This window comes from Moschus berezovskii, chromosome 20 (genome assembly GCF_049115385.1).
Source record: "Moschus berezovskii isolate FMDL1 chromosome 20, NW_MosBer_1.0, whole genome shotgun sequence".
In the NCBI taxonomy this organism is placed as follows: domain Eukaryota; kingdom Metazoa; phylum Chordata; class Mammalia; order Artiodactyla; family Moschidae; genus Moschus; species Moschus berezovskii.
In genome coordinates, this window is record NC_142479.1 from 64,749,264 (window position 1) to 64,871,159 (window position 121,896).

Genomic DNA, 121,896 nt, shown 5'->3' on the forward strand with positions numbered 1-121,896 from the left:
GTTGGGTAGGCCTTTTAAGTATATCATTCTGTTTGCCAGTTTGAGCAATGGACTCCGCTATAATCCAGTAAAGTAGGGGAAAGCAGAGAGTGGCTTTCCTTGGGCAATTGGATGGAGTGGAGGGAATGACTTGAGGAAATCTTTGGAAAGTAAAATTAGCAAAATTCATTAAGAATTTACATGGGGATGAGGAATAGAGGGGAACCCAGGATGCTAGCCAGGCAGGTGGATGTTGGGGTTACAGTTTGCATCAGTCCAAGTCCAACCAGGAACCCCCAAACCACTCTGCACAGCCTTTAAAACAGCAGGGATTAAGGCAGGGACTGGTTACATTCTGATGGAAGAAACTCTCTGAGAAGCCAAGGGAACAGCAGGAAGCTGTTAGCACCTCGAGGGTGGAGGGGAAGAGGCAGGAGGCTGCCCTATCACAGCCCAGGGAGAGGACAGGTGGGAGGCTGCAACTGCAGTATGCCTCCCTGGATGGAGCCAAAGCCACTGCCAGAAAGCCACTGCCAGTCACAGCAGTGCCCCCATGTGGCCAGACTCACTGGGAAAACAGCTGAAAAGGGCAAGGATTTGGTCTGAACTCCAGCACACCAGGCCAAGTGGGCAACAGGGCAGAAAGGCGGGGAAGCTTAGCGGAGCGTGGGGAGTATCCGTTTCTGGGCATGATGAGTTTCAAGATGGTCATGGGCCCTTCAGTGGAGGTGTCTAGAAGGAACTGGATAAGGGCGGGAGAGGTCTGCACCTTTGGAATTTACCAGCCTACAGGCAGTAGTTCAGTTGCCATGGTAACAGCAATGGATGTGCTCATAGAGTATGTTACATAAAAGAAACATTCAAATTATTTTCCCAAATGGTTGCATCATTTTCCAATCCCTGAAGTTTTACAATCTATCCTCTCCACATTCTCTCCAACATGTAGTTTCCAGCAGTTCCAGAGAGTGTGGAATGCTGGCTCACTGTGGTTTTAATTTGCATTTCTCTGGTGACCTTTGAGATTGAGCATTTTAGGAAAGACTTTCATGTTGGCCACGTGAACACACCTCTAGATTTCACTCAGAAGGCTTCTAGGAGGGTATTTGAGTAGGGTGGGAATGTATGTGGTCAAAGGTTCCTCCCAACTTCCAGGTCTCACATCACATTCTAAAGCAGCATGTGGGCCTTTCAGGCAACAGGTTTGTCATCTCAGAAAATATTTGAGGGTTAACTCTGAGGGCCTGAGCTAAAGGTGTGAACTTGGAGCCTGAGAAACCTGGGTTTAAACTACCACTTGCTTGCTGGGATGCTGCAGGCTCAGTATTTTCATCTGTAAAATGGGCATGGTATCTTTTTGTAGGGTTGCCATGAGGATTAAATCAGATAGTGTGGGTAAGTAGCCAGTTCGGTATCTGGCACATATGAACCCAGTTAACAGGAGCAATTGTCATTGGTATTATTAGAACCGAAGATCTGCTGGAGATTATATTTATTTCATAGATGATCACATGGAGGTCTGGGTTAAGTCTCCAAAGCAGCCTGCTAATTGGCACAGAGCTGGAATGAAACTGAGGTCTCCTCATTCTCTGGCTAGTTACTAGCCCTCTGACCACCTGCCTCCAGCTTTTCATCACTCATTTATACACTGTATCAGGCTTGGATTAGTGAAAACAATCTTTGCCTGAATCATTGTTTTAGGGCACAGAATGGACTCACTGATAAATTCCAATCTGAATCTCTGTAGTTGAGGATTCTCACAGACAGGGCAGAGCTCAACCTCAGGCTCTCGCCAGCTTATGTTCGTTTTTTCAAAAAAACATCAACCATCCCCCCCAAGTGATAACTACAGGTGAATTCTGTCCCAATCACACCCATTCTCTCTTTCCATCGCCAGTCCCACCCCCCATCCGCCTGAAGGACTGGGAGGGAAGGAACATGACAACTAGCTCAAGGCTTCTAGTTGCTTCATCTGGTATCGTCCATCCTGCCTTTCACATTTGTCTCCCAAAGACACAGCAGATTGGGTTGCGTACTCCAGGGCTGACTTTCGGGAAAAGTCATTTACTGTGGAGTAACAATATTCCTTTGCTTCCATGAAGTATCTGGAGGTCAGGCCTAGGATCACACTCTCTCCAACCTGCCCTGGAGACCAGGATGGGTAGCAACCAAGAGGATTCAGGTGAAAAGGATTTTTAAAATATGAAAAAGAGAAACGTGTTTGCAAACATTCAACCACAACCGTAACGCAGTTGTCACGGGATGACGACGGTTCTGAAATGAAGCAAGGGAGTGGGGTCAGGGAATCGATCAGGGCCCGGGACACGGTGAAGGTCAAATGCCATCACTCCCGACCCCGTCATCCCAAGAGCTCTCGGTCCGCTCTCGGGTTTTACTGGGCCCGCTACCCTCTTGTCGGCCAATCGGTGTCTCGGTCACTAAATGCTCTGGAGGGTGCGACGAAACGGCCTCCCTACGCCACCGCCGAGACCGCAGGCGAAAATGAGTGGCCCCCGAGGCGCAGCCCAAGGAACGCCCCGTCCGCCAGACCCGGAAGCAGGCACTTCACGTGCTCTGCGGGAACTTGCCAGGCACCGGGCGAGGGGTGGGGCGCCTCCGGCTCTGCGTGCTTACGTCATCGCGTAGGCTGGCGGGGCCGCGGGATGGGGGAGGTGACGTATCGGGAGCGTCCAGCGACTGTGGGCGGACCCAGAGACTAGGGCGGAAGATAGCACCGCCTCTTAAAGCCGCCGGGGGCGTCTCGGGGGTTCCGCCGCGCGGGCCGCACGCCGCGTCTGCTTTAAGAGTCGCCGTGACACGTGTGTGAGGCGCCGGAGACCCGGATGGTGCGTGTGCGGGGCCCGTGCCGAGTAGACGCCAGCGCCGCTGGCCTGTAGCCGGGCCAGTTGAGGGCCGGGTAAGCTGCGACCGGGTTGGGGCGGCGCGCAGGCTGGCTGTGGGACTTCCCCCGGGAGTTTGCCGCCTGACGCGGGGCGCACCCGTGGACACTCGGGGGGAGACATGGGTGTTTGCGCGGGGCTTGGAGGTCCACGGGTCCTCGGAGCTACGCCGTCCGCGAGGGGCTCGGGGAGGCCCTCGGGCCGTGCGTACGTCAGAGGCTCTGGGGCCCACGGAGAGGCCCCTAAATGCCGGTCCACGAGGGGCTCCGGGGAGGCCCCAGGGCTGCGCCGTCCCCGAGGGCTCGGGAGTCCACGGGGAGGCCCAGGAAGTGTGCCCTCCGTCCGGGCTGCCCCAGGGCTGCTCTCTGCTCTTTCCTGCACTTCCAGAGCGACCCGCGGTGCAGGGGAGAGCTGGCCCGGTCAGGAGGCCAGGAGGCAGCAGCCTGTGACGGTGTTGGGCACGGCCGTTACGCACAGAAGCATCATTTATGCAGGGTTCAGATTTTCTTTGGAGTGGCTTAAGTTAGAATCGGGGAGGGCATTCGGTTGGCAGCAGGGCTGCTGTCTTATTCCTTTATCTTATTTGTAAGAGACGTGGGAAGGTTCACTCCTGAAGAGAATAACGTTTCTCATGGTTATGGTGAAGGGGTGGGTTCAAGATGTGAGTTTTTAAAATACCCATTTCTTTGGTCGGGTAGTACTGGGTCTCCCCTGAGGTTCCCGGAGCTAGAGCAGCCTCCTGAAATAAAGATGGAAGAGAGAGGAAAAACATCCTGGTCCTGTCTCAGTTCACTGTCTGTAAGGGAGGTGGAGAATCAGGTCTCCGGGGAGACGGACACTCAGTTTGCTCTTTCCTGGCTGGGGCCCGGTGCTGGCTTTGCTGCAGAGGCCCCTGTAAAAGTGCCTCAGGGAGGCCCCAGCTTCTGGGACTCCTCCCCTCCAGCACGTGGTTGACCCTGTGAGTCTTGAGCGCACTTTAAGCTGGAAAAGTGCTTTTACAGGGAGGAGGGAGAGAAAATGTGTTTGAATGGCGATCGAGAAAGCTTTGTTTGAATAGAAGTAGAAATGTGCACAGTTAAGTATGAGCCGTTCCTGGACAGTGGGAAGTGTGGGCTGGAAAGAGCATCCTGCAGAGTTTTGAAGAGTTGTGTTACCAGGTATGTACATCAGAGGCCTTTTGATGGTGTATTACAAGGGCATTTTTCTCTAGGTGGCTGCACCTCGGAGATTAAATCACTTGTAGGTTGTTGCTTAATGTTTCGGGTGGGATTGGTGATGTAGAAGTTTCATCTTTCTGTCAAAACTGTAAAAATTCGATTTGTTCAAAGTCTCTTGACTCCACATTGAGGAGTGGGCTGTGTAGGGTAGGTGTTCTCTAAGTTATTTGTCTCAAATGAAATTGGGTTAAATCTCCCAAGTTCTGCTTATCCTCTAGCTTCAAGAGTTTCCCAGACCTATGTCTCTGCCCATGACAGTCCTCAGTGGTACGGGATGTTGACAAGAAGAGGGACATTGTAGGGCGTTTTCATGAGAAAAATCTTTACATGTTGTCTTCATTCGGAGATCATGTTCATTGTGTCTTTTTTTTTTTTTTTGAGTTAATATGCTTTTATTTATGGACATCAGACATGGTGTAGTATCTAAAACTTGCTGTGAAGTAACATGGGGACAGGAGAGGAATGGCCTGATCCCACCCAGTAATTATTGAAGCTGAATAAGGGGAGCATGGCGGTTCCCTATGCTGTTCTCTCTACATTGTATATGAGTGTTTTCACAGTAAAAAGTTTTTAAGTACCTTAATTTTCTGTAATCATAGTGATTGTGGTTAGTAATTCAGGAAAAAAAACCCCGCAGACATGGCTAGAGTGAAAATTTGGCAATTCTCATTGCACGTTCTGTTTTTTTCTTTTCTTTTTTTTTTTGAAATCTTACTGGCTCATGAAAACTGAAAGTTGGAGATGATTATCTATTATCTCTTACTCTTTGCAAATGCAGTGGAGGTTGGAGTTGACTAGTGTGGGGGAGATATTTGTTCATTGGGCTTGTCGCTGGCGTGGAGGTTAAGGTCTCTAGTGGAGGGGAGGGTTTTCGTATTGTGTCCATCAAAATCCTTTGCAGCTAGTTAGCTCAGCTGTCCTCCGCTCTTCCTGTCTCGCACTGTCCATATTCCTTCTGCCTTAATGCTGACTGTTAGCGGAAGATGGTTGGCCTTCCTGCTCCACATCCAGGGAAGAGGGCTGGTGAGACATTGGGAAGAGAGGTGGCTTCATATGGTGTGCTTTCATCCCACAGATTCTTACGCCCCTTCCGGACAACACGCTTGCAGCTCTGATGATTTAACGGGCCCAAAGCTGGGAAGCACGTGATTTTAAGGGCCCAGTACCTTGCCTACCCAGTCTGGCCAAGCACCTGACCCCACGCTGCAGGAACAGCACGCCTGAGTTCAGACACCCCAGGTAAGCCCGCTCGTGGTCCAGTAGCCATTGTTCAGTTTGGTGAGCTCTCAGATAATTCTCCTTAGGAAAGCTTCTTTTATTTTTTTTCATGTCAAAGAACTTGTGCTTGCTTTTTTTTTAATAATGTTTTTACATTTCTGTTCTCTATAGAAATTTTTATAAAAAAGAAATTTGATCCATATACAGAATTAGGTGCCCCATAACTTTAATCTGGGTGATTTCATCAGAGTTGCTGGAGGGAGTCTTTTCACTCCAGTGGAGTTTTGGGTCCATCTGATCAGTTGGGTCTCCTGGGTCCAGCCAGAGACCACATACCCAAGGGAGTCATCTTTTTTTTCTGTGAGTCGTGTGAGGAACTTTTTATCTAATTGTAACTCAGATAGTCTTTGAGCTTTGGCCAGATGGTTGAGGGTAGTGGATGAGGAGGAAAAGTGGTCGGTCCATGTGTAGCAGTCAGGGGTGGTAGGGGTTTCTGGTTTGTTACACTGCGGTTCCTCAGCTAGCACTCAGCTCTTATCCCGTGTGTCTCCTCATTAACCTCACAGACACCTTTAATGCTGTTCTTAGTCCTATTTTATAAAGAATAGGCTCTGGGAGTCACAGTGATATTTTTTCCCTGGAGCTTATGGCTAACCCGAGATGGAATAACGCAGGCATTCCAGAGGCCGAGCCGCCCCCACGCCCTTGCCTGCTCCACCGCCTCAAGCTTCGGTGTCTCGTGTACACTTTTCTGGTCCTGTCACTGTCATTTGTCTCCTCTCTCACTTCTAAAAAAGATAGTCTGCACAAACACTGTCCGATAACGCGAGCCACAGGCATCATCGGGTTTTACATTGGCCACACTAGAAAATGAAGCAGGTGAAATGAATTTTATTTAACCCAGTATACATAAAATATGATCATTTCAGGGCTTCCCTGGTGGTCTGATGGTTAAGAATCAGCCCGCCAGTGCAGGGGACATGGGTTCAATCTCTTGTCTAGGAAGATCCCCAGTGCTGTGGAGCAACTAAGCCGGTGTGCCACAACTACTGAGCCGGTGCTCTAGCGCCCATGAGCCACAGCTGCTGCGACCCGAGGGCCTAGAGCCCGTGCTCCGCAGCAGGAGAAGCCACTGCAGTGCGAAGCCCGTGCTCCGCAACTGAAGCGTAGCCCCTGCTCACCACAACTAGAGAAAGTCCGTGAAAGACAAGACACAGAGCAGCCATAAATAAATGAGTAAAATATAAAGTACATTTTGGCATATAACCAGTCTTAAAATTACTGAGACATTTCGCATTTGCAAACTTGAGTCTTCGAAGTCCATATACTTTACACTTCCAGCACATCCCAGTTTGGACCAGCCTCCTTTCTTGTGTTTGGTGGCCCCTTCAGGCTCATGGCCTTCTTAGTTTTGAAGACTGTGGGTCTGAACACAGGGGTATCCTTATCTCGCTCACCTTGGGAATTCTTTTATTACGTGGATTTGTGTGTGTGACCAGAGTGTCTTGCAAGAATTAGCATATCCCTGGTTTTGAGCAGACACTAGGCCCACGTGGTGGCCCTTTGAGGGAAATTATACCAGGCATGATGTCCAGAGTCACTTGATGGTATTTCTTTCTTTTTATTTAAATTTTATGTATGTATTTTATTTTTCATTGCTGCATGCCGGTTTTCTCTAGTTGCACAAGCGGGGTCTACTCTCTAGTTGCAGTGCGCGGGCTTCTTATTGCAGTGGCTTCTCTTGTTGCGGAGCACAGGCTCTAGCTTATGGCCTTCAGTTGTTGCAGTGTGTCGGCCTAGTATTAGGTTGGTACAAAAGTAATTGCAGTTTCTGTCCGTGAATTTTAAATCATTATAACTAGGCTTAACCACATCTTTATTAATCAAAATAGGAACCCTTAGAATCAACATATTTTTGCTGATGAGAAATAAGTTTGTTTATTCCTGTAGCATAAAAAATCCTTGCTTCCGGATTCAGCAAACTGTTGGAAAGCAGTTTCTGCCTCCTGCTGGTTGTGAAAACATCTTCCCTGCAAAATGTTGTCATGATGCTTGAAGAAGTGGTAGTCAGTTGGTAAGAGGTCAGGTGAATGTGGTGGATGAGGCAAAACTTTGTAGCCCAATTCGTTCAACTTTTGAAGCGTTGGTTGTGTGACATGCGGTCGGGCATTGTCATGGAGAAGAATCAGGCCCTTTCTGTTATACCAGTGATGGCCTCAGGCGTTGCTGTTTTTGGTGCATCTCATCGATTTGCTGAGCATACTTCTCAGATGGGATGGTTTCACTGGGATTCAGAAAGCTGTAGTGGATCAGACCCAGCAGCAGACCACCAGTGACCGTGACCTTTTTTTGGTGCAAGTTTGAATTTGGGAAGTGCTTTGGAGCTTTTTCTTGGTCCACCCACTGAGCTGATGGTTGCTGGTTGTCATAGAAAATCCACTTTTCATCGCACTTCACAATCCAATCAAGAAATGGTTCGTTGTTGTGAAGAATAAGAGGACACTTCAAAATGACATTTTTTTTTATTTCCAGTCAGCTCATGAGGCATCCACCTACTGAGCCTTTTTCACCTTTCCAGTTTGTTCCAAATGCTGAAATGTTGAGCTCTTAGGCAGCCTCTTGTGTATTTGTGAGAGGAGCAGCTTTGTTGTTGGCTCTTAATTGGTCATTGTCACCTTCCAATGGCCAGCCACCACTCTCCTTATCATCATGGCTCTTGTCTCCTTTGCAAAACTTCTTGAACCACCACTGTGCTGTACATCTGTTAGCAGTTCCTGCGCCAAATGCGTTGTTGATGTTGCGAATTGTCTCTGCTGCTTTATGACCCATTTTGAATGTGAATTAAAAAACTGCTTGATTTTGCTTTTTGTCTAACATTTCTGTAGTCTAAAATATAAAATAAACAGCAAATAATTTAATTCATTAGCAAAAAAACCAGAAAGCGAGAAATGTGCATTAAAATTATGTATAATCACATTTATGTAAGAATGTATTTCCAGTATCAAACAGCAAAGTGCAACAATGCAAAACCGCAATTACTTTTGCAGCACGCTAATAGTTGCATCACACAGGCTCAGTAGTTATGGCACAGGGGCTTAGTTGCCCCGAGGAGTGTGAGATCTTCCTGGATCAGGGATCAAACCCGTGTCCCCTGCATTGGCAGGCAGATTCTTCACCACTGGCCCACCGAAGTCCCTACTTCATGCTACTTCTTGAAGAGATGACATCAAGAGGGTAGTCTGACCTCCTGGGGGAGGTCTGTCCATTTAGTGCTATTGGCGGAGGCACTTTGTCTGTTTTGAGAGGAGAGGCGTGGATGCTGCTGTGTCTCAGCGGTCTCGTGTCTTCCGCTTGCTTTGTAGGGTTGGTGGCCGATCCAGAGCTGCTTTCATGGTGGGACCCATCCCTAAGGCCCAGGAGGGGGTTGTCAGAGAAGGGACCCACCCCTCAGGCCCAGGGGGAGTTGTCAGAGAAGGGATGCTCTGCTCCCGGGGCCCGCTTACCCGCTGCTCTGTGTTCCTCCTTGTCCCCCAGTGATGCACCATGCCCATCGTGGACAAACTGAAGGAAGCCCTCAAGCCTGGCCGCAGGGACTCGGCTGACGATGGGGAGCTGGGGAAGCTTCTGGCCGCCTCTGCCAAGAAGGTCCTTCTGCAGAAGCTGGAGTTTGAGCCGGCCAGCAAGAGTTTCTCCTACCAGCTGGAGTCACTGAAGAGCAAATACGTGCTGCTGAACCCCAGGACGGAGGGAGCCGGGTGCCACCGGAGCGGAGATGAACCGCCAGCCCGGAGACAGGGTACAGACGCAGAGGGTGGTGCCGAGAGGGCCCGGCCGTGTGCTGACAGGCGGAGGGACGAAACACTGACCGGTAGTGGGAATAGAAACACAGTGTGGTCAGCTATGAGTGTCGGGCGTGGGGCCAGTAGGTTTTAGCCGCAGAAGTAACAGGATAGGGTTGGTCAGAGAGAACTCTGTCTTGAGAGGTTCAGGAACAGGGCTTGGAAACTAGAAGGCTACGTGGGTGGGGTCAGCGCTAGGGCCTGCTGACTCCAGCTGTCCTCGAAAGCTTGTCCACAGAGGGGCTCTGGGGCTCCAGGCCAGGGCCGTCAGGGAGAGCCATGGGGTCACAGGCTTCCTCCTGGGCTCTGGAGTGGGGACTCAGGTACCCCCAGACGCTGCCTCCTGAGCGCGTGCCTGCGGAGTGTGCTGGGGCTCGGACATCAGACCCTCCTCTCTCCCGTCCCCCCGACTCCAGGCAGCGAGCACGCCTTTGAGAGCTGCAGCGATGGGGTCCCCGCGCCCCAGAAGGTGCTCTTCCCAGTGGAGCGGCTGTCGCTGCGCTGGGGGCGCGTGTACCGCGTGGGCGCCGGTCTGCACAACCTCGGCAACACCTGCTTCCTCAACTCCACCGTGCAGTGCTTGACCTACACGCCGCCCCTGGCCAACTACCTGCTCTCCAAGGAGCACACGCGGGGCTGTGAGTGAGCGCGGGGCTGGGGCGGGCTGTTGCACACGTGCGGCTCTGAGCGTGCCCTTGCCATGGGGCTGCTGTGGGTGCTCAAGACCTGGCTTTCTCTTATTTGGACAAACTGTGTTCTCATGGTGCTGCTATCTTTAGCCCAGGCCAGATTTAGGAGTCGGGTTCATGCTGCGTAGTGACTGATATATCCTAAATTTGAGGTGTGCCGGCTGCAGGACGGGCAGTGAAAGAGAATCCAGGTAGAGTAATGGTCTCTAAACTGATCTGAAAAGAATCACCTAAACAGCAAAAAGGGCTTTTGGAAAAGACCTCCAAAACATGTACATTCAGTTATCGCATCCATTATAAGCACCATCTTACGTGCATCATAAAACGTGCTCTGAAGTGGAAATTGAGTATCAGTAAACTAAAGATGAAAAAAAAGATAACTTCGCCAAACAGGATAGAACATAAAATCTGACTAGCCTTTCGACCATTAACAAAATTAAATCAGTGGTTAACTTTTTCCCCCCCCGAAGAAAACACTGGACTGAGACAGTTGACGAGTGAGTTTTATTGAAACTTTTAAGAAACAAGTCATTTCAATGCTTCACAACCTCTTCCAGAGTGAAAGAAAAAGAGAAACTTCCTAGCTCATTCAGTGAGGTTCTCTGGATTTGGGTAACAAAATTAAACCAGCACAATACGAGAAAGAAAAATTATAGTCTCATCTCATTCCTGAATATATATGTAAAAATTCTAGGTAAAATACCAGCAAGTTCAGTAGTCTTGTAAGCACTGTGAGCAGCTTGTGTTCATCAAAGTAACGCAGGGATGTTTTCATGTCAGGCAGTCTCCACGTGTAATTGTGGAGCGAGTGGAGCACAGCAGCTACGGAACACCCCCGAGGCCGGCCTGCCTGGTTTACATCCTGGTTCTGCCACCCAGTGGCTGTGCGTCCTTGAAAATTACCTGATCTGTCCTTCATCTGCAAAGTAATAATATCGCCTTCGTAGTGTTTTTATAAAACTTAAAATTACATAAAGTGCTTAGAATAGTCCTTGGCACACCGTAAGTTCTACATGAAAGTGTTAGTCGTGTCCTACTCTTTGCGACCTCATGGACTGTAGCCTGCCAGGCTCCTCTATCCATCGGATTCTCCAGGCAAGAATAGTAGAGCAGATAGCCCATTATTTTTTCCTGGGGATCATTGCAACCCAGGGATCGAACCCTAGTCTTCCACATTGCAGGCAGATTCTTTAACATCTGAGCCACTAGGGAATCCTCAGGTTCTATGTATGTGACTGTTAATCTTGCTACCTTAGTTGCTTTCACTTTATTAATAGATAAAGAGAGAAAGGTCACTTGAAAATAGATGTCCCCCCAAAAAAAATTATGATTAAAAGAAAACTCTTAGCACAGTAGCAACAGAAAGGATTTTTCCTAAAGTTTATAAAAGGTGTCTAGCAAAAACTACAAAACATTCCAATTAGGAAAATACCAGAAGCACATTTTTAAAGTAAGGAGAGAAGCAAGGAGGGCCGCTCTGTGCACTTGTGTTTGATGTTTGATGTGCTGGTCCCGGCCAGAGCAGTGACGCAGGAGACAAGAGGAGGGAGTGACGCTCCTTGGTTGAAAATATATTCCTGCAGCAGACGTCATAGACAGATTGGAAGTTGGGGGGAATTCCCCGGCAGTCCAGTGGTTAGGATTCTGGGCTCGCAGTGCCCAGGTCTGCTCCCTGGTTGGATCTCTTTGGGAAGGTCGTACACTGTATTTGAGCTTGCAGTGTCCTATAGAGCTAGACATGTGCTCGCCTTTGGACCCAGAAGTGTATCTTGTAGGTGTGCGCCTTAGAGAAACCCACGCACATACAGGAGGTGGGTACGGGACCATTTACCCCAGCGTTGTGACTGCAGGAAGAGGTGGGGGTTGACATGAGTGAGTAGGGGGCTGTGTGGATGAACTGTGGTCTGGAGGGAGGGCTAAAGGGCAGCTTAGTACAGTTCATAGAAAGTGAGCTTAAACGTGCAGCTGCGGTACGCTGGTGCGTGCCACGTGTGGAGTAGAGTGACCGCATGACTGGGAACAGCGCTGACCCAGTTAGGGTGCGGGTCCCTGCTGCCAGAGGTCAAAGGACGGATAGAGGGTGTGGGAAACGGGGGTGTGAGAGGCTGAGAGGGGAGTTCAGCTGTCACACCTCTGCTTGACTTAAAAATCACCTAAGATGGGGTGTTGTCTTTGCTCTTCAGATAGTTCATAATTAGAAGTGTAGCTAGAATCTGCCTGCCAGTGCAGGAGACAGAAGAGATGCAGGTTCACTTCCTGAGCCAGGAAGGTCCTCTGGAGGAAGAAATGGCAACCCACTCCAGTATTCTTGCCTGGGAAATCCAACAGACAGAGGAGCAGGCTACAGTCCATGGGGTCACAGTGAGTCAGACATGACTGAGCACGCACACAGAGAGAAGTGTAGCACTGTCTCGCCTAATGCCTGGGGGAGCAAATAGTCTCTCCCCAGCGAGGGGGCTGGCCCAGCCTGGGGGCACCATCTGACCAGCAACCGACCAGTCCCGCCTCCATGTAGGTGTCCCCTGGGGCAGCAGAGCCGCAGAGTCGGGGCAGGTAGACTGAGGGAGCAGGTACCTGGGGTCTCCCCGGAGCTGGCTGAGCTCTGATGTCTCCTGGGGGCAGCAGAGCAGAGGTTCCCACACTGAAGAGGGAGCGAAGGGGGTATCTGTCAGGAAGCCCAAAATGTTCTCTGCCATTGACCATGTGATGCGATTTGCAGGTCAGAGGATACGTTCTCAACCAAGCTTGGCAGCTCACACTTCTTGGGCTGGGTCTCACAGAGAGACGGGTTCCCAGGTGCCGCCAGCCTTGCAGGGCTTGGGTGGACTGGGGGGCTCTGCTCTCTGCCAGCCAGAAGTCTGTGTCGTCAGCTCTCCTGGGAGCTCCTGGGGCCCTACCGTGACCGCCTGTCCACGCCCACAGGTCACCAGGGTAGCTTCTGCATGCTGTGCGTCATGCAGAACCACATCATCCAGGCCTTCGCCAACAGCGGCAACGCCATCAAGCCCGTGTCCTTCATCCGTGACCTGCGAAGTGAGAGCGGCTTCCTCCTGGGGAGGGCGGCATTGCCAGGGGGTGCTGGGGGCGGGCGGCGGGGATGGGGGGTGAACCTGGAGGCCTCGTGCAGAGTGGAGCAGACTAAAGCTGGCCCTGGGCCAGATGGACATGGGGCAGTCCATGCCAGCCGGTGATGACCCCCCACCCCCAACCCCTTCCCCCAAGATCCTGCAGGTTCAGCCAGGCCAGGGTCTGTGTTTTGGATGGGGAGGTAGGTGAGGAAATGCTGTGAGGCCTTTGCTCAGCATCTGAGGACCAGGGTCCACGTGCCGTGAAAGCCAGGTTTCTGTTTTGCTTGGCAGAGGTGGGCCCTTAGTGTTGTTGCTGTTGTTTTATTTTATGTATTTACCTGTTTATCGGGCTGCACTGGGTCTTCGTTGCAGCTCGCAGGTTTTCTTAAGTTGTGGCGAGTGGGAGCTACTCTCTGGTTACAGCGTGTGGGCTTCTTGCAGTGGCTTCTCTTGTTGCTGAGCATGGGCTCCAGGGTGCATGAGCCTCAGTAGTTGGGGTCCGCAGGCTCTAGAGCTCGGGCTCAGTTGTTGCAGCGCATGAGCTTAGTTGCCCATGGTACGTGGGATCTTTCTGGACCAGGAATTGAACCTGTGTCCCCCGTATTGGCAGGCAGATTTTTAACCACTGGACCACCAGGAAGCCCACCCATTGGTTTTTAAAGCCTATGTATGTTGTATTGGACCTACACGGTCTATAATTGGTCTGCCATGGTCTATAATTGGCTCCTGGAAAGCCAGCTTAATTAGTGGAGCTCATATCCTTACTGCTGGGCGTCTGTTCGTGCTTTCTGTTACATGTAGAGGGTCTCACTGGGAAGATAACTGCCATCAGGGAGGTGCCTGGGACGTAGGGCGTCACACAGGGCTCCGTTTCCTCACTTGGGTTTAGTCCTGGGTGCACTAAGAGATGGCCACGAGACCAGCAGGAATGGGACGTTCAAAGAGAAGGTGGGGGCTCTTCTCTGCTGGCCTGACGCTTCTTCCTTCCCTCCCTAGAGATCGCCCGGCACTTCCGCTTTGGGAACCAGGAGGATGCACACGAGTTTCTGCGGTACACCATTGACGCCATGCAGAAGGCCTGCCTGAGCGGCTGTGCCAAGTACGTGCTCCCCTCCCCCCAAGCTGCCTCTGTGGACGTCCACACTGGGCCTCTGAGCACTCCAGCAGTGGATCCACTGCTTCCCCGGAAAGGGCCTTCCCTGCTGCAGGTCAGGTGGCGGCGTCTCTGCCCCAGCACCTTGCAGAGGGACATGCTCTAACAGATATCTCCAAGGACCTTCTACTACTGACGGTGACTCTCCCCATCTTTTTAAAACTGCCTTGTCATTTTGTTCCCAAGGATGGGACAGTGGGAAGCATAATGTCTAGGCAAGAACTTGAAAGTCTGCAGGAAAACTCGAGGGTAAGGAGATGATGATTTTTGAGGCCCAAATTTGCGTGCATAGACCAGTGTTCCTTTTGTGAAACAGCTGCTGTCAAGAATGTTTTTGTATTCCTGGGTTTGTGGGTTCAGTTGAGAGCAGTCAGGAAGTGCTGCCTGGACTTGGAATGAAACTGAGTCCTGGACTCTGAAAGTATGGCTGAGGAGTCATGTCTGGAACGTCCTTCAGGTTAAGGACGTTGTAGCCGTAAGGTTAAGCTGAGTTGTAGCCGTGAGGATGGGAAACCTCTGTTTCGGAGGATGAGACTGATGGAGTTGAACCTGACCTGTCTCCCGGTGAAGGCGTCTGTCTGCGGTGACCTCACTCTGGCTGGGAAGTGACCCTCCCCTCAGGAAAACAAGCTGGCATTGCTTTTGCTGGTGTTAGAGGTCCCTTTTCCCTTTAATTCCTGGGAGTGTTTCTTGTGGGCTCTTGGTGGTCTAGCATCTCAGCTGTCCCCAACACACATGCACACACACTGACACGCATGCACACATACACACTGACAGCACACACACTGACTCACAGAGACACACACTGACACACACTGACCCTCACACCCACTGACACTGACACACACAGACACACACACACACCCCGCGCTTCCCTTTCCTGTGCCCCTCAGTCCCTCCTCCATGGGCTCCTCGAAGTTCAGTCCTCATTTCTTTTCCAGTGTTCAGTGAACTTTCTCTCCTTTTGGTCATGTTATGTTAGTTTTAAGGCTTGTTCACAGTGGTCTTCCATCTCCCCATGCACTCGTTTGGGGTCTTCAGTTCACCCCGGAGTTTTGTCACTGACTGTTCCTGCTTTGTGCTGCCCCCAGGGGCTGGTTCTCATTTTGTACTGGCAGCGTCATAGCTTTCGGATCCTAATGAGGATTTGGCGACTGGCCCGGTTCTTACTTCAGGCGCCCCCTTCTGGCCGTGCAGCGAAACGCACGCTGGGGTTGGGTGGCTCTTCTCCAGACTCAGAAGGGGCGTGTAGTGTAGCCTTGGTATTTTTTTCTTTCTTATTCAGAACACTCCTTTTTGCCGTTGCCCTGCCTCCCCAGCCCCCCAAGAAGCCTGTCTGCCTTTGCTGTCGCGGGGGCTGCCTCCCAGCCACATCCAGCTGCCAGGACTCCCAGGAGCCTCTGCTCATAGGAGGTGCCACACAGGCCTTGGGTCCCTTCATCCCTCCCGTTTCCTCCCGCCGCCCTCAGTCTCGGGTGGGATGCTTGGTGGCAGTGTCTCAGATAGCTTCTTGATCTGGCTCTGCTGCCCTGCTTCTGGGTAGTTGCATGTCTGCACTGTCCCTGCATCCCAAGAGTATGTCCCTGTGTGGTCCTCCGGGCTCCTGTTCTGACGGCTCCTGTTGTCCCAGGGGCATCTCACCCAGAGGGCCTGGGGTCCTTGGGGCTCCTGTCTGGCGGCTGCTCTTGTCCTGGGGGCATCCCACCCAGAGGGTCTGGGGTCCTCCGGGCTCCTGTCCTGACGGCTCCTCTTGTTCTGGGGCATCCCACCCAGGCGGTCTGGGGTCCTCCGGGCTCCTGTCCTGACGGCTGCTCTTGTCCTGGGGGCATCCCACCCAGAGGGTCTGGGTGCATCTGAAGCTCTGTCCTTGCAGGATTTTGGACTCATGATGTCCCTCCTCTGATGAGTGCTGATGACAGTAGATGGTGGCAGTTGATTTTTTGTTTCCTAGCTTTGCAGACAGAGCAAAACTCTGCTGACCCAGTGGTGGCCCCCGTGTGTTTTGGAGCTGTACTTCTTAGCCCGCTGCCCATGTGTGGGCAGCACAGCCGTGAACAGTCACGTGGCCCGGACGGGAGGCTGAGACCAGGGCACCCTGGCTCGTTCTGCAGGGGGTGGGAAGGGGCCGCCTGCGGAGAGAGGAGCAGAGTTAGCAGCAGGCATGCAGCCTGCAGAAAGCATGGTGCCCACGCAGGACTGAGGGCAGAGCTGGAGCGGGAGCAGGGGGCACTGAGGCAGGGGTGGCCTGCAGGTCCATCAGGCCTCTTGCTCCCGCTGGGAGGTGAGGCCACCTGCTGAGAGGGCGTCACACAGGAGGTGGCTGCTCTGAAGGAGATCTCCGGGTGGAGCCACCGCTGAGTGGGTGATGGGACGGGGCCTGGCAGGGTGCCCACCTGTTTCTCGGCCCCTGTCCTCTGCCTGAAGGCCATGGCCTTTCTCCAGGTTGGATCGTCAGACGCAGGCTACAACCCTGGTCCATCAGATTTTTGGAGGCTACCTCCGATCTCGGGGTAAGTGGAGAAACGTCCTGTGTCCCTTCTTGCCAGGGATTAGCGTATTAACCCGAAATGCTTCATGTCGGCGCCCAGGCCGACCCGCCAGGCCCCCGAGGCCTCCAGCCTGGTCTGTGCCCCGCTGCAGCCTTCCTGGGAAGGGGTTTGGAGGAGCAAAGAATCCAGAGCCTGTAGACACGCTGGTGTTGCTTTTCCTTGGACTCCGTAGTTAATCAGATGTGGCTGCTGCCCTTGGGGTGGGGGTGAGCGCCCCTGGCCAGGCCTGCCAGGCTTCTCAGGGTTTGCCCTCTTTTCCTCCTGAGCACTTCCCGTCCTGGGATCTCGGGGAGCTGGGAGCATGCCTCCAGTTCTCCTACTTGAAACCTGGGTGACCTGGGGGTGGTGGGGCGAAGCACCACCCCACTGTCCCCTCATTCTCTCGCAGTGAAGTGCTCCATGTGCAAGAGCGTCTCGGACACCTACGACCCCTATTTGGATGTGGCGCTGGAAATCCGGGTACACACCTTATGCTGATCAATGTTCATTTGCATTGGGATGGGGAGGCCAGAGGGCAGAAAACCCAAAACAGGAAAACTGACCAGGGCATGTGATCCAAATAGATCAGGAAAGAGATACTTGGAATTCTCCATTTTTGTGTGTTTCCTTTTAGCCATCTTCCTCTGTGTTCCTTTTTTTCTTTCTCCAAAAAAGGGTTTAAAAAAAAGACAGTTTTGTGCTCTCAGATGTGAGTAGCGACCCCACTGAATGCAGGGCTTGAGCAGGGAGGCCCGCGTGGTGCGTGGAGCTTCCACACAGAGGGCGCACAATTCCAAGCAGCCTTCCTCTGTCCCTGCTCTGAGGCTGCCGGAGCCAAGCTCACCTTAGCCTGAGGTTTGGATCAGACCCCCCACGGCCGTGATAAACCCCTGTGGCTGTGATGCCGGTCCACAGAGAAAGAGTAACAGCCTGGCTCCCTGTTGTCTCTGTGATGGGATGCTCTGACTCCCAGAAGGCAGCAGCAAGCAGGCCAATTCTTAGGCAAGTGAAGTGCCGTGATCTGCTGCCTCAGCCTGAAAAAGACCTGACATTTGGCATTTCTGGAGTCAGCCTTTTTCTTCCGCTGTTCACTGTACTCCCTGTTTCTGTCCTTCTCAGCAAGCTGCAAACATCGTGCGTGCTCTGGAACATTTTGTGAAACCAGATGTCCTGAGCGGAGAGAATGCCTATATGTGTGCAAAGTAAGTTTCGGTTTGATCATGACCAAAAAAGATCAAGCCGGCCAGCAAGGTAAAATACGTCACCTAACCTGACCCAGCTGCCGTCCCCTCCCTCGCAGGTGACCGCCATCCACATTCTCTCTCTTTTTGGTCAAGCCTCGTGGCTTGTGGGATCTCGGTTCCCCGAGCAGGGGTTGAACTCAGGCCGCAGCAGTGATAGCGCTGAGCTGTAACCTCTGGACCGCCAGGGAACTCTTGACCACCGTCCACATTCTTGAGTGGTGTAATACGTCTTAAAACTGCTGCTGCTGCTAAGTCACTTCAGTCGTGTCCGACTCTGTGTGAGCCCATAGACGGAAGCCCACCAGGCTCCCCCGTCCCTGGGATTCTCTAGGCAAGAACACTGGAGTGGGTTGCCATTTCCTTCTCTAATGTGTGAAAGTGGAAAGTGAAAAGTGAAAGTGAAGTCGCTCAGTCGTGTCCGACCCCTAGCGACCCCACGGACTGCAGCCTACCAGGCTCCTCCATCCATGGGATTTTCCAGGCAATAGTACTGGAGTGGCTTGCCATTGCCTTCTCCGACGTCTTAAAACTAAAGGCCTCGAAACAGCACAGATGAAGAGACAGTCACGGTTGTCGTAGCTGCCACTCATGTGGCACTTACCTGGACTGGCCTCTTGTTCTGAGGGGCTCACGTGCACACGCGTGTGAGGCAAGGCCTGTTGTTACCCCATTCCACAGGAAGAAAAACTGAGGCCCAGAAGTGGGGTGATTGCATGTGGAGGCATCCTGCCGCCTCGATGAGCCATGCTCTGCGGCTTCTGTTTTGGACTTGAGTGGTCCTCGGTATTTTTCCATTTCAGCAGACATGACTCTGATCCTTCTCTTTAGGGTTGTATAGTCTCAGTGTGTGGGTGTGTTACCTTATAACCAGATCATTAAAAGCCATAATCACTAAAGAAAGTTTGTCTCCCTGTGTGTTTTTAGGTTTATGATTCTGTGCCAGAACCCTGCTCTTTGTCCCTCTCGGTTCACGCCCTCAGCTCTAGATGCTGTTCACTTTGGCCTCTCTCTTCTCCCCCTTCATTTCCTCTTCTTCTGGCTTTGCTTTCAGTGATTTCCTGCCTGTCTGTCTATCTCTTGGCCACATCTGCTTGCCTTTGTTTTTTCCTGTGTTAGCCCCGTTATTTTTCCACGCATCTGACTTAGTCTCCCGGCGGGAAGAGCACTTCGTCTTCGTGTTAGAGTCTCCACCTTCTTTGTTGTTTCCTGTGTTAGCCCCGTTATTTTTCCACGCATCTGACTTAGTCTCCCGGTGGGAAGAGCACTTCGTCTTCATGTTAGAGTCTCCACCTTCTTTCTAGTCCTTGTCCTGCTGCTGCTTTCCTTTCCTTAAGTGGCGCTAACTTGGTTTTTAAGGGTCAGAGTAAGTGCCACATGAGTGGCAGCTGCGACAGCCACGACTGTTTCTTCTCATTCAAGAAGACTCCTTGTTAAAGAGTAGGCCTCCGGAGACTTCCCTGGTCCAGTGGTTAAGAATCTGCCTTGCAGTGCAAGGGACGGGGGTTCCATCCCTGGTCGGGGAACTAAGGTTCCCACCTGCCTGAGAGCAGCTAAGCCCTTGTGCCACAACTAGAGCATCCTCACACCACAACGGAAGCTCCCACTTGCTGCCCCTAAGACCCGATGCAGCCAAATAAATAAAAATTTAAAACCCTTCGGACCCGAGCCCTGTGTGAGGACAGCGGTCCTCGGGCACAGGCTGATGGCTCCTCCTCCCCCCTTCCTCACAGATGCAAAAAGAAGGTTCCAGCCAGCAAGCGGTTCACCATCCATCGGACCTCCAACGTCCTAACGCTATCGCTCAAGCGTTTTGCCAACTTCAGTGGGGGGAAGATCACCAAGGTGAGCCCTCGAGCAAGTGCCCTGGAACTCATGGTCGGCACTTTCTAAAATTCAGATTCCAGGCTCTGTTTCAGAGAGAGTAGATTCAAGTCTCAGGAAGCCAGGGCCCAGGAGCCTGCATTTCTGCAAAAATCCCTAAATGATTGTTAGGCAGTCAGGTTCAAAAACATCTTTTTTTTTCCCCCACACTCTGCTTGTGCTTAGGGCGTTCCTGCAACGGAGGGTCCAGGTGGCCTTAAGAATCGAGGTGATGAACGCTGCACTCTGTAGCGCCCATCTCCCGTGTCCTGTTTGTCCCCAGAGCAGGTGCAGCTCCGTGCTGTGCTGCACTGTGGAGTGTAGAGTAAAGACTTGCTGCCGAGTGGCGCTGCAGGAGACGGTGCCTTGTTTCATAAGGGTCTGAAGACCTGTTCTCAGCTGGTAGAGCCCAGCTGTGTGATTTCAGGCAAGGCGCTTGTCTCAGCTCGGTGTCCTCACTGGTGGCGGGCGGGAGCTTGTTCAGGTCAGCATTTCCCAAACTGCTGTTCTGCAGGACGGTGGCATGGTACTCTGAAAGACGTTCTGTGTTCATCTGAGCTTGGGTAAATGCCAACTGACGTTAAAATAATTCTTTTCTTTTTTTTTTATTATTCGTTTTATTTATTTATCTTGGCTGTGCTGAGTCTTGTTGCCGCTTGGGCTTTTCTCTAGTTGTGGGGAGTAGGGGCTCCTCTTTAGTTGCGGTGCTTAGACTTCTCATTGCAGCGGCACGTGAGCTCAGTAGTTGAGGTTCTTGGGCTCAAGAGCACAGGCTCAATAGGTGGGGCACATGGGCTTAGTTGCTCCATGGCATGTGGAATCTTCCCAGAGCAGCGATTGAACCCAGGTCTCCTGCATTGGGAGGCAGATTCTTTACCACTGAGCCACCAGGGAAGCCCCTAAAACAGTTGTTTTTAATTGCAGGCCTTCTCAGAGCCTTTATTAAGCTGTGTTGTGTTTTGAATCTCCCAGGAATTTATTATGAAGAATTTCCTAGACTCAGTTGTTGAGGGAGTTGCTCATTCCTCCATTTTACTGACACGCACGGTTTACATTGCACTGTGCCATGCGAGGCTCCAGGAAATCAGGGGAGATGATCAGTGCTAAGTGAGGTCACGTTGCTTCTGCCCAGAGGAGCTCACATTTCATCATAGTACCTCCTGGAACCAGTTTGCCATTAGAACACAGTTTGAGAGACACTGCTGCTGCTGCTAAGTCACGTCAGTTGTGTCTGACTCTATGCGACCCCATAGACGGAAGCCCACCAGGCTCCCCCGTCCCTGGGATTCTCCAGGCAAGAACACTGGAGTGGGTTGCCATTTCCTTCTCCAGTGCATGAAAGTGGAAAGTGAAAGGGAAGTTGCTCAGTCGTGTCCGACTCTTAGCGAGCCCATGGACTGCAGCCCACCAGGCTCCTCCGTTGATGGGATTTCCCAGGCAAGAGTACTGGAGTGGGGTGCCATTGCCTTCTCCATGAGAGACACTAGTCTGTTTGATTTTAGCCCTGTGTCTGGCAAGACTAGACTGGGGCTCCTGAACCTACTGGGTGTGTTTGCCTTTAAGATTTCTGAGATTGTCAATAGATGAGAAAAGACATGCTGATGAATAGCATGACGAGGTACCAACTATACGAATCCCAGGAACAGGCAGCAGTAACCACTGGTCATGGGCTCAGAACAGGGGCCCCAGGATGGGGGCATTCACTGGAGAGGAAGGATGTTCTGGGTCCGTGTCTGTCTCTAGAATGGAGCGTGGGTTACCATCCGTGGAGACAGGTCAGAACTCAGCAGACTGTAAACTTGTCAAAGAGCTGTGTGTTTCACTCCATGTAAATTGTGCCTCATTTTTTTTTAAAAGTCTGTATGAGCACAGGCAGTGATTGCAGTCCAGTATACCCTTGTCATTCAAGGCTCACTTTTGATAGTATTTTCTTATGAAAGATTGTTCATTCCTGAAATAAACTTTGGCATGACCTTTGTTCTGATCCATTAAAATTTTAACCTGCTGTTGCAGTTGCCCATATGGAGTCAGCCTATTTTTCTGAAGCCCTGGGTTCCTGCCCTTCCCCCTGCCTTCCCCTCAAAGTCTTCTGCTTGGGGGCGGGAGGGAGAACGAACAGCTCTTCTCCTTCGGCACGTGGGACCCAGGTAGCAAGAGAACCAGTCTGGGCGTACGGCCAAGACAGGAGACCGTAAATCGCTTGACAGGACAATAAAGTAAGAGTTTCTCAGAGAAGCTCCCTTAAAAAGGATGTGTTTTCTGCTTTCTTTTTAAATCACTGACCAGAGGAGGCTCTGGCCTCAGCTTTGCGCGTCTGTCACCCCACATAGTTCAAGACCCACTGATGGGGAGGGCGAGTTGACACTTACTGTCACTGATGAAGTGTGATTGCCTGTTCCTTGGCTCTTCCAACAGGATGTGGGCTACCCAGAGTTCCTGAACATCCGCCCGTACATGTCGCAGAGCAGCGGCGAGCCCGTCATGTACGGGCTGTACGCGGTCCTCGTGCACTCGGGCTACAGCTGCCACGCCGGGCACTATTACTGCTACGTGAAGGTCGGTGGCTGCGGCGTCCGCTGCCTTGGGGGTGGCGCAGCGCCTCCTGGCCGGGTGGGGGGAGAGGCAGGTCTGCGGTGCCTGTTTGGACAACTCCAGGTGGGCCCTCCTTATCTGCGAAGTGGCCTTGTTTTGTGGTTGCGTCTAGGTCTTATTGGTACTTCTTCATGGAGCGCAAAGATGTCTTGCTGACCTGTCCCACTCGGATCGGTCCCACTTTTGAAGGCCTTCCAGTGAGACACGAGGGGCTGCTTTCAATACCCTGTTCTTAGACCCCTGAAGAAGTCTCAGAAGGCCAGATGTTGGTGGGAGAGGCTGTGCGAAGTAGACCTTCCAAAAGAGCCTTCAGGAGGGAAAACTTGGGTCTTTGGGGGTGCCAGGAAGGAAGGGGGGGCTCCAGCACACTTGGGGGGACATATTCAGAGTTAGCTATTTGGTATTTTTGTGTGAAATCATTGGAAAAGACCTTGATGCTGGGAATGATTAAGCACAGGAGAATAGAGCGACAGAGAATGAGTTGGTTGGATAGCATCACCAACCTTATGGACATGAATTTGAACAAACTCCGGGAAACAGTGAAGGACAGGGAAGCCTGGCGTGCTGCAGTCCATGGGGTCACCAAGGGTCAGACATGACTGAGCGACTGAACAGTAACGTTTGCTAACTCAAACTGGGATATATGCGGCAGTTAAAAGGTTTGTTTCTTCCCTTGTTAAGAGTAAGAATCACAGAAGTGTTGATCATTTGGTTTTTGTCCTCACCCTCTGCTGCTTCAGGCAAGCAATGGACAGTGGTACCAGATGAATGACTCCTTGGTCCACGCCAGCAGCATCAAGGTGGTTCTGAACCAGCAGGCCTACGTCCTCTTCTACCTGCGGTAACTGACTCCCCACCCCACCCCCTTCCCCCAGAGCCCGCACCTCCACTGTCACCCTGACAGGCCTCCCTGGCCTTTTCCTGTGTGAAAGTAACCGAGAAATCTGAAGGACGAAAGAGCTGTCCTCCGCCAGTCAGGGGTAATAGAGCGCGGCCACCAGGAAGGACGCTTAGACCGCGTCTGCCTGACTGCTGAGCCAGAGCCCGAGGGAAGGTCGGAGCGCAGTCCATCTGCCCCGCATGGAGGTGACTCAGCACGTAAATGGGAAGGCCGTCTGGCGTTTTACGTTATTGCCCCCGAATAGCTGCTCTCCATCTGGATATCGGCTCTCCCCCACCCCGTCCTCTTTGCGGGGAGTGGTCGTGGTAGGCAGGGAAGTGGGTCGTCAGAGGGTGGAGGCCTCAGGAGGTGCTTCTTCCTGGGACTGGTGGTCACCACCTGGAGGAGGACATGGCCAAGGGCGGTGTTCCACTGCTTCAGGATGGCTTTCTGGTAAACTGAGAGTCTAGTTTTGGAAGAGCTCACGAGTGATTTACTTTCTGCTTATGTTGAGCGGAATCCAGAGCCATGCCATTTAGTAAGTTCCCGTGGTCTGCCTTTGCCTGATTCCCACCGCTTTTTTTTTTTTGGCCATGCCACTCGGCTTGAGAGACTCAGTTCCCAGACCAGGGATTGAACCCAGGCCATGGCTGTGAAAGCCCAGAATCTTAACCACTGGGCCACCAGGGAACTCCCTGCTTGCCCCCTCATGAAATTGTAACCTTGACTTTGGTATTCTGATTCCTTCTCTTATTCACTTTGGGTCAAGCCTCTCCAGCTTCAGTAAGGCAGTCCCTGCCTCCTCCTTTCCCTTTGACAGGATTCCAGGCTCTAAGAAGAGTCCCGAGAGCTCTATCTCCAGGACAGCCTCCTCCCTTTCCAGCCGCCCTGGCATGGTTCTGGACCATGTCCGGAAGAATGTCAGCAACGGGACCGCAGCCTCTCCAATGACCGGAAAGGTACTTGTTTAAGAGGATTGATGTAAACCTTGCTGTTCTTGCCGCCTGTGCCTCTTGGGGTATCATGGAGCACCCCCCCACCTCTGCATGCTGGGGGCTTGGCCCAACTGAAGGAGAGCACAGATGGCAGTCCTGCTCTGTTCCATGTTCTTTCTGAAGCGGGTTACAGGGCTGATGCTGGTGAGGAAGAAGGAACAGTGACTAGAAAATGCGACTCAGCAGATCAAGACTTAGCTCCCAGCTGCTTTACACAGTGCAATGACAGATCCCCCAAGCACACCTTAAGCACCTGGGAAAAAATACTTTATCCCCACATTTTCATACCGAAAATGTGAGTAGATTGTACCAGGGTATAACCGTCGCAGTTTTACTGTGGTTGTGTTAAGAGAGCATCCTTTCTTTTGAGGAATACTTGCTGTATATGGAGGTAAGAGGATGTCTTGTCTAAAATTCATTCAAATGGTTAGAAAAATATATATGTACATACACACATGTATTGATATGTATGTGCAGGGAGAGAGAGCAAGAAACTTAATGTGGTGAAGTTAAGGAATATCCCTTGAAGGTTTTTTTGTATGTATTGGAAATTTCCTACTACGAAAGAGTTAAACTCAGTTTTATTACCAAGATAAATAGCAATTTCCTTTATTACAACATAATTCGTAATTCAAAACTAGAACATGTTGACGGCTTCTGTGATCCCAGTCTGAAGATCAAACCCAGGCTGTCAACAGCCTCCACAGCCTGCAGGGTTTTTAGTTTTTTACGAAAATCTGTTTCCCTGCCAACGTTCAAGAAAATAGATGCTGAAATAGAAGCATTGGAATTGACACAGCAGTGATGAGCTATGACCCCGATGCAAGGGTGATGGTCACTCTGGCCAGAACAAGAAAGCCAGAAGCCTCAGTCACAGCCCAGACGAACAGCGAGGGGTGCAGGGGTGCCTGAGGGTGAGCATGGGTAACCCTGGGTTAGGCTGGGTTAGCAAGGCCACTCCTCTGACAGTGTGTGTTTTCATTACGAAAGCAACTTTGCAAATATACTGCAGTTTCCCAGAAGTCATTTTACTTTAAGTAACATTGTATGGTCCCAATGTAAAGCATTTGCTTTAAATGCTCAACGATTGAACAGGTTGTGCAGCACAGTGGGAAGGTGTATTCCCTTTAGGAAGAAATTAATAAATAATGACCTCAGTGACTTCAAGTCACTCTGTGGCCTGTGCAAAGGATATGGGTGCTTAATGATTCAAAGTAGTATCAATTTAACAAAAACTTTGGGAAAACCTCATTGCTGGTAAGAGGATAGTAAATTCAGTGTGGCAATATGCATCCTAATTTATGAAAATACTAATAGTCTAGTCATTCTGTTTCTAAAAAAAATTACTATGGAATACTAAGTACAGGAGAAGATTCAGTGTTTTGATTTTTCATTGACAAGTAGTTACTAAGCGTGGGACCTTGACCTTTTGGTGGGGGGGTGACCAGTCACGGTGAGTAGCCCTGGTGCAGGCCTTGGGGAGCGTTTTGAGGTGTCGCTGGCACAGACCCGGGTGAATGGTGCTATGGAGAAGCATGGGGCACTTAGCATCCAGCTGGCCATTTCCAGGCTCCCTGGAGCCAGCCTAGTTCATGAGCTCTTCACACAGTGAGCTGTCTGCTAGTCAAATGCTAAGACCTTCGTTGAAGGCCTGAGTGTTTAAGTGATATGGCCATGGTTGAAACTGAGGCGCCCCTGTGTCAGCAGAGAAGCCCACAGCGAAGGACAGTAGCATATCAATCAAGGGTTATGTTTAGGGGATGGAACTTGGTAAATTTTTTCCCTTTATACTATTTTTGTGTTTCTCAAATCCTGATGAAAACGTACTGCTTCCACAAGATGATTATAGAGTTGCATGCCCATCTGTGCAGGACTCAGGGACTGCTGAAAGGAAGTCACAATGTCTGTATCATGTGCCCGTGTAAATAATTTGTTTGGAGTGGCTCCTCCAAAGCTCCTGCCTGCTGCCTCCTTGTAGGGGCCAGCCCCACTCCCTCTGGCTTTGACCACGTCCTCTGCTTTGCTCTTCTCTTAGAGACCAGACCCTGTGACAATGAAGAAGCCACCGACCCCCGAAGAACTTGGGGTGCCCATTGCCAGGAACGGTTCTGTGTCGGGCCTGAAGTCTCCAAATGGATATGCTCCTCCCAAGCCCCCCCTGGAATCCCCTTCCCCCAAACTCTGCAAAACACCCACCCACGCGCCAGCCATTCTGGATGAGCCTGGAAAGAAAGTCAAGCACTCCCTGCAGCACTTCTCCCCTCTGCCCAGCGCCAGTGCGCCAGGCAGCAGCAGGAGCAACAGTCGCAGGCCAGGCTCCTGGGACGGCCGGGCTGCTGTCTCTACCTCACCCCGGGCCCCAGCTGCAGGGACCCTCAACGGGCTTGGTCCCCAGGTGGGCGACGAGGGCCCCACCCCTGAGAGGGGGGGCTCCAGCCCCGAGCACCCCACCAGCAGGCTCCCCCAGCCCCCCCGGAGCGGAGCCACCCCTCTCGGAGATTCTCAGGGAACGCACTTCGCCACTGCCGGCCCCGCCAAGGTGCTGCCGGCCCGACAGGACGCCGAGCCAGAGAAGGCCAAGTGCCCCATCCCAAACGGCGCCAGCCCCGAGCCGGCCAATGCTATGTCTCCTCCTCCGGCCAAGAAACTGGCCCTCTCTGCCAAGAAGGTAGGTGTGTGGGCAGCTCGACCCCAAAGGGTGTTGGTAGGAGCCAGGAAGTGGGGTGCTTTTAGCTTTGGGTAGTGGGGTGGGACAACGACTGAGGGCGTCCCCCAGCGTTGGGAGGTTGTCCTGGCGCGGGCGGGGGCGGCAGCAGTGTGATCAGATGAGGCTGGGGGCCGATGGGCCTCCATTTCTGTGGACAGTGTCCTAAGGGAGCCTCGGGGATGGGCCCCGGCCGGGAGCTCAGCACAGGGACACACAGGCTGGCCGGCACCTCTGTGTGCAGCCTGACGCGCTGTGATGTCATTGTCGTACTGAAGTTTTTGTTTAAACTTCCTTCCTTTTTTCCTTTTTGTTTCTAACCAAAAACACTTCTGATTCTTCTTCTATCATTCCCCCCGCCCCCACTCCCTTTGTTTGTTCTCCTTCTGTCCTCTCATCCTCCCTTCTGGGCTCTTTTTTCTTTTCATTTTGTTTTTATTTTCCTCCTCACTCACGGCAACCTTTTTTAGACCACCAAGTTTTTATTTATGTCAATAACTGCAGGCCAGCACCCTGCGGAGGGCAACCGGCAATGACCTCCGTCCACCTGCCCTCTCTCCATCCTCCGACCTCACCTACCCCTGGAAACCCACTCACCCCGCCGTCGCCGCCACCTGGCCTGTCAGTGCAATGCGGTAAGCAGGGCAGCCGCTCCTCCCCGTGGGGCCAGCGCAGAGGTCTGCCTGGTGTCTCCTCTGTCCTCCTGCCCAAGGGCCTTCCACGGGGCGCAGGCAGCTTGGTCTCTGCGGTCCTGGTTTTATTTTTGACTCTGTCTTCATCTCCCGTCCATCTGCCACGTGCACTTGGTGATGGATGCGCTGTGAACTGATCTGCCTGGGGATTCCCCAGCCCCGTGATGGGACCCCACAGTGGAAGGTGGGAGTTGGGGGGGTGGGCGGGTGTTTGGACAGACGCCGTGTGAGCTCACGAGTCCTCTGTGCAGGTTGTGTCTCCTAGCAGCGCTCCAGGGCTTATCTGGGGGCAGGGTGGGGTCTGTCGCCCTGGCCCTCAGGGCATTCCCAATGGGCTCCAGTGGGCTCTGGGGGCCGCTGCAGGGGACATGACTCCGTGGGACTTTTCAGCATCCTGGGTAGATGTCCCTCCAGAGGCGTGGGCTGCCGCCTTCTGGCCCGCTCTGCACAGGGACGCTTGAGTCCCTTCAGGTGTGGAGGGCAGAAGGCCCAGAGTTGCTGATAAATGGCTGTCTGAGGAGTGAGAGGCTCTGCCTTTGACAGCTGTGGAGGGAGGGAGGAAAGAAGGAAGGAAGGCGAGGCAAAGCCACGAGGTGGTTTGGACGGGCTCGGCGTTCGCATGACGCCGCCACGCCCTCCCTGCCCCCTCGTTCAAGGCCCTGCGCTCAGGGGCCTGCTGTCCCCTTCCCCCAGCCCCTCCCACTCTCACTGCTGGCACGGGGGTCTGCACTCGGCAGGTCCTTAAACGTTCACAACGTGTATTTGGTATTTTGTTCTGTGTTTCTTTGACATACAGCTTTTTTTTTTAAATTTCAAACAATGCAGAGTAACGTGACATAGTAATACAATTTGTGTGGCCATCAGAGTTTGTTCTGATTTAGACAGCGATGAGGCAGTTCTGTTTAATTAAGAACCCTTGGAGGTGGGCATTGTTGTCATTCATTCACAGATGAGAAAATTGTGGCTCTGGGTGGAAACTTGACTTTTCCATGGTTGCGTAGTTGACAGAAGGATTTCCCAGATGGCTCAGTGGTAAAGAATCCGCCTGCCAGTAGGGGACCCGGGTGTGATCCCTGGGTCAGGAAGATCCCCTGGAGAAGGAAGTGGCAGTCTGCTCCAGTGTGCTGGCCTGGGAAATCCCATGGACAGAGGGACCTGGCAGGCTACAGTCCGTGAGATCGCAGAAGAGTCGGATATGACTTAGCCACTAAACACACACAGAGACACAAGTTAGTGACACACACGTTTGACAGGAAGGAGAGCCAAGAGTCTCACCTGTCCAGTCCTACCACTTGCTCGTGTTGCTGTATAGCTGGCTGGAAAGTCTGTCTCCCTGATCTTTATAAACCCCAAGTTTCAGAGGAAAATCCTAGGAAGGTAATAGCAAAAAACAAGGTAGGCTTACATCTGCCTTTTTTGTAACTCAACTGCCTGTGCTCAGACACGTGATGCTTGTGGAGGCTGGATGTTTATTGCTTGGTGGAGCTTTCTTCTGAACACTTTGCATTGAAAGTTTAAAACACAGGAGTTTGTGAAAGTACTTTGGACTACCTGGTGACAGGAAACCGAGATATGTAAAGATTTTTATTAACTTTGATCTTGAGGTTTGAATTTGCTTGTTAGCCTGTGATTTCTAACTTCTCTGAAACATGTACATATCTGAGGTTTACAGGGGAAAATCATTGAAAATCCTTACCTGAGAGGGAGGGGGCCGAGGGAGGGCAGGGGGGTAGAACTCAGCCTGTCCTCACTGCCCACCTCTCCCTACAGGGCTGTCTCACCTGCTCCCAGACCCTCCAGCCATCTGAAGCCTCCCTTCGGCCCCCATCCCCCATCACTGTCCAGCAGCCCCCAACCTCTCGGGACATCAGAACCACAGAGTTGTTCGCCTGCCTCTGCACCCCTGCCTCAGGTCAATGGGGCCTTCCAGGCCCCCCCATACCAGCTGCCAGAGGCCAGCAAGCCCCCCCAGAGCCTTGGTAAGAAGAGAAAGAAGACCTGCATGGAAGGGGACCATGTCTCAGAGACCTGCACAAGTGTGGCGGCCCCACCCAGGAAGAGGAGGAAGAGGAAGAGGAAGCACATGGGGGACGTGGACGTCACCCCCCCACAGGACAAGCCGACACCAGGGCCGCCCTGGAGCCCCGAACGCAGGAAGGAGGGCCAGGCGGAGCCACCGGCAGACAGATCAGAGGAAGAGGGCAGGCACCAGCCAGGGAGCGGCCAGCGCCTAGAGAACGGCTGGCCCGTGGGATGCATGACTGACAGCCCCCACGTGAGCAGCAGGAAGAGGAGGAGAAAGGGACCAGAGAGCTGTGACGGAGAAGACCTCCTCCCCGGGGACCCAGCTTGGCACGGGTGAGCGCGAGGAGCCAGGGGCCCTGCACCTCCATGCACTCACATAGTCTGCTCCGGGTGGGTGCTGTCTAGAAATACAGGCGCCCGGACCTCTGGGATGTCACGGGGTTTGTTGTCCCGGGGTTTGGCGAGTGGAGGCATGTCCCGGGTCTGGCCAGTACCATGTGGGCTGGTCTGGGGTCCTGTTGTCCAGTTTGTAGGACTTGCCTCAGTGAGGAATAAAAATGCGCTCGTGTGCTTTCCTGGGCTGTGGCCGTGGATCGCTGATGTACTTTGTCCTGGGCGGGTTTGGGTGGTGTCTCCCGGGGCTCTTCTGCAGGGCTGGGCATGTGCCAGCAGAGTTCTCGAGGTGTCTGGGCTTCCGTTTGCTCGGAACTGACTGTCCACTCTGACTTCCCAGGAGCTGCATGCCCTCGGACGTCATCCAGCCAGAGACCATCGCAACATCAGTGAGGAAAAAGAAAAAGAAAAAAAAGAAGCAAGAGCCAAGACAAGAAGTAGAAGAGAAGGAGCCCGAGGGCCAGAGGGGCCCTGCTGTCACTGGGAGCAGGCCCCTGCCAGCTGTGAATGGCCAGGCTTCCGGGGGCCCCACAGGTGTGCATGGGGTGGGGAGGGGCCGCTGAGGGTGGGAGCCAGCCTGCCAGAGGCAGATGAGGGTCACTGGGGAGCCCTCTACCCTGGCACGAGCTGTCTGCCCACTGGGCCTCCTCACCTGGCTGATCATTCAGCTGGATCTACCCCACAGGAGAACACAGGACACACGTAAACGTCATCTGTGAGCCCAGCGTTTCTCCTGGTTCAGGGCTGTTCCCTTCTGGACCTTCCCACTGGAATACTCCTGGGCCCACCAGCCTGGTGTTGTCCTCTGCCACTTGAACCTGGAGCATTGAGTTCAGAAGCTCACTTCCCTCTTTCTCTCAGTTGTGAACCTGACGATCACGTGGCCTCTTGCATTTGGGGTTCCGTGTGCTGTGGGTCTGCCTAGGCTGAAGCCCCTGCCAAGCAGCCCATTCGTGTTTTGTCTTCTCTCTTTCTTTCTGGCTGGTGGGACTCACTGGGCTCTCCTGGTGGAGTGTGTCTGTTACATGAGGGAGGGGAAGGTCCTCAGTTCCTCTGGGAGGGGCCCAGATCTCAGGGCATCAGCTGTTGTGTTAGTTGTTTGGGGGCACACTGGCCCCTGGGGATTGACCTGGAGTTTGTATCAGACTCCAGAGAAATGCAGCCATGAATGAACGTGGAGTTCTGATAATGACATGGCAGAGCACTGCTAGGCAGTGAGGAGTGGCTGCGGCAGGCGGCCAGAGCATAATTGGAGAAAAGGGTGCAGAGAGTGGCTGCTGCCAGACCACAGCATCGCTGTGTGAGCCCGCTGGCCAGGCTGGAGGTGCCAGGGCTGCAGGGAAGCCCAGTGCCGTGTGTGCCCGCTCACAGTCCCAACATGGGGACGGGCGTTGGTGGCCGAGAATTGGCTAGACCTACGGTTGTCCATGGCTCCGCGTGACCACCGGGCCCAAGCTGTGCTGAGGAGCAGCCAGTGGGGCTGGTGGGAACAGGCTGGGGGTGGACAGTGGACGCTCTCCTGCTCAGAGCACTGAGCCTGAAGGACACAAGGTCACTGCCAAGTTGGCTGCCCGGAGAGACGAGGTGAGGCTTGTGTTTAGGACAGCGAGTCCATTCAGGCAGTCGGTGGTGGTTGGGGGGCAGGGCAGAGGCCAGGGCCAGCTCAGATGTCTTCTCTAGAGCCATGGTGAGGGGCAGTCAGTACTCTGTGCAGATGTCCTTGCTTGCTGGCCAGGCTCTCTGAAGACAGGGCCACCAGACGGGAGCTGCCCCACCAAGCTGCGGTGGCAGTGGAGAGAGGCGTCTCGTCCCTCCAGTTCCCTCCGCTCCACGATTCTGCCCGTTCCCTACAGGCGAGGAAGAGAAATCATTAACACTCTCATCACAGGCAGGCAGAAAGAGCTCACTGTTACACATTCTTTCAGTAATTTGTGATTAGTAAGTTCTGCAGCGCTGTTGTAAATAAAAGGTGCGTGATCATTTTCTCGGTGATTTAAACGTATGTAAGTGTTCCTCTGATTGCAGGGCTGGGACCGGCTCTACTTGCATCCTGGGACAGAGAGAGAGAATCCGATGTGGTCCAAGAATTGCTCAGATATTCATCTGATAAAGCTTATGGGAGAAGAGGTACTGTTGTGAGACCTGACTTGTTTTCCTGAGATTGTCTTAGGTAGGAGATAAAGAGGCCTGCAGACGGGTTTAGTCTGTGGAAGGATCCAGAACAGCTTCCCCCTGGGGTCTGGGAGCAGGGAGAGGGCGAGTGTGTGCCTCAGGGCGGGGAAGGCTGTGGCCAGAAAGGCTCGCTCGTCCAGTTCGTGTGCTGTACGTTCTTATTTAGAACATTATTTTTCTAATTCAGACTTGGAGAAAGAATGTAAGATCTTTGTCTCTCAAATGAGAGCAGGGGTTTATAAAAACTAAATTTTGAGGGTTGGTGGTAGACAGAGTTAACAGTGTTTGCTCATGTGACAGAATCATTGGCTGTCCTGCAAACAAACCAGAGACCACACTGTCCCTTTTCTTTTTCATTCTCTCTGTGTGTCCATTTTCACCAGAAGGTGGCACTCAAAAATGGTGAATCATTAGGAGCAGACCCGCCTCGTATGTAAACTTCACCCTTAAAGTAAACCCCCAGGGCAGCTGGGGGCCCACCCAGGTCCTGACGCACGTGTCTGCCTTGCAGTTTTGACGTGGGACGGCGAGGTGTCGGCTGTCAGTCAGGACGCCATTCAGGACAGCAGGCTGGCCCGCACGGCCACGGTCATTGACGACTGGGACGAAGAGTTCGACCGAGGGAAGGTGTGACATGTGGTGGCGCCTGGCAGGGGGGACTTGGGGTTTTGGAGTGGTTTGAAGTGGCCGAGGGCGACGCTGGAGCCTGGCTGCCTGGGAGCCACGTGGCCGGGTGCAGGGTCTCCGTCCCCCAGTTGCTTGTGCTCCGCCATCAGTGAAGTCAGAGTCGTGGGGACACCTCCCGAGGGTCATGTGGAGAGCAAATCTGCTGAGGTCACACATTGAGACTCAAGCTGGCATGCAGTAAGCGCTGGGAAGGAGCCACCAGGACCCAGGGGAGGCCTTTGTGGGAATTGTGACACTCTGATTCTTGACATAGGAGAAGAAATTGAAAAAATTCAAGAGAGAGAAGAGAAGAAACTTCAACGCCTTTCAGAAACTTCAGAGTAGACGGAATTTTTGGTCTGTGACTCATCCAGCTAAGGCTTCCAGTCTGAGCTATCGCCGCTGAATGTGCTGCTGTCAAGACAGGTCAGTTTGTGTGCGTGTGTGGGGGCGGGTGTATGCATGTGTGTGGAGTGCGCTGTGGATGGTATGAGATGTGGTGTGCGTGCTCTGTCTCTGGGACCCCTCTCAGTCATATGTCGTGGCCTGTGTTGGACGCACACTTCAGGGATGGTGGTGGGACCCTCAGGGTCTTGTCTCTCTCCATCAGGAACCATGTTCTCTGCCCCTGCAGCCTCCAGAGACACGGCATCCCTCCCCGCAGACAGTCTGTCTGGACTGACGAGCCGCTTGCCGTGGACTCGCTGGCCTGTCAGCAAGGGGAACGGCCTGCAGAGGCCCTGGGCTTCTGCCCAGGCGAGCATGACGTGCACAGTGACAAACGGCATGGGACACACGGAGCAAGGGCAGCAGAGCGACTGGGAACCGGGGCGGGCCCGAGCGCCCGGTGATGCTGGCCTGCAGCATCCAGCCTGGGGCCGCGGGGGAGAGTGGGGAGGATGTGGCCGAGCCTTCCAGGGTGACCTCGAGCTCCGGAGGTGGTGGCGTGCGCCGGTTGCCCTTCTCCATGGACCATCCAGCTCTCACTTTTTCCCACGGGGGCTCTGTATGCCTTACCTGTCCACCCTCGGAAAGTCAGCCCCAGGTTGACCCCACACTGCAGCCTCTCCCTTCTTTTGGAGTGGGGCGACAGGGGCAGGGGCATGTCCCCATCTCAAGAAACTCTAGACCCCCTCGAGAGCGGACGGCCGAGGGGGACGGGGTGGGGCCGACAAGATGCGACAACACATCTACTGCTCAGGCCGCTACTGTTCGAGGCGGCTTTGCTGGACCTCCCTGCTCCCGCCCCCAGCCCTCGCAGCTGCAGTAACCCCGGGGTCCTTACCGAGGTGGTGTTCTTGGGGTAGATTCCTCCTTTTATTTTACTACTTGATATAAAACATTTATTTTTGACCAGGCCTGTGGCTTCCATTAGCAATATGTCTCCTTTCGCTAATAGGCAAATACTGGCTTCATTTGCTCAATTTTGTGAGTGCTTTTGAATTGAAGATGATTGTGTAACTGGAGACGATCACTATCCCTTTTTTTTATCTTACTAAAGCTGTGCCTGCGAACTTGTAATTTAATAAATACAGGAAATCCTCAGTGAGCTGATACTGTCCAGAAAAAAGACCAGTGTCCCAGTGGTAGAAGGTACAGAAGTCTGAAGATTATCCCTCAGCACATGTCCTCTTGGGATCACTTCCTCTCTTCTTGGGATCACTTCCTGTGGGTGTGGCTCAGTGTCTGGCCTGGTCCTGCCCTCCAAGGGGTCTCCTCAGCCTGAGCCCCAATGCACTCGTCCAGCCCATGCTTTCTTCCTCACCGAGCTTTGCCCTTTGTTCTGGGACCTGAGGGACCCAGGTGGTGTCGAAAAACCATTAAACATTTTTTATATGAGGAGATACATTAATTTTTTCATGTGGGTTGTTTTTGTTTTCCCCGGTTTTCTATTTCTCTCTTAAAAGGTGGGGAGGATATAATACCCTGTGGCCTGAGCTGGGGCTGCTCTGGCCCCAGCAGATGGGAACCGAGCTCTGCCTGGACTGGCCAGGGAGCCTTTTTCTGGAGGCCTGACTCCTGCATGTCAGGCATGCCTGCTCAGAACTGAGGGGCCCGCCCAAGTGCCCTGTGACTTTGTCATTTGTCACGTCAGGAGGGAAGGCAGGTGCCTCCATGGGCAGGATTTTCTTCTCCCTGTCTCAAGATGTCAACATTCATTCCTGTGTGAACTGTTTCCCCAACCATATTCTTGTCATGTTTTGTTGGTTGGAAAAAGAAAAATTCTGTTGACTGCCCACGCAGAATTTGTCTCCTTTCTCTATTCTCCAAATCAGCCTCTTCCTTTCTTCACTATATAATTATAACGCCTTTTTCTGAGGCAAACATATCACACGTTTCCTCCCAGGCGGTGATGAGCACCGGCCTGACTCCACAGCATTTATCACCGTTAGGTAGGCGAGTCCTCCCCTCTCAAGGAGAAGCGTCGGCCAAACTGAGAGGGAAGGGAGCAGCCCAGAGTGAGCCCAGATCCTGGGTGCGCACATTGAGGTAAAGAGCTGAAGCTCTTAGGGTGACCCTTGTTGACTGAGAACGTGGGTTTAATTTAACTTTGTGAAGGGGGCACCTCTCCTGGTGGTCCCAGGCCTCTCACTCCCTGCCTCTCTGCTGGGGGCCCTGGTTACACCAAGGCCCCGCGTGTGCGACGAGCCCGCAGCTCATGGCCAGGGACCGAGGGGGCCGCAGATGTTGCCAAGATCTCAGTGCAATAAAATAACGAGTTTTTGTGAGACCTGCCTGTGTCTTTTCCCTTTGGCTTTTAAAAGGTTTCCCCCCACCCCATACTTCAGTCTGCTGGCACCTTTCACATGCGAGGTCAGCCTTGGGTGCTTTCTGTCACCCGTCCATGAGTGGGAGCCAGGCACTTCGGGCAGTCTGTGCAGGAAAGCTTAGAGCAGGTCTTCATTAGGAATAAAGAGGTTTATCTGAATGTCTTAGTGTTATGCATACACTTACCCAAATTTAAGAAGACAAGAATCCTTTTGAAGTGGCTCCCTGAGCTTTGTGGATGATTTTCAATGAGCATCATATTGAAACACGGAAACAGTATCATTCCACTGAGGTCTGTTATTTGAAAATTTTTGTAACTGAATTTCTGCAGGTATAGATGAGGGAGACATCATAGGTTTTACCAAACTGAGTTTCTCTGACAGCTGTCAAGGGCAATGCAGGCCTCCAGTTTGGGGACACTGACCCCGCTCCCAGCCTGGCCTGGGCACAATGATGTAGTCAGGTCACCTTCAGCCCTGGCCTTAGTGGACGTGCCCGGTTGCTGCCTCAGCCACGTGCTGGAGGCCCTGGTAAGGAAGGTTTGGTTCCTGCATGCACTGGAATTCAGTGGCCCACGTGGACATTGCTGGTCTGGTCAGGCTGGGCCTGACAAGAGCAGGAAGGTCTGGGTCTGGCTGATCGCAAGTGTCCTGGAAGTTGGGGCAAGGTCCGGAGGGGCCTGGGGCCCTGTAGAGCCCCCTGTGATTGGGAGGTTACAGGTGACAAGGGCAGTGCCAGTGAGTAGGTGACAGTCTGGGGCAGGGACAGGTTTCCAGTGGGTGGGTTTTGGTACCCAAGCCCCACAGCTCCTCACCCACCCTCCCTTCAGGGATGCCCTCAGACACAGGACTCTACCCTGGTCACCGTGGGGGTATGGCCAGATGGCTCAAAATGACAGCAAAGGAAGAGGTGAAGCGAGGCATCATCTGGACCCAAACCAGAGCGGGTGTTCGGCAGGTGGGCAAGAGTTTGGAGTGACATTTCAGCTCACGGGCCTGTCCGACCAGCTGAGCTTGTGTCCAAAGGCTGCAGATCACAGGCTGGGCGGCGGCTGGAGTTGATCCACCACGAATCTGGGCACAGGTCATACAAGCAAGACCATAGCTCTATCCATGTTGTGGTTCTGGGTGCGTGGAAGACAAACACGGCCAAGTTTCCCCTCTCAGCCTGTGGTCTTGAGCTCAGAGCTGCTGACTCCAGTGAGAACCAGGAGGCCCAGCTCTACCAGATATGGCCTCAGAGACGAGGGAAGGCTGTGAACAGAACATTGGCCTGTGAGCAGGCTCCGACCAGCCAGGCTTCCTGGACTGACAACGGTAAGGTGACAGAGTGAAAGCCCAGGGTGTTTCTCATTTGATAACCACCAGGAACTGCGTCCTTCCAGCCTTTGTGTGTCTTTCAGGCTCCAGTGAGTGCCTGCGGTATTTTCAGCAGAGAATACAAGGTATGATTCACTCTTTATACACCCGAGGCAGAAGACGGTGTGTGTGCGGGCCAGGGGGTGGGGGTGGAGAAGACGGGCGAGGGTGACCTGTCCAACAGGCCGGCCAAGAAGTGCTCCTGTCTGGAACTATGACATAGCAGTAACTAGACAGGTGGGGCCACCTGGGTACTTGGAATCGAGAGCAGAGGTAACAAATACGGTGGAAAGTTCAGGGCCGGGGGAAGACCTCTGGCTTGAAAAGTCGAGAGGTAGGGCACTGTAGTACCAGAGAGGCAGGTGGGTGACAGGTTCCGGGGCCGTGATGCAGACAAGCCTGCAGTGTTAGCTTGCTATCAGCACAGGAAGTGGGGAGGACCACAGGCATGAGAAGGACGTGACCATGGAGCTTGGGGTCTCCCGATTAAGAAAAAAACGCAGTTACCTGAACACCGGGGGAACTAGGCAAGCGTCCATTAGAAGCGCGGCCTAACCTCCGGAGTCAGGAGTGAGCTGTGAAAGGCTGGCCGGTGTGATGGAGTGGGGAAGGCCAGGGTGTGAATCCTGCCGAGTCTTGGTAGCATGGACAGCGTCGGTGTAGACAGGACCTGGGTGAAACGCGGTTCTGGGTATCGTCTCGCCCCACCGAGGGTCAGCCTGAGGGTGTGTCACGTGACACCTGGTGGGAGCTCAGCAATGTGATTCCTTCTTGGCCTTTGGGACCTTGTGGCTAGTCACCTGCACCGGCTCCTTCCCTGGAATCCACAATCACACGTGTTTGATCCCTGGGTCGGGAAGATCCCCTGGAGGAGGGCATGGCAATCCACTCATATTCCTGCCTGGAGAATCCCATGGACAGAGTAGCCTGGCGGGCTACAGTCCACAGGGTCGCAAGGAGATGGACACGGTTGAAGCAACTTAGCAGGCACACATACACTCTGCAGTCCAGCCCCAGCCTCATCCTGCTCCTTCCTTCCCCACTCCCTCAGGACCAACTGGTTCTGCTGGGGAGGACCATCTGGCTGCAGAAGCTGGTGGCCGTGCTCCATTAGGCTGTCTTCAGGCGGCCCCGCTCCCCCACCCCTTCTGCAGTTACCGCATGTTTGTGCCCTCTCAGCTGCCTGTGTGCTCCTTCCTCTTGCAAATAATTTTCATCCCACTCCAAAGTAAAACAGCGAAATACAGGGAAACCAAAACTGAAACCAGCTGCTTTCCCTCCCCTTGTGATCGATTCCCCTTCTAACATAGTGGTTCCAACACTCACAGAGCAGCAAAATCACCTGGAGAGTTATTAATACTAATTTAATTGACAATGAATGTGCCGGAAACAAGACTCTTGAGGCTCGGGCATTGGCGTTTGAACCCTTCCTGAATGATGCTACTGGGCAGCCAGGGTTGAGAGCTGCCGTGCTAGTCCCAGGTTTGAGGGTCAGAATCACCAGGTGGTCGTGAGAACACAGGTTGCTGGGCCTCAGCCCCTGACATTCTGGTTCAGCAGGTCTGGGCTGAAAAGTGAATGTGTTAGTCTCTCAGTTGTATCTGACTCCTAGTCCATCAGGCTTCTCCCTCCATGGGATTTTCCCGGCAAGAATACTGGAGTGGGTTGCCATTCCCTTCTCCAGGAGATCTTCCCAACCCAGTGATCAAAGCCAGGTCTCCTGTATCAACAGGCAGATTCTTTCCCATCTGAGCCACCAGGGAAGCCCCTAGGGATGCTGACCCCACTGCTGGGTGGGCACCACACTCACAGTTCTGATCTAACAGTTTTTACATGGAATGGTCAGTAGGACCCTCTGTGGGCACCTCAGTGTGCTCTCCAGACCAACCTCCCCCACCCCTTGGGGACCTCACCTCCTAGCTGCCTCTGGTGTCTTGCTCTTCCCCCTTCCTTCTCTCATGAACATGTTCAAGTGTCTGCCATCCTAAAAAAGCCCCCTTGTTTCCATGTCCCCTCCCAGCCACCCTCTCCCTCAACTTGAGCTTTGATTTGCCTTCTGCTTCATTCTCCTCTCAGTCTGCCTTCTGCACGCGTCACTCCCCTAAATTTGATGAGCATTTGCCATGACTTCTTTTCAGGCTTTGATACTGTTCATCCCTCTATCCCTGAAAAGCTCTTCTTTTTCTGTCCCTTAAATGTTAAATCTGTTGGATCTGGTGAGCCCAGTATACTTAGATGGAGCCAGGATCAATCCACTCCAGTCAATATACCCCATTGTCTAATCAATATATCCAGAGGATTCGTGTGGATATCCTACTGGCAAATTCGTGGCCCAGACAGGGTTCGTAGCTCTGTCTGCCCTCCTTCTACTTGTGTCCAACTCCTGTGTCCCTCCCGAGGCTGGCAGATGCCCACCCAGATGCCAAAGCCTGAAACGTGCCCGCCAGAGTCGGCACCGTCCTCACGTGACTCCCACGTGTCAGTGATAGAATTCTGATCTTTCCACCTGGCTGTCTGGGAAAGTCTTCTTTCCTGTCCCCACTGCCTGGCTCTCAGCTTGAGTCACCACCATGTTTCTCTTGGATTCAAATCATCTCCTAACTAGTTCTCCAACCTCTAGAGAAGGATACTGGCTTTCTAGTCTGCCTTCCTGGCCCCTGGGACAGTCCTTGAAGACAAGAAGCCCTAATCAAGTGACTCCTGTCCTCAGGTTTTCCCAGCACCTGTCACACTGCGTTGTTGAAAGGACATGTCAGTCTTTATCCTGTGCTAACGGTGGGGACTGATAAAATGCACCTGTATGTGTTTTTTTGCTCTTACAGTATTAGAAATGATCCGTGTTTCATGCACTTTTTTCTCCCTTCTTATGTGTATTACTCTGTTTTCTGCTTTGCATGGCCTTGGTGAGACGCTTTCCATTGGCAGAGACCGGTGGGCATTGACTCTATCAGGTCTCAAATTCCAGGCCTTGCCAACAAGAAGTCTTGGTGGAAGGGGTGAGTCAGACAGGAGTGTGGTTGGTGACCGTGCCCTGTTGAAAGTAAAAGTTGCTCAGTCGTGTCCAGCTCTTTGCAATCCCATAGACTATACAGTCCATGGAATTCTCCAGGCCAGAATACTGGAGTGGGTAGCCTTTCCCTTCTCCAGGGGATCTTCCCAACTTAAGGGTAGAACCCAGGTCTTCCACATTGCAGGCAGATTCTTTACCAGCTGAGCCACCAGGGAAGCCCAAGAATACTGGAGTGGGTAGCCTATCCCTTCTCCAAGGGATTGTCTCGACTCAGGAATCAAACCGGGGTCTCCTGCATTGCAGGCAGATTCTTTACCAACTGAGCTACTAGGGAAGCCCCTATTCACAGTTCAGAATGTAGCCAGCCTGCCTCCATCGATGTCCTTGGCCCAGAGGCCTTGCCCAGGCCTCCTGACGCTGCCATCTCTGAGCCCCTGCCACCCATCCCCCACTTTTGTGTTTTTTTTTTCCGCAAGTGAAAACATTTTGGCAGGTCTGGCGGGAACCAGAGCCTTAGCTCCTCTATTTGAAGTGAGAGCCTGGACTGTGTGGCACGTGGCCAGCTGTCTTTCAGGCGGCAGGGGAACAGTTGGTGACAGCTGGATACAATCAAGATCCATTACAAACAGATTTCCAAGTGCCATTCACACACAGAAGAAATTGCAAGCTTTAGCAAAATAAAATCTGGGGGTTTTCAAAGCAAGACAATGCCCGAGCCTCGGCCCGTGTGAGCAGTTCAGTTCCTCGTCTGTAACCACACTTCCTTCCCCAGCCCCACCTCCCTCTTGAGTGCAGGCTTAGGGGGTTGGGGGAGGCTGGCGAAGCTGACAAGGGTTCTCCCTAGGCCAGGGTGTCCATGCCCTGCCTTGTATTACGAAGGACACCCCTGTCTAAACCTGGGAGGGGAGGGGTCCAAGGCTGGCTTCTAGCAGGGCCTCTGGCCAGCCTTAGGCCTCTCACCTTGGTCTCCGGGAGAAGGAAGGGTTCACAGAGTGGTTGGTGGGTGACGGCTGGCAGGCCCAGCTGAGCGCATGCCTCGTCTGTGAAGCAGGTGTTATCCGAGGTAGCTGTCTGTCAAACCCCGGCCCTGGCCTTGGCAGAGCTCTGAGCTGTGGCTCATTAGGCAGCCGATTATGGTTCTGTACGGAGGGTGTGGTTCTGTTGGGTCTGTGGGCCTCAGCAGACCGTGTTCCTTGACCCTATGGTAGTGGGTGGTGGTGGCGGGAGTCGTTCTTTTGGCACGTGGAAGGGGTGTCAGTGTTCATGGAGGGAGGCGACGCTGTCCTCCCTTTTTTCATGAGAGCCTCCAGCTTGTACCGCCCGCTGGGGCCCCTGCTGCCTCATCCTCTTTTTTCTTTTTAACTTTTGCCTGTCCTTGGGTTTTGTGGCCATGCGGGCTTTTCTCCAGTTGCAGCGAGTGAGGGCTACTCTAGTCGTGGTGCGGAGGCTCCTCTCGCCGAGGCGCGCAGGCTTCTCGGGGGCACGTGGGCTCCTCAGCTCTAGAGCTCAACAGTTTAGCCCATGGGCCTAGCTGCCCTTTGGCACGCGGGATCTTCCCGGGTCAGGGGTCGAACCCGGGTCGCCTGCATTGCAAGGTGAATTCTTTACCATGGAGCCATCAAGGCAGCTCCGCCTTATTCACCTTGATGGGAGAAGAGAGAGAGAGAACAAATAGAATCATTTGTTTTAGAAAAAGAAACCAGATAAAAAAATATGGGCATGAGGAAGAACAGAAAGGTCACAGTAAAATGCCTTGCCATCATATCTTATATCTAAGTCCACTCTAAAAGTTTTATTTAAAATAGGTAATAATATCATATGATATCACTTATATGTGGAATTTAAAATATGACAAAAATAAACTCATTTACAAAGCAGAAGCAGACTCACAGACGTACAGAACAAACGTTATGGTTAAGAAAGGGGAAAGGGGTGGGTGAGGAATAAATTAAGAGTTTGGAATTAATAGATACTAACTACTATATATAAAATAGATAAGCAACGAGACCCTACTGTATAGCACAGGGAACTATATTAAAAATATGAAAAGGAATATATATATATATATATGTATATGAAATGGAATCACTTTGCTGTATACCCAAAACTAATACAACGCTGTAAATCAACTCTGCTTCAATAAAAAATAAAAACATATAAAAAATAAATAAAAACAGGTAATACATGTATGCTGCTGCTAAGTCACTTCAGTCGTGTCTGACTCTGTGTGACCCCATAGACAGAAGCCCACCAGGCTCCCCCGTCCCTGGGATTCTCCAGGCAAGAACACTGGAGTGGGTTGCCATTTCCTTCTCCAGTGTGTGAAAGTGAAAGTGAAGTCGCTCAGTCATGTCCAACTCTTAGTGACCCCACGGACTGCAGCCTACCAGGCTCCTCCATCCATGGGATTTTCTAGGCAAGAGTACTGGAGTGGCTTGCCATTGCCTTATATGGTATATCATTTAAAAGCTGTGTATTTCCCAGGGCCACCACAACCAAGTCCCACAGACTGGGGGGCTTAAAGCAACAGAAATTTATTCTCCCATAGTCTGGAGGCTGGAAGTCTGAAATCAGTGTTGGCAGAACCACACTTTCTCTGACGAACCCCTTTGCCTCTTCCAGCTTCTGGTGAGCCAGGTGTTGTTGGCCTCTCAAATGGCCTCTCCATCTTCACATGGCCTTTTCTGTGTGTGTCTGTGTCCTAATCTCCCCTTCTTATAGGGACGCCAGTCATTGGATCTGGGCCACCCTTATGATCTCCTCTTAACCTGGTTACATTTGCAAAGATCTTATTTCCAAATAAGATCACAGTTCACAGGCGCTGGAGTTTAGGGCTTTAACATACCTTTTTGGGCTCACAATTCAACCCTTAAGAGTATGGGAGGGTATGTAACGAAGAGTCTCCCACTCCTGTTTCCCTGGCAACTGACTCTCCTCCCAGGGGCAGGGTGGCCCCAGTCCCTGTGTCTCTGCTTGTCCACTAGTCTGGGAGCCCTGAGAAGGCATGGCTTTGCAGCTGTTCCCTTTGTTGCTGTGTCCTCAGTATTTTGAACAGCGCCTGTCACAGCATCGTCTCCCCGTCCTGAATATATGTGGAATGGCTGAGTGTACAGTGTAAATGTACATCACATGTAGATGCATTTTTGCTAGGAATAGAAATACATTATACACCCGTGTTCTGTCCTAGCTTTTCCCACATCACACAGCGTGGAAACTGGCTCACTTTGGTAAACGCAGAAATCAGCTTCAGTCTTTTAAAAGACTGTGGGTGCTCCCTTGCATGAAAGTACCAGTATCTAGTAACCTGTCCCTTTTTGAACACTGTTTCTAAAAAAGTTCAAAACATCACAGTTTAAACATGGGGTAAAATATAGATATATTTTGGGTTACCTCTGCTCGAAAGCCTTCCTTCATCATTCTAACTTTTTGGTTTTAGTTCCCTAACCAGGGATCACGGAGAAGGCAATGGCAAGCCACTCCAGTACTCTTGCCTAGAAAATCCCATGGATGGAGGAGCCTGGTAGGCTGCAGTCCATGGGGTCGCTAAGGGTCGGACATGACTGAGCGACTTCGCTTTCACTTTTCACTTTCCACTTTCACACATTGGAGAAGGAAATGGCAACCCACTCCAGTGTTCTTGCCTGGAGAATCCCAGGGACAGGGGAGCCTGGGGGGCTTCCGTCTATGGGGTCACACAGAGTCGGACACGACTGAAGTGACTTAGCAGCAGCAGCAGCAGCAGCAACCAGGGATCGAACCCTCACCCCCTGCAGTAGAAGTCTGGAGTCCTAATCACTGGACTGCCAACAAAGTCCCCCATTATTCTAATTTTTGAGATGATTATGTAAGGCAAGGACTTCAGAAGGGAGGCATCAACTTAAAGTTGTCAGGCGGATCAACCCACTAAAGAGAACAGACCACAGTGACTGGCCTGCAGGGAGCCCCAGCCCATTTTCAAAGTTCCTGATATGGGGGTGGGTCAGGAGAAGCAGCAGACCAGTGGATTCCAGATGCTGGGCCTTCTCGGCTCCTCTGCTCCGTCCTCCCTCTGAGGCTGCCCCTCTGAGGTCCCCAGGAGCTGAGGACACAAGAAGTAAGAGAAGCTGACCTGCTGGCTCCCATTTTATACTGTGCCCTCTGTGGGCCTCAGTTCCCAAATCTGCAGTATGGAGATAACAGCTCAACAATGCCAACGCCACCCCCTCTGCCACCGTGCCTCAACACCCCCAGTCCCTGAGCCAGGAACATGAGTTAACAGAGGGTCTTTGACAGTCACCAGTGGTCAAGTAGGGATTCCCAGGTGACGCTAGTGGTAAAGAATCTGTCTATCAATGCAAGAGATGCGAGATGTGGGTTCCATTGCTGGGTCAGGGAAAATCCCCTGGAATAGGAAATGGCAACCTGCTCCAGTATTCTTGCCTGGAAAATGCCATGGACAAAGGAGCCTGGTGGCTACAGTCCACGGAGCTACAAAGAGTTGGACACGACTGAGCATGCACATGTTGTCAAGTACATTTTACATCCCTAAACAGTGCTTTCATTTGCAACCAAACCAAACATTATCCTTATGGTATGAGGTGGACGCTGATTCTCTTTTATTCTGTCTTCTCTTCCTTCAATGGAGATTGGTTTTTCAACCATTCAGAGTCATTGGAAAACACTGTTGTAATGAAACAATGTAAGTTAAGGGAATTTGTTTACAGTCAAAAACCAGGCTAATCGAAGTGATTAGCATTCATGGCCTTCCCATCCAAAGGTTTGGGAGTTCAGATCACAGGGAGAATTAACCTGTGGCCTCAGTTGCTTTTCTGCCCAAGTTTTGGTCATCAAGCAAGAGTTATGTAAAATCAGTGAAGATTAAACTCTTAGGTCCACCAGAATCAACCTTCTCTGGGTAAAATAATCTCTATGAGGGAAGTGTCTGATTTCTGGAGCTATTGGAAAGAAACACTTGCCTAAGGAAATAAAGCCCATCTTCTTGGACATACGGGAGACATCAAGCTTCACCATCAAAGCCTGGGTCAGACAGCTTAGGGAGTAACAGAGATATTTTTGTTTGTGAATGCACAATTTTCTTAGCCACCAGAAGCGTGGGCCAGAGCTGTGCCCTGATGGAATGTGAAGATTTGGGATCCCTTAGACTGATAATGTTGGAATCCGTCTCATCTAACAAAAACATTGTCAGCTGTGCTGAAGTCAAGTAGAAGACAGCAACAGATCAGAGATCAATACTGGGCAGGAGCCTGGATTTTATAGGCAGATGCTTCATTTTATGGGTGTGAGACAGGTCCAGGGGGCTGCGGTATTTGCCCAGATCACAGGGCTAATAGGAAGCAGATGCGGAAAGAAAGCCTCGAGTTTCCTCATTCACTGACTCCTTTTCCATGAGAGGAAAGGGACTTTTCTTTGTTGTCTCCTGGGAGGCATGTTTTGGAATGGCCTGTAAGGAAACAGACTGCTGAGGAGGGTCACAACTCCCCCTGATGGAGATATTCCCTGACCTTTCAGGGGCATTGCCAGGACCTTGGGCTGAGCTCTTCTCCCGCAGCACCCCCAATACACATTGTGCTAGGGGGTCCAGGGTCATGCCCCCGGGGAAGGTCCTGGACCATCCCTGTGTGATCCTTCCAAATGACACACAAAATTTTTATGTGTAGCACCAAACCAAGAAACATCATATCCATCCAGGAACAACTAGAAAAGCAGCATTTTCCTTTATTTTTCTAAATTAAAAATTGGTGATGTCCCCACCTCCAGGTGCAGAGCTACTGCCCAGGCTCCTCAAAGGGCAGCTCAGTCTAACCAGTGGGTGGGGATTGGTGCAGGCAAATAAAACATGTAAGGCACAGCCTAGAAATGTATGAATCTAACAGTCGCAGGAATCAAGGTCACCAAAATCCTGACACGCTGTGAGGCTGAGGTGCCTCTCTTTGAAATGTGATCGGAGTAAATTCAGAGGACAAAGAAAAGGAAGTATATAAAGGCAACGAACTCATGACATTCACGGTGCTAAGGTTCAGACTGCAGAAATAATGAACTCAAAATATTCTGGTCTTCGGCCAAGGACTAGCCGGACCTGCGAAACTTAACGTCAGCGAGGACCACCCTGCTCTTGAGTGACCGGACACGACCTTGGTACCTTTGTTGTTGGCCGGGCTCCCGTCTGTTTCCCAGGCCTTCTCCACCCTTAGGAAATCCGAAACCTGCTGGGCCCCCAGAGGCGGCCGAGGCGGGGCCTCGGGTTGGGGCGTGGTCAGAGGCGGGGCTTGGAGCCAGGGGCCAGCCTGAGGGGCGGGGCCTCGGCGGGCACGCGTACGCCGGCCTGGGCAAGGTGGAGGACGCAGCCCCAGGGGTGCGCGCGCGGGCGACGGGGGCGGGGCCGCGGGCCCGGGGGCGGGGTCTGGGCGGGCGCGCGTGCGCAGGCGCGGGCCGGGAGGCGGCCGCGTGCTGGGCTGTGTGTGTGTGCGCGCGCGCGCAGGCGGCGGGCGGGGCGCCCCGCGGGAGGTGAGGGGCGGGCGGCGGGCGGCAGGCTTGGGGCCGGGGGCGGGGCTCTGAGACGCGCGGGGCAAGCGGGGCCGGGAGCTGCGGGACCTGGGGCGAGCGGCGAGCCCGGGCGCGGAGCCTGGCGCCGGCACCATGGACGAGGACGACAACTACGGTCAGTACGGCCCTCGGCCCGGCCGGCGGACGCCGCCTCCCTCGCTTCCTCCTTTCACCGGCCCGGCGCCTTGGCCGCGCCTCAGGCGACTCGCGTTTCCCGGGGATGTGGTGCCGGACGCGAGCCGAGGGAGGCCGGGCGGGGCGGCGGCCTCCTCAGGGTCGGGGGCACCGGGGGCCCGGAGTGTTAAGGGCTGAGGGGCCGACGTCGGGGCGCCCGGGTCTCGGGGGCCGGCGCTGGGGGTCGCCGGGCTCGGGTCTCTGGGGCCGGAGTCGTAGGACCGGGGTCTCGGGGCCTGAGCCTCCGGGGCGGAAGTCCTCCAGGGTGAGGGTCTGTCTCGAGGCCGGGGTCTAGGGCGCGGTTCGCGAGGAGAGGAGGGTCTGGGGCCGGGGTCCTGCGCAGGCCCGGCCTCCCCCGCACCCCCGCGGGGGAGCGCCCCGCGGACGCTCAAGTTCCCCCGGGCGTTCTCCGTAGTTTCCGGCCCCTTTGGTGCTGGCAAGTTATGTGCCCCGGTCCATGTCTTTGTTCAGAAACGAAAATGAGAAAACCCCGAGTGGACAGGCTGCACCTGAGGGTGCCGTTGGGGCCGGGACCTCCAGCCGCCGGCCACCCCAGGGTCCGAGGCTGACCGTCACTCCGCGAAAACGGGGCTGCTGTTCCCCCAACGCCTGCGGGGCGAGCCCGAGGGGCGCCGAGAAACCCGTTTGCCTTCTCATCTGCGCCCAGAGACGCGGCACAGCCCTCAAGCCACACCGACAGCGAAAACTTGACAAAACTACCCGTTTCCAAAGCTTCCTTCTGCTGACCTCACCTGGGAACTGTTGGCCATCCACAGGGCAAATGGCTCAGATTGCCAGGGTGGCAGAAGGCTATATGGAATGCCTTAGTTAATTTATTTAACGTTTTATTCCCGAGAGATGAAAGAATGGCAGATAGAACAAGTGGTGAAGTTTTGTGGTTTGGTAAGTAGAGTACAGACAGCAGTTTGAAATGCTTGTGTGGCTTAGTGGAAGCGAATCCGCTTTCTTGACTGAGTGACATAGGCGATGTTTGTTTCTTAAGCTCTGAGGGAGCAAGCTTTGTTGTGGGGTATGTTAAAATGTGAAAGGTGAAGCACCTTGCTACTTTTCTGTTTGTTTACGAGTAAGTCATTGAGGAACCGCTGACCGCAGTAGGTGGGTTTATGACCCACAGTGGCAGACAGGGGAAAGGCGGACACTTGTGGCCTGAAATCCAGAGCATATGGGATCGGTATCCATCAGATGTCTCCTGGTTACCTTCCAAGTAAAAACAGTGTGTGCTTTTCCTCTGTGATTGAAAAAAAGGAAAAACACACACCCACGGATTGATCCCAAAGGACTTTTCGGCCCCCTTTAGGCTTCTCTGTTTCTACCCACCCAGGAGAAGCCTTCTCCAATTTTGCGTGCTGTTGTACCATCTCTTGCTGTTTAATCCAGGCTTTTTTCGTGCCCTCTCCTGGTGTTCTTACCCACAGCTCGAGGCAGGAAGCTGTTGGTCTGGTTCCTTTAAGACAGTGACTGCTTTGCTACTAGGCATGGCATGAATTCGTGCTCAGAAAGGGTGAATGGAAGCAGGGTGTATTTGTTTCCTGTGGTGGCTGTAACAGATTGGCACAAACAGCATAAACTTATTATCTTACAGTTCTGAAGGTTAGAAGTACAAATTTGGTCTCACTAAGCTAAAATCAAGGTGTTTACTGGGCTGTGTTCCTTTCTGGAGGTCCTAACAGGAACGTCCGTTTCCTTGCCTCTTGCAGCTTCTAGAGACTGCCCGCGTTCCTTGGCTGCTGGCCACCTTCCATCTTCCATCTTCTCAGTTCTCTCTGACTTCTGCTTCTTCTAGTTAGGGCTCTGTGATGCCATTGGACCCACCTGAGTAAGGATCAGGATCAGCAGCCTTAGTTCTACAGTGGTAATCCCCTTTTTGCCATATAGGGGCGATGTGTTTCCAGGTTCTGGAATTTGAACAGGGCCATCTCTGGGGGCCATTATTCTGTTGACTACACATAAAGATAAGGAAGAAGTTCTTGTTTTTAGTTTTTTTTAAAAATCATATTCTTCGTATATTGGAGGAAGCAGAAAGGTTGATTTAAAGAAGATTTCCCCCACTCGTTGGGTTTACCACACAAAAAGTACCTAATGCAAGATGATCATAACAAGAAAAAGGTTCCTAGTTCTTTTTAAGGTTTGCCTCAGTCTCCACAACTTTCCATTTCTCTCCTAGGTTTTACAGAGAAGTTACCTCAAAAGATAACACAACTATTCAGATTCCACATTTTGAAGGAAAGTGGATGCTATGGACTTAAACAGCACATAGAATGCCAGGTCCGGGGGTTCCCTCAGAACCTCCATTGTTGGTTCATGAGTCAGCCTAGGTCACTGCCATGATTTTTTAACACTGTATCTTTGGGGACATGGTTTATGATTTCCGTGCTATCACCTTGCTAGATAAAACCTTTGAAACATAACTCATTTATAAGCTAAAGAAAGAGAATGTATCTTAGAGTTTCTCTGTTCAGTGAAAGAGAATTTAGAAAACTCACCAGAAGGCTTTTCCTAACTGCATACTCATTGATGTCCTGTGCTGACCCAGAGACCACACCACTGAGTTCAACAGCCCTTTCTCTTGTATACTCCCTGTGATCCTGAGTTGTTTATTTGGTCTAGTTGTAATGCACTAGATCCGTACAGCATGGTTCAAACTACGTGTGGTGTGATGAACCATACTGTGAACACCTGTGTGAGGTGCGGGGGTAGGTTAAATAAAAGTCATTTTAAAACTTTTTTTTTTTTTCTTTTAGGAAAAATGTGGAATTAGTGGTTTTCTAAAAGTTTAATTGACACTTTAAGAAAGATGTTCCTAATGCTTGTGGCTGGCTGGTCTTTATTCCCCGCACCCGCGCCCCCCCCCAGCTTCTTTCTAAACCCTGAAATAGTTGGGATTTTTGGGGGGATCATTTTACATTCTTATTAGGTGACTGTACTTCCTGGATACCACAGTCCTCACTTGCAGAAGGAAGAGGTATTTTTGCCTTTGTAGGTTTCCCTGCCCACGGAAGGACTCAGTGACTATTCCTCTTTGTGACTTCTGAATTCAAGCAGACATTTTTAACATGCAGTCTGCTTCTTAACGGTCTTTCAGGCCCCTCTGAGATTGTCTGTGAGAGTTTGTGAATGTGCATTTTTGAAGAGTCTTTTGCTTTAATCCAGTTCTCGAACAGCTCTGACTCTGGGAATTGCTGCTCCGGAGGTTTGCCTGCCTGTCTCTTACGAAAGGTCTTGAGGTGGAGATGGGCAGGGTCCATCCGGTAGTAACATCGGAAATGTTAGTGGTGATGATTCTGTATCACGACTCTAACAAAATAATCGGATTTCTGAGCATAGGTTCTTAAGATCCTTGAACCCATGGTGCTGCTCAAGACCTTTACTTCTCAAATACAGACCTTAGTCCTCTCGGCTTTTATTAGCTTCGGCTTATCCCTTTTCTGCTGCATGAGGGAGAAGAAGCCTTTAAGAAATAAGCCTCTCTTGAGAGCGTGGAGATGTTGATCTTAACCAGGCACACCTGCTGTCCTCAGATGATAAAAGTGAGATGTGGGCAGTGGTATGTGTAGGCAGTGGCATGCATGGGTGCTGCTGCAGGATCGTGCGTGGGAGCCTATTGCGTCCAGGAGAGATTTCCTGTTTGGTCTTTGTGCCTTAAGAACAAGCGCGGCGCCTGGTACCCTGGAAGCAGCTCAGTGACTCTTGAGGGAATAATAGCCAGTTTCTATGTGACAAAAGTTAACATTTCTCTTCCCCCCATCCCAAACAGAAACTATAACACTTCTATGAATGTGCTTGACCCTATGCCAAACCAGTTTTCTTCTTTTTTCTATGATATTGATGATTTTCATTGTTCCCAAATGTAGTTCCACTCTTAGTGATTTGCATTTATTGAAAAGGATACAATTACATAAAGTCAGGGCTTTCTTAGAAAATCTGGAACACAAGGTTACCATAATTACACATTTTGTGGTCTATAAGGTAGATTTCCAGGGGTGACATTAACATGTCAGAGGATATAAACATTTTGGGAATTCTTGATGGGTGGTGTCAGTTTGCTTTTTCAAAAGGCTGTATACCCTGTTCTTAGCGACGTATGGGGGTATGTGTTCCAGTATCACTAAAAGTGTGCCACTGGTGAGGATTAGCATATGAAAGCTTTTTTAAAGAAAACTAATTTAATGGTTAAAAAATGGTTCCTCATTAGATCTGTTGATTACTAGCTAGGTTAAAAAAATTTCTTTTGTCTATTTGTGTATTATGACCTGTATTATGACTGTTCATGTAAGATGGTTCATCGCTTTAACTGAGATTAACTTCTTATTTAAGGCCTCTATTAAATCAACAGATTTATGTTTTTCTCACTCTGATGTTTTAAGCATGGGGAAAATAGATACTTGGATTTGACTGGAGTTGGGGTCGGATTTTGACCATTTGTAGCAGTCGCTTATTTACTTTTCCTTTGTTTTTCTCTTAAAAATTGAGGATCTCTCAACCCATATACAGTCCATGAAATTCTCCAGGCCAAAAGACTGGAGTGGGTAACCTTTCCCTTCTCCAGGGGATCTTCCCAACCCAGGGATCGAACCCAGGTCTCCCGCATTGCAGGCAAATTCTTTACCAGGGCTTCCCTTGTGGCTCAGCTGGTAAAGAATCCACCTGCAACGCAGGAGACCTGGGTTCGATCCCTGGGTTGGAAAGATCTCCTGGAGAAGGGAAAAGGCTACCCACTCCAGTATTCTGGCTTGGAGAATTCCATGGATTTATAGTCCATGGGTTCGCAAAGAGTTGGACACGACTGAGCGACTTTCACTTTCAACCCATATATTGTCTTCTGGCCAAATACAAAATGTTTCCTTTAGGGGAGAAAACTGTGAGTTCTGTAGTTTTTATTGGTTTGGGTGACAGTTATAAATAGTTCAGTCTGTGGGATCTTAGGACACATACTTGCCCCTTTCTGAGAGTCCTGTGTTAGTCAAAAGCCATTTTGCTGAACAGAGTTTTTTCTTGTGTATTTCATGCCTTCAGAATTAGGTAGTTGTCCAGTATGAACTCGAAGGAGGACGCCTTCTCATTACAAGGGTGAGAGCAAACGTGTAGGTCACTTGGTGGGGGAGGAGAGTGGGGATGTGCGTGACAGAGACGGTGAGGCAGAGGGTGGAAAGCTTGAGCCTGAGAACCGTGTTGCCAGTGGAGCTCCTCTCTGCCCTTTTCCTGCTCACCCTCCAAGACTAAGTCGTGGGCTGGGGGCTCCGAAGGAAAAGTAACTTGCCGGAACCTGTCCATCTGCTCCATTGCCACACAGCCTCTCAACTGTCTAATTATTGTTGCTCAGTTTCAGTTGCAATAAGAGGCCTGGAGGAGGTGGAAAATTATTTAGAAATGTTTTAAGAATTGAATCCCACATCCTCTGAAACTGCTGGTGATGTTGTTTTGCTTCTCTCTTTGCGTGGACAAAACAAAAAACCAAACACGTAATATAGGGTGAAGGCTGTAGGGGATTTTTGCTACTCTTCATTATCCATGGTGGCGCGAGCCTGTGTCTTCCTGCTGCTGTGGCGGTGAGATGGTTGAGAGCTGCTTCCTGTGAGGCCTGGCTCCTTTAGCAAGGGTCAGGGTGTCACCTCCCTTAGCCGGGTGCTTTCTGTGTCTTCCACCTCTCTCTCTCTCTTTTTTTTAAGTCTTCAGGAAGGATTCAATGGGGATTCCTTGATAGTTCCGAGCTCTCACTGCCCAGGGCCCAGGTTCCATCCCCAGTTGGGAAACTAAGCTTCCGCAAGCTGCGAGACCCAAAAAAAAAAGATTTCTCTTTCAAAAACATTCCTTAATCTGACATTGTTGCAGTCTACATTGTAATTATTAAAGTTGGGTATAAAAGGTGGAATACGTTTAATGCTATTAGAAAAACTTCCCCCTCCAGTGGTCCTGACACTGGTTTGGGCTCTGTGAGCAGTTTGTAAAGGCTTACTCAGTCAGCAGGCACTCGTGACCACATCGTACAGCCCTTGCAATCACAGATGCTTGGAGCCAAGCAGGAAGAGACAGATGTAGAAGGAGGCTGTGAAGGGGAGTGTCAGAGTGGGTGTGGCAAGTGTGCAGGAAAACGTAGGCACGGAGAGGAGAGCAGCTCTGCTTGGAGCTGGGGTCGAACTGGACAGGGCAGAAGACAGTTCATGCAGGAGCTGACATGTGGGCTGGACTTTGAAAGATGAGTTGGTGTCAACTAGGCAAATATGGCAAAGACATCCATTTCAGGCCAAGAATGAACCAGCGTGGCTGGAGATTCCAACCCCTTTGGGGAGCTGCCGGTGGCTCTGTGTGCTTGGATGGGCTCCTGCATAGAACCCGGGACTTTCCTCTCTGTGCCACAGAGATCTGTGGAGGGGGTCAGGCTGGGCTGTGTCCAGCTGATTATTTTGCATCAGAGAGATCCCCTGTGGTGCGGTGCAGCCGGAGTCCTTCTGGGAGCTGTTGCAGGCGTCCAGGTCGAGGAGAGGATGGGGCCTGAGTTAAGGCAGTAGGGGTGGGGGGAAGGGGCGAACAACCACAAGACTGAGTGAGGACCTGAAGTCAATAGGATGTGGTTGCCGGAGCTGGGGAGAGACGGAGCATCGAAGGAAGGTAAGGAAGCCGAATGGGCCTGGGGAGACCAGTGGCGTACAGAGCGTGTAGACTGTGTAGAGTTGAACACAGGAGCTCAGGTGAGGACACACCGAGTGGGGTCTTGAGGCCTGTACAGACCGTCCCCTGGTCCATTTAGGCAGCTAGATTTGGAACCGGCACTCAGGGAATTAACCAACACACGAGTGGGAGTGGAAGCGGGGAGGGGGTTGTGTGAAATGCTGAGAAGAGGTCCAGGGACATCATCGTGGACGTGTCCCCATTGAAGGGCTGGGCAAAGAAAGTGGCCCGGAAAGGAGACAGAGACTGCGCAGTTGTATTGTGTGTATAGATGGCTCTTTATAGGAAACGAGAGAGAGGGGGCAGCAGCTGGAAAGCAGTGCAGAATGGAGAGACTTGTTTTTAATTTGGGGAGACTTAAGACTGTTTGCAGACTCTTTTTTGAAAACTACTCTGAACCAGCCTTGGATTAAGGTATTCATAGACTGTGCTGTGAATGCCATGTAGGATGGGACTCATATTTCATTTTGTCTGTTGAGGCTTTTGTACACAGCAGCTGCAGGACTGCATGTGTTTTTGCAACCTTTTTAGCTTAAATTACGTTCTATTATGATCTCTGCTTTCCTGAAATACTGTTTCCAACAGCCCTAGTAATTGAAATTGAGAACGTTTTGATTTTTAGCTGTATTCTTGCATTTCCGGCTGCCTGCTCGATGTTTCCCTCTGGGTATCCTATCATCATTCGAATTCAGCATCGGAACGCAGCCTTCTGCCTCTCTCCTGTCTTACTCTCCCTTCCAGACTCTTTTTTTTAATCTATTTTTATCCCCATTTTCTTATCACTTCAGTTACTGAGGCTTGAAAAAAATGTTTGATTGCTTTGTCTTTCTTGCCTTCTAAATAGTTTTTCAACCATCGATCCATCCCATTTTTCATTATCTGTGTTACGCATGTGCTTGATGCCAAGGCTATGAAGAATTTTAAAAGATGGGCCCTGTTTTCAAGAAACTCAAAGTGCAGGGTAGGTGACGAGTTGAAAATTTTCAGTCAGAATATATGAATATCTGACAGATGCTCTGATGGAGACATCATAAATGCTGTTTGAGCCCGGAGGGTTCCAGTCTTCAGTGTGTTTTGGGTAAGAGATACTTTTGAGTAAAACACCTAACCTTGGGATCCAATGAGGTGGGAGCATCACAGACCAGGTGTTACCACTGTACCTCCAGCAGGTAACTGTGTGCTGTGCGTTCAATTCACTGCTGAACGTTTTTCATACATTTTTCGTTAGTTCTGACAGTAATCCCCGGTGGGAGGTAGTGGCCGCGCCCACGTAACAGGTGAGGAGATAGAGGTGAGAGATTTATTTATAATAGGTGACCTGACTGACAAGCTGTACAGCTGGTATTGGAAGCAGGTTTCTCAGACTTCAGAGCCCTGTGCTCACGACTTGTGCCGCACGGCCTGCCCGTTCTGTTTTTTTAATTGAAGCATAGTTGATTTCCAGTGTGTTAGTTTCATTATACAGCAGAGTGATTTCGGTTATTGTTGTTCAGTCGCTCAGACGTGTTCACTTCTTTGCGACCCTGTGGACTGCAGCATGCCAGGCTTCCCTGTCCTTCCCTATCTCCCAGAGTTTACCCATGTGGATTGAGTTGGTGATGCCATCCAAACACCTCTCCTATGTCGCCCCCTTCTCCTCCTGCCCTCAGTCTTTCCCAGCGTCAAGGTCTTTTCCAGTGAGTCAGCTCTTGCATCAGGTGGCCAGAGTATTGGAGTTTCAGCTTCCGTGTCAGTCCTTCCAATGAATATTCAGGGTTGATTTCCTTTAGGATTGACTGGCTTGATCTCCTTACAGTCCAAGGAACTCTTAAGAGTCTTCTCCAACATCTCAGTTAAGTTATACGTACATTTGTATGTATATTCTTTTTCACCTTCTTTTCCATTATAGATTATTATAAGATATTGAATATAGTTCCCTGTGCTATACAGTAGGTCCTTATTGGTCATCTGTTTTATATACAGTAGCGTGTATATATTAATCCCAAATGCCTGATTTATCCCTCTGCCCCCTTCCCCTTTGGTAACCATATGTTTGTTTTCTGTGAGTCTTTCTGTTTTATAAGTAAGTTTACTTGTATTACTTTTTAAGTTCCACAAATAAGTGATAATTATGATACTTGTCTAACTGACTTCACTTAGTATGTTAGTCTCTGGGCCCATCCATGTTGCTCCAAATATCCTGCTTATTTTTATTTCCTATTATTTCACACCCCTGTCTTTACTTTTACATATCTTTTCTAAACTTTCTCTTGGAATTAGGAGTTCCAATTCCATGATTCCATGTCTTGATACATTTCGTTTACTTTTTTGGTTAAAACCTATGTTACAGGTTATTGAACAGATTAATATTGAAAGAGCCTGTCGCTCCTGTTAGGGTTGAGATTTGAGGGGTTTGTCGGATTGTACAGTAAAGCCCCTCTCTTTCTTGTCTCCTGGGTTGTGCTGGCCTTTGGTGAATGGGGGCTGGTGTGGCGACAGGAATGACGCTCCTGGCCTTTGAGGATTCCCTGGAGCCAGACCTGTCTTGTGGTTGGGCAACCAGAGTTTATGTGGGAAGGCCAGGTAACCAGGTGAAGGTTAATACAGGAGTCCTGCCTCCTACAGATCTGTCCCGAAGCTGGCCTGCCCACCACTTCCAGGGCCCTCTGGTGTGGCTCTTCACCTCTCACCGTTTACGATGAAACAGAGGAAGGTGCTGAGAGAGGAAACTCAGCAATGAAACAGGAGACTGCTGTGGAGGCACAGTGTTTCTTCATGAGAAGGGCAGTGTTGCCATTCATCCAGCATCCATCTCACCACTCTTAACTTCATCGGTATGCCTCCTGTCAGGGGCTGTCTGTTAGACCGTCCCCTGGAGGGATCACCAAGGGTTCTGATGCAAGACTTAGCTCTGCGGGCTGGAAAAGACTTTGGGGCCTAGATTCCTAAGCGAGCATGCTGATTTATGATGGCGTTTGTGAAGAAGTTTTTAAAGCCAGCCTTTGGTCATTTGACTGCTCTCAGCCCAGCTGTGGAAGTGCCTGCACGAGGACCGTGTTTCAGGGGGACTTGCTAGTGGTCCAGCAGCTAAGACTGCATTCCCAGTGTAGGGGCCAGGATTGTTCCTGTCAACTTGCAGGCTGTTGAAGTTAGAATTTAGCCCTCTTAGCTCACATGTGCGCTGTCCCGTTTCCTTCTTCTGTGTTTTGTGGTTTATTTGGGGGCTTGATTCTCTCTGCAGCTGGTTATGGTGCTAACCAGTTAGGAAGTTTCTCACTGCCGGCTTGCTGGGAGGGTTAGAGTACGGTTTCTATGCATTCAGAGATTTCAGTACAAATCTTAAAAAAGGGAAATTTGGACAAAGCGTATGATTATTCTATTCTTGAAAGATGAGTGTGGCAAGAAAATCCTTTAAGAGGGCTACTATCACCCCCAGTGAGGTGATTTCTGGTGTGAGTTAGGAAGTATTAAGGTGTTTGACAGATGTATGCATCTTGACAAGGATTGGTGTGCAAGGTGCTTAGTCACTCAGTCATGTCCAACTCTTTGTGACCTTTGGCACTGTAGCCTGCCAGGCTCCTCTGACCATGGGATTCTCCAGGCAAAAATACTGGAGTGGGTTGCCATTTCCTTTTCCAGGGGATCTTCCTGACCCAGGGGTAAAATCCGCATCTCCTGTGTCTCCTGCTTTGCAGGCAGGTTCTTTACCCACTGAGTCATTAGTAGCTTAGTGGTTTAAGTGACAGGGATTAAAAATTGGTAATTGCTTTTTTGTATGTGATTTAAAAAATCAGGAAGACAACTGGACATGTTAGTAGGATGCTGCTTTGACTTGGATCTTTTCTGCACACGCTGTCCGCATGGTAGACAAAAGAAGTGGCTTCACTGTATTAGTTTTTTATGGCTATTGTAACAGAGTATCATGAATTGAGTGGCTTAAAACCATGCTAATTTGTTTTGTTGTCCTGGGGGTCACAGTCTGGAATGGGTCTCAGGGCTAAAATCAGGGTGTCAGCTTTGTTTCTTCTGGAGGCTCCAGGGGAGAAGCCATGTCCTTGCCTTTTCCACCCTGTAGAAGCCATCTGCATTCCTTGGCTCGTGGCCCTGTTACATCTTTTTCATTCATTTTGTTCCCTTATTCCTCTCATTACAGCCTTAAAACCAGCAGTGAGTGATCAAGGCTTTCTCACATCTCATCCCTCTGATGCTGACTCTGCCCCACTTCCTCATTTTTACCCCCACTTCCACTTTCAAGCAATCTTGTGATCATATTGTGCCTACCCAGATAATCCAGGATAATCTCTGATCAGCTGATTAGCAACCTTAATTCCATCTGCAGTGTTAATTCCCCTTCACCATGGAATTTATCAGATCCACAGATTTGGGATCTGTTCTACAGACCAGATCACCCTAGCGATTTTGTTCCTTGGCTGTTTCTTGTGAGGCGGGGCCTTTTTCTCCCTGAGGGATGTTCCATATAGATGGAAAGGACCTCAGCATTGTGTGGGCCTTTCCTAACTGCTGTCAGCGTTTCTCGTCCTGGAAGAGCCTTCCTCCTGCAGAGGCAGCACACATGTGGAGCAGCAGCGGACTCTGGCTTGTGTGGCCTTTTTCTGCTCCTCAGCAGCCCTGTTTGTCATCAGATTGCTAGAACAGAGAATGTCTTCGTAGTTGCTGCCTGTTCTTGAATGTTTTTGTGTTGATACTTAATTTGGTAGGAAAAAGAATTTTTTTTTTTTTGGGTTTCAGGTAATGAAAACATCCCTGAACAATGGAGCTTGTTAGGAAAAAGGAGTTCCTTGTTGTAGAAGATCTTGACATGACTTTGGTGATTATTTTTCCAGACACCTGCCTTTGTTTTTCGTGTCACATGATGGGCATCTCGTGTAGAGGAAGCAGGCGAGGTGTGACACTCTTTCACAAATTCATGTTAAAGGCTCATTTGGTTTAATTTCCTACGGAACTGAATTTTTGGCTAAATACTACTGTTCTTTCCCTATTTTGATCTTGTTGTTTATCTTTCATTTTCTCAAACATACAAATATGTATACAAACAACTTTTTTAATAAGAGGAATTTCAATTTCTACTTTAAAAAATTAGAGAAGTAACATATATTTATGGACTTCCTGGGTAGCTAAGCTGATAAAGAATCCACCTGCAATGCAGGGGACCCCAGTTCGATTCCTGGATCCAGAAGTTCTCCTGCAGAAGGGATAGGTTACCCACTCCGGTATTTTTGAGCTTACCTGGTAGCTCAGATGGTAAAGAATCCACCTACAGTGCGGAAGACCTGGGTTTGATCTCTGGATTGGGAAGATCCCCTGGAGGAGGGCATGGCAATCCACTCCAGTATTCTTGCTTGGAGAATCCCCTTGGACAGAGGAGCCTGGCGGACTACAGTCTGTGAGGTCACAAGGAGTCAGACACGGCTGAGCGACTCAGCACAGCACAGCAACTTATCATTCTAGTAAAAATGTGATTGATAGAGAAAAGCCTATAGTTAAAGTCACTTTTGACTTTTAAAGTGTTATAGTGTGAGGTTCTAGGAAGTTTGCATGATTTTAGTTCTCTGTGTTACTTCCAAGGTCAGTTGATTTCCACACAAAAATCTGTTGCACATCATCTCCCGATTCCTGCCTGTGCAGCAGAAGTGAAGAAAACAGTCCTTGTGAGACTGAATTGCTCTTGGAGATCTGCAGCTTGGAGAAAATAAGAACCTTCGAACCCCTTGGATGCGAAAGTCAGGGGATCTCACATGTAGGAGACCACGTGAGGAAGAATGTGTGCTTCCAAGTTACTGCAGGAGTCAGACTGAAATTTAAAAAGTTGCTTGTTTACCTGCCCACATGAAGTTGGGAATCTAGTAAATAGGGGTTAGAATAGTGCTTCCCATACCTGGCTTATCTATAGAATTGTATGGGTCATTTTAAAAAGCAATTTGCTCTGGGACCCTGCTCTAGCCATGGCTAATGAACCAGGGTCCTTCAGGGTAGGATCCAGGAATGAGAGAATGAGTACAGATACACACACATGTGCACACGTGTACACGTGTATTCTCAAAGCACCTGAATTCAGGAGCCCAGATAGAAGACCAGTTCTTGGGAAGCTTGTGCTGCTCTCTTCGGGGTCATGTTGCTTGGTCCTGTCTTGGGTTAGAGATGGTTCCCTTCATTTCGTGTGTTTGTTTGAAATGATGGTGTGGGGATTTGTGTCCAGGATTATAGGAAGGGTTGATTGAGTGTTGAATGCATTTTTTCCCAACTGTAACCATCTAATTGATGTGGTTTTGCTTTAGGCCATTCAGAATTCCCCTTAGAGGGTTTTGAGCTTTCAAGCAGAGGTCCGTAAGAAAAGGCTTTGCGGATCAAAGAATCAAAAAATAACCAAGCTTGGGTTTTATTTTTACTCCTTTATAATAGCTACCAAGTTCATCTGCCTCCCTGCTTCGACTTCCTCAAGTGTCTGTGTGGTTTTAGTTTTTGCTCCTTTTAGAAAGACACCTTCCCTGTGTGTTGCTCAGTTACTGGGCAGCTGCTGGGCAGGTGCCATCCTGGAGTCCTGATCTGCAGAGCAGAGGAAGTGACCTGAAAAGAGCCTTCCCCTCTCTCTTGGGACGTGGATTGCCAGGCATGTGAGGCCTGCGGAAGGGCTGAGGCCCAGTCACCTGCCAGAGCAGCTTCCGAGTGGCTCTCAGCCTCTCCTCGGGCGTTGGTGGATAGTCTGGCTATGCTAGGCTGGCTGTAATTGTAATGTCCTTACTGTAGCACTTGGACAAGCTTTGAAAAGTTAACATTGTGGAAAATTTTAAAACACACGCAGAAGTGGATGGAAGAGTGTAACAAACTCCTGTGGACCCATCACCACAAACATTTTGGTGCAGTTTCCTTTCAGTCTTTTTTTTTTTGTTTTAATGTATATTCCTATATGCCCACCGACCTTAAGTCCTTCTTGGAAAATGTAGGATTTAAAAAATAAGCTTAAACTTCAGCTTCCATCTTAAGAGATTAGCAAAAAAGAGAAAATGAAATCAAAGCAAGCAGAAGGAAGATATAAAAGAGCAGAAATCAGTGAAATAGAAGACAGAGCAGCTGCCCAGAAAAGTTCCCACCTTGAAGGGAAGTGGATTAGCAGAGAGGAGGGGGAGGGCATCCACTCCGTTGATCACAGTTCAGCAGTCGGGTTATAGAGTGCTGAGCAGGTGGCTAGGTAGAGAGAGCACTGGGTGTGGAGCCTGGCTTCTGGGTCTGGTACTGTCTCTAAGGGCCCTTTGATCTTGGGCAAGTCACTTGGCATCACCAAGGCCCCTGAAAATGTAGACAATGGTATCTTTTCTACCTGCCCTGCAGAGTTGTTGCAAGGTCAAATAAGACAATGCATGTGAAAGTAATTTACATAAAACAGCTGGGGGAAAAGTGAAGTATAAAATTTGATAAGGAGAAATTTGAAATTACTGGATCAACTGAAGCTTGGGGATTTTATGTGTGGATTTTATTTACAACAGTGATAACAACAAAAAGTTCAAAGATTAGTTCCAGTTGTTCTGTGGAATGTTTTGTAGCTTTTTTAAGAAAGATAAATATTTTTCTCTGCCCTTAAAATGTATATATGGATGAGTTTTTTGGTGGCATCTGCCGGGGTAGATGGGTGACCCCATCCTCACAGGGATGGCAGGAGAAGCAAGACTCCAAAGGGGGTGCCAGCAGCTAGCTGTCTCCCCTCGGCTCCATGGTGGCTGGAGGCAGGGAGCAGGCCTCACTGGGTCAGACAGTTTGTCACGTGGAGCCCAGCAGAAACTGGAACCCAGGCTGGAAGTGCTGCTTCCCCAACACCAAGGCCCACGGGGTGACAAGGTGAGCCCAGATGATCACCACGCTTGAACTGGGTTAGTCTCCAGCTGAGGAACCTTAGCACCTTCCACAGCAGACAAACCAGCCCTCCCTGGGAGCCACATGGTCACACTGTGGCCTCCTTGGCCGACCAGCTGTGACAGAGTGTGTGCAAAGATGCTCAGGCCCCATGGTGGCCTGACTCTGCCCGAGGCTGTGCAGTATGATTGCACCATGATTTGATTACTTGTCCTTTCTTGTTGGTCATTTAGAAGTTTCCTCTCTGTTCTGTAACAAGTTAACCCTGTAACATCATTGTTGGTAAAGCTTTGCCCACATTTCTGTTTTCTTAGGCTAGACTTCTGTAAGTGAAATCAGTACGTCAGTGACTAAAAACTATTCTTTAGTCTCTTGATATGTACTGCCAAGTGATTTTCCAGAAAGTTCTGTCACGTTTACATTTCACACTAGTATATGATGATATTTGTTAATTTATCCTTCTAAACACTGAATTGTTTTTTAATGTAACTTTTAAATATTTTCTCTCCCTTCTTAGTGTTAGTAGGGTAGCTTTATTCTAAGACCTTGCCCTAGTGTTTGTATAAATCAGAATGAGATTTATAGCAGCTTCTTTCCCAGGTCATTTCTTGTTAATTTAGTCAACAGATATTTATTGAGGACAAACTAGAAGCTGGGCACTCTGTGAGTTTTGGGATTTAGATGTGAAATCTCAGGGACCTGGCATTCTAGATGGAAGGAGAACTTTGACCTTTAAGCAAGGAAAGGAGCTGTTTTTTCTGGATAGTGTGTGTTTCATCCAACTGTATGTGGATGTTCAGATAAAGGTTTCTTAAGACGTAAGTAAGGGTAAGAATCATCTGCTTCCCACCCTGTGTTTATGAGACACAGGCCAGCAGTTGAACTTTGTGTTCCTGGCTTTTCAGCACTCCTGTGTCCCCTTGCAACTGACAAGGCCTTTTTATAAGACATCTGCATCCACAAATCGTGTTAAAGACTTTTGAAAGTGAGTCTACACACAATCCATGATTTAATCCTGAACAGATAGGTTTTGGAATCCTTTTATGTGAGGCTAGGGAGAACAGTGCCTGTTTAGGGACTTCCTGGTGGAAAGAAGCTTAAACTTGGCTTGATAACTTTGTGTCTTACTACTCTTTCCAAAGTGCACTGACTGGGAATTCCCTGGCGGTCCAGTGATTAGGACTCTGTGCCTTCACTGCCAGGGGTCTGGGTCTGATCCCTGATTGGGGAACTAAGATCCCACAAGCCACATGGCATGGCCAAAAAGAGAAAAAGAGCAAAAGGCATTGTCATGGATCTTTCATCTATCAGCCTTAATATTTACCCTTTGGCCCAAGGCCACCTTGTGGCTTGGGCAAATTATCTTGTCTTCTCTCAGGGGCACAGACTTGGGGTAAAGACACAGTCTCACCTGCCTTGCAGGTCATCGTGAAAGGTCTAGTGAGACGCTCTATGTCCCTCAGTCGGGGCGACACACAGCAGGAGCCTGGAGAGTGAAATGATGGCTGTCATCAGTGGACACACTGGAGGGCTTGGTAGGGCCGCCACAGATGCTAGGGTACCAAAGGTGATGTTGAAACATCTTACTTAGCGATAATAAACACATTCATTTCCATTTATCTTTTTGCTAAAAACTCTTCTGGTTCCCCCTTATTGTAGTTTTTAAAAAAATTATTGAGGTATAATTTATATACGGTAAACTATCCATTTGAAGTACAGTCTGATGAGATATATTTGGCAGATTTATACACCGTTGAAACTGCCATTACAGTCAAGATACAGAACATTTCTTTGAAAAGGTTCTTCAGGTTCATTTGCAGCCCATCCCTCCCTCCACCCTAGGCACCCTGGATCTTTTTGTCCCTACAGATTAGTTTATGTCCCCCAGAATTTTGTATAAATGGAATCATACAACGTATCCTCTACTGTGTCTGGCCCTCCCTCAGCATGAAGCGATTGAGGTCGTTGTTGGGATGTCCGTCTTTTCTCTTTACTGCTGAGTGGTGTTCCACTGTCTGTATTTATCCAGTCACCTGTTTGTATTTATCCAGTCACCTGTCCTGATCGTGTACATTGTTTCTGGTTTGAGGCCATCCTGTAAAGTCATTGTGTGGATGTGTTTCATTTCTTTTGGATTAATACCCGTGGATGGAATGGCTGGGTTGTATGGTAGGACTTTCCTTTTCTCCTAAAAAATGTTTTATTTTATGTAAAATGGTACTTTATATAAGGAATGGTATGTACAAATAGTATGTAACTAGTTTAAAATGTCTCAGAACAGCTTTTATTTAATGTAAGTTTATATGCAAATCAGTTAACATGTTTTAATATGTTATCATTTTGCATCAATCAAAAAATACTGGATTTTCCTAGAAAAAACAGTGACAATAAAACTTGAAGCAATCACAAAGTAAATGATACTATTTTTTTCTGTTCTTGTACACAATTCTGTGCTTCCTTCAAATTGAAGAGAAGGCTTCGTACAAAAATTTCTAAGTATAAATTCTTGGGGGTGGGCAGATGAAGAGCACAGCAGAGTCAGAGTGGGGCAGGGGCAGCCTTCAGGAAGGGTCTCTCTATCGTGTGCTTGCTTTGCAGAGCTGCTCTGTGTATCCAGGTAAGCTGCTTCCCGGTAGCTCGTGGCTTTTGTCCATGATGTTTGTGAGACGAACACAACGTGGACACACCTTTGATGGTCACTTTATTCCTTCTTCCTGTGCAGCCAGAGGATGGGTGCCCTCTCAAGTTACCAGTCAGGCCTTTGCCACCCACTGACTTGCTTGTGCCACTGCCACTCAAAGTGTAAATCTTTTAAAAAGAGGGGAATGGGAGTTAATGTTTATTTTTAAAGGAATTATTCTGTAAAATCTTTTTAGAACAATTCTGTTGTTTAGGGGTTTTTGGCATTTGAACTACCAGGCAGAAAGTTTTCTACTTTGGAATCAAGGTATTAATTAAAGATTATTCTAAAGAATCAGTGAGTTATGTCCCCAGATGAGTTAGATGGTGGAAGTTAAAAGTAATTTGACTTAGAGCTGGGAAATTGGTCCTTTCATAATTGCAACATGGCGAGCCAGCGATTTAGTCCACTTAGTACCTTATTATGTACCGTTTTCTGTCTTGATTGTTAGTACTGCTTAATTTAATGGTTGGGATGTGTAGGATTCCCTTGGGTCATTGTGTAAACCCCATGTGAGGAACAAGGGGTGCCAGCAGCCCTCTGAGCCTTGGTTTGCAGTCTGTCAGCCTGTGGGGTGGGATGAGAGGCTTGGCCCCCATGTCCTCATGCTCCTAGTGACTCATCACCCAGCTCCCTCAGGTTCATGCCTGGAGGCTTCTGGAAGGAGGAGTAAACTTTGGGGAGACTGGGTAACCCCTGCGTGTACTCTTTTCCTTGATGTATCTTTGGATGTCTTGTTTCCCGACCATCATACATGACTTTTTTGGCCAGACTGTCTTTTACTAAATAAGAAGTTTTGTACTCTACAGAATATCCTTTAGTGTTTTATTTAATTAGACATTTTACATTTTCAATATAGGATTCAATCTGTGCCATCACTTTGTGATAAGATGTTTGTGACATCGCCTCCGTTTACTTGGTCAGTGTTAACAAGCTCACTGATAGGCTTTTGCATAGTTACCAGTCAGTCATTGTCTTAACCAACCACTGACAACAGTGTTTGTCCTGATAATCCCAAGCCAGTTAATTGATGATATTCTCCTCCAGTTAGACACGTTTTAAAGGTGAGTTCTATGGAAGTTGCTGTGAAATGCGAATGATAAAGCTCTTTCCTTTCCAGTGAGAGAGAGAGAGAGCAATGAATAACAGTCTCTTCTTTTCCTGCCATGTTCTGAACTGCTGGAAATAGAGCAAGGAAGAGGAAACTGGAGATCAAACCACCAGGCTTTGTGAAGAGAAGGCGTCCCCCTAACACCAGGCATCAGGGGACAGGTTGCAAATTTGTAAAGTAGGTCAGGTTTCTTTCTCTTTCTAACCCCTAATCGGATCTTTTGAACATTTGGAACCACAGGCTTCCAGGACCTTCTGCCTTCCGTTTCAGTGCTCAGGTGGTAAGCAGTGGCCCTGGATCCACTCGGCTTAGTGCCATGTTTTTAGTGTTTCTGTTGGTGATTTCTCTGTTTAAAATGGCCCCACACACAGTGCTGAAGTGCTGTCTGGTGTTTCCAAGTGCAAGAAGCTGTGCTATACCCACCAAGAACACGTGTGTTCAGTGAGCCTCCTTCAGGTATGAGTTCATTGTCAGTGAGGTGTCCTGAAACATGCTCACATATTGGTCCATGGAGGAACTGGGGTTACAGGAACCTAGCCCTGTATTCCCCTGGGACCTGGGTTCAGTATTTGGCAGTTCAGGGTTAACAGTGACTTTTCTAGGAGCCTTTCTAGGATGATTGAATTAGGAGGACTGACTGTATTGCTAGCCTTCTTTCTCCCCTCTAAGCTTCAGGCTTAGATGGCTCACTGCCTCATTTCTCTTCCCTCCCCACTGAGATGTCCAAAGGGGGCCTCCTGCTCAGCGTGGCACAGAAGAACCCCCAGATGTCCCCATTCTAGGAAACAGCATGTCCGCCCACGTGGTGTACAAACCGCATGTTGGGAAGTCAACCCGGATTCCTCCCTTTCTCTCTTTTTCCACATTCAGCTTCTTAATGGTGCTGTCCATTCCACCTCCAAACATGGTCTAAAGCCCTCTGCTTTTCTCCATTCTCCTGCCACCGCATGAGTGGAGACCCCTGGCGTTGCTCCCTGTGCCGCCCTCACTGTGACCCTGTTCCCCATGCTCGCCCTTATGGGCGCCTGAGAGCTGTCCCTTCTCAGGCAGACCCAGAGGGTGCAGGCTGAGAAAGACTGTGGTCTGAGCCCGTGACGCCACTCCGGGTGATGGCAGCTTCTGCAAACGGGCCTGCCTCCGAACCTGGTAGGAATGTTTTTGAGCCTGGAAAGGAGGTTTGCTTTTTTCTTTTTATAGGTATCAGAACAGTGGTTTAAGAGCCTGAAGAAAATCTTGAAGAAATGCCCCTTCAAGGATAGATTATTAGAGTTTTCTTATTTGTTTTGTATTTCACTGAAACCACCTGTCTTCTAAAACAAGATCAGATTTTAGACAAAACCATGGTTTCCGCTTAGTTTGTTTTTAGAATCAGTGGCAGGCACCAAGAGAGGTTCGGACTGGCTGTGTGTGGTACTGCCTTCCGCCTTCTCTGCCCTGCCCTGTGACGCGGAGTGAGCGTGGTCCGTCTCCTCCTGTTCCTCTCTCACGTGGTGGCTTCATCAGCAGGGCCCTGGTGCCTTTCCACAGGTTCACTTTGCACTCTGTCAGCTGAGTAAAAGGATGGGTGGAGTGCACCGATTTTATAACGTCCGTCTTGTGGTTTTCCGAAGAAAAGGGGTGATGTATAATTAGTAAGTCAGAAAGGGAGGGAAGGAAACAGGAAGAGAATATGTAGCACTTGTGCATCAGAGTTGATGTCCGAGGCAAGAAGAGCGGGCAGGCAAGCTCTTGCATTCTCCAGCCCCACCTGTCCTTATTCTTTGAGCTGTCAGAGAGCTTTGCTTTCACACTCAACGTGAATTTCACACCATAGTGACACTTGTTTTCATATTTGTTGAAGGCTGGCCACTTTTTCTAAAAACTACTAATTGAATTTGGTTTAGAAGTGCACAGAACGCCCAGTGAATTAATTTGATCATTCTCCCTGACATTGTTCATATTCCCCTAAGTAGTAAAAGTATCAGATCATTTCTGGAAATATCAATTGAATTTGTCTTCAATGGCTAGTGCTTTTCATGTATTACAGTTAAAGAATGAACTTGCCTGATAGCCTAGTCACCATTGTCCCCTATAAAACCTTCGGCTTGTTTGATCCATAAATATTTTCCGTTTGATCCAGGACAGCGTTGAACCCATCCATTCATCATCTGGTGGGTGATGAGTATCGCATTGAGCTGATGGAACACCTAACATGGTTGCTCTGTGGTTACCTGAGACCGTAGTACACTGGTTCAGCAGACGCGTCTCATCTTTGAGAAGGGTAATCTTAGTTCACAGAGTCATAAAATGTTTAGAGGGGAAGTGAAAGGTGAAAGTGAAGTTGCTCAGTCATGTCCGACTCTGCGACCCCAGGCTCCTCCATCCATGGGATTTTCCAGGCAAGAGTACTGGAGTGGGTTGCCATTTCCTTCTCTAGGGGATCTTCCCGACCCAGGGATCGGGCTCCTGCATTGCAGACAGGTGCTTTACCGTCTGAGCCAAACCTGCCACAAATCTGCGTCAACATCTTCAGCTTGTTTCCTGTATATGTGGTGTAGTAGGTACAGTAAGAGGATCATGGGAGGAGGCTCAGCAGCTGGACTTTGAAGAATTGGTCTTGTAAATTTCAAATGCAAACACTTGCCATCTTGGAAAAAAGAAAACTGTGTTACAGAACTCAAAACAGTAAAATGAAAAGCAGCAGTTCCCTGCACCACCTTGAGATCCTCCTCCTGAAGGGCAGCCATTTTGAGTTTTTTAATCTGTTTATCAGTATTCTTTTCTTGCTTCTTGATGGCCAGTTTCAGACCTGCTCTGCGGACTTTCTGTTGAGCACAACATTGCCAAGCCACATAGTATTCTGCAATCATTCTGTCTTCCTGGTACCACTCTTTGTCTTTCCTGGAGCTGTTAATTGCCTCAACTTTTCCCTTTGCCCAGCTGTCTTTGAAATTATCGGTTGTTTTCTAAATACGGCAGCTGTGCCATAAGCCTGTCTGTGATGCGTTTTGTCTGCCTAAGTGCGTCAGTCAGTTGTGTGTGTCCCCCTGGGCTGTGCCTGTCATTTCTCTGCTCAAATCTAGATCAGTTGCTCTTAGGTCTGCTGTCTGGCCTTTGTTTCCACTTCCCCCCAGAGTCATTTGGGATTACCTCTCTGTTGAATCACCTTTTCCTTGGTCTGTGTCTTTCCTGTTTTTAATTTACCTTAAATACATTCTCTAGAAGTTTCCTTCAAAAGGATATGTGGGAGGTCTGTGTTCTGAGTCCACATGATAGAAAATGTCTTGGTCTGTCCTTAACACTTTTTGGACTTGGTATAAAATTCTTCTGGTAAAATTTTCCTCTGATTTTGAAGACTTTTACTGTACTTTTTTTTTTTTTGCTTATCATTCTGCCTGTGAGATTTATCCATTTTGTTTCACATAGTTATATTCACTTTTACAAACATATGATGTTTTATCTTTTGGATATACCACAATTAAAAAAAAATCTGTCCCACTTTCATTGGACATTTAGGTGGTTTCCATTTGGGGGTTATTGCTACAAGTGCCGCTGTGACTGTTCATGTTCGTATTTCCTGGTATTCGTGTGAATGATGTATTGCCAGCAGCATTTATAGGAAACTCAGTCTGTGATTTTTTTTTTTTTTCCAGCTCTGTCTGTCAAATGTTTATATCTACAAGGATTTCTTGGCTCATATTCTGTTCTGATGGTCTGTCTCATGCCAGAACCCCCAAAACAAAGAAGTAAAAACCTATTGGGATTGTGCTTAGCAGTGACAAGTCTTTATTGAACCTGTAGATCCTCTGGGAAAAGTGACAGCTGAGAGTGCTGGATCCTGAGTGTGCTTTCTCTCTCCATGGGTTTAGGTCTCCTCTTTCAAGTTTCTTAACACAATTTTAGATTTTTTTCCCATTAAACTCTTACACATTGTTGAACTGATTTATCACCAAGTGTTAATTTGTGGGCTTTGCTGGTGGCTCATGGTAAAGGACCCACCTGCCAGCACAGGGTACGTGGGTTCAATCCCTGCGTCAGGAAGATCCCCTGGAGAAGGAAATGGCAACCCACTCCAGAGTATTCTTGCCTGGGAAATCCCATGGACAGAGGAACCTGGTGGGCTACAGTCCAGGGGTTCACAAAAGAGTTGTATAGGACTTAGCGACTAAACAACAATTTAATTCTAACAGTTTAGGTTTGTTTGTTTTTTTACCTTTTCTATGTGGATAGTCAATCCACCAGTGAGATAATCATTTCCTTTTTTTTTTTATTCTTTACAATCTTTGTGCCCTTTTCCTTGCCCCGTTTCATTGGCTAGAGCATTTGGGCCCATTTCTGCTGGGGCATCCTGACTGAGAAGATTGGGCTAGAAAACCCTCCAGCACAGTACCAGTGAAGTTGCTGAGCGTGGACACCCTTCATATCTTCCCCATCTTAAGGGAAAAGCTTTCAGCATTTCCCCACAAACTATAACATTTACTGTGAGTTGTAAATACATTTTATCATGTTGAAAAAAAAATTCGTCCTGTTTCTAGTTTGTCAAAAGATGTTTTACGGTCATGGATGGCTGATCAGTTCTTTCAGTGTTTTTCTTGTAGGTATATGTGTCATATTGTTGTGACAATATATTATACGACTAAGTCATAAACTAGTCTAGCCCTGCATTGTCTCACGTGATAACCACTATTGAGTTCTTGAAGTATGTTCTAAGTGTAAAACAAATCCAGGATTTTGAAACCTTAGTACCAAAAAAAGGCAGAATATTTATTATATTGATTATATGTAGAAATGATAATGTTTTAGATATATTGGTTTAAATAAAACTTATTATTAGGTTAATTTTTACCATTTACCTTTTAGTTGTTTACTGTGTAAGTAAGTAAGTGTAAGTGAAAGTCGCTCAGTTGTGTCTGACTCTTTGCGACCCCATGGACTACAGAGTCCATGGAATTCTCCAGGCCAGAATACTGGAGTGAGTAGCCGTTCCCTTCTCCAGGGGATCTTCCCAGCCCAGAGATTGAACCCAGGTCTCCCGCATTGCAGGCAGATTCTTTACCAGCTGAGCTACCAGGGAAGACCCTGTTTACTGTGGCTGCTAGAAAATTTTAAAATACATATTTGGCTCATATTATGTGTTTTTTGGACAACACTGGCTAGACACACTGATGTTTGCATCCAAATTTAGTTTATAATAATAGCTAATGTGTATTAAGTGTTTAATAGGTGTCCTCATTATTTTAAGCATTTTTACAGTGATTCATGGAATCTCAAAGAGTCGGACACGACTGAGCGACTGAACTGAACTGAACAGTAACCCAATGAAGTGGGAAAATTTCCTCCATGTCTTAGATAAGAAAAGTAAAAGTCAAGGAGAAAGTAAGTAAGTAGCTAGTGGGCAGTGGAGCCAGGACTGTAACCCCAGTGGCTGACCCCTGCGCCTGTACTCTCAGTCACTCCCTCGTCAGGATCGTATGATATTTTAGATCACTGGGGAAAGGATGTGCTTTTCAGTGAACAGTGATGACAGTTGATTCCCAGAAACTATTTAGATTCCCTTTGTCATTCTACACTTGAAAAATCAAACCAAAAGAACTCCAGATGGATTAGGCCAAAGTGTAGCTTATTTATGTATATACACTTTGACCTGTAACCCATCTGGAGTTTTTTGTTTTATTTCTTTAAGTGTAAAATGACATATAAATACATAAATATATACATATATGCACATATATGTAATTTTTTAAATGAATATTTTTCTAATTTTATGGAGAAAGGAACACTACTTCCTAAGCAAGTCACAGAAACTTAGAAGTCATAAAAAAAGCAGTCAACAGACATGACATCGTATGAATAAACTTAATATATATAAATATATTATTTATATTCTTTTTTGTGTGACAAAAGCTTTCATAAAAAAGTGAAACAGGCAGTTTAGTTGGAGAAAATATTTGCAGCACTTACAAGCAAAGATTGCGACGCAAAATACGTGAAGAGCCGCTGCAACTGGTAAAAAGACAAACAGCAGTGGAAACATAGGACAAAGGACATGAACAACTCAGAGAAGAAGCACAGACAGCCAGTAATCCTAACGGACAGGGAGATGCAAACTCCGACAGCCAACAGCTTACCAGAATGTTAAAAAGAGTGTTGGTGAGATTGTGGAGAAGCAGACATTCTCATAGTGTTTGGTGGGGGGCATTTTGTGCCAGATTTCAGAAGGCAGTTTGGTAGTGTCTGTCCCAGTTTAAAATGTTTATAGAGTACATCCTATGCCCAGAGCTTGGTTTCTAAATACCATTCTCCATTAAAAGGAACCTGTGATCCTTGGGGAAATGGTTGATTCCAGGGCTGGGTAGGGAAAAATACAAAGTGAGCCTGCCTGGAAAGTCTTGTGATGGCAGGAAGTGAAGAAGTGCTCATAGAATGATGGGGACAAGTTGGAAGACACAGGAGCCAACTAGAAGAAGCACCTGGCCGCTGACCCAAAAATTGGGGCATAATAAAAGATGGCGAGGAACAGATACCCACATCCTCCCAGAGCATCTCCCAACAAGATTCTTAGGAATCACAGAGGGACAGACAGCCACAAAAACAGAAACCTGTGGACTCACCTCTACCAGATGTTCAAAGTTAGCATCACTAGTAAAAGGCTAATCAGCATCATGGACCCTGATGTCATGTATCAAGAACTCAGCCTCATTCTTTGTGTTGTTTAGTCGCTCAGTCATGTCCGACTCTTGCAACCCCATGGACTGTAGCCCACCAGGCTCCTCTGTCCGTGAGATTTCCCAGGCAAGAATACTGGAGTGGGTTGCCATTTCCTTCTCCACATTTTCTGTGTAATTCTTGCCAAAAATACACAACCTCAGTTGCACCAGAAGAAAACTGCAGGCAAATCCAAATTGGGGAACATTCTACAAAACAACCAAGCAATACTCTGTGAAGTGAAAAGGTCATAACACAGACTGGGAACGGTCATGATCAGACTGATTGCAGTGGGGCCTCCTGGATTGGGCCCTGGACGGGAAGAAAAGGGCCTTACTAAGAAAACTGGGGAGGTTCCAGTAGGTTTACCAGGTTGCCCGTTAGTGTTGTGTTGATGAGATGGTGACCTGAGGGGAAGCTGGGTGGAGGACACATGGCAAGTCCATGTTGATGCAGTTTTTTTGCAGATCCAAAATATTTCAAAATCAGAAGTCAGCTGCCCATACTGGTCGACTCTGGAATTCAGTTTCTGAATCTCTTCTGCAGGTTTAGAAAAATAGATAAAAAACAACGTTTATTTCACATAGCTTGTGTTCTTGCCTGGAGAATCCCAGGGACGGGGGAGCCTGGTGGGCTTCTGTCTATGGGGTCACACAGAGTCGGACACGACTGAAGTGACTCAGCAGCAGCAGCAGCAGTGATGCCAGAGTATTGGAAACAGAGGTTCACCAGTACAAAATCAAAGTATAGCATTAATGCAAATTTTACTGTGGGATGTACCAATTTAAAAAATTGAGGTAGATTTATATGCCCTGACATAGGAAAATATGAAAAAAAAACAAACTTGCAGAAAAACATATATTAAATTGAACTTTGTGATATAGGCAGTAAAAAAAAAACTACTCTTATTTTTGTATTTTATGTGTTCTGCATCTTCCTCCCCACCCCACTTCTGTAATTTAATTTAAACACTGGGAGACAGTAAGTATGGTGTTTTCTGTCTTCAATGAGATCATCCTCTTTTGTGTGTTAGAAAAACTCAGAATGATTATTTAATATTTATGCTTTATTTTATAAGTGGTTCTTTGATAAAAATACGAAGACCTAAACTCAGCCCTTAGGAAAAGTTTCATATTTGTGTTTCTTAAACTAACCTCAGTGGAGAGGGGCTGTCTTTTAGGCAGTCTCAGTTAAGGGAATTCACAGTTGATGACTTCTTCGCTGGGGGTGTCTGGTTCCTGTGCCCGGAGCATGTGTCCATTGGGCTGAGGGAGCCCTGTGCCCTGGGAGGGCCCCCTGGGCTTGGTGTTGGCAAACATGGTCACATGACTCCTCAGTTCTCCTGTGTCTTCAGCGTCCTTCATCGTGGAATGGGGGTGGTGGTGTTTGCGGTGCTGCCTGGTCTCCTGCAGGTTGCTTTGATGCCCAGGAAATTCTGTATTTCTGTGAAAATATCTCTGTGTCTCTGGAAACTGATGCAGCGTTTGAAGGCTGCCTGCTTGGTTATGGTGCAGTGGCACGTGTCCCTTCAGTCAGTGACAAGCCTCAGACTGTCCAGCAGCACCATGAACCTGGTTCGTTTGGAATTCTGCATTGTTTTATCTTTGCATCTGCATTTCTCAGGTCTGTTTTTCCTGCAGACTTCTTTCCAGGTAGGTTTCTGGCTGGGAAGAGAATGTGCAGCCCCGCCAATACAAATGTCATTCTGTGACTTTGCATATAAAATCATTTTCAAGAAGAGTGGTAATTGGACTCAGGGTTTGTTCAGTGGAGGGAAGTTAAGTTTGGGGCCTATAGTCTTGGAAGGATGAATGATCATTATGCGAATGACAGAAATGCAGGTAGGTCTCTGTGGATGGAGGGGCTCTGTTGCGGCGATAGCAGACACAGGGGGAGACAGGCGGGACCACGTCTTGAAGGGCCTCTTGTGCTGGGCAGTTCTATATCCAAAATGCTGTTCCTCTCCCAGACAGTGCCTGCTCACCCATAAAGGCCATCTCTACTTTGGTCTTCAAGATTGTGACCCCATGGCAGTATTTGAATCACCCCTGATCTCCTTCTAAATGCCAGCTATTGCTACTAAGATTGTGGATTTTCCCAAAAGTCACTCTTCTTTTTTGGACTGCTCATGTCCCCATTCTTCCTGCTGCCCCCAGGGACTGATTTTTGGTGTTCTTTCTCCAAGAGCTTGGAGCCCCCGACCCTCACATCTAGTCCTGAGCAGCCCAGGTGGTGGTTTCAGGTGACCTCTGCCACCACCCAGGGCCTCCCTTCACCTCTGGAGCCCAGCACCCAGCTAGCGTGGCACTCAGCACAGTTCAGACTGAACACACAGTAGAGACCCAAGTCTTTTTTGAGGGAATGCAGAGTACTCAGCCTTAATTGCTCCTTGGAAGGACTGATGCTGAAGCTGAAGCTCCAGAACTTTGGCCACCTAATGTGAACAAGCTGACTCATTGGGAAAGACCTTGATGCTGGAAAAGATTGAAGGTGAAGGGAGAAGAGGAGGGCAGAGGATGAGATGGCCGGATGGCATCACTGACTCAGTGGACATGAACTTGGGCAAACTATGAAAAAGTGAGGGACAGGGAGGAGGCCTGGCAGGCTGAGTCCATGGGGTCGCAAAGAGTCAGACACAACTTAGTGACTGAACAACAGCAGCAACTTAGCACTTACATTTTTCAAATAACGAGCACCAGCTTTGTGAACACCAGCTGGAACATGGCAGCAGACTCTCAGTTTACCAGGGGATGAGACTTCTAAGGACACAGGAAGTGGGAGGTTCAGCCACCACAGTGGCTCTGCATCCCTGAACTCAGGTCTGTTCATGGGGAGACAGCCTTGGGAATCTAGTTATGCACACAGTGCCTGGTTAATTTCATTAGTCCACGTTGTCAACAGGAAGCAGGAGGTTCAGAGGAGAATATAAATACACCTCACACTGCAGAATTTTGGACCCGAAAAGCTTGTGTCCAGTGTTTTTGTTTTCGGTTGGGAGAGTCACAGAGGTTCAGATTTCACCTGTGATGACTGTTCTGACCACCACATTTAATACTTTCATTTTTTTGGCTATGTTGGGTCTGTGTTGCTGCATGGGCTTTTCTCTAGCTGCGGTGAGCGGGGGACTACTCTCTGCTGCAGTGCGAGGGTGGCTTCTTGCAGTGACTTTTCTTGTTGCAACGCACAGGCTCTACAGTGCTCGGGCTTCCGTAGCTGCAGTGCCTGGGCTCAGCAGTAGCAGTTCCCGGGCTCCAGAGCCCAGGCTTAATAATTGTGGCACATGGGCTAGTTGCTCCGCAGCATGTGGGATCTTCCCGAATCAGGGATGGAACCTGTGTCTCCTGTGTTGGCAGGTGGATTCTTTACCACTGAGCCACCAGGGAAGCCCGTGTTTAGTACTTTAGTAATTACTGCACCCCACGCACACACTCCTGGATTCTTCTTTCCTCCATAGCACCTGCTACTTTCTAGCATGCTAGTTAATTTATTATTTATTGTGAATATTGTTTGTTGTCTGTGTCTGCCTGTATAACATAAATTCCCTTTGGCCATCACCTGTTCCCATAAATTAATCACAGTGGCAAACCAATTTTCGTATAATGAAAACCTTTCAGGTAATGAGAACAGTGGAATATCACCAGAGCACGCCCTGAGTACTAGGTAGAACATGACTTTCTTCTGTATACATTCAAAAGGTAATGTATTTGCAAAAATGGCTAATTGTAAACCTTTTAACAATCTTCTCATGTAGCCAGCAGAGGGCAGCACAGTTCAAATTTATCACATCTAGTAATTTTGACTTTATTTTAAAGGACATTTAAAACTGTAGCAACTGCTTTCAGCTGTAGTTCAATGTTTATCTCAATATCAAGTTTAATTTTTTTTTTTTGGCTGTACCATGAGGCATGTGGGATCTTAGTTCCCCAACCAGAGGTCGAACCCATCCCCCCTGCAGTAGAAGCACACAGAGCCCTAACCACTGTACTGCCAAGGAATTCCTCAGCATCAAATATAGCATACTGCTTTCTCATTTGTGAGTCATGCTATTGCTTCAGTGTCTTTGTGGAGGAAGATGTTTCAGTTTAGCATCACGAATAGGTCAAGCGCATGTTTTCTAAAGCACACAGGACCATGTTTCTGAGTGTGATGGTGAGGACAGGTGTGAGTCCTGTTGGGTGTCATTCCATCACCACTGGGGGGTGCTAATCATTTACCCGGGCTTCTCTCAGGGACAGGGCTGCCCTCACCTGCTCCTGGAGGGCTAGATCCAGGTGCAGATCCCCCAGCAGAGGGTCCTCATTGAGCACCTGGTGATGTGTCGACCCCATTCTCAAGGAAAATTGCATAGAAACTCAAAACCACATGGGTTACCACCCCCCAGTTTATGGCATTCTATGGCATTGATAGTGATTTTTCTTCACATGGAAATTAAGATCAGAGTCTGAAGAATTTTACCTTTCTCTTTTTTTTTCTTGCAAAAATTAATGACTCTTCTTGGAAAAAATTGAAATTCAGATTGTGTAAGTAAGACAAAGGGTAAAAGGATATGGTTTAGGGCTTTTGAAAAATATCTAATTGATTTTTATTGTTGATTTTAAAACTGCTAAAAATTCTGCCTTACAAAGTATGAAAATACGGGCAGGTAACGGTGAGGTGCAAGTTAAGTGCGCATCCAGGAATTTTTTATTTGCATTCTCTGTGACACATGCCTAGTATTTCCTTTGTTCTCAAGCCTTTTTGTTTTTGTACTTTGCTGATTTGGTGCTGTTTATATGTAAGAGGAAAAACAGTACAAATCCATATTTTTCAGGTAACCCAAGAAGTAGAAAGTGAAGTTGCTCAGTTGTGTCCAACTCTTTGCGACCCCACAGACTGTTTAGCCTGCCAGGCTCCTTCATCCGTGGGATTTTCTAGGCAAGAATACTGGAGTGGGTTGTCATTTCCTTCTCCAGGGTGTCTTCCCAACCCAGGGATCAAACCAAGGTCTCCTGTACTGCAGGCAGACTCTTTACCATCTGAGCCACCAGGGAAGCCCAAGAAGTAGAAGTAACTTTCTAAAGAGCTTTGCAGTATTTTTAGGCAACTATGGGTTTCTGTCTGTAGAAGGTTGAGGTCTTTGTCACTTTGCACGTCACCTTACAGATACACTTCTGTGGGTTTTTGGACACTTGCATGATTGTGTTCTCCAAGCCCTTCCTGTTGGCAGCTTATCAGGAAAGATCTAAGCTGCAAAGAAGGAGATCATCAGGAAACAAAGTGACATATCTTCAAATCTCAAAAATTCCTCTGAGATTGGAGATATGGAATGACGCTAGAAACCGTGAAGAAGTCATGACAGGCAGTTAAGACACCCAGTTCTTTTCCATCTCCTGTAGCAAAGCGATTTCTCTTTCCCTTTGGTGAAACATGGAGATCAGGCTGTAAGGGGACTGAGTGAGAGTCTGTGTCCTTAGGAGCTCCTTTCCCTCTCTCTACTTACCTGCCCAGGTGCTGCTGGCCAGCTTTATTGGAGATCGTGTCTTTAGGTCACTGCTCAAGACAAGAACCTACAGAGCCCTACATATGGGGTCTGTACGTGTTGATTGCTTTATTATTTTACAAAGATACTCACCACTCAACAGGCCATAGCTACTACACAGAGTTTTTAATCAGATTGTCAGTGCCTCTCTCTTAAATATGAAGAAATATCCTGTTTACCAGACATTTATGGAAAATCCCTGAACATGAATAGAACAAAATAAACAGAAAAAAAGAAAGGAAACTGGTCATGGAAGATATAGAAGAAAACTTTAAAACTGTATACTTAAGAGTCTCAGAAATTATATTAATGAAATAAGAATAGGATGCTATCAAAAAGATACATTCAGAGATGGAGTGAGTTCTTGCAGATTAAAAATAAAAAATAAAAGAAATAGGCTTCCCAGATGGCTCAGTGGTAAGGAATCTGCCTGCAATGCAGGAGACACAGATTCAGTCCCTGGGTCCAGAAGATCCCCTGGAGAAGGAAATGGCAACCCACTCTAGTATTTTTGCCTGGAGAATCCCATGGACAGTGAAGCCTGGCAGGCTACAGACCATGGAGTGGCAAAGAGTCTAACATGACTTAGCAACCAAACAACAAATACCAGAAATAGAACATTCAAATAGAAAGATTGGAAGATAAATCAGAGAATTGTCTTAGTTCAGGCTGTTGTAACAAAGTAGCACAGGATGGGTGGCTTAAACAACAGATGTTTGTTTCTCACAGTTGCAGAGGCTGAAAGTCTAAGATCTTAGTGCTGGTAGGATTGAGTTCTTGGTGAGGGCCTCCTTCCTGGTTTATAGAAGCTACACTCCTGTTGTGTCCTCACATAGCAGAAAGAGAGCTAGCTAACTCTTTGGCCTCTTCATATAAAGGCACTAATCCCATTCAGGTGGCTCCACCCTCATGAGCTGATCACCTCCCAGAGGCTCCATTTTCAAATACCATCACGTTGTACGTGAGGGGACATAAACATTTGGTCCATTGAAAGAATATTTCCTAGAAAGCAGCTCAAAAAGAAGAGGAAAAGTAGGAGTGAATAGGTAGGAATAATTAAAGGATCCACAAGAGAGGGCCAGTTGCTAATAAAAATGTCAAAAAACAAGAACTGGGGGGAAAAAAGGACAGAAATTTAATTATTAGAGTATAAGATTTCAGGCATAGGTTCTACCCGATGGCTAACATAGCATATGAAATTTCATAACACTGCACAGAGAAAGGGTCCTGAAAGCTTCCTGAGAGGGGAAAGGGTCACATATAAAACATTGGGAATCAGAGTGGCACCATCGCTACCAGCAGTGCAGGAGGAGGGAACAGTAAGGGGGTGCCGCCACCGTGCGGAGGAAATATAACTTCACTTCCAGGGCCACACCCAGCCAGAGTGTCAGGTGTAAGAGAAGAGAATGCAAAATCCACAGCCCCAGGGATGAAAACCCCCTCCTTCACAACCTCTCTGTTAGTTGTGAGAGGGTCTGCACCACCAACATGAGGGAGTAATCCCAAGAAAGAAAAAAAGAAAACATTGAATCAGAGACTCAGGACCAGTGGTGGGAAACAGCGGAGGGAGTGCACAGGGTGGTCCCCAGAACTTGGGCCTCAGAACCGCAAGACTAGGCTGAGCAGAAGCGTGGAGGTTTCTGGAGGCTGTCTCAGAAGACAGACCACTCCACAGGTTTGACCATATTGACGATTTCATAGCATGGTAGAGAGTTTGGCACTGAGCAGAGAGAAACAAAAGGACACTTAATGCCGCTTTGTGGTTATTTTAATCACAGTACATTTTGTAGCTAGGTTTTGAGCAGTATTTATGGGAATACTAAATACTGATTTAACCAAAAATGTTTGTGTAATTATACCAAGGGGGTGTGTGCGTGTGTGCACATGGCTGAGGTGTGGCGACAGAAGCCTAGTCTTCATCTTCCATGGCAGGCAGTTGATGTCTGGAGTTGAAAACTCGAAAACAAGTGGTGTAACTAGTTACTTCGCAACAGGGAGGTGATGAGCAGAAGAAATAGGCAAGAGACGTTCATCTGTGGAGCGTGATTTTAGATGGGGGACGGGGGAGTCGGGCAGGAAACTGGTTTTCTGTTTTAAACTGTAGGTACTACTTGCTTTTTGTGATGTGTGTGTCTTTTGCTTAGAGAAACAAACCAGGCATGGTGGTGAGAGACGAGCCTGGAGAGGCACAGGGTCCCAGGAAGAGGGTCTTGACACCGTGGTGATTACGGGACTGAGGACTTCAGGAGTGGCTCCTGGCCTTGGGGGTTGTGTGGTCAGTTTGGTCAGTGAGGGTTTGTGCCTTCCTAGCTCTATGGCAACCCACTCCAGTGTTCTTGCCTGGAGAATCCCGGGGACGGGGCAGCCTGGTGGGCTGCCGTCTGTGGGGTCGCACAGAGTCGGACACGACTGAAGTGGCTTAGCAGCAGCAGCAGCTCTACTCTGGTGGGCTTCCGTCTATGGGGTCACACAGAGTCGGACATGACTGAAGTGACTTAGCAGCAGCAGCTCTAGTCTCTACACTCTCCCCAGCCCTCTGGCCCTTTGGATTGTCCAAGAGGCTGGCAGGCTGGGGGAAACTCCCCACCAGGCTGCTGAGGTCAGTTGAACCCTTACCTGGGGTCCCCTCCACTCTACCACCCGGCAGGCCTGGCCTGGTCAGGGCTGGCCCCTCTCACTGGCCCTGGGGCTGCATCTCTCCCTGTGGCCTCCCCAGACCCTGCCCTCACTTTTCTAGACTGTCCTCTCTTCTGTCTACACTCCCAGTCTGAGTGTGTGTCTGTCTCCTTGGGATTGCGACTGTTGTGGGTGTTATGCTGAGAGAAGGACTTTCCCCAGAACATTACGTGAATATTCACGGAAGCTTTGTTTCAGGCTACATCCTGATAAACACATCATAAGTTGAAAATGTCATAGGTCAGCATGTATGTAATACACCCAAACTGAATAGCACAGCTTAGCACAGCCTGCCTTAGATGTGCTCAGAGCAGTAAAATGGCCCGCAGTGGGGCCAAGTCAAATAACACACAGCCTGTGTCACTGTCTCCTGTAACGACTGGAGCACTGTCCTGACACAGTGAGAAGAAACAGAACGGTTGTCGCGTCCAGGTGGTCGTAGGAGTGTCAGTTGTTCGCCTTCGTGATGGCGTGCTGATTGGGGGCTGTGCTCGCTGCCACTGCCCAGCAACACAGGAGCGGATCAGACCACATATTGCTAACCCAGAAAAGAGCAACATTCAGAGTATAGTTTCTACTGACTGTGTATCACTTTCACACCATAATAAAATTGAAAAGTCCAAGTCAACCGTTGTGAGACCTCCCAGGCAGTCCAGTGGTTTGGAGTCTGTGCTTCCACTGCACAGGCACAGGCTTGATCCCTGGGTGGGGAACTAAGATCCCTCATGCCCCACAGCACGGCCACAAAAAAGTCAGTCATTGAAAGTCAGGGACCGTCTGTATACTTATCTCTTGAGGTGAATGTATCTTAAGAGAAGGATAACTATATTCATATATTGTATAGTATATGTGGTTATTATATGTAGTAAATATGGCAGCCTTAAGTAATGAGAGATATAGATGTTGATATATATATAAAGAGTTAAATATGTAAAAGAGAGAGAATGAGAATATAATATAGAAATCAAAAATCTGGACGAATATTAAGAATGTATACTGAAATGTCATCAGTGGTTACCCCTGAGTGATAGGATTAAGGCCCCCCCCACTGCTATAATCTAATTTCAACAATAAACGTGTCATGAATATATTAAGAATATGTAGAAAAGAACAGTTTGGTGCCATATATCAGAGCATAGAATGGGGATGAAATTGAACTTATATGGGAATGATGCCCTTAGGTGTTTTTGTTTTTGTTTTGTTTTTGCCTCTAAAATCTGCCTCCTATTTTTATCCTGTGACCTCATAACATACTGTAATGATTATGATCTCTTAGTCACACTCTTGGGAAATGCACTGTTATCTCACTGTGAGACAACCCCGGGGTTTTAAAGTGATTTCGTTCTAAGAAAGTACTTGGGAAGTGAAGAGAGAAATGCTTACTCTGTCTCCTGCTTTGGGTGAGTCTGAGACCAGAAGTGCCACTGTTCCTCACTGTGCTCCAGCCTCAGACTGCTTCAGGGAGGAGGTGGTTAACCTCCAGGGAGCTCCTTGAGCTTGACTTCAGGAACTGGGTGGTGGCCGAGAACTGGGAGTGACGCTTCTGTGGATGGAGGCTGATTGGTCCAGGAGTGCAGCCAGGGAGTTCCCCGCAGTCCAGGAAGCAGCTCTGAGCTGTCCCAGTGTTGGACGCCCCACAGGTATTCCCGCCCCACCCGGCCTCCCAGGAGTTACTCTGAGTTCTCTTTTGAAGTACAAGCCCCAGCAGCCTTCAGGGTCCTGCTGTGACAGAAAAGATGGTCCTTAAAACTGAAGAAGAGGATGGTGAGTCCCAGTCCTGGCCTGGGTGTGTGGGGTGAGGTTTAGGTATCTCTTTTGATCAACATGTGACGACATGTGTTATGTGACGACAGTTTTACAGCCCCTTGAGGAGTACCAACTGAAAGGCATTTGCGTGTGTGTGTGTGTGTGTGTGTGTGTCAGAGAGAGAGAGGCTGTGTTTTTTATAAACTGAAAGTGTCCCCAAGTCCCCACCCCCACTCTGCCTTTTGTCGGGGATCCGCCCTGGGTGCGTCTTGGTGGCATTAGCCCTCCTACTTGGCGATGGTGTCTGACTTCCTGAGTCTGAATAACAGTCTTAGAAGCGCTGAAAGTTGTGTGTACACCAGTGTGACACTAAAAAAGGAAAGATGTTAGAGACCAGGTTTGAAAGTACCTGAGGATGAGTAATAGCCGTGAGGCTCAGGATGAATAACAACTTTTTATTAAATAAAAATGTAACAGAGGGAATATTCTTAATTGTTTGATCTTCCTCTTTTGGTATTAGGTAAAGACTGAAGCCTTGCAGGGTCTGGGGAACTTCCTTTGTCTTCTCCACACCCACACTGTAAATAGTGAAGCTATGAGTAAAGGGGTGACAAGTTTTGTGGATTCTAAATCCCAAAAGCTTTTGCAGAAGAACTGGCTTTAAAGCACCAAGGTCAGGGCTGTCAAATGTCTTCAAGTTTTGTGTGTGGATCTGTGTATGTTTTATTGTGATACTTTCATGAGATAGCCATGTATTTTTTGCGTGTTTTGTTTTTGGGTTTTTTTTTTTACATGTACACGCTGCTACGTTTTATTTATTTATGGCTGCCCTGCGTCTTCGTTGTTGCACACAGGCTTTCTCTAGTTGCAGCAGGCAGGGGCTGCGCTCTAGTATTGGTGCATGGGCTTCTCCTTGTGGCTGCTCCTGCTGCAGAGCACAGGTTCTAAGCGTGCAGGCTTCGGTTGTTGCAGCACGCAGGCTCAGTAGTTGCGACGTGCTGGCTCTAGGGTGCACGGTCTTCAGTAATTGCGATACAGGGGCTCATTAGTTGGGGCTGGAGGGCCCTGGAGCATGCAGGCTTGGGTCGTTGTGGTGCATGGGCTGAGATGCTCAGCAGCATGTGGAATCTTCCCAGACCAGGGATTGAATCCAGGTTTCCTGCTTTGTCAGGCAGATTCATATTCACTTGTGACACCAGGAAAGTCCCAGATGGCCATGTTTTAGTGCCTTTAAGACAAAAAGCAAAATATATACTGGTTTGTAGCTGGTTTTGGATGATATGAATAAGTCAGAAGTAAATATTAAGCTGTTTTTCAAAATGGATTTTGTCAAAGTGGTGATAAACTTTAGGGGTCCTTTTTATCTTTTTCCTTATCTGGTTAACTGTAAAATGTATTTGAAGTTTCATCTCTGTGTCGGACAGTATTGTGGACCATACCCCCCAGGGTGGCCTGGAAGGCTGTACTGTGTGTGAAAGCCTGTGGGAGAGAGGGGCATTTGGTGTCGACAGCACCTGGCGTGTGAGGAGGGAATGGTGACGAAGCAGTCCTCCGTCAGGGCTGAACCGCCCCCGTGGGAGGTCTTGTATCTGAAAGGAGTGTCCACAGTAGCCAAGGTCTCTAGCTCGAAAGGGGACCCTTGTGAGAGTGGCGGAGGACACTGGTGGACGATGCTGCGCTGGAAGGGGTGCACTGGCCCGGCCTGGACGGAGGGTGACCGCTGCTCACTCAGCTGGTTCTTCCCTCTTCCTTGCCGCTGCTCCTTCCTGGTGGCCTGGCTTGAGACCCGCTGAGGTGGTGCTAACAGTCACTTTAAAGTCAAAATCAAGGGGTTCCATGCAGTCAGCTTCTAGAGGCCTTCCTAGAGGCTTTACCATTCAACGTGTGTGTGCCCTTGATTCATGGTTGCGGGGGAGTAGGGCTCGGGCACTAGAAATCAGTTTTTAGCGATAGGATTAATGGGCAACTTAGCTTTGAAAAAGTAGTCTTCAGAATGGGTGGTTCTCCATTTCCCTCAGCCCCCCACCCCGGGAATGTTTCACCTTGCTGTTTGTTTGAGACACTGGGGGGCAGCGTTGCTAAGATAGTTGCCCCTGGGTACTGAGATGAGATGGCAGAGATGGCATCGGGCATATGTGAAAGTGAGGGAGCAAATGGACTCCTCGGGCCAGCCCCAGCATCCCGGGAGGGCGGTGAAGTGTCAGCGCGTGCTTCTCACACAGCTGCATTGATTAGATTGTCACCCAAAGGGCCACCCAACACAGGGAAGGAAGGTTTAAAAACTGTCTTTAAAGGCGTCAGATCTTACCTGCTGCATGAGAGTCTGCAGTCCTTCAGTTACAGACATGGCTTTGTCTCTGTCCTTCCCTGTTCCTTGGGCTCATCAGGTTCCACTGTAGTTACGCAGGTGCATGTAAGTGAGACGCAACCAGTGTCCAGTTATGCATGCGTGTGAGACTTAACCATTATACTGAATTGAGCACTGTTTTCTTAGCCACCTGAGGCTGTTTTTAGCTGTTACCTTTTGAATGTTTGACACCCCGCCCCCCCGCCTTGGTTTGCCTTTGAACCTTCTCTCAGGAGTAGGATCCCAGCTCCCTGCTGAGGGGAACACGAGACCCTCACCGGCACAGCTCAGGCTCTCTGCCGGGTGCCCCGGGCCCTGACCAGAGCTGTGCTTACTGTCCCCAGGCACTCAGCCACCCCGGCCTCCTCCCCTCGCGTGATCTGTGCATCCACATTCTCTCCGCACCTGCGTCAGTCCTCAAGTCAGGCTCCGAGGCTCGTCTGAGTCCTGAGCAGCCTGGCCGCCGTGGCCACCTGTGCCGCTGCCGAGGGCTTGCCCATCTCCCCTGGTGGCCTGTCCTTCTGTGCAGGGCAGGGCCGAGCTCTTTAAATCCCAGCCCCGGCGCTGGCTGGGCATATGCAGATGCGCAGTGAGTGCCGAGCTGACGTGGCATGATTATTCTGGGGAGAGAAAAGAAGGAGCTGACAGCTCAGCCAGTGAGTTTGAGTTGGACTTGGTCTGTTCCTGGATTATTTATACTCATTGAATCTTACCTCATCTCTAAACTGGAGGTAACACCATATACATAGTTCATTGTCAGGAAGTGCGCAAAGTTCACAGTCGGGCTTTGTTGTCAAGTTCAAATAATGGAAATGAAAAAAGATTTTAGGCTGTGGCTCTTCTGTGTGTATAAGTTAGTATTACTTGCAGGGAAATGTACTGACTGGGATGGAATTAAATAGAGTGTCTCTCCCTTAGGGCACTGGATCCTCAGACTGCATCTGAAATACTCTGTCTGGCGGCAGCTTAGCCCTGATCCCACCCTCGCAGTGTGGTCCCTGCCATTGCTCCAGCCTCATGTTGGGCAGCTTGCTGAGGCTGAGGGGAGCTTTCATCCGGAAAGCAGAGGTGCTATAAGTGCCCATCCCATAGATGCTCCCCACTCCCTTCCTCAGGGGTTGAGTTTGTATTTTGCAGAACCAAAAATGGTTACATCTTTATTTTTAAGCAAGAGCTCTTGGCATTGCACAAAGCACACATCTCAGCAGACCTGCGTCACCATCTGCCAGGACCAGTTTTGAAGGGGCCTCTTTCTGGTCTGGGTTTCATAGGCTCTGGTCTGGATTTCTTTGGCTCTGGTCTGAATTTCATAGGCTGTCTGTGGAGCACACCAGCGTGAGTGCCTGCAGCGCTGAACAGAGGGTCAGGGCTGCCCTTTCTTCTTGATGAAGGAGGTTGAAGAAATGAGGCTCAGGTTCTGCTCTGAAAAGAGTGGACCTTTATCTGTCATGTGAGCCTTTCCATAGCCTCCCAAGTTCTCTTTGCTGTGGAACATTAAAGCATAGGGCTGGCTGTCGGTGGTCAGGACCCAGCATCCAGGAGACAGGTGGGGTGTGGAGGGTAGCAGGTGGAGTTGTCTGAGGAGCCAGCATTGTGGAAAGAACAGGCAGGGAGTGTGGTCTTGGCAGGATGCAGGACTGGGGCTTTAGCATCCTCCAGCCTGTAGAGTGGGCCGTGGAGCCGAGGGCAAGGGAGATGCCGTGGATCTGGACAGGAGGCGTCAGAACCTTGCCACCCAGCCCTCCCTGTGGCTCTGGAAGATGCACTGAGTGTGTTGGTGGTGGTGGTGGGGAGGGGCTGACTGGACCTACATATAGTTTCTGCTGGTTCCCTTCAAAGTGGAGGGCTAGACCTTCTGCTGGAGAAGGCAATGGCAAGCCACTCCAGTACTTTTGCCTAGAAAATCCCATGGATGGAGGAGCCTGGTGGGCTGCAGTCCATGGGGTCGCTAAGGGTCGGATACGACTGAGCGACTTCACTGTCACTTTTCACTCTCATGCATTGGAGAAGGAAATGGCAACCCACTCCAGTGTTCTTGCCTGGAGAATCCCAGGGACGGGGGAGCCTGGTGGGCTTCCGTCTATGGGGTCACACAGAGTCGGACACGACTGAAGTGACTTAGCAGCAGCAGCAGCAGCAGCAGACCTTCTGCACATTTTACATAGTAACCATTTCTCACTTTTCCCTTGCATTTTGACAGCCTTCCAAAGGCACCTTTACTGAATTTACATTGTTCTTGTCTTTGCTTCTCTGTTTGCTGAAACCAAGCTGAGATTTCCTTTTTAGAAAGATTCTTGTAACAGCTTCTGCCTTCTCCTGTTACCTTGTGAAGAGCTTCCGCTCATGGGGACTCAGATGGGTTCACCTTGCAGCTGGGACTGTCACTAGTGCAGAGGGGCCTCAGGCTTGTGGGGCCCTGGCTCCCAGGGCACGTGGAGCTCCCCCGGGGCTGGTGTTGGGCAGCACTGCTGAGACTCGCTGCTCTTGGGACCCACGTGTCCTCCTCCTGAGCCTGTGCTGGCTGTGACACACCAGGGAGATCTGGCCACAGAAGCCAGGCTTGCTGCCCTCAGCTCTCCTCATGGTCAGGGCTTGCCCCGCCACTTCCTTCCCTTCTTCTGAAGATAATTTCTTGACTTCTGTATGGTCTTCCTTCCTTACCCTACAGAGAAATCATGAAAGCTTAACTTCTGACCTAGAAAAATGCAGCATGTTTCTTTTCCAAATTAGTGACTGTTACTGCATCTCCTGTCTGTTTGGCATCTTGAGTCTCTTCTCCTTTGTCTCTTCTGTTAAGAGTTCAGGATTCTGATTCATAGAAATCCACAGCATGATGGTATACTTCCCCCCAGGAATTTTACACACATTATATATAACAGGACTCCAAGTATGTTCCTTCCACAAAAGAAATACTTAGGCGTAAGCTGAGCGAATGTTTTGGGGTAATTGGCTGGTGACATTTCCATATTCTTTTCTGAATAGAGATTTCAGCATAAAATTTTGCCTTAGTTTTGGATTCGGATAAACAGAAAGGTATAAAATGTGGCATTGCTGCCTCCATTCATTCCCTGTCCACACCCCTCGTCTCTGAAGAGGGTCCCTGTCAGCAGTTTCAACTGCATCCTTCTCAGATCTGTGCATTTCCCAGCATCAGTGTCACGTGCGTGGTGTCCTGTTCCTTCTCGTGGCACCGTGTCTGGGACATCTTTCTGTGCTGGCATCTGTGACCAGCTCACTCTTTTTAACGACTAAATTGTGTGTAAGTAGTTTTCACTTTTACACTTTTGAGAGCATGTCTGTTGGGTGAGTTCTTAAATGCAGTTGCTGAATGGAGAAGTATTGCGCAAAGTTTGCACTGTCTACACTCCCTCAGCAGAGCCTGGACCCTCACGCCCTAGGCAGACGCTAGTTTCTGCCAGGCTCTCGGGAAGCGGTGTGGCATCCGTGCTTTAACTGGAGGGTTGACGCGTCTGTCCTTCGTGTCTGGCCATGTGTTTCGGTGTCTGCCTTTTGTGTCCGTCCCGACTTGTGTCCATCCTTGCCTCGCCACTCCATACGGTGCCCTCCTTTGAGAATGAGGTGGCCCTCTGCCATAGCGTTTGTACATTTGTTGTCCCAGTTGTTTACCTTTTAGCTCATAGAACTTAGTTTCCATTCTGAAGCCTTTTACTTTATTATAGCAAATTGAACAGATTCTGAGATTATGACCATATTAATCTATGCTTTATTCTAGAATTTCTGTGGTTTCTTTTTTTATATTAAAATCTTTGATTCAGCTAGAATTTATTCTGATATAAATGAGGTAGGCATTCAGCTTAGCTTTCCCTAAAATGGGTAGCTACTTGCCCTACCACCATTGACTGAATAATCCTATTTTTCTTTATATTTTTGTATCTTTTAAAAATACTTTATGAGACTTCATAACTTGAAGTGTTTCAGTATTTCTTGAGTTTTTTTCTGCTGTTTTCCTTCTCTGTTGCTGAAATTTCAAATTACTGACACCTCACTTGAATCTCTGGCAGCAGCTCTCACACATTACCCTTCTTCCTCTTCATAGATGCCTGTGCTATTCACATATGCATTTTCCATGTGAACTTTAATATTGTTTTATCCGTCACACTTCCTGTACAACTCTTGTTGGTAATGTAAAAAGTATTTTTAGAAACCGATGTGCAAACTGAGGACCGCCTTCCCCTACTGGGGTCCTCCTGCCTGTGCTCAGATCGTTTTTGTTTTCTTGGTGGCTTTCTCCAGCCATGGTAATGACTCTAGCTTGCAGGGAATTTGCTGGTTTTTGGGGTTAGATTAGAGTGAGGATCTGTTTGTATTAGGTGGAGGAGGCCCGTGCCCTCTCCCGGGTCAGCTTGCCTCCCAGAGCTGATGGTAGAGGGGCACAGAGCCACCCTGGGTCTCCACAGGCAGATCTGCCCGCCTCCTGCCTCCTCCCCTCCTTCCTCCCTCCCCACAGTCTCCTCCTGCCCTGCTGCGCCCTCTACCAAGGGCAGGAGGGAGAGGACCCCGAGAGTAGCCCCGGCAGAGATGAGTCCCTGTGCTGGGACTGGGAGCAGGCCCCCATCTGGAAGGCGGGCTGCCTGCTGCCCCAGCTTTGCAGCCTGTGAATGGACTCAGGGCTGCTGGGACCCGGAGAGTGGGGGCCTGGGTCAGTGCCTGCAGCTGCTCTCAGGCTTCTCTCAAACCTCGAGAGCCTTCTCTGGACCTCGGGCAGCTCTGAGAAGGGTTGATGTCTGCAACCAGGAGCCAGCTTTTTCCAGTCTGAGGTTAGAGTTAGGAACTGCTACCCTCTCAACTGCTTCCGGCCCTTCTCAGCGCGGGAACAGAAGCCAGTCTTGGCTTCTTTGAAGAAGCGTTTATGCTCCTAGCTTTTACTAAAGTGTAACTCAGCATTTTAAAGCAGAAGGAATGGAGTAGATTGGTTGAAAACTCCATGCCTGAGTTTCCTGTGATGCAGAAGCAGGGGAGGTGGGAGTGCTTAGACGCCCAGGGCTCCGCCTAGTGCAGGCTGGGCTGGGGCCTTTGCCCAGAGGATGTGGGGCTTGGGGATGCATAGGATTAGCAAGTTTGTGATGTTGATGATTTGAAAGACACTTGATTCATTGCCTCTCAGGAGTTGTCTGTGGAATTAAGCACAGGTGGGTAGCTGTGGAAGCTCTGAGCTGTCATGGGGCAGAAGACACTTAGTTCTGTGCCCCTACTCCTGAGCTGAAGTTTCGCTGCCTTAGATGAATGCCCTGTGTCCCTGTCACTTCTCCCTGGTCACCCCAGAAATGCTGCCCACCCCCCTCTCCTGGTGCCCCCACACCCCCTTGTGACTCTACCGCACCTCCTGTCCAACAACAGTCAGATGTTGTCTTCAGGCCAGACTCAAAGGACACCATTTCTGAGTAGTGCAGCTTTTCCAGGAGTTTCCATTTTGTTCTGTATCCCCATTTGTTCTCTGTCCCCCGCCTCGTGTGCCCTCTCCCCGCTGGCCCGGCCTCAGCTCCCGTGAGGCCTCCTGGAACAACTGGCTTTGCCAGCTTTGCTGCTGCTGACCCCAGAGCACCTGTCACCAGTGTTCCATTGGCACTTATGCTGCTTGATTCTTTTTTTTTAAAGGAGAACAGTAACATGGAAGCTCTTTGGGGGCTAAACCCTTGTCTTACTGTCTCTATACCTTCTATAGTAACTAATAGAGCACCTAGTTTATGGGCGGTAACCATTTTTTTCCCAAAAGACTGTTGGAGTATGAGTCTGAGAAAGTAATTTTTTAAAGCTTTTATTTTCTCTGTTGGTAGGTTTCCTGAGATTACTACCCTGTGCCCAGTCTTTTTCTCCAGTCATCGCTGTGATTTCATAAACTTGATTATGGGGCTCTTTATTTGAGATCTGTCTGTAGATACGAGGCGAGCCACACTGCAGACTTCCTGTCGGTAGCTTTTCCCTGTCACTTCTTGTCGCCTTGCTTCCTCGGATCATACTGTTTGTGCAGGGAGTTGACTGTGGTGCAGGCTTTGCTGCCAGCGAGTCTGGCCTGGAGGCACCGTGAGGTCTTTGCCAGTGTACGCACTGCGAGTCCACCCCAGCACTGGGTCCTCTGTTGCTCAGATGTAGCTGGGGCTCAGGACAAGCCACAGCGAGCCTGTGCCTTATGACCAAGCTGTGCACAGGAAGTGATGCCAGGATCCACCTACTGGGACCTTTAAATCCCTGGAGGGTATGTGTGCCTATTTTGACATTACCTCAAAAAGGGGATGTAGCCCTTAGGACTGTGTAGAGTGCTGTGAGAATATTTATGATATTTTACTGAAAGGCAAGAGCTTCCTTTGATGGACAGAAACCCCCCTGCGAACAGGACAGTGTCCAACCAGGTGTTAAACTTCGTGATACAAACATGTTCAGAGGAGACCATATGGATGAAGAAGGCCTTTAGTGATGGTTCTTTTATGTGAACTGAGGGAGTTCTTCCTGGAAGTGGTGGTGTTGATGGCTGGGGAGGGTGAGCCTCTGAACAACAAGAAGGAAATGGAGATAGGTTGGAAACCTGTCTCCCTGGAGCCGGCTGGTGTGTGATTGCTTACCAGACCCAGTATCTAGTAGGGACTCTCAGCTGGTATGTTTGTTGAAAACTTGCCTTCCTTTTTAGTTTTAAACAGAGATTCCATAATTTTAGGGTTTATTTCTCATAGATTTGGTATGATTCTTTTAGATGAGAACTCTTATGGCACAAAAATAAAATTTTTCATATTGTGACTGTTTCTTTAAAGACAGGCTGGGCCTGCAAAGCCCAAGTGTTGGTCAAGTCTGGTGACCCAGTCCTGGTGATGAGGAAACCTTAGAGAATGGAACCCACATTAGTGTAGTGGAGGGAGGGAGCCATCTATCAGCAGTTTCCTGAGGACAGAGCACTGGAAGGCAGGCCAGAGTGTGCGGTTTTTAGTTTTTTTCCTCTTTTCATTGTGTGTCTGGAGCGGTGATTCTTAGGCAGGACAGTTTGACCCTGCAGGGGATTTGGTGTATCTGGAAGCCTGTGGGGCTGTCCTCTTAGTGGGTAGGGTGGGATGCTGCTGCGGGCATCCAGTGGGTGGAGGCCAGGGTACAGTAAAATGTGCTCTACGGCACAGGACGCCCTCCCACACAGAAGGAGCCCCCACACGTCAGTAGTGCCGAGATTAGAGAACTTCATCTAGTGTAGTGGTTCATTTTCTCTTTTTCTCCTCGTGTATTTGGCACTTGTCTTAATCCTTAGGTCTCTTCCCTTATTAGTCAAAGGCAGTGCTTCCCAGAGGAGTCAGCAGACACAGCCTGCAGTTGCCCCGTCTTCTGCTTTAACACAGGGCCTGAGCCTCCAGACCCCAGGTCTGGGGCCTGAGGTCCCCGATGTGTGTGTCTGCCAATGCCCTTGGTGATACTCACACCTTAAGGTGGACAGCCACTCCTCTCAGGCTGTAGTGACGTTTCTCGTCACCAGCCGTCTTACAGTATTGTCCTAGACACACCTGCCACTCGCCCTAACCAGTGTGTACCGGCACGCTGGGTTGGAGCCTCTGGTGCTTGTGGCCTGAGTAGGAGGCAGGCCGTTTTAGTAAAAGGCTGGAGCAGGTCACCTGGAGACAAGGGCCTTAGTGCTGCAGAGGACTGAAAGGGGTGGGGCTTGGGGGGACGTTGGATCAGCAGGGTCAGCATCCCTGCCTGTTGATGCTGTTGGGGGCAGGGGGAGTTGGGGTAGGGGGAAACGGGAGGTGGCCGTCTGCTGAGGGTGACAGAATGGCCTGCATTCTGGATCCTGCCCTCCTGTTTATCCACTCAGGGAGGAGAGGTACCTCATGTAAGGGTTAACATCCTCCCAGGGAAGCCACCATCAGCCTTTCGCTTCCAAGGGAGAGAAAAAAGCCGCTGCAGCCTGTGAGCAAAGGCTCGTGGCGTGTCCCCTCCCCCTCGGAGGCCTCGAGTGGGGGCACGGTGGGCGGGGCGCTGTAATTGCATTCATGGAAATAAGCCTGGAGGACTGAGCACACGCTCCAAGTGTCCGCCTGGCGATAGCTCCGTGGCCATCTCCAACCACGCCAGCCTTCCCCACCAGGATCGACTTCCTCCGCACCCGGGTTTCTGCTCAGCTTTTGTGTCCCCGCCTGGCTGCCGCCTCTGCCCGGGCAGTGCGGGCGCACATGCCACGCGGGCTCCGTCCCTGCCTCCACCCGGCGCTGGGGGGGCTGCCGGGGGCCTGGGACTGGGGGGTCACGGTGCTGGGCCACTATGGCCTCTGAAGCGGACAGCTGCCACCTGCCAGGGCGTTGACGTCGCTGCCTCAGGGCTGCCGGGATCCTGGGACCACCGGAGAGGGGACTCGCCCCGGGTAAGAGGCCGGGTGGGTGGCGCGGGTGAGCCCACCGTGTGGAGCTTCCTGTACAGGGCGAATCCCTCTATTATTATTATGCGCTGCTGCCGGCCTCTCCCACCCCAGAGCCAGGCAAGCCTGGTGTGTGCAGTGGCTGCTTCTCTGCATGTCTGTCTTGTGGTTCGCATTCTGCTCTCTCTTCCCAGGGTTTTTTTTCCAGTAGCTTCTTCTAATAGAGGTTTCGGCCTTCAGTATGGTTTCTTCTAGGCCCCAGATTAAGGAATAAACTAATAACCAGTTTGTATGGTCCTGCTCGGATGAGATTTAAAAAAGGAGGGCAGAAAGCAGAGGGACAAATTCTGAGAGATCCCCCTCCCAAACCTCCCCTGGAGTTTTTATTTTACTCATTAAAAACTTGGGAACCTTCCCCTGGTATTGAGTAGCCCTCTTCCCAAAAATGCACATAGAAGAGGAGCTGGAGTCCCTTGTTTATTTTGCTGCCAGGAGTCTGTTCCAGCTGTCAGGCTGAGGGGGAATGTTTCCGTCTGCAGAAATATTCAGGGTTTTACAAAGGGCCAGCGTGAACATAGGTTTTAGGAAGATGAGGAAAGTGAGAGGGAACTGAGTTACGTGCCTCGGGTCCCCACCAAGCCTCTCTTTTGGAGGGAAGGGGTGTGGTGACACAGCTGTGCAGTGCCCAGATGGCAGCTGGCTTGGGGAGGGGGAGTGCTTGCTCTGCCTGGGAGGAAGGAGAAGGGCACTGATGACGGTGGGGTTTGTCTGCTGGGACGGGAGCTCCCAGGCTTGCCCTGAGAATGGAGGGCTCCTTTCTCCAGAAGCCAGAGGTGGAACATGGTTCTCCTTGTCAAGCTGGCTCCAACTCTTCTTTAAGTCCATGAGACCCTTTCAGAAACAGCCTTGGAGACAGAGGTTGGAAGTATGAGCACTGGGAAGAAACTGCTGCAGAAGTCCAGCTGGACCATGTATTACCACTGCCAGGTTTTAGAAAAAGCTTAAAGTTCTTAAAATGATTGTTTCCTAGTTTTCAGCTTTTATTGAAAGCAGATGTTAACTTTATTTTTCTAAACCAAACTTTTAGGATAAAATTTTATGACTTTGTCTCTTTTACTACCTTGAAGTTTGACCTCATTTCCCTTTGATTACACAAACTGTCTTCAAGTTCTCATTTTTATTAGATAAAATGTGTCCATTCCTTCTCTAAGTAAGGTAAGATGATGAAATACTTTGCTTTCATGAGGCAGTTTATGGAGCTGTTTAATAGACACCCTCTCACTGGGAAGGGCGAGGATGCTGACATGCCCATTCCTGCTTAAGGAGACCAAGGCAGGGAGAGATGGTGATTTTTCCCAGGTCATAGAACCACTGGTCAGTAAGGCCCCACTCAGGTGCCCCCTACCTCAGTTCCTGGGCAATGTCTCATCTCAGTTAAGGAGGCCTGAATTTTGGGGTTAGTTGTTAGATGGAATGTCTGTAAGATTGATATAGGAACAAAGTTTTCCTTAAAGATGCAGACTACAGGAATAAAATCTTTAATATACTTATTTCTGGGTGGGAGAGTGAGTGGTTTTTATGTGGAAAGAATTTAAGCTACAAAAGTAAATATTCACATTGGTAATTTGCTGGAAGGCACCTTTCACCTTTGATGTTGAACGTCAGTTATGCTAGCACTTGCCAATTTAATTCCTTTTGGTCCTGTTGGTGTGTCTACATTCTTTTAGTCACTTGGGCTATAAATTGCTTGCGTGGTGGTTCAGACAGTAAAGAATCCGCCTGCAATGTGGGAGATCTGGGTTTGATCCCTGGGTTGGGAAGATCCCCTGGAGGAGGGCATGGCAACCCATTCCAGCATTCTTGCCTGGAGATTCCCATGGACAGAGGAGTCTGGCGGGCTACAGTCCACGGGGTTGCAAAGAGTCGGACACGACTGAGCAACTAAGCACAGCACAGGCTGTAAATTGGTGGTGAGACACTCCTTTTACGTTGCTTTCTACAAAAATCAAGTCATAGCTTCTGAGGAAAGGGACTAAGCTTGGCAGAAATCAGGAACTCAGTATACTGCTATTAAAATTTTTGTTTCATTTATTTTTTATTGTGGTAAAATATACATAACATAAAATATACTATTTTAAGTGTACAGTTCAGTAGCATTAAGTTCATTCATTCACATAGTTGTACAACCATCACCATTATCCATCTCTAGAACTTTTGTGAAACTGAAACTCTGTCCCTGTTGAATTTTGGCTCCCCGTTCTCCCCTCCCTCAGACACCCACTGTTCTACTTTCTGTCTATGTGAATTTGGCTTCTCTGGGTACCTCATATAAGTGGAATCGTCCAGGATTGGTCCTTTTGTGGCTGGCTTATTTCACTGAATGTAATGTCTTCTGAGTTCCTTCATCCTGTAGCATGTGTCAGAATTTCATTCCTTTTCAAGACAGAATAATATAGTATTAAATTTTACAAAGGGTTGTTATAGTTTTGACTTACGGAGGGAAAAGGAACTGTTTCCCAAGGTCGGGAGACTTTCTGTAAAGTCATGAGGTAGTCAGGTCAGCACCCAGTTGGCCATGTATGTGTCCCTAGGTTTCCGGTTTCACTCACATCCCTTTGCCTTGTCCTTCTGTGTCCTCTGGTCTGACAACACCCTGAGGTCTGTCTCTTAAGTGTGAGGCTGCCAGCAAAGCCTCTTAGGCATTGTATCTTTCTGTTTCACTCATCTCTACATTGCCTGTTCTTAAGGACCCTGTGAATTTTGGTTGTTTTCTTATCCCTGTCGAGAATATCTGACCTTGTGTATTTCTAATGTCAGCATAGAATTGAGAGTTTTGTGAAAGTTTGATGACTGTTTGAGTGTCACCCAAAGCCTGAGTTTTTTCTAGTCTTTAGAATTTCTTCACACTGGAAGGTGCTGGGGTCTCCTGGGAGACCAGGTGACTTACCCCAGGGTTGGGGCGAGCAAGTGATCTGACCGGAGGATCTGTCTGTACAGGCTGAGTCAGGAAGGACGCAGTGGGTGACCAGCACTCTCCCCACGGCAGGCTCTTTGGTCCTTGTCTCCGGAGGCAGTAGACAGTAGACACAGCGCCCTCAGTCCATGGGCAGCTTCCCAGATTTGTGCTCTGAAGCCCAGAAGCTGTTCGTAATAGCTTGTGTTCCCTCTGGAGCTGGTAACAGTTTCTGGAGAGGGTACAGGAAGGTCCAGTGCTTAATTTACCTTTCTTTCTTTTTAAAAAAAAATAAGTATAGTTGATTTACAGTGTCGTGTTAATTTCTGGTGTAGAGTATTCATATGTATATTTGTGTGTGTATATACCCACATATTCTCTTTCATGTTCTTTCCATTATGGTTTATCACAATATATTGAAAATAGTTCCCTGTGCTCTATAGTAGGGCCTTGTTACTTATCCATTCTGTGTACAATAGTTTTTGCTTCTGCTAATCAGCATGCTTGACCCGGCTGCTGTGGCTCCAGGCGGGCAGGTGGTTTCTGAGGTGGTTTGAAAACAAACCCTGTGTGTTTTCAGTTTCATGAAACTCCAGCCTGGAAAGGGTCCGTCCAGCCTTGCTTAGCTGGGCCCCCTGGCATAGGCTCTGGAGGGCTGGAAGCCTGTCTACACAGTGGCACCCTCCTGGGCTGCATTGGGGCCAGACCTGTCTGTCTACCGTCTCCACATGTGGGAAAAGAGAGGGCCTTCTGACTCTTGACCTGCCTTTTAAAATGTTGCCCTGCTGTGCTGGTTTAAATCTGGACCCTTGTTATCACCGGAAGGCAGAGGCTATATATAGGGACGATGGTTGATGATTATGGTGGAAAAGGTAAGGCAAATTTAAATCTAAGCAGTGGGACCTGGTGTAGCTGGTGCCTCTCAGGGAGCTGTGTCTGGGCCCTAAAGCGCACCTCCAACACTTTGATATACGTCAGTCCTTGGGGACCAGGGACAGAGAGCAAGCATGGTCCTTTTTGGCCTGTATTCTTGTTGAGCAGAAACTGCTGTCAAGTAGATCTCTCTTTTCAGTTGGACTCCACGGCAGGTCTCTGGGCACCTGCCTGTGGCCTCTAGGGCTGGGGAAGCTGGACCTAGCGATGCCACCCTATGCATTTCTACCTGCCCCTAGCCTGGAAGGAGGGCACTGTCCCTTTAAGACAGCCTCCTTTGTATGCGCTGGATGGAGCACGTTGCAGCTCTGGGTTTCTGCTGGTTAAATCTGCAGAGCAACATTTAAATAAAGAAATAAATAGAAGGTCCCCTTGTGTGGCTTTCCTATTCACAGCAGAGTACAATGGTCCCTTGTTGTTGTAGGCTCTTTAATCCCCTTCATTAAATTGGAGCCTTGCGAGGGAATGGTGAGGGGCTGCTGCGGGAATGGTCCCCGTGCTGGAAGCAGGACACCTTGTAAATTAACCTTTGCAGCGTGAATTCCCGAGGCCTCCAGGCCCTCTGCTCTGTCCTTTCTGTGCAGACCGCTGCCTCCCTAGCTGCCATTCTTTTCAGGAGAAGAGGGCTTAGCTGCCTCCCTGGCACAGAAGTGTGGCTGCAGCACGTGGCAGTCGGGGGAGGGAGGAGTTGTTTGTTGCTCTGCCATCTGGCCCATCAGCAGATATTTTACAGTTTAACCCCAGTGGCTACGCAGGAAAGCCCGGGCCTGGGCAGATAGATGCCTTTGCCAGGTGCCCATGCCACTTCCTCAGAATCTCGGGGTGGATGTGGTGGGTTCTGAGTACCAGCTGTTTCTGTCCTGGTGGTGGCTTGCAGGGTCCTGAGATGCCAGCCAGGATCCTCGGGACCCCTCTCTCCTTCAGCTCTCCAGCCGTGGTTTTGAGTCTTCATGCTGTTAAGTGAAATTAAGCATTTTGTCTGTGAATTTTATTTTCCTCATGGCAACATGAGAATGAAAGCTTGAGTTGAAGATTCGGTGTTGCGTTGATAAGTTTAAGCAGGCAGAGAAAAATACATTTGTTAAAGTGTTGGATTTTTTTCCTCATCTCAGAACAAAATTCCACTAGAAAAATGAGATCTAAATCTGCTTCTTTTTTTTTTTGTAAGTTCTTAGGTGATTTATTGACCCATTCAGGAAGCAGTGTTGTGATTTGCGGGGGACTAAATGTAGAATGGAGAAGTGATTTAGAAATCCTGGGGTTAATGTCAGGAGACTGCTTCAAAATAACTGTGAATGAATGTCTTGTTGGTTCTGACTGCACATGGGCTAGAACACCTTCCAACACATAGGAGGCCTTTTTTCATAACCATAGATTAACATTTTTATTTTTCATTAAAAAAAAATCCAGTTGTACCTCACTGTATTTTTTAAAGCAAATATTCAGGAGCTTATATTCCACATCTCTCTCCATTCCCAGATACACCCTTCTCAGAAGCAATCACTCAGAATTAACTTATTCTGACTTTTGATCTTCTGGTAGGTCCTGCCAGGTCTGTATTAATGTTCTTGTCCTGCTGATTATCAAAGACTGTTTCCTGGTTTCTTCACTCGCAGCTTTCTTTTTCTTCACTCTCTCCGTATCTGATAGTTTATCACAGATGCTTGCTCACTTAATTTTCATCTTTGAGATTTTCACACACACATCCACAACCTTGATTTCTGTCTGTGATCTTTCATGAGTGCCTCCTGCCCCTTTGTAGGAGGAAATGCAGGGACCCTGCTTGCCCTTCGTGTGCTCCCTGCCCTCCTCTGGCCCTCTCGCCTCTGTCCGCTCTTCCCCCACTCAACAAGTTGACAGCTGGTTACGTACAACTTTTGTTGTGGAGCCTGGATGAGCCTCTGTGTGTGCTCCACTAGCGCTGCCCAAGCCCAGAGTGTGTGCTGATCATCTCTCCTGGGAGCTGTTCCCAGCACCAAGGTCATGCCTCTCCTTCTGTGCCTCGCCTTGGCCTGTGGCTTGTACCCTGATGCCCTCTATCCTCCGTTTTTCCTGTTTCTAGCTGCCTTGTTATTCTGCTGAGAGAAGACCCAGCGAAGCTTTCTTCCATCGTAAACACTCCAGCTCTTTCCCATTCATTCTCTCATGACCTTGCTAACCCAGAATAGCTGAGTGCTTAGATTCTGAAAAGGAAGCCGCCACTGAGAGTTTCCAGTTTGGAACAATAAAATCTGACTTCTTAGGGTACCCAGCAGTCTTGAGATAGAAGTTTTTCTCATCATGGTTCTGCTTTAAATGCACCTTGTTATGGGGACTGTGGTCCTGCCTCTGATGGGGGTGAGACATTGGTGATCTGCTGAGGCCATCTCTGGTTCACAGTCAAAGTCTGGTTGTTCATTCCCCTGTGGAATAGCTGTTAAAGAAATGAACTATTGCCTCAGACTCTCAAAACCATGTTATATTGGAATGAATCTTGTCTTTTAGAACCTCAAAAAATTAGTTTCTTAAAGAGAACTTTTCATCTTCATGGACTAGAAATTTTTCTGGTTTGTGAAGTCCAGAAAAAGCAGAATAAATTCCCTTTAGGCTTGCTTTTCTCTAGAATGGGGTGTGAATCAGTACAGTTTGTGTTGTTTCTCAGAGTGGTTTTTGCTCAAACTAGAGCTAACCTGTTTCTTTCTGCTGATGTAGCCATTGGAATGCTCATCCTGGCTTCCCAGAGACACAGTTGAAGCCTCATGTGGAAGGCCTGGGCTGCATTTAGGTGGTCTGTTGGGATCGCTAGATGGCTGTGTCTTCCAGCCTTTAGTGTACTGTGAGTGTGTTTCAAACTGCAGTGCATTTATTAGACTATGAAATCAATTTCATGGGCTAAAACTACTGTTAGGAAAACTAAAACAGTAGGAAATGTCCATGGATTTCACATGATGAGGGTATTATTTTGTTACTGTTGTGTTTGGGGCGGATTGGGTCATGAAGTCAAATGTGTTTCTTAATTGCGGGTCTTGAAGTTTGAAAGACACTTTCGTATGAAAGGGTGGAGGAAAACTGGATTACAAGGAAGAAGTCAGCCGAGACTCTAATATAGTTAATTAACCTGTGCTGAGACTTACTCATGGTGGTCTTGTTTCTACCCTCTTATGCTGTTGTACGTGATTTGTGTGAAACTTGTAGGGAGAAGAACTGCTCTCTGAGCGCAGTAGGTTCAGTTTTAGCAGCACGGCTAGTGAGTCGTGCACCCTGAGCACACTCTCCAGCAGAGCTGTTCCTCTGTGCTGCCAGCAGGAATGCCACACGAGTCGCAAGGGCAGTGTGTCTCTAGCAGCCCCTGCGAGCACAATTAAAATACTGTATTTCGTGTAACAAGTTATTTCAGCATGTCATCAATATAAATAGTATTAAAGAAATATGTTACTTTTTTGTACAGCCTGGTGTGTCTTTTACATACACCACACATCTCAAACTGGGCAGTCACATTTCAAGGGCTTACTACTCACATGTGGCCCGTGGCCACCACATCACATGGAGCAGTTCTCAGGCGCATGTGCGAAAGATGGATGCCCGCAGTAACTGTTCTGATGATGAGAGCTCGTTCCAAAACATTATTCAAAAATGTTCAAAAAAGCAGAAAAGTCCCCATAACCCCAGCCCCAGAGTTAAGCATTGTTTCAATTTTGGGATGTATCCTGCTGGATTTTTTTCTCTGTACATACTTGCCTCCCCGCTCCAGAAGTGGCATAAAACTGTCATTCGCATTGCTTTGCAGTTGCCTCCCCTTCCCTGCTAGGGTCCTAGACGTTGTCGCATGTCAGGGTAGATTCACTGAGGGACCAGAGACCTGGAGAGGTTGATTAACCAGGGGTCTGAGCCCCAGCCTGTGGGATGGAAATGGTTGGGGCCTGATTAATGGTCCTCCTTTTTCATTCCTAGCCAACCTCATCTCACCACAGGCACCCTTTTCTCTTGTGTTTGTTTTTTTTTTTTAATGACAGCTGTTCCTTTATCAGAGCTTTTCTCTGTGATCCTTTCTGACTTTGGTCAACTTGATGGTGAAGGGGAGCCAGAGTCTCCCCAGCAGTCGGTCATTTCCGACACAGGCTTCTCGCCTCTTCTGTGTTATCTTTGTCCTTTTGTGGTCTCCAAATTGCATTTATTTTTGGTAAGGTAAAAGCTTTTTTAGTAACCTTTCCCTCCTTTTTTTGTAGTTCCCAGTGACCTGACTGCAGAGGAGCGCCAGGAGCTGGAGAACATTCGGCGGAGAAAGCAGGAGCTGCTGGCCGACATCCAGGTAGGAGCTGGGCAGCACCTTGACCAGGTGCCTTCTCATGACACCTTCTGACTTGCTCTCACCACAGTTCGGACCAGGTGCAGGAATTGACAACCAGCTTTGCTCAGCAAGGGAGAACAGAATCTCCAAATAGGGGGTGCTCTGTGAGCTGCACGCAGCTGGTCAGCTGTCAGGCTAGAGTGACCCCAGGTCTCCTGACTGTGACTTGAACCCAGGCTTCAGGCTAAGCAGACCCACGTCCACGTCCTGGTGGCCATTTTCTGGCAGGGCAATTCTAGAGAGAGAATTTTGGTTCTTTGAACTTTAGTTTCTTCTGTAAGATAGGACTGAAAAACACCTCTTGATAGATTGTCATTAGTTGGATTAGTTTAGGCCTTGGGGAAGCCATTTCTTTTAGAATTCTCTGTAAAACATTTGGAAGCCCAAGGGCAGGGAAGGGAGGGGGCACACCCTGTAACCCAAGCTGCAGCGTGTTGAGGAAAGACTGAGTCTGCTCCAGTGTTGCTGTGAGTGTCCTTTGCTGTTACCTAGTTCTTTGAGTCCTACCTCACTGGTAAATGCTGGAAAAGCATAGCAGTTCTTCACTCAAAGCCCCTCCACCCCGCCAGTGAACTCTGTCCACTCTGCAGACCTGCTTAGATGGGGCAGGAGGTAGAAGGCATAGCCAGGAGTGGGGTTCCCTTTGCTGGCCACTTGGCGGCAGTGTTGACCCAGTACAGGCACTGCTCACTGGGTGCCTGGGGGACTGGTTTGTCCCCTCTTCTGTGAGCTGCAGATGCACTGCGACAGACTGTCGAGGCAGCTGTCTTCCAGTGGAAAATACGTATTTTACATACTGTATATGATTACAAACTTCTTTTCTAGACTATAAACTCCTTGAGGTCAGGATGTTATCTTTTTCTTCTTTGTATTCCCTAGAATGTTTACAGTCTGGTAGGAACTCAAGAAACATTTGTTGAACAGATGAATTTTCCAAAAACTTTTAGGTTTTGGGGGGGCGTTGCCTTTATTTTATTTGCTCTATTTTCCTTTTTGGTCAGAGGGAGTTACAGGAGATTTTGGCAATGTTAATGTGATCTGTATCTTCCTCCTGGTGATTCTGGACTATGTGTTTTGCAGAGGCTGAAGGATGAGATAGCAGAAGTAGCTAATGAAATTGAAAACCTGGGGTCCACAGAAGAGAGGTGAGTCTGTCCTTTTCTGGGTGGTTTTGTGGTTGTGGCATTGCTAAGCGCCAGCCTGGAATTGTGCCCATGCCATGTATTTAAGGAGAAGCGAGCACGTATGTAGCCATACTTTCTGCCTTCCACGCAGGGACTTCTGAATGTGACGGCTTTTGATGTTTTTGGAAAGGCTGAACTGGAGAACTTGGCAGGTCCCCCCAAATCTTAAACTGTCTTTAAATTGTTGCGTGAACTATTTCTTCTCTTATCCACTGGGTTCCTATTTTAGAGTTTCCATTTTTCACTTTGGGTAAAGGAAAAGCTTAACGGATGCTGCTGATGCAGCTCCAGAAGGCTGGAGGCCCAGTTGTGTCTAGGCATCACTGCAAGCTTGCTTATGCCTCCCTAACACTTAAGAGAACGTAGAAGTGAGATTGTAGCAGAAAGTGCCAAGGCGTGTCTGCTGGTTCTTTTTTTCCTTTAACTACATGAAATGTTAGTTGCCTTGAGAGTTTAATTTTGAATGGGGTTCCCAGACCATTTTCTAACTGCTTAATGTCGTAAATGAGCTGTTTCTAATTCACTGCATGTCTGTATTTTTCTAAGCCTAAGTCTCCCTGTCTAGCTTGAGGAGACTGTTGGATTTTGTTATTTTAAACTTGTGTGCACAGGGCCATATGGATTAGTGAAGCTGCATGTCCAGCAGAAACCAACCAGCTCATCATGTCCAATCTCTGCCTTGCCAGTTCTGAATTACAGCTTTCTTACTTGCCACTAAAAAAAAAAAATTTTGCAGCTTCAAAGCAATGGACAAATTGGTGTTTGTCAGAATTTACCATTTCTGCTCTTTCAAAGGGTACTCTTAAAAGAAGTGAATAGGGACTTCCCTGGTGGTCCAGGGGCTAAGACTGCACTCCCAATGCAGTGGGCCTGGGTTTGATCCCTGGTCAAGGAACTAGATCCCACATGCCACAACTGAAGATCCTGCGTGCTGCAACCAAGACTTCGCACAGTCAAATAAATTTTTCAAAAAGGAATAGGCAAGCTATAGACAAGGGGAAAATACCTGCATTACCTGTGTTTGAAAAAAGACTTGTATCTGGAATCTATATAGAAAGAACACATAAAACTCACTAATAAAAAGACAGCTTGACTTAAAAAAAAAGGCAAAAAAACCCCAACAACCGTGAACGCTTTTACGTGTATAATAGACACGTAAAAAATGCTCAGTACCATGAGTCATGAGGAGATGCCACTGTACACCCACGAGGACGGCCAGAGTTAAACAGACAGGTGGTGCCTCCTGTTGCCGAGAGCTGGTGAGAACAAGCGGTGTAAACACTGGGGAAACCTACTGGCACTTCCTCCTAATGTTGACCGTATACCCCTGCTGTGCCCAGCAGTTCACCCCAGGTATTTACTCAGGAGAAAGGAGAACATGCCCACACGCATGAGGACATCTGTAGCGTTCTTATTTAAAATAGCCCAAAACTGGAATTAGCTTTAACGTTCCCCCAACAGATGAACGGATGAACAGATGAGTTCATGAGCTATAAACTTATATGGTTAATATGTAACTATGACAATGTTCTAAAACTGGATTATGGTGATAGTTGCCCAACTCAGTAAACTTATTAAACATTGTTCAGATGTGCACTCAAAATGGGTATGTTATATGATATGTAAATTATACCTCAATAAGGTTTCAAAAATGGCATGGAAAAAAAACCCACTGTAGTAGAAGAAACAAAGGCGCCTAGGACCAGGGTCAGGATTTCAGTTGACCTTCCACAGTTAGACCCAAGTGTGCCTGAGCTTTCCTGGATAGATCTCAGGAATCACTGCCCTTCAGTGACACATGTGGGAGTTATGTCAGTCTTCCAAAAATTCCCGATTACCCAGAGTACTTAAATGGCTGTGATGGTTGTTTTACAGGAAAAACATGCAGAGGAACAAACAGGTAGCCATGGGCAGGAAAAAATTCAACATGGATCCTAAAAAAGTAAGTGACAAAAGACAGCAGCCAGAGCCTATAGTCTGTAAAGTGGGGGTTTCCACATTGTCAGCAGGAACCTGGGGCATTTGAGACAGCCTCCCTTCCTTTTGTGGAGTACAGCTCATGTCATGAGCCCTGCCTCCTGCAGAACATAGGAAGTACTTACTGAACACTTACTCTGTGTGCAGAGCACCTGCACCCATTCTTCCTGTGCCCCCACCTCTTTTCTGGGTGTTCTTGGTGTCTGAAGCACTATTGCCGTCTTCCGTGTCTTTCCAGGGGATCCAGTTCTTAATAGAGAATGATCTGCTGAAGAACACCTGTGAAGACATTGCCCAGTTCTTGTATAAAGGTGAAGGGCTCAACAAAACAGCCATTGGCGACTACCTGGGGGAGAGGTAAGACCTCCGGAGACACCTGCAGTAGAGAAGGTTGGTCGGTAGTTACCTAGAGAAACAAACTCCAAGATGCTCCGAGCTTTGTCCCAGGACAGGTGGAGGTGTCCAGCAGCTGGTGTCCTGTGTTCAGCCAGTACACAGAGGCTGCAGATCTTTCATTTAACATTCGGCTGCCTCCTGGGCTGCGGGGGGTCTCAGTACTCAGCCTGGGAGGCCGCCTGACTGGGGGTCTGCACGACCTTGGATTCTCAGCATCATTGTCTGACTTCTGCTCTCCCCAACAATCTTTTGTTTCTCTTGCTAGAGATGAGTTTAACATCCAAGTTCTTCATGCGTTTGTGGAACTGCATGAGTTCACCGATCTCAACCTCGTCCAGGCCTTACGGTGAATATGTTCGCAGCCAGTACCTTGTTGAGGGAGACGGGTCTTTGGTTGTAGATCTGTCCTGCACAGTTCAGTTCAGTTCAGTCCAGTCGCTCAGTCATATCTTACTCTTTGCGACCCCATGGGTCCTGCACGACCTGGCGTTTTAGTGAAATTGTATCTTGGGTGGTGATTTGAGTATCTATGATTGAAATGATTGGATGGTTAAAGGGGATTAAATTGAAAGCAAAATTTGCAAAACTCTTCCTCAGATCTTTCATTTAACATTTGGAAATTGATGAATATTTCCACTTTGAATCTTTCCCAATTTCACTTCAGAAAATCCTTTAAATTTCTTGCCCTGGAACAGGAAATAGGTAGAGTGCCCTTCATTTTAGAAAGAAAAAAGTCAACATTAATTTTTTTTTTGCTAAATCTAGTCCCCTTGTGCTTTTTGAGAAATTGTAAATTGGTATTTTCATTGCTGTTTAAGTGTAAATAATATCATGTTTTGTGTTGTTGTTTAGGTAGGTGAAATAAATCCAGAATTAAGGCCGCGGGTTTCTGTTTGACTTAAAGGGCTCAGTCGTGACTGCTTTGATAGAAAATCTTTTCCTGCTATGTCATTTTTTTTTTTCTTTCTGGAAAATGGAATTCTTTTAATTGGAGTTCTTATGTATCAGTCTGAAGAGGTGAACCATGCTTTTGAATAGGGAAATCTTTTTCTTTTTTTTCTTTTCATAAATAAATTCCCTCCTATGGAGAGGACGGAGATGTGGAGTGGTTAGCCTGCATCTGAGAGAAGGCTGAAGCCCCTGACATCTCCCTTTGCTGAGAAACCGTTCACACACAGGTTATCTCCCCCAGTCCCATAACACACCCTGTCTTCACCTCCCAGACAGTTCCTGTGGAGCTTCCGGCTGCCGGGAGAGGCCCAGAAGATTGACCGGATGATGGAAGCGTTTGCCCAGCGCTACTGTCAGTGCAACCACGGGGTGTTCCAGTCCACAGGTGCGCACGAGGGGCGTCCCCTCCTGAGGTTGACAGCGCCCGCCAGGTTCTCTTCTAGGCACTGGGTCATTCCTCAAACCAGAGGGATTAGGTTCCTGCCTAAGAACATCGCTTTAAATGGTGTTTATAATAGTAAAAAGTTGGAAACTATCCAAAGTCTGCCAGTAAGGTAATAGGCATCTAACTAAGGGCACCCCTGAATTATGAAGTACAACTATTAAAAATTATGTTTTTATAAAAAGGCTTTGTTGACATGGAAAAATGCTAAGAAGATTAGCCAAAAAGCAGACCTCAAAACTGTATCTGTTGTAATTCTAACAGATATGTTACAGTCTGTATCTCTGAGGTTCATATTTTTTTAAATTTTATTTATTTTTTAATTGAAGGATAATCACTTTACAGAATTTTTTTCAAACCTCTGAGGTACATTTTGTGATACATTACACATAGTCACATTTATGTAAGAAAGCAAAATAAGTTATTCCTAGGTAGTGGGATTGTAGGTAGTTTATATGTTGTTTTTCCTGTATTGTGCTTTTCTGTACATGTTCTTCTTTTACAGTCTGAAAAAAATAACACCCTTTTAAGTCATGAATGCTTTACGTTCTTTCTCATGCCTGCCCTTTGCAGTTGGAGTGTGCCCAGATGCGTGGATTTTGCTTACTCTTCTGAGAGCACTGCTTTGTATTCTCAGTCTCACCTGACGTTTCTTGTTCTTGCTGGCGGGATGTTTCTGACTGGATTTTGTTTTTCCCTTTCAGACACTTGTTACGTCCTCTCATTTGCCATCATCATGTTGAACACCAGCCTGCATAACCCCAATGTCAAAGATAAGCCCACCGTGGAGAGGTTCATCGCCATGAATCGAGGCATCAACGATGGGGGAGACCTGCCCGAGGAGCTGCTCCGGGTGAGCTCAGCTCTCCTTCAAGGCCATGGGCTCAGGCGATGCTGACGGAGGGGACGGGAGGGACACGGGGTCAATCCAGTGTCTGCTCGGACCATCCACTCAGCTACATGAATTGCATTAAGAGATTGGTAGCAAGGCCCAGTGAGGAATCAGTGGGGGAAAGTGATTTATAACTCTGAGACTAAAGGCTCAAGTGGAGGTCAGGCTGCTCTCTCTTCTTGCTTTCTCGCCAGTTAGGCCTCTGTTTCTTTTCTCTCTGGGTCGTGAAGGCAGAGGGGTTCTTGCGCTGCCAGTGCATGGCACGTGGTGATGCTCATTGCATGAGTGATGGGAAAGGGCTGGGGGAGAGGTCTTTCTAAGATTGGAGACGTGCAACGTCATCTTTTCTTCCAGAATCTGTATGAGAGCATAAAAAATGAACCCTTTAAAATCCCTGAAGATGATGGCAATGACCTCACCCACACTTTTTTCAACCCAGACCGAGAAGGCTGGCTGTTGAAGCTCGGTAAGTGATGCCCTCTGGGTCAGGGCTCCTCACAGAAGCGTAGAAAAGATGTGTGTGCATACCCGTGCATGCACTGTGGGGAAGGGAGTTTGGTACAGGAGGCTCTAAGGAGAGGCTTTGGTAGGAGCTCCTACTGTTCTAACGGAATTGCCGCCCAAAAGACAGTGAATGCCCGGCCAGCGCCACACGGGACACACAGACTCCTGGGGACAGACTTGCCTGCATAAATATTGCCCACGGGTGTTCGCGCTCCACGTTTCCTCCCTGGGGTGGATTGAGGAGGGTTCGTTTCAAGGCGGTTCCCCGGGGACCTCGTCCTTTTCCCTTCCCAGCACCCCTGACCACTGGGAGGGTGGCCAGCTGTGCCCATCTCTCTACTTCCCATCACAAGTTTGTGCCCAGTGCTCCCGCCTCCCCCACCCCCAGTGCATCATCACTTCCTTCTGCATCTGGCTCCCCACAGGCAGCGTGCATGGCAAACCCAGGGCCCTGGCTGCAGCGCAATCCACGGCACTCTTACTCATTCTCGGGCGCTGGTTTTTTTTCCCCCTCCTTTCCAATCCAAATCAGCCACATTAATGATTTTGTTCATTCAGAAAAACTAAAAGTTGCTCCCCTTCCCTCTGCCAAAAGTGAGCTGGTACTGCTGAGATGTGTGGTCATGATCTGCCATCAGAGGGACAGGCATGACCAAAAGGAGCAGTAGGTTTTTATGCACGTCCATGTGCACCTGCGACTGTTTCATTGACAGTTTCAGCACACAGAGAGAGCCCCCAGACATAATGATGCTAATTGTTTTGGCCACTGAGAGAGTACATTCCTCTGTTTTCTTTTCCCTTGGCCTTTTGATGCGTGAGTTCCCGCATTCTCAGAAGGTGTCATTGGAATGATCCTCCTGTCACCATTCCAGCTGTAGGTCCCAGTGAGATTAGAAGTCCTTATTACACTCTAGGCTGTTACTGACACATCTGGGAAGTGCTGAAATGGAATCTTCAATTTCTGTCTCGTTCAGAAGGATTTGTATCCCCTTTTAAAATCCTAAGTCCTTGTGTTTATACATAATGACTTAATTCATAAATTCTCCTTAAAGCACCACCTCACTGATGGGAGTTTTTAATGTCTCTCAAATTGGTCAGCATACCATATATATTTAAGCCAGTAGAATCTTTGAAGTCAAGGCTCTAAAATTATTTACCCCAGAGGCAGCCACTCTGCTCTGCATCCTGATTGCCAAGTGGACAGAGTTAAAAGGAAACCTACTGGAAATGTAAGAAGTACATCCAAGTTTGGGTTTGCTTTCCCCTCCAGTGAGATTTGTATAAATGCTAATACTGTTAGCTTTGACAGCCCAGATACTAAATTTAGAGCAGTACGAAGATTATCTTGGTTCTTACACCATGATGACATGTAAATTCATGAGACATCCCATATCTTTAAAAAAGAAAAAAATTTAACTAAATGTGAAACTCATTTTTAGGTCATTGCATTACTTTTTCTGAACCTCCACCAAACCTTCCTAAACTCTTCCTGTTGTGTGTTCATCGTGGCACACGTAGAGTCACCCCTTCACGTGTGTGTGCCATGGAAGGCGGGCCTTCCGGCCGTCTGTAGTTGTGTGTGTGTGTCTGTGTACGCATATAACTGTAAGAATGTGTATTCTTGTGTATACACACATGTACATATGTATTCACAGGCTTGTGAGTGTGCATTTTCACACACACTTTAAAAAGCAGTAGCCAGCCGAAGAGAGACATTTAATTTTTCCCAAAGTGATCTTCACTGAGTTTGCTCTGGATTCTGGATATAGTAATAAATGTCAGCTCGGTGAGAACTGATTGGTGGCATCTTTGGGGCCAGGATTTGGGTGGTGCCTCGGATCTTGCCTTTACCAGGTAGGACATGGCAGATGAGGCAGGCCCCTTATTCCATGCCAGACAGCGGCATTTGCCCCGTGACTGTTTTTATGTCCCTATCCCCCGCCCAGGCAGACATGAATGACTAATACAGTGCACCTTAAGATTAAGGAGTCGGGTTTAATTTCTTTGTTTTAATTTTCTTTTCTCCCTCATTTGTATGTTTCCATGATTTTGGCTCTCCTTTTCCTTGCCCCAAACTCCAGGAGGTATGTAATCCCCTCAACCCTGCTCGCTCGCTCTGCCCAGGCCACTGTAATCGCTGCAGCGTTTTCTTATTTTGTTATTTTTGGTTATTTTGTTTTTTAATTGCTGGTGGTAGTGTTAATGCTGCTTCTAACTTACCGTACAGTCCCTCGGGAACTGGTCAGGCTTGGGGGTGCGGAGGGGTTTTCATCTCTCCCCGGTAGGGGTGGTGCACGGTGTGTCCAACAGCTGGGCCCAGAGGTGGAATAATTTGAACTTTCTTGAGAGCGGTACAGTAAGAAAACACAGTAAGAGTGGGTTTGTAAAAGCAAAGCAGTCGCTGAATTCTCTCTTGGACTTTATTGGTCAGGTGGATGCTATATTGTTGATTCAAACTGACACCCATGAATTTCCGAGATTTCTCAAGTGGAGAAGAGGAGAAGGAAGTGACTCCCACGGCCATGTGCTTCTGGCACACCTCTCATGACCAGAAAAGCAAACTAGGAAAAGAATTAAATTAGACAATGTAGGACATTTGCCTTTGCATGAAAAAGGGAAGTGGTGTTTCTTAAACTCAGAATGAGGCCAAGTAAGGTTTTAAAAAAAAGACAAAAACCCCAAAACCCCTTCTTGAAGGCCTTCTGTTTAATTTCCTCAGCTCTGTTTTTTATGTTTTGTTTTTATCCCGCCTCTTTTTCAATGAGTCATCGTTCAGACCCCCAAATTGGCCTGTTAGTTATGTCGCTGGTGTCTGCCCTCCCCTTGCTGGTTTTGGGGCACATGTTTTCCAGATGAGGAGTCCCTGGATGTCTGCTTCAGCGGCACTTGAGCAGAGCCACACAGGAAAGAACGGCCCCAACACTGATGTTTATAAAACATTTTGGGGCCTTGTCAGGTGGTTTCCAGCTCCGGGGGAGCCAGAGTCAGGCCTTTATATCCAGGGGGTGGAGGCCCGCGGGCCGGGCAGTGGTCCTGTGAGTTCCTCAGGGACTGTCTTAGGTGCGCGCATCGGTCTGTCTGCTTGTTTCATGTCTGTATTCCTTCCAACATGAAATGTGCCCCTGGGACCGTGTGATGCTCCATGGTAGGAGCTCATTAATGCAGCAGGTCACTGGGAAATAGCCAGGCTTTCATCGCCAGGGAGAGGCTTTGTCCGGCTTTGCTTTCTATCCTAGATTTCCTCCCGTCTTCCTCCTTTTGGCATCTGACCCCTCTTCCACAACCTCCCAAGATCCGAGGGCCCCCGGGGTGGTCCTGTGAGGGGAGCGCACGGCAGTGGGTGTGGGCTGAGGTGTCCTGTGTGGGGGGACCCCATGTGGGGTGCAGGCCCAAGAGGCAGAAGAGCCACTTCCTCAGACGCTGACAGGGGCGGGCTTCCTTTTCACAGCAAATCAGCTCCAGTTCTAAGTATATCCTTGTCTTCCTTCTCCTTATTTATTTTGGTTCTGCCCAGCCTCTCCCATTTCCTCATGCATGTCATATTTCCATCCATGGTTTTCCCGGTTCATGCCCTAGGGCCTCAGGGGCCAGAAGCACGTGCTCACAGAAGCTGGCAGTCGCTGTAGGGGAGAGAGTCAGTCTTTGCTTGACACCAGCAAGAGACTGGGGGTGCGGGGTCGGGGGCATAGCCCGTGCTGGCTTACAGCCAAGCTCCTTCCCTAACCAAGGTCTGTGCCATTGAGAACCTTGGCAGTTCATGATCAGTCGCTTAACCTTTCAGAGTTTGGGCACCCAAGCAGAGCCATGCCAGGAGCCCAAAAGTCGGGTAGCCCTTAGAGTTGCTGCCAGGACCTATGCTGGACCCTTTATTTCTGGGACAGGATTTGCGTTGCTCCAGCAATCAGATCCTGTGAGGAAACCAGGAGTGAGGGCACAGCCACATCCTGGAAGCTAGAGACACAACCTCTAAAGCCCCTGCTCACCTGTTGGGGGTGGGGGGCAAGCGCGGAAGTGTGACTGGGGTCATTGGATTCATCTCTGTGGTCCTTGTTTTCTGTGAGGATCGGAGAAGCGGTGCTCTCTGTAGGTCACATTGCCAGAGAGAGCACCTTCTATCCAGGGCAGTGCGAGGTATTTGTGAAATGGCCTGCGTATCTTACCATGTGAAGGCCTTTCATTTAGTTCGTATTCAGAAAACTTTTCCTGGACCTGGTGTGCGTTGAGGAGAATGGCTGTGCTCAGGGTCAGGCTGAGAGCAGGGTGTGCCTTCCCTCACCAAGGTCATGGTGAAGTTTCCTTCATGTCGTCTCAGGACAACATCAGGACTCTGATGTTTCCTTTGATTGAGGAACATTTAAAAGGACTAAGGGAGCCTCCACCAGCTCACCGCCACCCCTGAGAGCTCACTTGGCTCATGGCTTCCTCCTCCAGTTATTTTTGTTTCAAGCTTCTGGTGAGAAGTCCACAGTTGAATAGGTACCTCAGCCCACCAGTGGATTCTTCCCTGTTCCAGGAATCCTGCTTTGTCCCACCCAGGACTCGGGGGGAATTTAGGACACTGGCCCAGAACCCTGAAAAGCCAGAGTAGAAACACTACAATCAGGAAGGTGGGCTAGAAGGTGAGACTGCTGGACTGTGGGCTCCTTGTCCAGGAAAACCGGATGTGATTGTGAGGGGATTAAGATATCTTACTTCCCAGTTCTTCTCCCGCCCTCTTCTGGTAAAACTCTGGGCTGGTGGACCGGCAGTGTAGCGTGGCCAGGGGGCTGACCCTCTCCCCTCCTCTGTTGTGCGCCCATTTCCACTGCATCCATAGGCTTCTGCTGACGCTTCTCTGGTTCATCACTGTCCTGGCTCCCTCCCCAGCCCGTGTGCTCATCTGCTGTCCTGATGTCATCTGCAGGGGGCCACCCAACTTGCTTGCTCTGCTTGTACCCACAGACTTTCACACTGTGAAAGGTGCTTCTGTTTGGCTCTGTGTCTCGTTACTGATGTCAATCTGCCATGGTCTCAGTGTCCTCCTGGCGCCTGCCCTCGCTTCCTCATCCCGCACCCTGCCCAGTGGACTCCTATCCAATACGCATCTCTCTTTGCTCTCCAGGTGGCAGGGTAAAGACCTGGAAAAGACGCTGGTTCATTCTGACTGACAACTGCCTTTACTACTTTGAATACACGACGGTGAGCGCCTGCTGGTCGGCTGGAACAAGGGGTGGGCCAGGCCTTGTGGTTAAACAGCTCTAATCAGACAAGATTGGAGGGGGTGGGGGCGACAGTCGGATGCTGCATCTTAGGGCAGGAGAAGAGTTTAAGTGAAGTGGAAGGGCTAAGAGGAATCTCAAAACTGGGGCCTGGGCATGGTGTGCAGTGTCTGGCCACAGGAACCATACTTCAGAGCCAATGTCCAGTTCTCAACTGGGACAGCTGGTGCCTGGCTGGGAGACCATGGCAGAGAACGTCATACATGGCATTCGAAAGGGGTCATGGAGCCCAGCTAATGAGTTTGGATCCATGGCCAGGAGAGAGTTTGTGGCCCCACTGAAAGGGAGACAGAGGTAATTGTGATTTGGAGAAGGCACATCTGTGGTAGCTGGAATACTGAAGCACTTGATTTAGAAGGAACAGCCAAAGGGCACAGTGTATAACAGAGGAAAAGAACGTGAAACGAAATGGGGAAAGTTAGAGACTACCTGGAGTTTTAAGGAACTGACCTTTACTTAAGTTGAGAATTTTGTTGGTTTTTATTCAGTGGGAATGAAATTATAATGTAATACAAATACTTGTTACATACTAGTCCCGTTTGTAACAAGACCTATGAGCATAAAGATTGTACAGTAAAAACTTTTCTGAAGCTCCCTCTAACAGAGCTCCCAGGAGGCCTGGCGGGTTGGTGGCCTCCGATTGGAGCCCTCTCAGACAGGCTCCCCACGGCTGGGCGCTTTTGTTTCTGCCCTGTTCCCTGGTCATCGGAAGAGAAAACACATACTGCTGGCAGCACTGGAGGGTGTCTGACATAAATCAGGGCAATTGAGGTCCTCCTGAGAGGATGAGGGTTTTAGAAGTATCTTGTATGATTAAAGCTGGGGCGCGATGGAACAGGAGTCCCGGCAGTGTTTGTATGACGCTCAGGGGGAGCCAGGAGGCAGGTCCACGCCTGGCCCTTGGCAGCATGGGGTCAGCAGGTCCCACTGTGTCCCACACAGTGGTTCTTCCGCTGGTGGACATTGTGCGGATGTGGCTCGTCACCTGGGACCGAGAGTCATGAGTGTCAGCTGGTGACTCAGCCACTCAGCAGTTTCCAAGGAAGACGGACCAGGGTTTTGTGTGTAACAGGGGCTAAACTCATGCCACAGAAGTTCTGCCGCATTGCTTTTCTGTTATGAAAATCCTTTCAAATATGAGAGTAATGTATTTCAAATACCAAAAACAGTACGAAAATTTTTTTCACCCCCTCAAAGTACCACTATGAACAATTTGGTAAATTTCCTTCTGTTTTGCCCGCGTTCCCCCTACATGTATTGCCCTTTTTCTTCTAGACTGATGACATCTCTAAAATGTTGTCTGGATCTTTTTCGTTGGTCTCTGGGTTAAAGTGAACTCTGTGCAGGCCTCTCAACAGTGCACCCCGAGGTCTCCGGTAGTCTTAGTGGTAGTGCAGTGAAATTCTAGAATCCTGCGGTTCTTAAAATGGTGCCGACCGTGCTGGTGTACCTGAATTCAATGTAGCAGTGCATCAGCATTTTATCAGGCAGTGGGAACCAGAGAAAATGTTCCCAAGGATGCTGACAGGGGAGCCTCGGGCTTAAGATGATAGGTGGAGTTGTCCTCATGGAATTACCTAATAAAGAGGGAAAATCTAGTAGAAATAAATAGGAACAAAGCAGCCGGATAAGGAAAAGGCAGAACTCAGTCAGCACGCATCCCACTTGACAGAAGGGGCTGCGGCGCATCCTGGAGCCAGCAGGAGGGCCCTTGCTGTGCAGCCAGGCACACGAACCCCAGACCTCCCCGCCCCGTGCCCAGGTCTCGGAGAAGCAAACTCAGTAGGAGTTCTTCCCTTTACCCCTTTGGAGGGAGGAGTAGAGAGGGTAGAAACCAGCGTAAGGTGGAAGAACAGGACCCACTGTATCTGTAAAAGCTCCAAGTATGTGTTCATGTGAGAAGGCTGTCCGTGGAGGGTCTGCAGTGCACCTCAACTCCAACACCTGCTGGACACCAGCAGCCTCGGGAGAGTCAGGGCTCAGGGTGTCTGAGGGGGGCACTTCCTCCACTCACTTCTCTCCTGAGGGTCTGAAGTGGCCAGAATACAAAATATCCGGCCCTCCAGAAGTTTCAGACTAAAAACAAATAAGAACCAAAACTGCATATTCAAAATATAGCTATATTCATTGTGGAATTATAACTTATTAACAAGTTAAAACTTTAAGGAATGATTAGCCAGAAATGGATTAGCTGGAATCAAGATTGCTGGGAGAAATATCAATAACCTCAGATATGCGGATGACACCACCCTTATGGCAGAAAGTGAAGAGGAACTAAAAAGCCTCTTGATGAAAGTGAAAGAGGAGAGTGAAAAAGTTGGCTTGAAGCTCAACATTCAGAAAACTAAGATCATGGTATCTGGTCCCATCACTTCATGGGAAATAGATGGGGAAACAGTGGAAACAGTGTCAGAATTTATTTTGGGGGGCTCCAAAATCACTGCAGGTGGTGATTGCAGCCATGAAATTAAAAGACACTCCTTGGAAGGAAAGTTATGACCAACCTAGATAGCATATTAAAAAGCAGAGACATTACTTTGCCAACCAAGGTCCGTCTAGTCAAGGCTATGGTTTTTCCAGTGGGCATGTATGGATGTGAGAGTTGGACTGTGAAGAAAGCCGAGCGCCGAAGAATTGATGCTTTTGAACTGTGGTATTGGAGAAGACTCTTGAGAGTCCCTTGGACTGCAAGGAGATCCAACCAGTCCATTCTAAAGGAGATCAATCCTGGATGTTCATTGGAAGGACTGATGCTAAAGCTGAAACTCCAATATTTTGGCCACCTCATGCGAAGAGTTGACTCACTGGAAAAGACTGATACTGGGAGGGATTGGGGGCAGGAGGAGAAGGGGACAACAGAGGATGAGATAGCTGGATGGCATCACCGACTCAATGGACATGAGTTTGGGTGGACTCCGGGAGTTGGTGATGGACAGGGAGGCCTGGCATGCTGCAGTTCATGGGGTCACAAAGAGTCGGACATGACTGAGCAACTGAATTGAACTGAACTGAGCCAGAAGTGTAATTCCTGTTCTAGGGGAAAGGCTTGAGATAGTCCCAGAGATTGAAAGATAAGCATTAAAGCAATTAGTGGGACTTCCCTGGGGATCCAGTGGTTTAGACTCCAAGCTCCCACTGCAGGGGGCCTGGGTTCAATCCCTGGTCAGGGAACTATATCCCACATGCTGCAACTAAGATCCGGTACAGCCAAATAAATAAAATATTGGGGTGGGGGGAAGAAAACTAACAGGTGCAGAGGATAGGTGAGAATGCTCCCAGTGCCAGAATACTAGGACCTGCAAATGCAAAGACAGGCCATGAGATTATTGCCCTGAAAAGGAGTAAGAAACCTGAGTCTGCAAATCAAAAGCGTGCACATGGTATTTTAGGAACATTTGCTCTAGGAAGTGTGGCATAGCCCAGTTAAACTGTTGACCTTGGAACATAGTCTTTGGCCATTGGTGTCTGGATGTTCGAGAGAGGAGGTGAAGGCTGCTGGTCAGGTGCCGGCAGGTGTGGGAGTGGCCTTGACTGAGATGGGAAGCCCTGGAGGAGGGCTAGTTGGGGGTGAGGGGACGCTGGGCTCTGTTCTGGACAGGAGTCTAGGCGCCTTTTTGGTCCAGGTGGAGTTGTCAGTCAGGCATTGTCTCTTTGAGGATCCTACAGCCTGGAGCAGGAAGATGGGGCCGGAGGTAATGATAAGGTAGTGCCACATGATGGAGCTATAGTCCAAATGTTGGGGGCACAGAACAGGGGCAGCCAGGGCAAGACTGGGGCTTCCTAGCTTTGCTGACACTAGAACTGAGGCTTGAAAGATGAGTTAGGCAAAGAAGCAAGATAGTTTTTGTGTGAAAGGGACTTACATGTTCCCCACTGGAAGGCCACCCACAGCTCTTGTCACACTCATGCTTTCAGAGCATCTGCGGAAGCACCTCTTCCAAAGGCCTCTCGGTTATAGGGGTTCATCTGACAACACCCACACGTTTCTTGACGCTCTTCTTGTTTTAGAACATAGAGTGTGGGCTCTAGAGCTGATTTGTGGACTTCAGGTCATGGAGAGGCACAGGATCCAGGCTGAGTCACTGTGTGAAGGTAACAGAACAGGTATTTGGAAGCTGAGCAGTGAGGTCTCCTCTCTCCCATCTCTTCTGCAGGATAAGGAGCCCCGGGGAATTATTCCGCTAGAGAACCTGAGCATCCGGGAGGTGGAAGACTCCAAAAAACCAGTGAGTATTTTTGATGAGCTGCTTCAGGAGGACAGAAGAGATGGGCATAGCAGCTGTTCAACACAAGATGAAGTCACAAAGGTTTACCGTTGACCTTGGGCAACACGGTTGGGGCTGCGCGGGTCCCCTTACAAGCGGGTTGTTCTCAGTGGTAACTGCTGCAGTAGAGCATTGTCTTCGCTGGGCTGAGCCCTTGGAGGCTGAGCCTCTGCTGCATAGACGGAGGCCACCTGTCAATCAGACGTGGTCTCTTAATGTGCAGAAGGTCGGTGCTCACCCCCGTCTTACTCAAGGGTCAAGGACTTCAAAAAACTCCAAAAGTATTAATTTAATTTAGCCTAACTTTTAAAATTGTCTTTACAGGTAAGGCAGAAGTGAAAGAAACTAAATAACGTCTTTCATTCTGTCCATCTGCTTTAGTGTCACTTTCTAACTATCACGCAAGGTATAGGATTATCCTTCCTTAAAAGGTTTTAGCAAGCTCTCATGATTGGGCCACTTATTTTATGATCTTCAGATGGCTTATGAATATTTTTCCTTTGTTTTGGATTATTGTATTGCTGACTTGGCTGTAAAAGGCATTCGGTTACCTGCAGTTATCTCCATATTTTCTATACGTTAGGAGTAGAGCTGATGTGTATCTGCTTGTTATCTTTGCTAGTAAGACCTATTTAAATGTATGTTCTCCAGAATTCCACTTTTAGGCTACTTTTTTCCAAAGGAAAAGAGTATGTTTCCTATATATTATGAAAGTCAGAATAACGAAATTAATTTTTTTTTAATAAAAATTTCCTTTTGGGAAAATAAATGAACCTTTTTTTTTTTCTTGGTCAGCAGCTTTCTTAGATCTTTATCACTCTCTCTCTCTTTCTGAATTCTCAGAACTGCTTTGAACTTTACATCCCCGACAATAAAGACCAAGTGATTAAGGCCTGTAAGACGGAGGCTGATGGGCGCGTGGTTGAGGGGAACCACACGGTCTACCGTATCTCGGCCCCAACGCCCGAGGAGAAGGAGGACTGGATCAAGTGCATCAAGTAGGTGACATATGACAGCTTGGACCTCGCGTCTCAGACAGTCATACCCCAGCTGCCTGTGTGCTGCCCGGCCTACCTCAGCACCCCTTGTGCTGAATCCATAGTGGGTAGTTTGACTGTGATTCCCAGATGACTTTTCACTGGGTCCCTGGATTCTTGACCCTTGGACATTTTTAAGAGAGTCCCTCACTTCTCAGTTTCCCAAGAGCAGCTCCTGGCCCCACAGAGGGGACTGGTGAGCAGACTTACAGGCACAGATGCCACTGGCCAGACTGGCCTTCTCGTGTCTTTGGAAGCAGGTCTCATCTTCATCTTTTGGTGACCGCTCAGCGAAAAATTGTAACCATTCCCTTTTATAATTCCTTAATCCTGCGAGACACTGTTATCCCATTTACAGATGGTTAAACTGAGGCCTATTGAGGGTAAGTGGTGAATGCTTGTCGAAGTCGTGTGGCAATGATCCAGGGTCATAAAGTAGAGCCCCACACTCCCCACTGAGCTGTGAAGAGGAGAAGGTCTGGGAGAAGGCAGGTGTAAACAGATCCTCGGATCCAGGGCTCTTCCTGGTCCCTGCTGTGCCTGTGTCACCGACTTTATCACAGGGGAGGCATCCTGCTGCAGCCCCTCTTCTCCACTCCCCCCGGGGCTTCTGTGAACCCTGTGCCACCCGCCGTCATGCCCACTGCCCATCACCATGCTTGTCTCGGTGGCTCTTCCCCCTGGGAGTATGTCCTCACTCTCGCCACTGGCGCTGGGTTCCTCAGGCATGACCCAGCCGTCTCCACGGGTGTCCCCAGGACCAGAGTGAGGATGGCCACAAGAAGGAGCACACCTCCATGTGTGGCTGGGCGGGGCTTCCAGACCTGAGTATGTCATGTGTCCTGGGCCCCTCACATGGGCCGGAGCTGTCCCACAGCATCCCTGGGGGTTGGCCCACCCAGGAGGCTGAGGTGGATTCCTCGCCCTGACGCTCAGAAGGTGGAAGTAGGATTCCCTCCTGAACTCTCCACGTGGTCAGATGCCCGCATGGCAGAGTCCCTCCCGGCCCCGTCCAGGTGCTGCCTCCCATGCACACGTCCTCTCTGTGAACAGAGCCTGGTCAGCTCACAGGAGCCATTGTGCGCCTGGTCAAGTGTAGAGTCCGCAGTCACATGGGCTCGTGACAAGCCCGGAAACTGTCAGCACTTGGAATACCACTTCTCTGGAAAAGCAAATGAAACTTCAAATTGTGGATCACAGCTTGCTTGAAAGGGGAGAATGACCGGTACAAAGGGGTAGCAGGGGGCCGTGGCCTGCCGTCACCGCCTGTGCAGGTGTCTCTGGGGCCAGTGTCGGGGCTGCCCGGGCTCTCTCCCCACCGGACTGTGGATGCCAGGCAGGCCGCTGGCCGCTGCTCAGGCCCCTGCTGCCCAGTGACGGGTCTTGGCTGTTGAGCTGGTGCACTTGGGGACTCAGAAGTTGCTCAGTACAGACTGCAGCTGCCAACCAGGTGCACCACGTGCCAGCTGACACAGAGGGCTGTGTGGCAGTCACTGCTCCAGACAGCTGCCACTGTCATCACAGAACTGGAGCATGGCAACTGTTTCCAGATCAGAGCACAGCTGTGAGGCGTAGAGGACCCCCGAACCTAACTCGATGGCTCGGTTGGAACAGGCAGTGAGCACCCACGGTCACCTCCTTACCTGTGCCTCATCCCCCTCAAGGCTCATCTTTTGCACCACCTGTGCATCCAGTGAAGGCTGATGCCACGACATGGCCTTTACAGGGACGGTCAGGCAGCTGAGGGGAGTGTGTGGGCGCGGCTGCCACCAGGAAGCCCTGGCCTGGGGTTGTGTCTCCTGCTCCTGTTCCTCGGCCCCTGCTGATTTCTCTCCTTTTCTGTGCTGCAGGGCGGCCATCAGCAGGGACCCTTTCTACGAGATGCTGGCTGCGCGGAAGAAGAAGGTGTCCTCCACGAAAAGACACTGAGTCTGCACAGCCAGCGGGGCCCGCATACCCGGCGAGAGCTTCCCAGCCAGTGAGGCCCAGGGTGGCCACCAAGCCTCCGACAGAATGGGAGCATCTGGCCAGGCATCACCCTGAATTCCTAGAGACTAGCTTCAGCTTTTGCTAATTTTCTTAAGTGGGAGAAGAGTAGGTGGTCACCCCTGAGAAAGGGGGCCTGACGCCTTCACACTTGGGTTTTGAGCCTTTCTCTCTAAAAAATGAACAGAGCTCCTGTCGGCCAGGCCACCCCCCGCAGGTCTCCGCTCAGCAGGTCTGAGAGCAGAGCTCAGAGCCGACCATTTACCTCTCGGTTATTCCCTGGGAAGAAGCCTTCAACCCCGACCATAAATACGTGTATCTGTATCTTATTATATGTTAAGGATAAAGGGGGAATGGAAGAGAAGCCACATGCTATAAAGATATATTTTTGTTTTTTAAAGAAAGAGAGAAAGTAGAGCTGTCCAGATGTGTTCTATCCCGTGTGCTTCGAGAAGCTTCTCCCTAGAGAGGAAGCTCTCTGGACCACTGCTGCAGGTGTCAGCCCAGGGCAGGGGCTGGGCAGATGGCCTCCCTGTGCTTGTGGGGGCTTGGTTGGGTGGGAGAGGGGGTGGCGAGAGGGTGGACGGGGCCACACATCAAGGACAGCCTCGGGGTCTTCAGGGCAGCGCCAGATACTCCAGTCAGTGCTTTTCCTTCCTGGTGCCGGGGGAGCACTGCGGGGAGAAGGGAGTCCACCCGCCGCCTGCGCTCTTCTTTCTCTTTCAGGATTCATTCTTGTCGGGCTTTAAAATAGAAAGTCAGCATCTTTCCTTGAGCTACATACCTAATAACCAAAACTGTGAGGAAGGCAGTCCCATCAGAGGTTCTGGGATGACCTGTTTCGTATTTGGTTTTTCTTCCTTCTGCCCCTACACTCCATTCCTCGTTTTAGAGGAAGGAGCAGGTCTGACCCGATCACCTGAGGGCTTCAGCCTTCTCTGCCTCAGAACTGGCCCTCACCTGGACCACGCCGTGGCTTTAGTGGTGGCCCTCGGAGGGGAGCGGGCCTTCACCTGCGTGGCAGGGCCAGGGCGGGGGGAGCCAGGGGGTGAAGGCTTGGCCCCCACTCCTGACGTGTGGCTGGAAGGAGCCGCGGCCACCGCTCTCCTGCCGATCTCTCAGGGACTCTTGTCCGGGCCCGGCACCCAGTCCGGGCAGAGCAGGGCCAGCCGGGCTGTCGTCGCCAGGAACCCCCAGGCCGTGTGACCCCGGCTTCTCCGACTCCTTCCAGGCAGGCTCGCATCTTTGGAAATAGCTTTGGTAAAGGGGAGTTGGGGGGGCTTTCTGGGCCCCGCCTTTGTGTAGGTCGTCCCTGGAGTGGCTTCAGGCGTTTTAATGCCGGAGCTAGTGAAGGTGACAGAGGAGCGTCCAGGCTGGTAACCTGACCTTTCTGGGTGAGAGGGCCAGGCAGGGCCGGCCGGGATCCAGGGAGTCTGGGTTGGTGCTGGAGCCCCTCTGGTGATCTGAGTCCTTGGCCTGGGTTCTCATGAATATTACCTTAACAGAGAGGCACCTGGATCAGTATTAGTCTATTTATCAGAGGTGTAAATAATCCATGTATAGTTTTTCTCCTTTTAGATTATTTTGTATTTGTTTAAAAAAAAAAAGTTTTGTCAAAATATAAAGAAATGACTGAAAGTTGTTGACAGGGTTTTTAAAAAATTATAATTATTATTCCAATTTCTTTTTGTTTGTTTTTTGCATTGTAAACTAGCGCCAAGGAACTGCAGCAAATAAACTCCAAACCTGCCCAAACTGCTTTGTTGCCTGTGGCGTTGCTTCGTGCCCAGCTGGGCCCTGAGAAGGAAGGTCCTGCTTGTCAGGTGCGCTCGTGAGGGCGGGTATGTCGCCTGAACCTCACACAGGTCAAGTCTAGTGACAATAAAGATCGGAAGTGGGGAGGATGGTGCTATCTTCTGTCAAAGAGAGCAGAGCAAGAAAGATGACTAGCCTAGTGATTTCCCCCATTTTTGGAAGAAGAAACAAATGTCAGACATTGACTTTATTTTTTTTATTAATTTTTATTGATTATAATTGCTTCATAATGTTGTGTCAGTTTCTGCTGTACAACAAAGTGAATCAAACCGTTATGCATACATCCCTTCTTTTTTAGATTTCCTTCCCACTTAGGTAACCACGGAACATTGGGTAGAGTTCCCTGTGCTCTGCAGTCGGCTCTCACTAGTTATTTGTTCCATGCACAGCAGCGCGTGTGTGTCAGTCCAGTCTCTCAGTTCATCCCACCCTTCCCCCCCTGCTCGGCATCTGAGAGTTTGCTCTCTCCATCTGTGTCTCTGTTTCTGCTCTGCAGATAGGTTTGTCAGTGCCAGTTTACTAGACTCCACATGTAAACAATATTATGTCGTGTTTGTTTTTCTCTTTCTGAATTAATTGCATCCTCTGTGACAGTCTCTGCAGACATCAGCTTTTATTAAGGTCAAGAAATGTGCCCTCAGCCTTTATAATACCTTTTCAGTGTCATTTC

At 49.1% G+C, this 121,896-nt stretch overlaps 2 protein-coding genes and 2 long non-coding RNA genes across 10 annotated transcripts; 2 read left to right on the top strand and 2 right to left on the bottom strand.

The window, feature by feature from the left end:
• The first annotated feature begins 2,688 nt into the window (after nt 1-2,688).
• USP36 (ubiquitin specific peptidase 36) lies at nt 2,689-34,655 on the top strand. 2 transcript variants are annotated; one of them, XM_088829274.1, is made up of 21 exons: nt 2,689-2,893; nt 5,169-5,332; nt 8,846-9,107; nt 9,567-9,788; nt 12,762-12,872; nt 13,904-14,006; nt 16,503-16,570; nt 16,998-17,068; nt 17,708-17,790; nt 19,563-19,674; nt 22,108-22,248; nt 23,025-23,125; nt 23,985-24,123; nt 26,195-26,827; nt 27,368-27,498; nt 29,326-29,913; nt 30,314-30,507; nt 31,999-32,100; nt 32,657-32,772; nt 33,086-33,237; nt 33,422-34,655. In XM_088829274.1, the coding sequence occupies exons 3-20, from the start codon at nt 8,855-8,857 to the stop codon at nt 33,215-33,217; spliced, it is 3,300 nt and encodes a 1,099-aa protein (XP_088685400.1). In that variant the 5' UTR covers nt 2,689-2,893; nt 5,169-5,332; nt 8,846-8,854; the 3' UTR covers nt 33,218-33,237; nt 33,422-34,655. The 2 variants fall into 2 exon arrangements, with proteins under 2 accessions (XP_088685400.1, XP_055264419.2); XM_055408444.2 differs by having other exon boundaries at nt 2,690-2,893; nt 33,446-34,655.
• A 1,218-nt stretch (nt 34,656-35,873) lies between these two features.
• Nucleotides 35,874-46,187, bottom strand: LOC129544656 (uncharacterized). Of its 3 annotated transcripts, XR_016035565.1 has the most exons (5): nt 46,088-46,187; nt 40,909-41,590; nt 39,759-39,969; nt 37,446-37,608; nt 35,874-36,833 (listed from the first exon to the last, which is right to left on the bottom strand). It is a non-coding gene; the product is annotated as an uncharacterized LOC129544656 (long non-coding RNA). The 3 variants fall into 3 exon arrangements; XR_008683500.2 differs by lacking the exon at nt 39,759-39,969; XR_016035566.1 differs by lacking the exon at nt 39,759-39,969 and having other exon boundaries at nt 37,446-37,755.
• A 272-nt stretch (nt 46,188-46,459) lies between these two features.
• On the top strand, nt 46,460-121,461 carry CYTH1 (cytohesin 1). Of its 4 annotated transcripts, none has more exons than XM_055408454.2 (13): nt 46,460-46,606; nt 100,398-100,480; nt 101,600-101,664; nt 103,579-103,645; nt 103,919-104,037; nt 104,342-104,422; nt 105,300-105,412; nt 106,174-106,322; nt 106,716-106,828; nt 111,965-112,043; nt 116,278-116,349; nt 117,232-117,386; nt 119,276-121,461. In XM_055408454.2, the coding sequence occupies exons 1-13, from the start codon at nt 46,585-46,587 to the stop codon at nt 119,352-119,354; spliced, it is 1,197 nt and encodes a 398-aa protein (XP_055264429.2). In that variant the 5' UTR covers nt 46,460-46,584; the 3' UTR covers nt 119,355-121,461. The 4 variants fall into 4 exon arrangements, with proteins under 4 accessions (XP_055264429.2, XP_088685406.1, XP_055264428.1 ...); XM_088829280.1 differs by lacking the exon at nt 46,460-46,606 and adding an exon at nt 53,235-53,292; XM_055408453.2 differs by lacking the exon at nt 46,460-46,606 and adding an exon at nt 81,458-81,630.
• LOC129544660 (uncharacterized) lies at nt 82,074-84,608 on the bottom strand. The gene is made up of 3 exons (XR_008683501.2): nt 84,365-84,608; nt 83,921-84,005; nt 82,074-82,840 (listed from the first exon to the last, which is right to left on the bottom strand). It is a non-coding gene; the product is annotated as an uncharacterized LOC129544660 (long non-coding RNA).
• Nucleotides 121,462-121,896: the final 435 nt, after the last annotated feature.

Coding starts and splice junctions, on each gene's coding strand:
- CYTH1 (XM_088829280.1), top strand. CDS start 53,250: ATGTGGTTGCCGGAGCTGGGGAGAGACGGAGCATCGAAGGAAG. Junction 100,481..101,599: donor AGCTGCTGGCCGACATCCAG/GTAGGAGCTGGG, acceptor TGTGTTTTGCAG/AGGCTGAAGGATGAGATAGC. Junction 117,387..119,275: donor GACTGGATCAAGTGCATCAA/GTAGGTGACATA, acceptor TCTGTGCTGCAG/GGCGGCCATCAGCAGGGACC.
- USP36 (XM_088829274.1), top strand. CDS start 8,855: ATGCCCATCGTGGACAAACTGAAGGAAGCCCTCAAGCCTGGCCGCAGG. Junction 9,789..12,761: donor CAAGGAGCACACGCGGGGCT/GTGAGTGAGCGC, acceptor CCACGCCCACAG/GTCACCAGGGTAGCTTCTGC. Junction 22,249..23,024: donor ACTATTACTGCTACGTGAAG/GTCGGTGGCTGC, acceptor CTGCTGCTTCAG/GCAAGCAATGGACAGTGGTA.